A 142413-nucleotide genomic window follows, 5' to 3' on the forward strand; every position below is an offset into this window, starting at 1 on the left:
TTGGGGCGAGCCTTGCCAGGAGGGCAAAGGTGGGAACCAGAAACTGGACTGTTCTTTTGCATTGCCACCAGCTACCATCCCCTAAAAAGAATAGCCTTTCTCTCACTCTGGAGCAAATTTTCCGCAGTTCCTATCAAATTCCTTTCCTAATCGCTACCATATTCTACTACAAAAATAATATAAGCACAGTCAGCTTCCTTCCCCAACTGCCTGAGCTCTGTGCGTGGGCCTGAAGGCAGCAGGTCTATGGATACAAGAATCTGTGGCAAATGCCTTTGGTGCTCCTAAAGGATGTGATGGGGACACTCTGGTCTTGCAGGTGCTGGTGTCAGTTCAGGATAGCAGTGAACAAGGACAGTTTTTCTCCAAGATTTCTGCTTTTGCTCATGGCATGTTCTTCCATAAGGTGTCCAGGGGGAAAAACAGTTCTGGCAAACCAAGTGATTCTTGCTGAGATCATAGCAGGTCACAATTAGCTCAAGGGATATTAGAACTAGTCTACCTCTGTATCTTTGGAAAAATTTAAATAATTAATATTCTTAATTAAATTAACATCTTGTCTTCTCCCTCTTGCCCCCATCCTCTGCTTCTACCCCCAAAACTCAATCAGGTTTCACATGGGAATCTCAGAAAGTCCAGAGATTTTTGCTACATCGGCTGCCATCTGTGGTTTATCCAGAGAAGAGAGAACAAACAAACCTCCTCCATGCACTTCTGCAAAGTAAAAGAAACGGTGTGACGTGTCCCAGTGCATTTTCTTCACTGCTATACAGTGGGTTACGTTTCAGTCCCTGACCCAACAACACTGCATGGGTCCCCTCAGCCAGACCCCATCCCCAAGGAGGTGCCCAATGCCTGGGGCTGGGGCTGCCTTTGTGCCCCCCCCGGCTGCCCACCTCTTGGCTGGGGGGCGGGATGGGCCCTGGCACCATCTTCACCTTGCTGCCCCGGCACTTGAAGTTAATTTGCTAAAAACCAATAATCTTGTCCTGTTCAGCATGATAATTGAGAAAAAAAAATTTTTGACTGAAAAGAGCTGATCCTGTCCTTGGGCGCTAGCTGCAGGGATTGCACTGGGTGAGTGCCTGGATGCACGTTTGCTGGATCAGCTCTGAGGCTGTGGAGCCCACTCCTCCTTCATGGGCCAGACCCGGAGGCTGCTTTGGGCTTCACACATGCCAGTGGCTGTGCTCTGGCTGTGACCTGCCTGGCATGCCATATGAAGCTCCCTTAGCCAGCTCCCGGCTGGCAGGCGTCCACGCAGAGCAGTGCCGCACCTCCCACGGGCTCCAATTCCTCACATGCTGGAGCTGAATTCATCTTTTACATCTTTGGCACAGCAGGGACGTGTCCGCAGTTCCCCTGACATTTATAGGACAGCCTTATCTTTAATAGCTTGTCTGGGTCTGGTTTGCCGGGCCATTAAAGCACCTCTCACCTAGTGCCTAGTCTGGGCACTTTGGCAGGCTTACCTCACCCTGGGAGGAAACCCGCGGCTGCCAGGACAAGAGCCACTCATAGCAATCACTTCGCCTTGCACCGCGCTCTTGGGTCACTTACGCAGAGTGAGCAACCTCTGCGTGGGCCATTTTCTACTTATTTAAAAGCCCAAGCCCTGGTAGTCTGTTTTTGTGAAGGTCTCTTAGCCATCGGTGGAGACATTGCTAGTACTTAAAAATCTTCTTACACACAGCCTTGGACTGTTTGAATGAACAAGGGCAGCCAGATTGCAGTCCTTCGACTGATGACTGCATGGATGTTACTGACTGGGCTGTACAACGGGATGGGTGCGACAGCTTTGGGGTGTATGCGTGCATTACACTACAGCCAGGAGAGCTGTTACGGCATCTCCTCGAGTGCCTAGCAGTTGGGAATGCCTTCGCTTCTGCTGTGCAACACCAGACCTCACAAAGTCCACTTTGCAAAAGTGTACAAGTCCCTGGTTGAAATCTACCTCTGAAGTATCTTCCTCTTAATTCTTCTAAAATGAGATGCCCCGAACTAGCAGATGCTTTCAAATGTGTGCTGGAAAACACAGAGCTGACTCTTCGAGCCAGCCACGTCTTTCTGCAAGATTAAAGGGAGTGAGAAAGTTCTTCCTGGAGAGGAGATGCTAGGTGGGTTTTGCCTTCTGGAAAATAAACCATCGTCAATGTAACATATGGTCAAACTACTGACTTCTGGTCATGACCATCCTGGTATAACAACAGTACTTCATCTTCAGAAAAAGATATTGAGCTTCCGGCACACTGAAACAACCAGCAAGAAGGAATTACTTACAAGGGAATACAGGAGTGTGGAGACTTGGTGGCAGGCGTGGCAGCTGTCCATGTGCACTTACTGGGCAAGTTGGGAAGAATCCACGTGCTGTCGGCTTTGCTTTCCTGACTTCCCACGCAACTGCCGTTCACGAGCAGGCAGGTCTTGGTCAGCTCCTGTGTTGCAGAAATAGAGACCCACAGTCACCTGGGAGGAAAAGCGGGCAGGCAGGCACCTGGGCAATAATTGTTGAAGGCAAGGAATGACTTCCATGTTTGGGTGTGAAAGCAGGGTGGCCAGCCTGCCTGGGGCATCCCTACCACGGCATTTCAGAAGCCCGGTTCTACAAATGCATCAAATTGCTCTTTTTGGAGTGGTATACTAAACCACATACACAGTAAACCATCACCTGGCCACCATCTCCAGTAAGTCTTCCCCTGCTCTAATGTACATTGAAGTATCCCCTCCACTAGAAAATTTGGTGCTCTGTATTGAATTATTCAGTCAAGAGCAATATTTTTCACCCTAGCAGTGAAGAAACTGTAGATAAGTTTACCCAGCAATAATTTGAGAATACTTGTATGGTGGTAGCAGGCCTCAAAGGGCCAGAGGACACCTCTACTCTGGCATCCAAGTGTATTAAAGGTTGAGAGAGAGAATCAATAGGAACAAAACATCAGGGAAGGGCAGCAAAGGTGCTCAGGGATACAAAGCAAGTTCCGCGGTAAAGCAGCTTAAATAGAGGAGGATTCATCAGACTGGAAATGAGACTAGTAGCTGGTGGTAAGAGCGGGCTGTAAATCCTGGGGGATCTGGAGAAGGTGACTGAGAAACACTTTTTTGTTTCTCAGCATCAAATAATAAGGCAAAAGAAAATTATCAAGAACAACTATAGGAGCAGAGCAGCTAAAAGTGGAACCAGAAAAGAATTAAACAAGATTGCAAAGGTCGAGTTCTTTAGTGGCTTTTAAACACACTGGCCCTAATGGTACCTGTGCTCTGTGAACACGGTAATTTGCCGTGCTGGTTTCTCTGTATTGCTGGTGCACATACAGAGAAAAGGAGGAGACTGGTTTTATAGTTTATTCTCAGCATCTGCTACTGACCAATAGCAGAAACAAGGGTTACATGGAGCTTTGGTGTGACCCTCTCTGGTGTGACCCTTTTGTGCTAAGGAAACCAGCTGCATGGAGAAAAGACACATGAATTCGGTAATTGGAAGTCTCTTTTCTGGCTTGTTCACAAAATGGATTTGCCCTGATTCAGCCTTTTTTGAATAAAGGGGCCTTGCAGCTCAGTAGGGTCATGGTTGGAGAGTTGTGTCTTACTTTGATTGATGATGAAAGTTGGCGTTAACCTGCTTGTTGTAGCATAGCCTGCCCTATCTTCCTACACTATTGTGGTGGTGCATTTTGCAATTACAGCAAGTGTAATGCTCTCGTTAACTTTGCTGTAGTAGGAATTCTCAAGGGCTTCCTTCTACGTTTAACTTCAGATTGAGAACAAAGACATAATTTTGATAGAAGCAATCCAGTGACACGAAGAAGAGACACCTAATTTCTAAACACAGAGGACTGCCTGCAGAAGGACCAGGCCTGCTGCCACTGTGGAGGGGAGGGAATGTGGGAGCTACTGCCCCGGGGAGGGAATGCAGGCAGCTGACAGGAGGATGCTGGAGCCAACATGTGCAGCACAGATAGCAGAAGCCAACAGGTCTGCAGAGCATCATCTTCATCCCAGGCCATAAAGCCACCGCTCTGCCCCTCCTCGACACCCGGGCCGCCTGCAGTGCCTGCGAAGCCCAGCTGACTCACAACGGCCAGGCAAGCAGCCAGCACGCTGTTATGGCTGGGTCCTGATTATCTAATTAATCCGTGGCTCGACATGTTAGGCAACCAAGGGCAGCCTTAATTACCATTTCTGCCATCCTCCTTCTGCTCTCTTGCTCGCTTCACCCACGTGGCGGGAGCTCCTCTGAAGCAGCACGGCGGGGATACCTGAGGTCAGCACCGTGCTTTCCCGGCGGTTTCCCCACTGTCCGGGAGGATGGGGCTGCGGTTCACTCCCTGCAAGTTTGGCTGTCCCTGAAACACAGAAATACACCACACCGTTATTCTAGCCATAGCAGAGGGCTGAAACGGCCCGCAGCGTGCAGCCGAGCTTTTTCCTCAGCCAGAGGCACTGGGGCGTCTCCGAAGATGGAGGTCAACAATCTGGTGTCACCGCCTGGCCCTGTGGCCGAAGCTTGAAGCAGGATGGCAGGCAGGGGACACCGGGCCGCCTCCACGCCAGGTGCTGAGCCACCTTTTCTCCTCTGGAGACACCGACCCCGGCCCCATAAAGCAGCAAGAGACCACGAGGGTGCAGGATGGTCACGCCAAAACGGCTTGGACCCCGCAGCTGACAAAACCTCTCCTGGCAAACCTTGCCTCCTGGCGCTCTTCCCCCCCACTGCCAAAACTGTTGCTTCTTGGGAGGGACTAAAGGAAAAAAAAAAGTTCATTTCCTTGCGAGCCAGGATTTGTGTCAGCCTTGAGTGTATCTCCCCAAGCAAATCCTTGTTTACCTAATGAATTAACTGGGAAGGAGCAAAAGTCACTTGAGAGTAAAGAAGCGATAAGCCGCAGTGTATCAGAGGTAGTTATCATGCTTTCACAACTGAGGTCACCAGTTACCAACCAAAATGTTGGCAAACTAGATTTTACAAGTATTTATTTTTTTCTTTTTTTTTTTTTTCTGGTGATGCCCATCTCCACCCTTTTGCGGTGGGGCGGAAAGAGAGGAGAGGCAGGGGGCTGAAATTATTAGGGCTGTTTTTGCAGGTCTTTTCCCCCTTTGCTGGCAGGTGGCTCCCTGCCCCGGTGGGTGCCAGCCCCGAGGGAGGCCTGCAGCGGCTGCAGGGCCCCACGCAAGCCCCCTCTCCCCTCCAGCCCCGGCTGCGTGGGCGCGCTGCCTGTGCCCCGTCTTTCCCCATGGGGCAGCTCGGCGGAGCTGCAGGAGCGACATCGAGCTGTGGGGATCACCGGAGAAAGCCCGGTGCCAGCTGCCCCCCTCCAGGCCGGGGTTTGCACCCTCGCTTGAGGGCACCAGAGCCGCTTTGTGTTTCAGCTGAGCACGTGGGGAGCCAACGCCACGCGTCCAGCTGCGGGGACAGCCGCCCGCCAAGCCCTGGGTGAAGGTGGGCGACCTCCCCGGAGCGCCCCGACACCCCTCAGGCACCCGCCTGGGAACAGCAGCACGCGGGCACCTCCCTCGCCACCGCCACAGGCCCCAGCATCACCCCTGCCAGGAGCAGCCATCCCAGCCCTGAAGCCATGCTGAGATGGCTACTGCAGGAGGACTTCATGGAGGGAAAAGCATTACTGGCTTTCCACCTTCTAAAATAACGTTGCGTTCTGCTCGTTGTGTTCAGTTCCCTTAACATCTGATACTAAAAAATGGCAAGAGTGGGGTTTTCATTTGTTCGCTCACCCAGAGTGGATACAGACGTATTTTCTAGATGCCCAGAGAACAAAGAAACAAGACCTGGCTCTTGGCTAGGTCAACATCTACATTCCTCTCTGCTGGAGGATTTCTCGTGTATCTCTTCAAGGGTTGGTTAACTCCTGGCGTGGTGTTGCAAGACTGCACGGATGTCCTTGCAGTTACCTGTCACTCTAAAATCTCTGCACCGCTACACCCAGGGTCCGGATTCATATTTAAATTAAGATATGCCTAAAACCACTGTAGTTTTGAAGGTAACCTTAAAAATTGCCTGAAATGTAGGAATCCCAATACCGTCTATGTGCGACGGCAGACAACCTGAAACAGTACCGAAGGATGGAAGACTCTGACCTTCCCGTATCTTTTGGAGGCCTTGACACGACACCAGTGAGCTGCTCCCCTGCTGACGGTCTCAGCAGTCACACGCCATGAACATGCGGGCTGGGTGGGAAGTGTGGGCAGAAAGAGGCATGGGGCCACTGTGGACAGTCTGACTGTAGCCAAGGATAGCTGAGAGGAGCAAGGTCCAGTGCAAACATCTCCCCACACTGCCTCCAGTGCAGTTTTAAGTCACCTTATATCACAAAGTGAAGATACGTCCTCTTTTGAATACCAAAACTCTCACCTACGTCCCAATACTCCTCCTAACCCCTGCCTGAAGCTTCAGCTATCATCTGATCAGCCGTCAAATACATCTGACCTATTGTAGGTGTCCTGCAATGGCCCCGTAACTCTCTTCTAAATAGAGAAGCTTGAGACGGCACAAGACTGGACAAAGGATAAATGGAAATATCCACTGGAGCTGGGAGGCAAGCCAAGAGCCCGGGCATGCTAACACGCAATTCTGCAGCTGCTGCCAATAACTGAAAATATATGACAAAGAGCATAGGCTAATGTTTATAGAGTACTTTGCAGATAGGAGATTGCAATTATTAGGTTATCAGACTGCACTGATAACTCCAAAAGGAAGAAAATCAAGACACTCATTAAGTAGACTGAGAGAGAACAAGATGAACTCAGCGGGGCAGAGAGAGATAGAGGTGAACTTGCCCCATTTAAAGCAAAACACCATTTTCTTGCTTTATTTTAAAGAAATGGTATTGCTGTCACTGAGCAAGACAAATGCAACATCAGTTTAACAGAATCATGGAGTGACCCAGAATGGAAGGGACCTTGGGAGGTCCCCAGTCCAGCCGTCCTGCTCACAGCTGGGTCAGCACTAAGTTCAGCCCAGGTTGCTCAGGGCTTTGTCCTCTTGGGTCCTGAAAACCTCCAAGGATGGAGACTGCACAAGCTCTCCAGAAAACCTGCTCCACCGCCCGACTGACCTTCTAGCCTAAAGCCAGAACCTCCCCGGTTTTCAGATTTATTCAGATCTTACTGAAAGCACAGACACTTCCCGGATCAGAGTCAATCTTTGAACAGGCTGAGAAGCAGATTCCTCCTCTTTTCAAGCCCCTCCACGACAACAAAGTTACCTGGTTAATAGGCATGGCTCCCATGCAGTCTGCCATTAGAAAAGCAGCGTCTTCAGTAATAGATAAGCCATACTTACCACCTTCAGTGTATCAGCCGAGTGCCTTCCCTGCGCTCCAGCGCTGAGCTTATATGTGCCCGGTGGCAGGGGACACCAATGAGTGGCGGCAAGCGCTCTGCGGAGGGACGCTGATTGGGTCCTGCCCCACACCTAATTATGCCCAGCACCTGATTGCTCTCCGAGCGTAAATGATTGGGGTATAAAAAAAGATAAGCAACATATTGTTGATTTTAATTCATACTTATCTTCAAAAGTGCTCTCAACCCATCCCCCAGCAATTTTGTGGTGGTTTTAGAATTTCTGATCTGATTTTGCATCTCATACTAAACCGGCTGCTTAAACCCGGCTTGTCTGTGTCAGCATGTGCCTTGCTGAATCAGGCATAAGCAATGACAGAAATGACATATTACGTTAGGTGCTGTCTGATATGGACTCTCTGTGTCCTCCGGGAACCTAGGGTTAGTCTCCGCACCACCTCCAGCCCTAAACCTCTTTCTCTTTCTCATGCTAGCTCCCGCTACTCATGCAACTGCTTTACTGTTAAATCAGCCGAAAGCAGTGAACGGCTTCTGCTCCACGGTGATTCCCAAATGCCGGCTGGGCAATTAGGAAATTATCTGGGTGCAGATTTACTGGAAGAGGAAGAGCCCACGGGAATTTCAGTCCCTCCTTTCCTCGTCCCTTCCCACAGCTGGGACAGTGCACCTGGCCTGGGCTGGGGCCATGCTCCCCCAAAACACAGTCACAAAGGAAACTTCATCGCTATTCAGGTGATCAGGCGAGAATAAGGCTTATTGGAATGCTTATTTTGGAATTAAACCTTACAAAGACATGACTGTTGTAGGTATCAGCACAGGAATGACATTACCTTTGGTCTTTTTGCAATAAATGAACTCTCTGGAAAACATTGCCAGAGGTAATCCGTTGTAGAAAAATCTTGTGGGCTATCTGATGTGACGTAGAGCATGCAGGTCTCTTGTAAAGAGGCTGCAAATAACCCTAACCCCGGCAAGAATTGTGTTTTCTGGGCATTGCAGTTACAGAATAACCCAGCCACCCCTTCTTGGCTACCTCCTGAAGCAGCGTGTGCTTGAAGTGAAGCCACGTTAAAAAATAAGATTCTTCCCTTCAGTGACCAAACTGCAAGAAATAGTGATCTTTTCAACCTCAAAGGAAACCGAGATTTAGATGGGTATTGAAGGGACAGAAGATCATTTTGAAGTAAAATACTTTGTTTAGAGAAATTTTTTTTTTAATGAAAGGTTTTCTTCAGAAAAGGTCTAAATGGCAAGTTTGGGGACTTTGGAAAATAATCCCCTTTTTTGGGGCAAGGTAAAAGCTGTTAGCTACATCTGATCAGAATGCTCAAGTAATTTACCCACCACCACCATCCCCAGAGCTGCTATGCAGTCTGACTCTGTTCGGCAGCAGCAGCCGTACGGGCACGCACGCAACGGGTTTTGCCCCCGGCAGGTGGGGACGGCAGGCGTTTTGACACGGGTTTTCCTGCTTTGCCTGTGCCTGGGTTAAGAGCAGAGGAGGAGCTGGCCCGCGGGGGCCTGGCTGGGGTCTGCACTGGCATCCTTGTCGTGTTTCCACTCCGCACAGACACACCAGGCACTTCACAGCCCGTGCACATAATAAAAACCTGACTCCTGGGTTCTTGCCTTGCCGTTCTGCGGTGCTTGTGTTACGAAGTTGAAAAAACACGAGACCACATCACACGGCTGTTTGTTCCACAGCAGGCTTGCACCGCCCTGTCCTTTATCTGAACAGTCACCTTGCAGCTTTTACCCCGCAGGATCCCGCTGACTAAACGGCAGCGTCCTCAGGCCGGGAAGCAACAACCGGAGAGAACCAGCCAACCGGCCATAAAAAGAAAGGGAGGCACAGGGAGTGACGGAGGTGGCCGAGAGCACTGGGATGGCTCCTGGCTCCCACGAGAAGGTGTGATGGGACAGTTCATGCCGGTGCACAGGGAGAGGGCCTGTGCTTTTAAATCATCATCGAAAAGACTCTTGCAGAGGTAGTTTCATAGTACTCATCTCGGCGGGGTCGGAAGGGATGCAGCACTCAGGTTTTACTTTTGGGCACTTGGGAGGAGACACCTTTCATGATCACAGAGCCACCCCCTCCCCGTGAATTTTTCTCCTAGAAGAGAAAATCCAGTTTTAAAATGTTCCTGATTCTGCTGTACCAAGCGGGAAGAAATCCACGTCTTTCCTTCCCATGTAATTTAATAATCAAAATGGCTTTGTCAAAGCAGTTGAAACTCCATGGTAGGGCTTGGTAGGATGTCAGGAGAAGGAGGGTTAGCAATGTTCTGGGAAGGCCCAGTGGATAGTTCAGGGCAGAACAGGCTTCCCTTGGCTCTTAGCTTATCTTTGGCCATCAGAGAAAGCCATCGTGCTGTGAGGACACGGGGTTAAAACTGCTACTGGTCAAGTTGAACGGGAATGTGAGTTGGAATACCGGTGATAATACCTGCTGTCTGAATTATGTGGGTGAACTGGGAAAAAAGGAGGATATTACTTGCTGTTAAACATATTTTTCAGCTGTTCAACACACATGGTGTAAAAGCCTTATTTTAGTGCAAAACTATTCCAGTTGAAACACGACATGTGCCATCTGTCCAAAATACGGATTTTATGAAGCCCTCCTCCGCATAATTTAAGTCTTACCAAAAACAGATAAAGAATCTAATTGCTCGTGGCTAGACCCCACTGACACTTCTGAGCAGTGCTGCGTTTCGTGACAAGCCTCACCTCGGCAGGGATCTGCATGACGGAGCGAGGTACTCGGTGTGAAGGTGCACTAGCCCAAGCCTGTCACAGTCCAAGGCAGAAATGGGTTAGAAAAGTTACATTTTGGTTACTGCATTGAAGAAGCCATTCACACCCACCTGTTTCAGGAGAGGTCAGCATTTGTTTGTACAACCTACGGATGTTTTCGACACATCTGATGTGCCTCCTTTGATGGTGCATCTGCTGCTGGTGGCTGCAGGGAGAGCTATGCTCCAGAGGCCGGCGGGGGGAGAGCAGACCTGCTAGCTTTTCTTAGGAGGACACTGGAAGGAACCCAGAATGGGGCACGAGCGGCTCCAAACACGCTGCGTTTCCCACCTTTCGCAGGTCAGAGCCGCTGTGCTTGCCCCATGGGGCTGATGAGCGCATTCCCGTATCCTGATGGGTCCAAAAGGCAGCGGTCTTACTGTGAATCAGCACATTGCCTTCACTCCAGTTTCCCCATGGACATGAAGTATTTGTGACATACCACATACGCAGGGAACAGAGGGGTGGTCAGTGCATGCAGGCCACTTGCCCTGTTTGTTTGGGCATACAAATCCAGCCGGTCACCACTGGAAGAGGCAGCGACTTTTCAAAGCCTGAGAGCTGGTAGGTGTGAAAGAAGAAGGTGCATTTGTCTGAAGAAGTTATGGCCTGTTTTTAGGTACTGAAAGCGTAGTGCAACCTGCAGTGTAAAGAGCGCTTGGCTTTTCCCCTAAATAGGGGTAGATTTTTCCTTAAGACTGAGGCAGGGGTGCACGGGTGGTGGCAGGTCAGTTGGCTGTTCTTCTTACTGCCACACCACGGGTCAGGTCCTGCAGGCTGTCCCCTCGCTCACCGTCCTCCAGCACTACAGCCACTGGGTGACTCTCGGCATTTGGCACCGAACAAAGCAGTGGTTGGACATAGCCATGACACATGGCTCTCCTCCATCGTTCCTCCTGACCTTGAGGAAGGCACGGGGATGGTCCACATTTGCAGGAGCCGCTGTTTGATGCAGCAGCCATACCCAGCTGAGCAACCCTTGCCTGCAATCCTCCCTTCCACCCCCCTTCCAGCCGTCCCTATGATACATTGCCCTCTCCATTACGACGCCTAGAAAAAGAAACCAGAAAACTGATTCCACTGATGAGGTAACGTGGTGTGGGGGGAAAACTGCATTTCAGCTGGATGCGGTCTGCCACGCAGTTCACTGTGCAGAGCTAGGGCAGCTTTGAGGCCAAGCCGGGGCTCCAGCAGGCAAGACGGCAGTGTGGGTGGCTGGGTGCAAGGCTGGGCACCGGCATGGCTGCAACACAGCCTCGGCAGGGACTGAGGGAGAGGGCCCGGGCTCTGTGGGACCCACATGCACACAGAGCAACCCCACTGTATGTGCTTAACCCTGCGGCAATCAGGGTCAGCACCCCGGTGCAGGTCGGGCTCCTTGTGCCCTGGCAGGGGCCGTGCCTCCGCACACCTGCGCACAGCCACTTCCCTCTCCAAAGCTCCACTTCCAATAAGCCCATGTAGATAAAGAACGCCTTCAGGAATATTTCATGAGCAAAGCACAAATACGTCTGCCTTTACCTTGCAATGGCAGAAGGTAGTGGCACTTCCATCAGCATCACAAGTGTGGGTTGGTGTTTTTTTTTCTCCCAAAGGGAATTTATTGCTTTTGTAAGGTAGCTTTCTGGACTGAAGTCCTCTGTTTATCTCCAGAGCCAGTACAGCAGATTGTACCCAGTAATTTTCCCTGTGTCGGTGACTGATGAGGAGGGGCACCTCCGGAGCTGGGCCAGTTCAGTCCTAGCGGTGCCATTAGGCAGTGCCTCAGCGGTCGGGAAAGGTCTTGCCTCCTGCAAAAATGGGGTGTGTGCCGTCACCTGCACGCAACACTCAAGCCCGAGGGGGCTGCTGCTAACGGGACGCCCTTGGGGCACGCTGAGGAGCTGTGCTGGTTTTGGCTGGGGTAGAGTTAATTTTCTTCACAGGAGCTAGTATGGGGCTGTGGATTTGTGCTGGAAACAGAGTTGGTAACACAGGGATGTTTTAGCTGTTGCTGAGCAGGGCTTGCACAGAGTCAAGGCCTTTTCTGCTCCTCACCCCACCCCACCAGCGAGCAGGCTGGGGGTGCACAAGAAGCTGGGAGGGGACACAGCTGGGACAGCTGACCCCAACTGACCACGGGGATATTCCATACCGTATGACGTCATGCTCAGCATATAAAGCTGGGGAAGAAGAGGGAAGGGGGGGACATTCGGAGTGATGGCGTTTGTCTTCCTAAGTAACCGTTATGCGTGATGGAGCCCTGCTTTCCTGGAGATGGCTGAACACCTGCCTGCTGATGGGAAGTAGGGAATGAATTCCTTGTTTTGCCTTGCTTGTGTGCGCAGCTTTTGCTTTCCCTATTAAACTGCCTTTATCGCAACCCACGAGTTTTCTCACTTTTACCCTTCCGATTCTGTCCCCATTCTGCCGGGGGGAGTGAGTGAGCGGCTGTGTGCGGCTTAGTTGCCGGCTGGGGTTAAACCATGACAGTCCTTTTTGGCACCCAACGTGGCGCTCAAAGGGTTCGAGATAACGACAGGTTTGATTGGAATGTGCTAGATGGAATTTATAGCTGTTATGGCTGTTTAGCTATTAATTGGCAGGCTCCTGTGCTTGCCATGGGGCTTGCTTGCCTCACTGCATGTTAGAGTCTAGTGCTCGTTAGTGGCTGCTTTTTGCTCTCGCTGCTTGCTGTGCTGCTGCACGGCTGATCATCTTACTGCGCTGTGCCTGGGAACTCTTTGATAACAGCAGTGGGGATGTGCCTGGGCTGGCAGATGGCCGGGCCATCGCTGCTGTTTTGTGCTGCTGCACTGGACAGGCTGGAACTCCAGTGTGAACTCGAGTCAACGGGACTGTGACCTGTGGATGAGTCCATGCGGGAGCAGGACACCTCGAAGCGTCTGTGGCTGTGGATAAGTCCACACCAGAGCAGGTACTTCTCGAAGCATCTGTGGCAGTGGTTATGTCTGTGCTGCAGCAGGTATACCTCTGAAGGGACTGTGGCCCAAGGATAAGTCCATGCTGGAGAAGGTACACCTCAAAACATCTGTGGCTGTGGATAAGTCCATGCTGCAGCAGGTACACCTTGAAGCATCAGTGGCTGTGCACGAGGTCATGCTGGAGCACCTCAAAGCGTGTGGCCATGGATAAGCCCATGACAGAGCAGGTACACTCCTGGAGGGACTGCAGCCATGGATAAGGCCATGCTGGAGCGGGCTGACTCCTGAGGGGACTGTAGCTGTGGATAAGGCCACTCTGGAGCAAGTATATCTCTGAAGGCATTGTGGCCCATGGAGAAGGCCACGCTGGAATAGGTGCACCTCAAAGCGACTGTGGCTGTGGATAACTCCATGCAGTAGCAGGGATACACCTGGGGAGGCTGTGGCTCATAGATAAGGCTCCACGTGGAGCAGGTACACCCCTCAGGGACTGCAGTCTGTGGATAAGTCCAAGCCGGAGCAGGGGCAAGGGGAGGAGTTCATTGCAATGTTAAACCCAATGGTCTGGTCCAAAGGGACCAGGGGTGGAGATTGTTATGGAAATACCTTGAGATTGTTGTAACCTGGTATTTGAGTTGCATTTATGGGAATTACTATAGCAGGAACCACCTGACCCAATGGAGGACAAGCCTTACAAGAAGCAGTGCAAGTGCAGCAGCAACCCAACCTGAGCTGGCTTTGGTGCCCAGTAACTCCACGCAACACACCACCTCTCCTGTCCTGAGTGACCACCGTAACAGATGGAGCCCAAAGTCATGGACTAAATGAACTCAGTGGACATTTTGTGGACATCTATGGACATTTTACAGACATTTCAAAGGGGTGGTCCATAGACCAAGGGAGTGATATCTGCATATTTTATCAAAGGATGGGACAGGGAGGGGGTGGTTAATGAGGATGTATTGGATAGTGTGGGACCTGAGCATGACACAAATGGTATGGAATAAGGGGTGGAGAACATGCTGGTTTTGGCTGGGATAGAGTTAATTTTCTTCACAGGAGCTAGTATGGGGCTGTGTCTTGGATTTGGGCTGGAAACAGAGTTGATAACACAGGGATGTTTTAGTTACTGCTGAGCGGTGCTTACACAGCATCAAGGCCTCTTCTGCTCCTCACCCCACCCCACCAGCGAGCAGGCTGGGGGTGCACAAGAAGTTGGGAGGGGACACAGCTGGGACAGCTGACCCCAACTGACCACAGGGATATTCCATAGCATATGATGTCATGCTCAGCACATAAAGCTGGGGGAAGAAGAAGGAAGGGGGGGATGTTCGGAGTGATGGCGTTTGTCTTCCCAAGTAACAGTTACGTGTGATGGAGCCCTGCTTTCCTGGAGATGGCTGAACCCCTGCCTGCTGATGGGAAGTAGTAATGAATTCCTTGTTTTCCTTTGCTTGCGTGTGTGGCTTTTGCTTTCGCTATTAAACTGTCTTTATCTCAACCCACGAGTTTTCTCACTTTTACTCTCCTGATTCTCTCCCCCATCCCGCTGTGGGGGAATGAGCGAGTGGCTGTGTGGGGCTTAGTTGCCGGCTGGGGTTAAACCATGATAGAGCCCTGGATGTTTCTCTCAATAGCTGAACTGGCTAAAACCGCCCCTGATGTACCTTGCTAGGGTATTTTTTAACCGTTTCAGCTCCGTGTTCAGGACCGTGGCCATGGCCCGGTGGCAGGAGCAGCAGCGCAGAGCAGGGGCCGCGGCTGGGGCAGGCATGCCTTTAGCCCTCTGGCAGGTGGAACTTGATCCCGCGTGCTGCCTGCTGCTCTCCGTGCCTGGTTAGCCTTCGGCCTTTCTGCTGAAATGCTCTTTCCTTGCACAGGGAAACCTGAGAGCAACGTCGGCCTTATGCATATCAGACTGCAATACCAGGATCCTTTTTGCCTCTGAGTAGACTGCCAAAAGGCAAAGGTAAGGCAATGATCTGCAATTGCTGCCAGCAAAGACATCATTTCAACTAACCACAAGAAAAGGATGTGTAAGGTAAAGAAAGTCTAGTGTATCGTTTGCCTGCTGTGTCAGTCACCCCATGCTGCTGGAAAGCACGCTGGATCAGGAGCGCTGCAAGAAGATAAAGCTGAGGAGAGAGCACTCTGTGTGTGTGAGGCGGTAGATGAACCGTGCCCCTATAAGAAAACGCAGCATGCAAGCGAGTGAGCCAGCAAGGTGTTCACGCCGCACGCCTGTGGGACTGGCCCCAGCACCCCGGGTGGGCAGAGGAAGCCCCCCCTGCACCCCTCCACCCACTGGCCTTTCCCTGTGTGTCTGCGAGATGGAACAATGTGCCAGTGAGACTGGCCGACAGGGTCCTAAGCTATTTGGATAGAGCTGAGCAAGGACTGACTGCATAAGGAAATGGGAACAAAAAACAAGGGATGAGGGGTTTATTCGCTTGCCTAGCAAATATAAACCACCTTCACCGTGGTTTAACTTGAGCAATTGACCAAGACCCTGAGTGGCAGCACAAATACATAGCTCTGAAATAACACAGCCAGCCCCTTCGGTTTCTCCCAGCTGCTCCTTATCCACAGAACAACACCCAGGCACCTCACTCGAATTCATGCACCTTTTAACGTTATAGCTTCACCATAATTCCCAAAAGACATTGCCTTCTCACAGAAACACAGGCTGGCCTATACTCCTTGCATTTATTCAGAAATATCTATCCAATTGACCGCGCAGGCACCTGCTGCTGTAGGAACTTCACCAGTGGCATCTGAGCCCTAGCTCTACATCCTTCCTTTCCTACCCTGTAGAGAAACACCAGGATTGTCCTAAAGCCAGCCAGGAGAAGCAGACCGTGGGTTGGCCCACCAACAGTCCTGCCATACCAGCAGCTCTCTGGAGACAGAAGAACCGCAGAGCACTGCAGTCCACACACTGAAAGCGAGAGGTCTTCTGCAGCTGGTAGAAATTTCTCAGTCTACAGTCTAATACACTTTCAACTTGAACTACCGTTAAAAAACCCAGGGTCATTCTGCAATCAAACAGCTTTTATTGAACTCTCCATGTGGTACATTTGTGATCATCTGTGCAATAAATACAGCACATATAGTATTGATTTTTCCCGGCTCCTTAAAGCATAAGAAGTCTTCCCTTTATCATGGTAGCGTGTTGACAATATGCAGTAAGAAAGGATGTTGGATGGCAGTGGCAGTGCTAGGCAACTCCTGACAGCGAGCATGTTGTGGGAAATTCGTAAGAGCAAGCAGATGTTTTCAGAAACCATTTAGCGATGAGCTTGGTGGGCAGATGAGACTGGTCTGGCTGCTTAGAGGAACCTCAGCTAGACAGAGTTCTGGAGTCAGCCACAGCTTGTGGAAGAAGTGGGAAGTAATACTGGATGCAATGACTTCAAAATGATCCTTAAGTCATCGCCTGATAACTGCTTGGAAAATATTATACAGATTTTACTGGATAATTGTCTTCAGGTGAGAAAATAAAAGTATTTTTGGAGAGCCAACATTAGACCAAAAAGACTGGTATTCTCTCACAGTGACAAACAAATGCAGCATAAATTGTTGATATAAGTACCCATGTGCAGAATAGTTTTCAGGTTTAGTCAGCACTTGCATAACCAGCACAGGTAAACAGAAGATGCAGGCACCTACTTCAGAAAAAAATACAGTTCTGTTCAAGCTCTGGACTTGAACTTCAGGCTAAAGACCAAACAAACTGCAATGTCTGTCTTGGTCCTCACAGTATTTGAAAGGGAGAGATGAGTCAAGCGTTAATCCAGCCCTACCACTACTAACCAGGACCAGGTTAGTAACAACATTCTCACACATGCAAAAAAGCATCACACTCAGAACCTTTTTCATCAGAGAAACTTCAACTTTGCAGGATTCTCTGTCCCCTTCTTTTTGCTGCCTTCATCCCTACTACAGGAAAGAGCTCTGGAAAGTTTTTCAGTCATTCAGCAACTCCATCTATTTCCCCAATTCCGCGGGTCGAACAGGGTTGCTACCGTGAAGAAGAGTGGCTGGTGGCCACCGTTTCCTCCTTGTGCCAGTGTAGAACAGGAAACAGCTCCTGCTCTTAACAAACCGCACAGGCAGAGCGGCGCAGGTGGATTTCTTGGATACTTTGGCTCACTTGGATTGCTTTAGACTTGCATCCCCTCTTCCCTACCAGCTCTAACCCTTCTTTCTTCATCAGCAATACTACCTGATTTCATGACGCTACAGAGAGTAATTTATGATCAGTAAACTAAAAAAGCAAATGAAAATCATTACACTTTTCTTTGTGTAATGGTAAAAGCAGACGACACCAAGCTGGGCGGGAGTGTTGATCTGCTGGAGGGTAGGAAGGCTCTGCAGAGGGACCTGGACAGGCTGGATCGATGGGCCGAGGCCAACTGTGTGAGGTTCAACAAGGCCAAGTGCCGGGTCCTGCACTTGGGCCACAACAACCCCAGGCAACGCTACAGGCTTGGGGAAGAGTGGCTGGAAAGCTGCCCGGAGGAAAAGGACCTGGGGGTGCTGGTTGACAGCCGGCTGAACATGGGCCAGCAGGGTGCTGAGGGACATGAGGCTTTTACAGACACAAAAAGAAAAGGAAAAAACCCCAAATACTTAAGCACCCCCCTCCCCACCGCCATCAGTGAAGGTCAGATTGAAAACGGGGAAAAAAATCAGATAAGAGCAAGCAGGGTAAGTTTTCAAGAGCAACAGTAATGCCAAGATTTAGCAGCAGTGACAGCTATGATTGCAGCAAACACTTCAGTTAATAGCATCTAGTGAAGTACACAAGTTCTTTTACAAGTGTGGGAATCAAAGGATGCAGTGAAAATGCAAGTAATCAAAGAAATAAGTCCCTCTCGGCCTTCCCTGTAAATTAAGAATAGACATGAAAATATATCTGACAACAGTATTTTAAATAATTGGGAAATGAGTTTAGAAGCTTGGCTGAAACACTAATGTCTCAAGGGATACAACTGGCCATCCACAGACTCTCTCTACACTGAGAAACGTAGAGGATGTTAAAAGTGCTAAGATCAAAGACTGTGCCCTTAACTGTGCTAAGTTATTTATGACCCCTTGGGAAGTAGCTAAAAAACCAGCAGCTCAAGCAGCAACAGAGGTAAGACAGAGCTGTTCAGCCTAGAAAAGCTAATCCAGGTTTGAAAACCGTGCCTTTAAGGCACAGGTACACACGTCTGATACTTGCACTAGTTCAGCTTTCCACTAGTCAAAGCACCCAAGCTGGGGTTGCTACTACAGTGAGGGGGAACAGTGAGAAGGGAATCACTGCACAGTGTAAGGGTAAAAAAAAAAAAAAAATTTCTATAATCAACCATCCTTTAGAACCAATTATTATTGAAGTTGCACATTTTTAGACTTTATAGTAGCTTATTCCAGAGCCTTGGGAAAAGTTGTCTTAAATCTTGAAGAAGTATACGAATTTAATGGTTAAACCATAGTTTAAGGTAAGTATGGGTCACATTACTTCAGTAATAGCCCTAATCTGAAGGGACAGCCAACGTCTAAGGAAATAAACTGAACAAGGGCAGAATAAACTTAGCATTCACCAGCATGGCATTAAAGAGTTATCAGAAATCAGTCTGAGGCTTTTTATTATTACAACAAAGTTTCTAACATTCACAAATTTAAGGTGAGAGAGAAGCAGCTAGAAAACAAACCAGGCTGTCACACTGCTGGCAGGCAGACACTATTGCTGCTGGCTCTTCTTTGGCTTTGAGCTCCCTCCTCCAGGCCCGCATGACCCAAGGCACAACTGCAAAGGTTCTGCGTGATGGTCCTTGCTCAGCACTGATGTGGGACAGGGCAGCTTCCACCACCTCTCTCCTCTGAGCACACGCTTCCAAAATGTACAGCAAATTCCATTGCCACAGGGAGGCCAGCAAGGTAGAAAGAAATCTATATACAGGAGGTAGTAATTGTGATTTTTAAATAACCCCTTTGTTTTCTCTTAGCTGACTCACAACTCCTTTCAGGGTTTTTGGTTGGTTTGTTTTTTTTTTTTTAAAAAAACAAACAAAAAAACAACCAAACTTTGCTATCCTACCAGCAATAGCCCCAGCCTAAATAGTATTTTTCTGCTTCAGTGGAAAGAGACAAGCTAAGAAAAGTGTCACTCTTGCTGATCAAAAACTATATTATAGAATCGTAGAATAATTTGGGTTGGAAGGGACCTTTAAAGGTTGTCTAGTCCAACCCCCTTGGCAGGGACAAATTATTCTTGGCAAAAGGCCGGTCAGAAGATGATTAGAGCAGTCTTTATGAAGAAGAACAGCTACTTTTCTCCTGTAACCACAGGGTGATTCCACTCATCATTACCACTAACAGCAGTCGGTAGCCAGAGCACAGCAATGTATGGACAGGGCTGCTAGCGCCAAACTGTGCCACGGCGACGCAAGTCAAACATTACTGAAGAATCCAGAGTTACAGAAGTGGTGAAAAGTTGTAGCTGCACACACCTACTGCACGTTACTCTTGTGTACTCTTGACAGTACCAGTCCACATCATGTTTGCCAGTTACTTCCAAGCTTGGCTACGGTGAATTCGTTTAGTGGTAGGGTTTTTCTCCTGGAATAAGGTGCTACAGTGTAGGAGCACTTGAACAGGACTTAAAGAGTTTACAGCTCTTGCCAGATTACCTTTGGCTCTTCTAAAACAGGCATAAAAAGAAGTACTTTAAGATAAATAAGAGGGTGGGGAGGTAAGGCGAAGGTACTAGATGAAACCGTGATTTTCAGAAACTTTCAGGCAAGAATCTTGATCTTCCCTTTTAATCTTTTCACTTGTGCTTACTTATCAGGATACAATTGGAAAAAAAGAAAGGCCTGTCTTCGCAGTGAAAGCTGGTGCACCAGGTAGAATAAAGTCACTAGTTTCTGTTTGTCACTTCACTGTCAGGCTTCCACTCAAGTCAGTTTTTCCTCAGAGCAGCTGGTTGAAACACGCCTCAAATGCAGCCCTCACCATTTCCTCCTGTTTTACACTGATGTCACCAAAAGGGAACCTCCCCTTTCTTCTCTCCACGCCCCCGTCCCACTTTTGTCTCCACACAGGTATTATCCAACTTAACACCCTTGCACAAAAAAAAAATCCAAAGCTTTCCAGAGCTCTCTTGGGCCTCTGCTTCAGTAACTCTTTATTTCAACACATTTTATGAAACAATGTTTTGGAAAGCCAGACTTTAGACATAACAAGTAAGGAACATACCAGTTAATTTAGGTAACGTTTTTACATACATATAGGTAAAAAAATAAATTGTCTTGATAAGAAATATTGTGTAACCTGATTAAGAAACAAGTCTCCAGAAGCTGTGCAATACAGCAAAATGCACTGGCTGTATAGCTGGCACCAGGATAGCTAACTGCTTATTTTCAGAATTTAAAAAAAAAAAACCACACCCAAAGGACAGACCATTCTACCTAAGAAATAAACCTGATTCTTTGCTGGAGATTGCAAAATATTGTTGAAGAGGCTCCACATTGCTACTCGACTTCAGTTGCACTTTCTTTCCCGTTCTCGTGCAGTCACAAAGTTAAGCAGGTCAATGGCTGTAACGATGCCAAACACCATTTGCCGCTTACTGGAGGAACCGTCAGTGTGATCTACACAGAAACAAAGAGAGGATTCTGGCATTAGGAGGCACAAAACCACACCATCCCACTCGGTTGTAATGGCACTGTTTGTAAAGGCAGGTGCCAAGCCATCCCAGCTCCATGTGTCAGGCCTGTTGGTGGAGTTGGTTATCACTGATGCCCCTGTACATTGAGGGGAACCCAAACGGCATCTTGACCAACAGTCACGCAAGAAGTGGCAAGGATTTTCATTTCAGAAAGGCTCCTCAACAAAAGGGATATAGAAACTGAAAGATTATGGAAGGAATAATAAGGGTCCATCAGATTTATTTTTCTTGACATGAAAATTCAAACCAAATCCTCTGTTACAAAGCCTATTTTCCCCTCATACATTAATTTCTGTGGCTCTACTTGAAACAGCTGCAAACTGATATTACCCTGTTTGAACCAGGGGCCACTAGAGGAGGACATGCGACACTATCATCTTCCTACACCGCTGTCAAATACAGAATTAGTATAAAAAAAAAATCACAATACAACATTTTCACATTTCTATCCAAAAAACTTAACCATCTAATCATTGCTGCATAGAGAGCAATTTTTCATTGTGAGCATAAGCCTTTGACCTGGGAACCAAGTGGCCAAGTGACCTCTGGCCCTTTATCTATGGTCTAAGTTTCCTGTTCCTAAAGTCTGGCTGTATTGAGATGTTTAGCCTACATATATACTCAGTTTGTTCAGCCAGCTGGATTGTCCTGGACTTTTCATTTACTCAGTCTTGTTCCATTGCAAGCTTCCAGTGAGATTCTAGGTTTATAAATAGTTAGTCAGCACAGACTCAAGAGCACACCCTTATGGAGATTATCAGGAACAAACCCAAATTTGATGACTATTCTTCATTTACAGTTATAACTGAGATAGCTGTCAGAAAAATTTATCTGGTGAGTCTTAATATTGTTTTTAGTCTAGTTTCTCAGTGTTTGTGATTTTGCAAGTTGCCTTGGAAGGAAGATAAAACAGGAAAAAATATTATTCACATATAAAACAGTGATATACCTTAGCTTTGAAAAATTATTTAGTCATTTCCAGTTCATAATGAAGGCAGTGTAAAGAGTTTTGAGAAGGATGAAGACAAGCAGAGGAGGAAAAACATCAAGTGAAGGGGAGTAAGTTAGCTTAAATGGAATAAACAGGAAAAAGAAATATTAAGCTGTCTTGAGATGCTGATGTCAGTGTTGACATCTTATTAAACTTTATGAAGATGTAATAAAGGTTTTGCTTTAGAAAAGCAAAAAATTGAAGTGTAGCTAACCTGGGACGCTCACTGTGATGGAACTGCTGGAAGTTGTATGACAGGAGTAGGAAGAAGCAAAGATCAGTTGTACTGCAGGAGCTTATTCATTGGCTTACTGCTACTAACAAAGCCACTACACAGTGGACTAGACTCAGGCATTCAGTTCTGAGCAGTAACTTGCTCCAAAAGGAGGTACATTACAGTGTGTGAGGTTATTAATGGATTTAACATTTACTCCACAAGAATTACAGCACTAGTGTCTTACTAACTGTTAGTAGCACATAGTTACATACACAGAAAGAGGATTTGGCTTCTTCAGAACTTGTTTACACACTCACACTTGTACTTACTTCTTGTTACCACTCAAAGATTACCTCTTACAAGGCGCAGTACATCATACTCACACTGAACTTGTTCATGAACCACTAGAGCAAAGTGGTCTATTTCCAGGATATGAGAGAGTTTCCCCAAGTTGTCTTTCAGGTTAATCTGAGGAAAGAGTTACAAAACTTAAATAAAACAGTCCTTTATACGTTTAGTGGTCGATAATCCCCATATACTTCGTGCAGTATTAAAAACAATACATCAGCATTTATATAATGCTCCCATCTGAAGTATTGTAAAACACTAACAAATCAAGGACAACTTAAAAGATCAGTTTTCTTTGTTTCTAATTTCCAAGAAAACAGAACAAAAAAAAAAAAAGAAGCACTACATGAAGTTATTCATTCCGATTCTGTAAACATAATGAATGTACTGAACACGCTGAATATCTGAAAAATGTTAATGATGGAAGAAGGTCAAGTATTCCATGTGTGTAACAAAAGAATTTACCATAAAACTAATTTACTTGGTGATTTTACTCTAGCAAGACTGGGGAAAAGTGAATGAATCAGGCTGCAAATCATTGTGGAAGTGAATATGATCTGCAAAGGCAGCAGGGGAAGAGAAAAGCCCAAACAAGCCAAAAACAAAACCAAGGGTGAAGATTGCTCAGCTATCACTGTATTCAGGTGCAAATCAAGGAACTTAGAATTAAGAATTCATTTTTAGTGAAGTTCAACTTTGCTAAGACTAAACCAGAAAGCACCCTGTGTTGACTCTGCAGAAGGAATATAGATCCTTCCAAAACACTTAGCTAATCACCTGCTGGAACCACTTGAAAGAATGTATAAAAACTGTTCTTCCTACATGCTTTAACATATTAAGCAGCAGCAACAGGTCTATTGCTCAGGTGACTCTCCCCAGGTAACAGCAGCACCCACCATCTGACACACTTTCATTAAAGGGGATTAAAGGAATTTCCAGCAAAGAAAAATCTTGCACTGCAGATTAAAAAAGCCTTTATCCTGCAGTGAGCTCAGCTTGTGACTGAGGAATAAATACCACAGCATGAACACTTGGGCTGCACTGGAACACAGAGCTTTCATCTCCATACTGTGAGTTAGAAGAGATCAAAAGGATTCCCAGTAGCCTGTGTTAAGGGACCAGCAGGCTATAGTGCCTACTGAAGCACCAATCCTTAAGCTTGTGGGCCAGGCAAGGGGTGGGGGAAATCTGGACCTACTGCCACATCGAGTCAACTATCAGTCACCACCACTGACAAGCAGTTTTGTGCAAATGTACGTGCAAAGCCTAACTTTTGAACCTAAGTTCAAAGCTCACTGAAGGGGTAGAACCCCTTGCCACCTGGTTGTGTATAATCATTAGACCTGTTTTCAGGAACTGGGTAGGCTAAAGATAACCAGGACAAGCAGCCCATAGGCAGCACTGGGACAACTATGAAGACACAAACATGGTTTGAAACATTTAATGGAAATTTAACAGAACTCCCACGGAGTTTTCACCTGCCTCACTACCGCTCATTCAATCTCCTTAAAAATTTTGCCCATGAGTTTTCCCACATTTAGTTTTGGTTTTTTTTAAGCCTAAGTCTTTAAGGCAATTAGCCTATGCACATGCTACTACACTACACATGACTGGGACTGCTTGTTTGGCTCTAAGGGCAGGTGACATGGCACTGCTCATGGCCCTACAACTAAATTCTCTCCTTCCCCAGAAGTAGGCTGTGGTCCACTGGGTATGCTGGGGACACCAGGCCTTGTGTTGTTTAGCAGAGTGCTAAATGGTTTAGGACACTAACCAAAACCACACCAGGGAACAGGCTAACAATTAAACACTAGGTACAGTAACAAGAAAGTCTCAGAGACCATGCCCCAGCCCTATTTTCTGGTAAAGGCAGACAAGAAGTCTGCTAAGGCTATGTCTGCACCACACCTAACAGACATTAGTAGTTGATGCAAAGATCCTTTGGGGAAGAAGGGGTAAAGAGACCCCAAACCACTGGAACTAATATCTGACTCCGCAAGAAAAGCCCTCCTCTCCACTAACACACACCACTTGTTTGGATTGGCAAATTATCCTTTGACTAGTGTTTCAAAGCCCTAGAGTACTATCCTACTGGAGACTTTAAAAAAAGCTGTAATCATTACTTTTCAATTCTAAGAGATCACCACAAAATAATGTGTCTACCCAATTTCACCAGTAAACAAGTGGTAAGAAAAGCAAAATCCACAATACTTCTGAGGTTATGTGCATTTAACCATGTTTCTCCATTAAATCATCAATTCAAGTGGAAAATAACCAATGAATGATTCTTTTAGTTAGCATGTTAGCAATACCACCACTTTTGTGTCACTCCCCTTCCATCCTCCACCAAGAAAAGAGTCAGGACTAAAGAGAAATGAAACTGTTAAGCTGTTCTTTACTGAAGAAGCATGAGAAACTTCAAGCTGCCCATGGAAAAAGCCACAACCTCAGAAGCGCAGAGAGTTGGCTACTACAGCTAACACCAGCGCAGCTACAGAAATAATCGCACACCACCAGCCCCAGAAACTCTTAAGGTGTCTAAGTGAGGGAGAACATGAACTAAGCAGTTTTGTTACGCACCACATTTCCACCTGATGCTTGATTATCTGTCTGGGAAGGAAAAAATATATTTACATTTGTCCATAAAGAACTAGCATCCTTTCTCAACCTCGGGGACTTGGTAGTTTGTAGACTGAATGGAAGCATTACCTATACTTCCAGAATACAGCACCTCATCTACTATGAGACAGTGCTGAAACTAGAAGCCTGGTGAAAACTAGGTCAAGCAATCCATGTTAAAAACAAAATCCTTTTCCTGCAAGAGAAGCAAAGCAACAGCAAAAATACTTATATATTTTAGAAGAGCACCCATACAGCTAGGAAGTTGTGGTATCTTGGCACACCACATTGGATGGACAGTGAAAGTGGTTAACATCAAAATTCACATATCTTGACAACACCAGTTTTCAGCAGCCATCCCTCTGTTTCAGCAAGATATCTAATATAAAAGGCAAACAGTTGCTTGGTTTTAGCCAATACAGAAATTATTTAGAAGAGCTGTTTCAACACCTTCTCATTTCTTCCTCTGGATAGTTACATTGCCCAGATTTGTGCCGGGGTTTTTGCGGAAGGAGGAAAGGACAACCATGCTAAAAGAAAGCCTGCTGAAGTAATGAAACAGCACAATATAGAGGCACAACACAAACCTGGGAGCTATCAGGTGACCTAGGACAGAGTTTAGAGCACATCTGTGCTCAGTAACAGCTGCTCTGTATGGGCCCAGGTAAACCTTACCCAACCTGATGCCACTGTACTGTTAGGACACCTACAGTAGTACTTTAAACCAGAGAACTAGGACTTGTAGAATATACCCGCTTACCTGTTTAAATTGCTTGTAGATTACTTTGCTGACTTCATCAGAAGGCTGAACTTTTCCAGCAAGTAGTGAAGAAAGCATGTTACCCAGGGTAACCATGCCCAAAATTACCCTGGGGAAGGAGAGAGAGAAGATAGGGCTAAACAACACAAAAGCCTCAGGTGTTCCTGTAGATAAAAGCATCCACCTCTCAGCCAGCCTGGAGAAGTCAGTTCAACTGCTTCATGGTATAAAGCAGTATTATTGATGGTATACTTGGATTCTGTGCCTCTGCAGGAGATGGAGTCCAGTTCTCAGAAGTTCTGGAGACTCACACAGGAGTCAGCAGGTGCTGTGGGTGCCTGGCCCTTCTGAGCGTCAGGCTCTTTGTATCACTAGTCCTTGCAACTGGAGAGCTTCTTGCAATCTGAGAGCGCTTTTGAAAAGCACTGCTTCATTGTTTTATGCTCTCATCTGTCCTTTTGAAAGGTGTGACAGCGCCAGAGACATGCTCACCTCAATTTTGCTCATTCCCCTTCTCCCTGCAAGGATGTTGCAAGGACCTGCTAACTGAAGAGTAACTGAGCAAGTCCTCATTATTCAGCCTGTCCTACAGGAGACCTACAGGGTAATATGGCATACCAGCTTGCTGGGGACACCCTGGTTTATAGGGGTCACTACAACATTGCACTATACTGCAGCGTTCTGAAGAAACTGGGTGAAAGCTGTGGTGGAGATGGGTAGGTTTGGGGTTGTTTGTTTTAAATATGAATTTTTGCTTTGTTAAGTTAAACAGCTATTATAAAAAACAATGAAATTATCCTGCAGAGACACACTGAGTAAGTATATTATAATAATCATTAGAAGCTTGTTATGTGAAGGGCAGGACAGTGCTGGCATGACAACATATTAAGCCCAGCATTGGTGTGTTTAAGGTAACATTTCTGAACTGTGTTACTATAACTGAAGAAAGATGAGTGAGAGGATATTATACTTCTAGTAAACATTTAAAGACATTCCTTAGGACCTGGTGAGGGAAGCGATACATATGGATGAATAGTGATATATGTGGACATACCCAGCTTCATCAACAACTGGTACCTGGTCGAATCCCTTCTCCCGGAGAATTTCAACAGTATTTGCACAGGTAACAGTTGGAAGCACAGTCAGGGGAGCAGAGAGTCTTAATTCCTGAACACTGATGTTCCACCACCTGGGTATGAAATAAAAACCAAACCCATGCAAGTCTTACGGAGAGAAAGAACCAGTTGTTCATGTACAGTGGCCTTCAACGCTACAGGAATGATAAAAAGCTGCAAGGAAGAGTCAGGATTCAGCCAGAGCCAGTAAAGCTTCAAGGCTTTCAAGTTTTCTCTCCAATATCAGAAAGTCGTTGAAGTGTGAGAACGCTTTAAGACTGAAACTCTTTTCCTCATTTCATCTACTTTCTAGGATTGCAGATAGTTAGTGGAGAGTACTAATCTCCCTAGTTTCATTATTTCTATCTTACAAAGAAAGTTTTGTGCTCCTACTCAAAGAGGTAGCCATATGTACAGTCACTATAGGTAGTCATTTAGGGAAGATCCCCCTCCACCTGTGCAGACTTGCAGTGCTTTGCACTCAAGAACTCTGATCTCGGAAGGGTTCTCTATATACTACTTTTTCATTTCAGATGCAACTCTTTTCATTAAAAAAAAAAAAATCAGTAAGTACCAAGTTTTCTTCTGCTGCCATGCAACTCAAAAAAGGAAATCAACTAATTTAAGCAGACTTGATTAATAGCTGCAATGATACATCAACACAATAGCATGAAAGATTAGCTAAATCAAAGGAAGTAGTGTAAATTGAAATGAGCTTTAAATTAGCAACTGCCATAAAGTCAACTGAATAGACTCATGAAAATCCAAATGGATCTGACATGCTTACCAAGGTTTTTTGACAAGGTCTTCTTCTTTCATGAACCCTTTCTGAATCATCCATTTGTCGCTCAAGAACTTGGACCTAGAAAGCATTAGGAAGTGAAAAGCTCACTAGCAGGCTGAACATCTGACAGCAAACCTAATAGCACACAGAGACAACTTTTTACAGCTTACTACCACTAACAACTAAAGCGTAATTGAAAATATACTGCCATTTGTCATCCAAGCCTACCAGCCAGGGACATTGAGAAGAAATACTCATAAGCAGAAAAAGGAATCCCATAGGAAAAAGTTTCAACTGCATCAGTCCCTTGCAACATGATTGAGACACAGCCTGGAATGGAGAAGTGCCAACCTGTACTCGGGCAAGGTCTCTCTGCAGTTTCTAGTCATCTAGTATTGTGTTGGATGCAACAGAAGCCACGAAACACAGCTAAAAACATCATGTTTTGGGATATGTTTCAATATGGTAGAAGAGAAACTTCTTCTCAGCACAGCTCAAAGCCCTCACACTTCCACCTGTAAACTCACCCCGACACTGGCTGCTGCTACGTAGTGCAGTGTTCTGCTGTGGACACAGGCAGAGAGAGCGGACAGCCTTACAGGGACCCTTTCCAGGAATTGGATAATACCAGTGGTCCCCAGTAAATAAAACAGTGAAAGCAAGTCTTTTCCTGTGAAAGATGCTCACCTGTGATGGTTATATATTGAAGTCAGACACAAGGAGGAGCTCAGCTTTCAGAGGGCTAAGCTCCTTTCTACTCCATGTCAGACCCTTTCTAGATACCTCAGAAGTTATGCTCCAAGCACATTCCTTGCTTTGGTAACTGGGTGCTATAAGAAATATGTATTCAACTCGCCACTGCTGTAAGGAGGTCTTAGGGACTGCCTCACCCTTCTCCCAGAGAGAAAGCAAGCAGGTTCTTACATGTAGTTCCTGATAGAGTCAGGGAGGATAACAACACAGCGCTGACCCTCCTTCAGCTCTTTGGCTGCCTTCACAGCTACAGACATGGCGCTGCCTGAGCTGCCACCTGCCAAAATGCAGATCAGAGGCAAAACTGTCAAACCGTAAGTGAAATGAGAAAGAATGGAAGAGAGGAGGAGAGACAGTAGAGGACCCCAGGGTGAGGAAGACAGCTTCTGAAGTGGAAGGAGGTCTCCCTGACCTGCACAAGGCTTCAGCCTCCCACATATTATTCAGAGAAACCCAAAGGATTCGCATCTGCTCTTACCACACAGCAGTCCTTCCTCTCGGATCAACATGCGTGCAAAAGCAAATGACTCCTCATCATTGCTCTTGTACCACTGGTCCACTGCCTGGGAAGGGGCAGGAAGATAGAAACAAGGGTCTATTTAAATGAGGAGGGCTAGGGAAACTACACAACTAGTGTGAATTCAACCCATGCTCTTTGAGGTAGCAGCTGCCCTACTGAGCCATGTGCCAGGGTTTCCATCCTCCAAATGCCAAGTGGGGTTTTTTTTTTTTTGCAAAGGTAAGACAATCACATTATCACAAGAGACTCCTTATTGAAACCACGCTGTGAGAACAGGCTGTTGTGAGACAGCTACAGAGAGCATCAAACAGTTTCCTTCCCTCTTGGAGGGCCTCCCAGGGACATAGGCTCTGCTCAGGACATAGTCATGCCACTTTTGGCCAGGAGGGGTTGGGGTGCTTTGTTGGGGTTGTGTGTTGTTTTTTTTTTTTTGATTCATTGGGTTGTTTTGGGGGGCGGGGGGAAGGGGGAAAGTACTGTGTTCTAGGAAAATGTTATCTGCTCACAGCATTTCCACCTAGTGTTGTAAAACAAATGCGGGCAGCGCAGAAGTTTTCCAAGGACTGCTTTTGCTGATGGAAAGAACAAGAATAGTTCTGTCTGCTAGCCCTCCCCTTTCAGCTCAAAGAAATACTTCCCCAAGTTTTTCCTCCACCTTTCACCTCACTTCTGTATCCCAATAGAGGGCAAAGGGCAGTAAACCAAGACGCATGACTTACAGATCTATCCAACACTGTGGGGACAAAATCATATCCGATTCCTTCCACTTCATACATTGTCTTGTCAGTCTTGTTCAGTTCTTCTGGTGTAGCAAGGATGGAGCCTTCAGGATCAACACCTATAATCTGGAGAAGCAGTTTCCACTTTGGCTACCATGACACGCTGCTTTTGAGAACACAGCTATTTACTCATGAGCGCTGGCCTCATTACAGCTGTTGGTGTCACACTGGCTGCACACACAGCCAAGCTAACAGCAACTTAGTTTCCTATTCATTTCCTCCTGGCAACGTTCGCCTCCCCTGTGAGCAAAATGCTGTGCTGCTTCCGGCCCCTTCTGGCAAGCCATCCTGTCTCCTCAGCCTGTGGACACTAAATGAGGGACACCACTTGTTCTACATGGGTCTTGCTTGGTTTAAACAGAAGACAGGGTTTCCCCGAGACAAAATTGTCCTCATTCACATGTCAGGCATCATTACAGTCAATACATTTTGTGCCAAGTGTAAGCAGGTAAGTTTTATTTTGTTTACCACTCCCTGCCTATGTAGGAAATTATTCATGATTGAAACACAATACCAACTTCTGTGAGGAAATCCAACACAGCACACAGGTAGACACACAGGTTGGTGTGTGCAGAGAAAATTTCACTTGGTAAAAACTCAGCAGCTCCAGACAAGTTAGTGAAGGCACAGTCAGAGAGGAAACAGAAGGCTGCAGTACACACCAGAGAAGGAAGTTTCTCAGATACCCCAAGAAGGGATCTGAGGGCCAGTTTTCATCTGCTGAGCCAAACCTGAACTCTGATCACCAGTGAGACCAGAGCATGATGATTTCAGACAGTCTGAAAACCTTTCTTTGCTGCCTAGAACTACCTTGTAAGTGAGAACATCCAAGTGCTTCCCGTAGAGACCCAGGGCAGACTTGCAAGGAATGGGACGTGCCAAGTAGAGCATTTGAGGTTCATCCCGCTAAAGAGAAATGCTTTAGGCTTGCCACTTACTTTGCAACCTGGACACTTCTCCTTTAGCTTTCTGGAGATGCCAGTGATAGTACCTCCTGTGCCAGCTGTAGCCACCAGCATGTCTATTTTTCCTGTTTAAAGGTGAGGGATAGAAGGTAGTTGTGAAATCCCTCCCAGAATGATGGATTAAAACCCCATTTAAACCTAGGTATGGACTTTCTTTAACAAAAATGGGCAAGATAAAGCTCTTTGCTTCCCAAGAGCTGTGTTATGAGACCTACCCTGAGACCACCTTGCTCAATCCCCATTTACTTCAACAGTAGTTTTGAAATGTCCATCCAGTAGCCTGGCAAGGCACCAATTTGTGGTACTTGGATAGAGCCGGAGGTGGCCCATGCAGCTGACGTCTGTCATTTTCCTGTTACTGTATTTGCTGATGTAGATAATTCATTCTTTAACTTAGAATGAGCAGCCCATTATATTAGTTAATTTACTGAATGAGTGCCAAGAGCATGGGGATAGGTACCCACTGAGAGAACTGTTAACACAACTACTCTCTCATTTTCATGTGAAAAATACTGTTTTGGTCATGAGCACTCAGAGTGAGTGCAGGTATGATAGTTCATTCTTCTGTAATGCCCTACAGTTTCCATGGTGCATCCACATGATAGTTTTGTTAATAAAAAATACACACACCAATTCACACACAAAAACAAATCCTTACCAGTCAAAATAATAACACCCTGCCAAGCAGGAGTATAAGCTCAGTAATAACCAAGCAGTGTCTGGCCTATGAGGAAAAGTAAATACAAACAAGAAGCCTAAAGCTAGAACTCATCTAGACTCTCAGTTTGTGGGATGGCAGTTTGTTAAAGTATAGTCTTTTTAGTTCAAACTTAAAAGAAAGTTTGCCACAAAGGCAAGCCAAATCCTGTGAACAGCTAGAGTTACTTTTGAGGGGAAGGAGAAGAACTTTTCACACGGTCCGCGCCTTAATGAGAAGGAATTTAATAGCTGATTTTCTTATTAGAGGGTCCCATGAGAAACTGTACTATTTTATAAGGCAGGTCAGTAGCCTCCTATATGACATCCTTCTACCACATATGGCAAACGCCTACATGGTAGGCTGCAGCATCACATTGAATGCCTCCAACAACTCTCAAATGAATTCCTCAGCTGGGTGAGTTAGCCCGGCTAAAGCTCTCTGCTGCCACAGCTCAATCACTTCTGGTACTCCAATTCAGCTACCTAGAGTTAACATTGAAGCAACCCCTGCAGAGTAAAAAGGTTTTACTGGTGACAAGTGCAACACAGAGCACTTTGTACTCCTGAGGACTCCTAAATGAAGAAGCTTCAAGTGTAATGGAATATTTGGTCTGAGAATGTAAAAAACCTATTTCTCTATCTGCGATCAGAGAAAAATGACCCTGTTCTTTCATGCCACTCTAGCTATGTCTTTTTTTTTTTTCTTTTAAAGATAACTTAAGCATCACTGCTTTCTCCACCTGATCACAAGCAGAGGAGTCTAAAAACCAAAGCATACCTCTTTAATGGAAAAAAAAAATATTCATTACTACAACTACTGAAGTAGTGAATAGAAACTCTGACGACACACAGCATATCTACAGGATTTGCTGTATCAAAATCCATGCACTTCTCAACCACCTCAGGTCTCATTCTCCAAGTACCTAACAATAGGAGAATACTAGGGACTCACTGAAGGGAAGGTTAGCAGCAGAGCAAACATACCTTCGCATTGCTGCAGGATTTCTTCAGCTGTGCTGTCATAGTGCGTCAGGGGGTTGCTGGCATTACGGTACTATATTGCAAGACAGAATGGCCATTAAGTAGACCAGAAAGACAAAATTCACATCGTGAGGCATTTCAAGAACATGACAAACATTCTCCAAGCCCCACGACAGCTACATATACTCTTTACACACTGTTTCCTTATCAATTATCTGGACCTAGGCAGAATGCCCAAGGGGAGATACAGCCTTCCTAAGTGACCTAATTTAAGATTAGTTCTAAGGTGCCAGCACCCTCCAATGCCACGATCAGTCCTGTCTGTGGGACAGTTTCTTTTAGGAACATGACTCTTGTACCCATTCTTCCACACAGGACTGCCAATTCAGTAGAAAAAGCCACCCATGCAGTTTCTGCAAACATAGGCTCGTTGCTGCCCTCTAGTGACTATATAAGCTTGCTACCCTACAGCATGGTGATGGCTCAACTACAGCTCCAGGCCTGGGACATCTTTTCCTCCAGAGACACACCTAGGCTCTTGAACATTCAACCAAGGACAACTAAGGAACAAGGCGCAATACCTCCTCCCACACTACGCCTGCACCTCTGATGCCTTGGCTCTTACCTGGTCTAGTATATGTGCATTGGGGATTTCGTTTTTCAGTCTCCATGCTACTCCCACGTGAGATTCAGGAGAATCAAATCTGGCAGTAGTTGGGGTCCTCACAATCTCAGCACCCAGAGCTCTCAGGACATCCACCTGTAACATACAAAGGTCACAAAACCCCAAAACACTCTCACAGCAGAGACTTCATTGGGATGCAGAGGAAAGAAAATATCTTTCCTTTTACCTGGTCTGCAATAGCCTCCTTAGCCGTTCTCCTAAATCCCAGCCTCACATCACCGAGCCATGGGTTCAAATCCTTAATGTCATTTGATCTCAATTAAGCTCTACTTGGGAGCTAGATGTCAAATTCCTGTTTCTATTCTAGGCCTTCAGGCCTGTAGGGACTACACATTGAGAAGCCTCATTCAGGCAAAACACCATCTCCTTTCATGCCTGTCACATATGCCCTGCACTCCAACAGCGCTATAGCCCGGTATTTTATTTGTTTAAGTGCAAATTATGTATATTTACCTCCTCTTTTGGACACAGGCAGCAAAGGAGATCCTCCAGGGCCCTATGCACCACTCAACTGCTATGAGGGCAGAAGGTTTATGACACTGAGCTAAGGCAAGGCCTGCCTTCAGAGGGGAAGCCTTTGGTGCTGCATAGCACATGGAAATGGCCATGTGGTACCTCTCCCTCCGCAGCAGGTAAGAGCAAGTAATGGGTATAGGCCTTCAGGGGACATTGTTCTCATTTGTGCCGCTCCTTTCAGCTGGAACGTTGGAAGTATTTGAACCAAGGTAAGCGTTTTTGCTGACAGCAATTTGCTGCCTCAACCGTGAAACACAGGGGATCTCTTCTCTTCTTTTGGCTGCAGGTGCAGCACCACCCTAGAAGAACACAGGACAAGGCTTGCTCTAGAGCTGGATGTTTTGTGCTTTCCACAGTGAAGGTAAGTGGACATTACCCAGTGGCTTTTCCTTCCCCTTTGTTGCTGTGATGACACAACTCAGATGCTTGCCAGTACCCCGCAGTGTAACCTGAGGAGCTCAGCAGGCTCCCTCATGGCCTTGCTCAGCCCGGTGCAGAACAGAAGAATATTCAAAGCTTCATCATTGCCTTACTTTGTCCTCCTTTGCTCAGTGAGAGACAGCTAACCCAGGGGCAGGTAGTTACTTCAACGTGCTAGGTAAATCTCAAATTCCCTTGACGTGTGTATTTAAAATAGATATGACAGTTTTCCAAGTGACAATGCTGTGGGGACAGGTCTTAAACACATTTCTGTCCATGGCTAGCCAGCCTGGATTTCTCTGGGCACTGGCAATAGGCCCTCAGCAGAGTTCTGCTTGGCCAATGACTTGGAGGCCAAGAGCCTACACCTTCGTTGCTAAAGCCATAGCACTCATTTGCACCAGGAACTCTGCAAGTGCAAACACGCTTCTTTTTTAATTCTTGAGGAAAAAAAAAAAAAGCAGCTCTGACCTTCTCCATACTCATTTTCTCTGGCATCACAATGATACAGCGGTAACCCTTCACTGCTGCAGCCAAGGCCAGCCCAATTCCTGGAAGCAAGCAAAGACACGTAGAGCATACAGTGAGGAGCAACAAAGAACAAAACCCACAATGCTAGCTTTGGCATGCCCTGGCTTTAATCAGATTTTCACCAGAGGCTTGAGTATAGTGTCTCTAGAGGGGTGGCAAAGGGAACGTTTCTGGCTACTGAGGAGAACTGTATTTACAGATGCTGCTAGTTCTTTGAGGATCACAGTCAACAGAAAGTTTAGCCAAGGGTGGGGAAACTTGACGTGCAAACTGCTAGCTCTACCACATGCACATCAGCTTCCTCCTGTCTCGCCCACTTCATTTTTACAGAAGTAATTTGGGAAAGGAATGAGCTTTAAGCTAAAGATGACTAGAGCAATCATTTTGATACTGTCAGAAGAGTATTAGAGCCTCTGTTGACTCACTTCTGCATTAAATCCCTAGTCTGCAACGTGCCGAAACTAAGTCCTTTCTAAAAAGACATGATTTAGATGCTGTGTGTGATTGAGGTTCTAATGCACTATGTCAACTTGCTACCACAGTGAAGTATCTTGAATGTTGGAGACAGACACCTCATTTCTACTTTAAAAATCTGCACCTCCAGCCTGATTTCTGCCTTCCAGCTTGTCATTGTCTGCCTACCTGAAGAGCTAAGCTCAGAAGTGCCTTCCCCATAGAAGAGAAGCTTACACCTGTTATCAGATCATCTCTCTGCTGGATAAGCTAAACAGATCATGTTAGTTGATACGTGTCTGAGGTCGGGCTGCATGGCACCTCCCCTGCTGTTTTGCGTACCAGGCACAATACCAACGCATGCATATGACAATGCCTCACAGGCAGTTTACCCTACACAGAGACTTGCTTGTTCAAAGCTGCCTCTGTTTATACATGGTGCTGGATTGTGTAGGGGTGATAAAAGAAAAATCTTTAACTGTTCCTGTAAGAGAAGCATAACTCGCACCTCAAGTAATTCAAGTAGTGTTTAAATATTTAGAAGGCGGGGGGGGGAAACTTTTCCCAATATATTATAGATAAATATGGATGCCAAAATAAAAAAAAAACAACAAAACCAAAAAAACAGCAACAGCCTCACTAAGGCCAAAGACTGAAGAGAAGCCATCCAGCATCCTCCCTTATGGTCTGTGATGAAGAAAGCATTTTGAGACCTGAACTCTTAACACTTTGTACTTTCTGCTACTGACCTGGAAATGCAGCAAATGTCAAAACAGGACTTTGGCTGAGGGAGAAGAGGGATGCAGAGAGGACAAAAATATAAGACTTTATCTCTCACACTTAACATACTCAGTAGCTCTGAACAGTAGCCTAGAGCAAAAGCCAATTCTCTCAGGTTACTGTCTGCCCTGGTCTTTGCTTTTAAATGAAAAAAGACAGCTTTCTGAACTAACTGTCCTGTACATCCTTCAGTTCTGCCTTCTTTCTATCTTTTGAATTCTGTGGCAAGGAGAACCATTTATCAACTACTGACCCAGAAAGTAGAATGTCATATTATGACCTCAGATACTGGCAGAATGCAATATATGAATATTTTCCACTACATGCCATTGTTCAGGCAAGAGGTATAGCCACAGTCACAAGGGCTTCAGTTGCACTGCTCCCCCCACAGAGCACCTGCTGGACTAATGGCAACAGATATGACTTCCCAGTTTTCTGCCGAAGGCAGGGGAACTAGTCACAGAGCAGCTCATCATCCCAGTCCCTCCATTAACAAAAGCTGGACTGGATCAAAAGAACAACAGAAAGATGTGCCTGGTCTGTGTCTTTCAGAAGGCAACAGTAGATGGATGCCCAGGAAAGAGTTTAAGAACAGGACAAGACACCTCTCCAGAACACATCAGGCAGGGAAATAGCTTGTAGCTCAGCTCGGGAACCTCTTCAGAGGAGGCAGTATATTTCATATTTAACTAGCTCAAGGGGGAACATTCCAGGTATGTGTACTCCCCATCAGAAGAGTAGCTTAACAGAAGTACAACAGCTGTGACGCAGGAGCCCAGAATTAACTCCAGTCTGCTCGGATCATCAGATGCTCTGCCCTGGCCCCTGACTAGCAGGACTGTCCTTCCTCCATCCCTCCAAGGAAGAGACACTGACCCAAGTGAAATCTGTTGAAAATCTAGCTGTGCGAGGGCTGTGTTAGCAGAGTGCTGTAGGGATGCAGCTTATCTCCCATCACAGCTGCACCACATGGGAAAGGCTGTTTCTCAAACCAGGCCCACCTCACCTGACAGAGTGTAGGAACGAGGACCATGGGACTTCCCAAACAGAAGGGGAAGATCCAGATTCACACCAGTCTTTTGGTGCTTGATTTCCAATAATTTCAGTCAGACTAATTCCTAGGACCTAGAGACCCTAGTGAATCCAGCCTAACACTTCTTTTCTTTTAAAGCAAATTCAGCAGACCTCCTTCCCAGCTGTTCTGGACAGCATAGGACACTGCAGAATTGTTCCTTGTGCGAGACGGAAGAGGCACTGCTCCTTACACCATGCAGGCAGGAAGAGATCCCCATTCTTCCTTGCACAAGCAGCCTTCATGCTCCAATCTCAAGTCTGCCTCTTCCAGGAAAACCACCACAGCATTTTCCCCCCACATTTCGCTAGGGTGTCTCCATCCCCTACCTGTGTTTCCAGAGGTTGGCTCTATGATTGTGTCCCCAGGCTTCAAGATCCCAGCCTTCTCAGCATCCTCTACCATCCTCAGGCTGATGCGGTCCTTCACACTGCCCCCAGCATTGAAGAACTCACATTTTCCCACTGGAAACAGAGAAACCAAGCAGAGTTCTTAAACAGCAGTCACTTGCTGAACAGGCTGCTGATCCCTAACATACCTTGCAAGAGCAACTCTGTTAATGGGTCTGCCCAATTCACCTCCCTACTTCACATCAGAGACGGGGATTCAGTTCACAGCATCTCCACTGCCATGGGTCACAACAACAAAGCAAGTTTGGTACTTGATGCTGGCCACAGAAGCCAGGAACCCATACTCTGTCAGTCTCCTCAAAATATAACCTCTCCTTTCATCTTTCCTCCTTATTACAGCCCAGTCATTAGTATAAAAAGCCCCAGGACTCTTCCACTGCAATAGCACGGGGAAAAGAGAACTCTACTAACATGCCTTGCCTTTTCCCTGCTACGTTCTCCAGCCAAAGAGTTTCTGACCAAACTGAAAGTTTCTCCCCTTGTTCAGCCTACACTTTCACTTCAGTACTCCCAGCATTAATCCCTTCAATGGTGTTAAACACCGCCTTTCAGCACTCGGATTAGAGCCTCCACGTATCTCCAGTATGGTTGGGTTTAAAAAAACCAAACAAAACAAACATTCACTGACAGTTTCATCCCTTTCACCATTTTCAGTGATCTTTAGTGGTAACTACAGTTCTGCGTTTTACACACACTGATGAATACTCTGAATATGAGAAGCAGCCAAAAACTTCATAGAACTTTAAAATTAAAAATTATTTTCTAGGAAAAAAGTTTTACTTTTTTTTTTAATGGAAAAGCTGCAGGAAATGTCCTTATGAAGTACAAATTGAAAGATGACCAAATCTTAAAAACCTGAAGATCTGCCAAAGAAAAAGAGGAATTTTTCTCACCATTTTCTGCAGGGTATCTGCACTCCTCCTATGCCCAGGTTACATGACACTACGAACCAGGACTACTCAAGTTTCTGAAAGTGTTTCTTATTTTGATTTTCTGCCTGCAGCAGTACTCACAGAGTTCACACTTGAGCCCATACTGCTTCCCAATCTTGTTGATTCGCACCATGGGTGTATTGCCAACTTTATTCAGGATGCTTGGCAGGATTTTCAGAGGCTCTGGCCTGGTACACATACAAAAAAAGTCAGTGTATTCACAAAAGGGGCCACAGGCAGGTCACACAAAAGCAACACAGCATTTCCGATGCTTTTTATTTCAACCAGCTTTCTCCCTCCCCTTTACCAGGCTAGTTATTTTAGATATTTTGGTTTAAAAGAATGTCCATTGCATAAAAATTCACAAAACATCAAGTCCTTATCCAAAACAAGGATTAATGAGACATCAAGCCAACTACTGAGGCAAGAATGAAGTGCTCTGCACTTCCTCCTGGTATGAAGTAGCTTAGCACTGCTCAGAGTCAGCTATTGTACAAGCAAAAGTGCAATCTTTCATCTAGTCAGGGAACTGCTTGCCAGGTTACTTAAAATAAGTTAGTTCCAGACCATGTAGTTTCACATCTTTGGTGCAAGGCCCCTTGTATGCTCAATCTGGGTTCTTAGCTTTGCTTATACATGGAAATTAAGAAGCACCAGCATATCTACATGCTAAATAGCATCAATTTAAATCAGTCATCTTTTGTTAAATCCACATGGCTCTGAGGGGGCCTGGATTAGTGCTGTACTGAAAATTAGCAAATAAAAGTAATACTTACAGAGTGGTATGACGATGTGGGGAGGCAGAGAGGGGTTTCCCAAGCTTCCACGTGCATTTGCTAGGTGTATCAGGGCGGATCCACTCCCTGTCCCTCTCATTAGTCTTGCAATTCTCATTGTCCATCCCACCAGGGAGAAAATACTTGCCAGGTGCATGAGGGCATGAGTTTGTATCTGGCTTGTCCTGGGAATGAAGTGTAGGCATTTCATCCTTGGGGGAGGGGGAAGGAAAAAAGAAGGGGAGGGGGGAAGAGAGAGAGAAAAAAGAGGGGGGAAAAACCTCCCACAAATGAGAGAGTGATTTGTATGCCTTGCTGTAACAAGGTCAGAGCATCTTTTGAGACTATCAAAGTTATTCAAGTTCTGCACCACGAGAAACCACCTATTCACATCATTGACCCCCCTACAATAGCTAAAAATCATGTTACTAATAAGCCCTTATTCTTGCCTCTGTCCCTTTACCAGCATATCTATTTCCAGTCTAGCGTTTCAGCATGCAGTTCTTCTGAGGGAAGCCTGAACAGAAACTACTCTGGTGGCAATTTTCAAGAGAGCAGTATTGTCTGTAAGCCCAAAGGGGCAATGGCAACAAGTAGCTTTTAACACCCAAGAACAGGTTCTGCCACTGACTATAAGAGATCCTGTCACTATACCCAAGACCCAGGTATTAGGAGAGAGAGCATAGTATGTCTCAGTTAGACGAATCCCATCCTCAAATGTCCCAGTCTTATTTTTCCCTTATATGAAAAAGGTCACAACAAATGGGTATTTTAATGATCAGTTGATGTTTCCATAGTACTGCGAAGATGGGAAAGCATTTCAGCATACTTTTGATTTGCCAAATCCTTACACCAAAACAAGAATCTTGCACTGCAATGCTGAGTGCAAAAGCTCAATACAGTGCCCTACATGAAGATAACTTAAACATACCGAAGCATGTGCTTACCGTAACAAGAAAACAGGACTAGTCTCATAGGACACACCCCCTCACACCAAAAAAAATAGTTCTCTGAAATAAAACCTCCCCATTCCAAGCAGAGAGGAACAGAGTAAGACTACTTAGTGACTAATTAGAAAATGGTGCCAAAAGACTCTGCATCACTACTTGTGATCATGAAGGACAACTCTTCCAGAAAGGCCACTGGTTTCAATAGCACCTACCTCCACAGCATTCCAGCAAAAAACCTAGAAATCCCTCTGAAAACAGATAGAGCTTTCCCAAATTCTGGTGACAGAAAGACAGGCAAATAGTATTCCCCAAAGATCAATGAATACCTTAGACACAGAAACAGGTCTTTCTGATATCAACTTCTCCATGTTCTTTGGTGAAGGTGATGGCACAGTAGACTGGACTTTCTTCAGGAGACCGAGTACTGTGGGTCACGAGACTGGAATCCTCTTCAAAGCTGCAGATCATGCAATTTAGGGGGGGGGGGGAAAAAAAAAAAAAAAAAAAAAAAAAATCAGGAAACAGTCTCTCGTCAGGGCAAGATACATGTCCCACTTCCATAGGGAAAAAAAGAAGCTGCAAAACAAAGTGAAGACGACTTGTATAAATACGATAAAAAAAAAATATCATGCAGCAGAGGTATTGCGCAAGATCGACGGAGAGTCTCCTGACCCTGTTCTTCCCACATTACCTAATCTTCCCTCTGCCCTGCCCTCCATGGTTCAGATCCAGTAAAGTAAGCAGAAAACATCTCTATTGGACTGTCTGCAATTCCATAAGCTTGAAAGCCACACAAAGTAATAGAAAATACTCCAGTTCACAGGATACCTACTTCTAGGGACACCTACTTCTAGCCATCACCAAAAGACCCTGTACACAACTTAGGAAAAGGCTTTATACAGGAAAAGTTGCAGAGGCCCCTCTACCCTTGAGAAGACCAAAAATCTCACAAGTTCCTACCCAAGCTGAATTAGTGTTGCATGCACAATTACAGTGATGCTGGATATAACACACACAGCAAACACTTCAACCACAAGGAAGAAAGGAAGCCTTCTAGCAGGCTTTTTGTTTCAGAAATTAGTAAATATAAAATGCAAGCAGTAAGTTCACTACTTCTACTCCAGCCAGTTGTTCATAAAGCCTGCCTGCTTCCTTTCCATTGAATACAAAAATCTGGCTGAAGTCTTGGAAAGTGTGGGGTTTTTCACCAGTGGATTCAAGCTCTTTCCATTACTGAATTGTGCTAGGCGTGGAAAGGGTCCCTGGCCTCCTCCTCCTTCTTCTGACAAATGCACACAAAACAGACACAGCTTAGATCAGACAGAGTTGATGGTCTGGTGACACACTGGAAAAAAATCTGAATCACAGGATCAGTGAACTTTAGCATTTGATCCTGCAGGTTGACATGCACCACTAACCACTACTGCCTTATGCACACCAATTCTTTCCTTACCTGCTGATCTGAAGAAAATGCCTAAGGCATTTAAACTGCCCTCCTTTAGGAAAAAAAGCCTCTGAAAGTGCCAACTTTCCAGACTAAGGCTTGAAATAATTCTCCTTCTGGATATAAAGACTTCCATGCCACCAAAACGATTCGATTCTACTTTATTTAGGTTAATACATGCTCAAGAGCCAAGATGGACTACATCCTGTCCTAGACTACCGACCGGGACTAGACTGAAAAGACACCGGTCCAAGAAAGCTAATATCCTATAAGTATACATAATTTAACACCAACCAGTCTTTGTTCCCAGAAATTAGCTTACTTCCAGTTCCAGAGTGAAACCCAGCCTTCATTTCTATTTCTAGAAGGTGCCTGGTTCACAGTTCAGAATACCAGCACTTTTTTCAGTAAAGAAGTAGTACTGGAGAAGTTTCAAGGCTTCCTATAAGCCACATCCACGTGCTCCTTCAGACAGCTGGCATGCCATACCAGACATAGACACCGGCTACCTCTGCTCACAGGTAACACTGACAATATTTATAAAGTCCATCTAATACGGGTACCTTGCTGCCAAAGGATAAACCATTTCAACGTGCAGGAAGAAAGCAGCAAGGGGTTATAGACAGGAAACAGCAGATTTTGTTAATCTTCTAGGTTCTCATAAAATAGTAGTGCAAAAAACACACTTTAAATCACCAATCCTCAGTGTCCTTCAAGAGGGTTCAAAAACTGAGGAGAAAGGGAGAGAAATTCATTGCAGTAAAAGTTTCAGAGGTTTCAAAAAAAAAGTGTTTATTCTTTGTATTGACAGCAGGAAAGAAATGAAAATTGCCTTTTGGAGGATTCCCTCCAAATTGGGCAAGACAATACCATCTCATTTCCTCTATCGTAAGGCAAGAAAATCCACAGTCCACCAACAGCAACACCCATCATCTCTTGAACTAGAAACAGCAAAAGCTATATTTATTGCCTTCAACTAAGCTGTGAGATTCTCTCACGTGTTTAGAGGAACGGCAATCCTCTCACGTTTGATCAAAGCTTCAATAATGGGGCTAGAACTTTGAACAAAAATGAGGAGAGAGAAAAATCTAACCACAAGCATTGCCAACAAAAATCCTGTCACCAAATACTAACCTTAAGCAACATAATTCGTTGGAAGGAACACAAGCTCCTGTTCAATAAATCCCTTCAAATCAGCTTATTAGGCATTATTTTAAATAACGCCACACCCACCCAGGCCAAAGTAGATAGGTATGCATATATGGATTTATAAAGTCAAATTCTAATCATGCTAGTAGAGAATCAGTCTCAGCTATGGTCAATCTAATATCTTAGAGTTTTGAAGAAGGACAAAATCCTAAGACAGACTTGGTTGCTCTCCAAGTACTACAGGACTCAGTAGAGACACAAAAGCATCTGCGATGGCTTACTGTTATACCAAAGAAACAGGTCAAGAGCGCAAGGGCGACTTGTCATGTTCATAACCAACAGGAAGACCTCAGATCTCCGAGCTCCTTCAGTGCTACTGATGAGCTTCCTGACACACCACCCAGAACATCCCACTGGTGCTTACAGCCCTAGATGATGCAACTTCAGCAAAACAGGGGGCAAAGGTAGTCAATCTAAGATATCCAAATTCCTCCCAAGACCTATGATCCTGCCTACAGGCCAAATCAGGCCATAGGAAGCTGGTGAATCTTTCTACTGTGGAGATCTTTGGGGGACAAAGGAAAGAGGCTGAGCAGAAATCACCAAAACAGAGGACGATGGCAACTTTTTCACTAGCCTGACCCTCTTCTCAATCTTTCTTCTGGGAATGCAGACTGGGGTGACAGGACAAGAGAATGGTGACTGCTGCTCCAACTGCAACTGAATGCTGCTCAGAAAAGTCTGAGGGACGTAAGCTGCAGGAAGAGTTGCCCATCTTCAGGGAAGAAAATCTGTCAGCCTGAATTTGAGTTTGCTGTAAAAGGGAACACTCCCGTAACTAGCTGGGGGTGTGGGCAGAGTCTAACTAGAAAAGCCTGACTAACTTCTGCCATTATATCTGCAGAACACACGAGGCAGAAAAATCAGAAGGACAATTTATAAAGTCACTTAAACCTAAGTCACGAAGGGGATTGGGACATAGGCAGAGGTATGAGATCCAGAAAACCTCACGGGCAAGGCTCACATCTCTGGATCCATCTCCACAGGGAACCCAAGACCTAAACTATTTCTCAACTCCTACAGAACAGGATTGAAGGCCAGCGAGTGAAATTAATCCCCAACCAGACTGAGCTGAACTCACTCCATAGATATGTTAGGAGCTACAGTTTCTAAGGCTGTTTACAGTATGTGATGTCAGCACTAATGCAGACTTTTAAAGAGTATCATGTATGCGAGAACCTAATTAACTTGAGTCTTGTCTGAAGCAGAAATGAAGCTGTCTAGAAGGCAGGTGTAAGAGGTGGATCAGAGAGAGATGCCCCAAGAGTTGACTACTCAGCAAGAGATGAGATACAAGATTCCATTGTGCCTGAGAATAGGAAACTTTGACATTAAGCAAGTACTTTACTCCGTGAACAAGTAAACCACTGCAAACCAGTTGTTCTGCTCACTCTGAGTATCACAGGGTCTTAGAGAGCTTTAGGATTTTTACAGGTTACCAGATGTAGCAGTACCCATCCTTCGGAAGCTGTTTGGAAACAATACAGCTATAAGTGATTCAGGAGACAGCCATCCATTTTTTTGTTTGTTGCCCGCCCCCCCCCCCCGCTACTTCCTCAGTAGCAGGTAGCCATCGCTCCTGGCTCTGATGTCAGGAGACATCAAGTGACCTGAAGTACCTGGGGTATGAATTAAAAACACTGTGGCTCTAGGAAGAAATACTTTGAGAATCAACTCTTATCTGTTTTCCTCTACAGAGCAGATGAGCACGTGTGTCCTCTCAATGATCACTCTCCCTTTCAAGGCTGGACTGGCATACTCGTAAGCTTCCTGATAGGAAATAAGTTGTTCTTTAATACCTCTGTAACACTGCAAAGATGTTAAAACTTCAACAGCAAAGCAACTTCCACCACTATGGCAATTGTTAGATCAGCCAGTGAAAACATGAAAGTGTTCAGTCTGCCTTCCCCCCACAGAAGTGAAGCTGTGCATGCAGCCCTAACGCAGGTGTCTTCCGACATCTCCATTTCCTGAGCTCACTCCAACCCTGTCCAGACTCACGTGGCAAGTCTTCTGAGTGAAGACTGATGTCTTCAAGGAGCACAACAGCATTAGAGAAAAGACTGGAAAATGCCTTATCTGCATTTTAACCTGCTGCAGTCAGAAGCTTTCATTATTTCCTTCCCTGCTTCTAGTTCCCTCTCCTTAGTCAGCACACAAAGACGGACCAACACTACAGCCTGAACAGTGCTCTTGATCCACCAAGTTCACCAAGTACAGGGAGAGAAGCATTACCAGTAGTGTAACAGAGGCTCAGAGATTAAGCAAGTTGCCCAGCATGACAAAAAGAGGGAGGTGGAGCTCTGCTCTCAATTTCTGACCAGGTCTATGAAACAGCAGAAGCACATCTGTCCTTCCCCAGCATTGTGGTGCCCCCCCGCAAGCCACCACATCTTTTGTTAGCCGAGGGACCTCCAATAAAGTCTGACAGAGAACCGCTGATCACCACTGCCTGGGCAGAAAGCCAGCTTTTTGGCTGATGCATGTCTTGCGGGAAAGAGCAGCTGCCACCCACTCTGGCTACATCTGCAGAGCTTTTGGCAGGCATCCACAGTGCAACCATGAGCACAGTACACCCTGCTGTCTGCCTAGTTCCTATGGATCTCACATGCAGACAGCAGGTACCTGCCAATAGCCAGAGGCCAGCCTCTCCCAGCTGTCCTGGCAGCCTGCTATGCTGCCAGCGCCAGGCTAGTGACGCACCTGAGCCAGCACACATGCTCCAGGACACAGCCACCTGTGACCCTGGCTACCAACCACAATTTTTAGAAGTACTGCTCTGGCTTCAGGAAAGCAGGCTGGTTAACTCACATGCAGAGGGTCATGGTAGGACACTAAAGAGCCACCAACTAGTATCAAAAAGGATGACCTGTCCAAACGCCCCAAGTACTGGACCTAACCTAGCACCTAAACCTTACTTCATCAGTAGTGATCTCACTACAGCCATTCTCCTGCTGAGAAATACCAGGTCCTGAGCAGGTCTCAGTTTCCCAGGAAATACTTTTCCTCCTCTGATATAAAATCCCCAGATTTTACCTATCTCCATACTCTTGAGTTTTCCCTTCTTTCTGCAGCACAAGTTTTGCAGAACATGGAGCTCTCATGCCTCAACTCAGCAGACTCGTTTGAAGGGTAAACAGTCTGAGCAAGTTTGCTGGAACAGGGCCCAGCACTCCAAAACCTCCATGGTCAAAGGCTTTAGGATACTCAAACAGGAATAGGAGAGGAATTGCTCGTCTTTCAGCTAATGGCTGGTTCAGTAATATGCCAGCAGCATTACTAACATTGCTATTGAAGTAGGTTTCATAGGTCTCAGCCAAGTTCAGACCCTTCCTAATAGGGGAAGGGCAATGCATACAATAAAATGTAATAGAAGAAGCTTCTCAGTCCACTGTGTTAGCCAGGCTTGCCAAAAAATTTTGGCAAGAGACCGCCACGGTACCCGTGAGAACAATGGATGAAAGACCAAGAGCAGCTGAAGAGCTGGTGCCAACCCCAGAGAGAAAACCAAAAGGAACAATGTCATCTTGCAAGCCTGTATAAGAAGCAGAATGCCAATCCTTCCTCCTCCTCCTGCTCCCAGCCCGGAAGGGGCACTCCGCAGGCACCCTCTGGCCGCCCAGAGCATCCCCAGCAGCCGGCACCCTCCCGAGGCCTGCGCTCCCGTCCTCCCTCAGGGCTCCACTTGCCCAGAAGAGCTCCGAAGCTGCCTATTCCTCTCTTTTCGTAAGTAAAAAAAAATAAAAGAAAAGCCCACCCGTGTAGTACGACCACATTCACCCACCAGCCCGCAGCCCTCCATCCTTCCCCACCGCCCGAGGCAGCCCCCCGCCCCCGCCACGCCACAGTGACCGTTTAACGGCCACCCCCGCTGAGGCGAAGGGCGGTGCAGCCCACCCCACGCGGCACCGCCGCCTGGGGAGGGGGGGAAGGGCACGGCCACCCCCAGCTCTCCTCCCCCACCCCACGCCCGCGGATGATGCAACGGGCGGCGAGGGGGATGAAGCCGCCCGCAACGCCACGGTGCCACCGCCCCCCCGCTACGGCCTCCACCTCACCCACGCGAGCCGGGCGCTCCCCAGGACACCACCGCCGCTGCGGCGCGGCACACCGGCCAGGGGGAGGGAGGGGAAGGAGGCAGAGGCGCAACGGTAGCCGGCCGCGCGCGGGGGTTAAGAAGAGCCCGCGAGCCCCCTAGCCCCGCCCCGCCTGGCGCCGGCCCCGCCCACCCCTGCCCGCCCACCGCCCTCCGAGGGGGAGGGAGCGGGAGCGCGCGCGGCGATTGGCCGCCACGGGGGCGTTGGCGAGTCAGAGGCAGCCAATGGGGAGGCGGCGCGGGGCCGCGGGGCACTGCCGCCTGCAGCCGTGTGGCGGCCGGGCGGGGCCGGGCCGCAGGGTAGGGAGCGGCCGGCGCTGCCCGGCCCCACGCCGCGGCTGTGCGGGGAAACCGGAGGCAAAAGGCCCGGGGTTTCTCCAAACGGCCTTCGCGGAGCCCGGGGCGAGGTCTGTGCCCGGGGGCGCGGGCCGAAGGGGGCGTGCCCAGGCCCCGGCCTTCGAAGGCGACGTTTAATGGCGCGCCTGGAGGCAGCGGAGGAAGAGGCAGGCGGGCCGCTTGTACCTGCCGAGCGCCGCCAGCGTCACCGGCTGCCTCTCTCATTCGGGGAAAAAACCCAAACCACCGCATCGGGGGGGCTGCTGTGAGGGGAGTTTCACGGCGGGGTCCGCAGCCCCCCCCCCCGGCACTGGAACCCCCCGAAAAGGCCCGAGGGTTGCGCTGCCTCGGGGCACCCGGCGTTGCGGGCCCCGCCGGATCGGTATCAGGAGAGAGAGAGGGCCGAGGCACCCCCGGGTCTCATGTCAAAGCCTGGAAGTACCCAGCCCGCGGGCAGGGAAGAGCTGGTGAATCCCCCGGCGGGGAGGCGCGGGCCGGGTACGGTGCCGCAGAAAGTAAGTGCAGGTGTCTTGCGGAAACAAACCCAGACCGGCCGTTTCGCCAGCAGCGAACCAGGAAATGGGTTTGTCCCAAAAGGTGCCAGGCCCCAAGCACGTCTCTGGAAAACACCTAAACGCTTTCTCTGCTTTAAGCTCCCGTGTTGCCTACGATTTGGCACCCGTCTGCTGGCGCGCTCGCCGGCTCAGAGGCAGGCTGCGTGCTGCCCGTGAAGAAGGAGCGGCCATCTCGAGCCCCGTGGGGGGCTGCGTCCTGGCCGAATTGGCTTCATCTCTGTGCGTCCTTGTGGCACCAATGCAATGGAAAGTTATTACGCTCTGATGTAATTATTACACTTCTAATGGTGTCCAAGAATGTGATAATGAGGTATTCACCTGGGACGTCGCTCAGTGTCACAATGGCTGCATTTGCGTTGTTGTGCATGGAGCTTCACGATGCATAACACGGGGTGCAGGTGAGTTTAAGACACTCAGGTCAAATTGTCTCAGAGTAATTCTTGACTACCACAAGGTGCTCCAGATTATGCAGAAAGTTAAAAAACAGAACAGAAATCCTTGCATGGAAGTATGAGATACCGAAAAGGCTTACCAGAGTGAAATGTCTCGAGAATGTAGCTTGTTGCTGTGGAAAGTCCAAGCTGCAATTTCTTCTGTATCTATAAAAAATACCAATACGGAGAAAAGCGATTCAAGGTAGCTTTATTTTAGAACATGACTCACCCTGAAGTGTTCCACGCGCTTTAGGTAATCGAAGGAGTGGAGACAACTGTATGTCTCCATCTGGACACATAGATAGTGCATAGTATAGCTATTTGGGGAGTACTGCATGCTGTATACAAACAAAAAGTAAGAAACAGGATGTTTTAATCAAGTGGTAAAAATGACAGGGGAGACTTTACAACTGGATGTGATTGGTCTGAAGCTGCATGGCCAGTCTTAGGGTCACAGAGAGAAGAGGATCTCTCTGGTAAGAAAATGGCCCATGACTAGAATGTGGGGTGAAATTTATGAAAAAACACAGGAAAAACACTGAGCAATTAAAAACAAATCAAGAGAAGAGCCAGGTATTTTATATCAGCCTTAAATAAACAGCAACACTGAGGCTGCTGTTTCATTACTTATGCTAAAAATCCACGCTCAAATTACACAGAAAAATCCATGTTGATGACAAATTACATTGCTTTTTCACTGCCCCTTTCTGGATCAAAATAGATGTAAACCTACTTTGAATTCCATTTTGTTATTCTCATTTTCCTAAAGAAAGATTTGCTAGAAAATACTGCTGTTAAACAGGACAATTATTTACTTTAAACCGCAATTTATGATTGAAATACACATGTAAAGTGAGGTTTGCACAAGTAACCATTAGCCCCACTGGAAAAACATCCACTGGAAAAGCATGTGGAATGAGATTCTAGCTTGCATTTGGTACAGCTAAATTACAGAATGGCACAAGAGGAATCCAGAGTGTGAAAACGGTGACGTTAAGAAATTGGGTATAGGAAAAACCATGGGACACCAGGGCACACATGAGGCCCAGCTGCAAATTGAATATTTGGAACAGAATGGGTGCAAGTGTTTGAAAACTGGAGTCGTACCCACAGAGGGTACCTAAGGAGGGATAACCATACCTTTTATGCCTTTCAGGAGGGACTGAGGGAAGAGGCACTGAGTCAGCTCTTCTGTCTGAAAAAGTGCCAGCCTTGCAGCAACCACTGCAACTTCAGGCAGATGGGTATCGAGATACAAAATCGGCAGCACGGATGGATTTACCAGATCCTGTAAAATGTGAAACAGATACCTCAGAGGAGACTTGTAAGACCAAGTGACAGCGCTAGGCATGTTGGAAACTATCTGAACATAATATGTGAGGCTAATGAGAGGTATTTGTAATTGCACCACAGCTCTGCACTCAAAATTTGATCTCTTTCACCGTGGCAGCAGCCAGGTGAAGGTAAACTGCCAACGCTTACAAGAAAATGTGAGTTTTGACTTAAAAAAAAACAACTTAAAAGATCTCCACAGCAACACCTGCCCACACTGTGCCATTGGCATTAGTGGCATTAAAATCAGTCATGGTGGCTGGGAATGAATACACAGAGCTTTGCTCCACCCCACTGCCCACTAAATCATTCTGGCTGAGCCCAATCAGCAGGACACTTAGATTAATCTTCAACCCAGCTTTGCGAATAACTCCCATAAATCAGCAGGTCACTACCAATTTCATAAGTGGAGCCACTTGAGCCATTTCCTGAGATCTGACAGTGCTTAGGATTATTTTTCTCCCCAGGAACAAGAGGAGTTGCGGTGAGGGTTGGTATATAATCAAAATTATTATTTGATCAGCGTAGCGGTGATGTGACACCGACTGCAATATTAACATAGAAATAAATATCTTGTTTAGGAACGGCAAGCAGAGAATGTTGTTTCTTGTATCAGTGATGAGTAGACATGCTGAAGACTGAAAGGTTGAGGAGAGAGATCCCTTGGACTTCTGCAATCAGTGATCAAAGGGAGGGGGAAAAGAGGTAAATGCTGTTGTGGTAGGATCACTGAAGGAGGAAGATCAGGTGGAAGAGTCTTTTTGTGAGCGACTAATGAAGTCACCCACAGAACCAATGGTGCTTTGGTGGTACCCAGAGCCCTTTTGGGAAGGGAGAGCACGAGGCTATCGCACAAGCTCATGGAAATGATTTTATACAAAGGGAGGAAAAAGCAGCCCAAGGAGAGCCACTCCATATTTTAACTGCTTGGGAGTGGCTGCAAACAAGTTGGAGGACAGAATCATACTTCAAAATGGTCTTTGACAAACTGGAGAAATGAGATGAGAAAGTAAAATAGGAAATTGGCCGATAAGGACAAATGCAAAATTTTACAGCCAGGAAAGAGCAATCAGTAGCCACTATCTGGACAGCAATTGTGTAGAGTGAAAGGTATGACTATAGTGCCATGCAAACTCAATGCGAGTCAACAAGGCCCTGCTGTTGTGAAAAAAGCAAACATCGTACAGGGTTATGCAAACAAGTCACATGGCACTCTCAGCACTGGTGCGCTTTGTTGAGGTACCATGTCTCATCTGGATTGCTGCATTTCAAAAAAGGTATGGTCCGTGTGGGACATGGCCTGAGGAGCACAACAAGAAGGTGTAGAAAGAAACATGGCCCAGGAGTAAAGACTCAAAGAAGTGAAGCTGTTCAGAGAAGAGCAAACTGAAAAAAGGCAGAACTGCCTTCCTTTAGCTAAAGGGCAATGAGGAAGGGGATAAACCATTTTTCATGTTCCTTCAGAGTAGGAGAAAGTGGAAAAGGTCCAAGTTACAGCAACGAGGATTTAGGCTGAACATCGGAAGCACAGCATTGCTCAGGCTGGAAGGGACCTCGGGACGTCTGCAGTCCAGCTTCCTGCTCAAAGCAGGGTCCATCTAGAGATCAACCCAGGTTGCTCAGGCCTTGTCCAGTCAGGTCTTGAAGGCCTCTCAAGACAGAGACTGCACAGCCAGTCCAGTGCCTGACTTTCCTCATAGGGAAAAGGTTTTCCCTACACCCCGCTGGAACCTCCCCTCTTTCAATTTATGACTTCAGTAAAGATCCTGACTTTTCCTCTTGCTGACCTCGCTGTAGGCACAGGGAGGTGGCTGTTAGGATCCCCCACAGTCATCCCTCCCCCAGGCTAAGCAAGCCCTGCTCACCTGGCCTGTCCTCACAGGGCCACCACTCCAGCCCCTGACTGTCTTGGAGGCCCTCTCCCCTGTCCCAAACTTCAACTTACTGATGTCTTTTCCATACTGAGGGCCCAAAACAATAGACAGTATTGGATGTGGTCTAATGGGTGCCGAGTAGAGGGGGATAATCACTTCCCTCAGTCTGTTGGCTGTCCCTCTCCATCCCACCAAGGATGCAGTTGGCCCTCTTTGCTCCCAAGACACACTGTGGCCTCACATCCAGCTCGCTGCCCAACATGACCCGCAGGGCCTTGCCTGCAGAGCCGCTCCCCTGCCAAGCAGTCCCCAGCCTGTGCGCTGCCAGGGGTTGGTCCACCCAAGGGGTAGGACTTTGCCTTTGTCCTTGCTGAATTTCATGAGGTTCCTGCTGGCGCATCCCACCAGCCTGTCCCGGTCCTGGTGGATGACTGCCTTGCCCTCTCATGTGTCAGGTGCACCACCCCAGTTTAATGTCATCCACAAACCCGATGAGGACGTACTCATTTTCTTCTCTAAGTGACAGATAAAAATATTAGAACAGGACAGATACCAGCACAGACCCATGTGGAACTTGTAACTGGTCTCCAGGGAGGGTGTAAACTATTAATCTCTGCCCTCTAAGTCCAATGACGCAGCCAGTTTTTGTCTCACCTGGCAAGCCATCTATGCAGACTGTAATAACCCAGCTTGGATACCAGGGTGGAGTGAGAGACTCTGTCAGAAATCTTGCTCAAATCATCTACTAGTACTACAAGGAGGACATAATCTGCTGCTCTCTCTTCACCTACAGATCTATTCCCTTTGCTGAAGATGGTCTTTCTGTAAAGTGTTACAGCTGCCACCACATGTGTTTGAGAATCACAGACTTGTCCAAAAGACCAAAGGCTTGCCTCCTTGGAGGCTGAGCAAGAAGGACTATTAAATGTCTCTTTGTTGTGGTTAACACGGTCACATGAAAGGGTAAAAAATCATGAGTCAAACCCTTCCAGAATGAAAAGACTGGCCCAGGCATTAATGAGACTATTACTTGATCAGTTTTGGCCTTAGACTCTGGAATTTCCCTTGCCCATCCCCAGTCCAGCAATGCAACAATTAATGTTGCATGCAATCCCAGCGCCAGTAAGGCTGTCTGCTCACTTTCCACTTGTGCTTTGTCCAGAAATCAGTTCATGATGTCCCGCCTCAGAGTCCCTTTATCAAGTCTCTTCCTCCTGCAACCCCAGGGCTTTTTTCTCCACCAACGCAAGAGGAGGCAGAGAGGAAGCATCCTCCGTGTTCACTAGAGGGGAAGGAGGAAGGAAGAGGACATGTTGGAAGATGCAGGACTGTTTTGATCCACGAAGCCTTCTCTTATCTTTCTCTTAGACATGAGCAGTATTAGCTCTCAAGGGACAGGGGTGGGTAGGAAAGGTAGGAGCGGTCGCTCCCCCTGGCTCTTCCCGCAGCATTCAGGCCAGGAGGCAGGCTGGTGCACAGGCTGCGGCGGGAGCAGCTCCCTCCCTCCCTCCCTCCGCCTGGCTGGAATCCCAGACAGCTCCAGGAAGAAAGTGAGAACGGTCTGAAACACGTCCAATGTTCAGCTGCATAGGTAGCAAGACTTGAAATCAAGCCAGGTGCTGGCAAAAGCACAGCAGGCCTCTCAGCCTGGTAGACTAAAGGCTTTTCTGTGAAAAACGAAGAGGCAGGGAGACCGGCTTGATTGCTGTCTGCTGCCTTTCTCCCCACTTCGTCTTGCGGCTCACTGAAGCCAGAGCAGAAATATTTTATTTTTCTTTTTCCTCCAGACCTAACTAAAAGAGCAGTTTTGGAAACTGAGAGCTGGAAGCAGCCCACAGCACACCGATTTCACAGCGCTCAGGAAAATAGCACTCTGCATACTTTCATCAAAAATGCATAGGTTTGTCCCAAAGGAACACCTGAATCATATTGATTTTCTCTTCCTAGTGGGAACAGCTGGCAGAGCTCTGAATATTTTTAAGATACTTGGATCAAAGGGGCAACCATACTCACACAAGCTGCTACAGGGCTCCCACTCACCTGAGAAGTTGCTGTCCCCAGCATCCCGCCATTGCATCAGAAGTTACCACCTTCCTGCTCTGCTAACGTATGAATGCGTGTAACTTGTCTTTGCTCCTGTCAAAGCGATCCAGTTAAAAAGCAAACACCAAAACTGAAATTATGAAAAAGTACCGAACCCCATAATTATCAGAGCACCGCTAAGAAGTAGGCATTCGGGTCTTATCAGCTAGAGATGAGATAAGCGCACCCTTCCCCCTCCCACTTTGCATGTTGAAATGAAGCCACCGGCTACCAGAGCTAGTCTGTTGGCAGCAGATCTGGCCTGTTAGCTTCCACCACTCAACCCGATTCCACATATCGAATTTACAGCTGAAATTTTAGATCAGTTCAATTAACACCTTTTTTGGCAGTAATCTCCAGCAGGAAAATGGGGAACTTCTAAAGTGGCTCTGCGGAAGTACTGCGGGACTGCGGTATAGGATAGCAGCGTCCTTTCCCTAGTGGTTCTTGCCAAAGGTTACAATTTTGTAAGAAATAAAACATGACATGCATTAACAGGGGATTAGATGCTTATGACCAATAAGCACCTGCTGACAAGGAAGGATTGTCCACATAGTTCAGCAGACATGCCCCATTTTCCATACGTGTGGATTTAACAAAATGAATATTGCAAAAAGAAAAATAATTTGGAGACATTTGTAAAAAAAGTAACATTGGCTAATCGGATGAATTCAGAAGTACTTGTGCATCGTTTTAGAATGCATCGTATATCAATTCAACATGAAGATGTATTGATCTATTTTACAGACACTTGGCTGTAATTTTAAGTTTTTTCAAAATGCACTCCAAGGTAAAATTGGAGTGACGAAGCTCAGCTTCATCCTTGCAATAAATGGAAAATACAGCTACAAATATTCTCTTCTATGACAGCCTTGCCTATTAGGCATTACTTCCTTACCAGCTGAAGTGAGTGCACACCAACTCGGTTCCATTTTTTAGCTCTTGACTTTTCCTGAACCAGACTTTTTTGGGGCAGTCATCAATGCAGCAGCATCAGCAATTACAAGCGTTTGGAGAACAGTGTGATTAACATCCCCTTCCTCCCCCCAACTGCTGTGAAAGCAGTTTCATTTCTAATATATTAAAGACAGTATATTCAGTTTAAGGTGCTGTTGTAAAATGGTGGCAATGGACACAGTTGTTAACGCCCAAAGTTTTGCAACTTGAGCAATGCAACACTACGAAGAATCATCTTTAAAAAGCCATGAGCCCTCCGAGTTACTCATTTCTTCAATTAAACATGCTCCTTCTGTCAAAAATGTCCTTCTTGTTCTCTACAGACCACTGCAACAGAAACTTGCAGGATATCTCAACCAAAACCCTTACCAATTAAAAAAAACCCCAGAACAAAACCCCAACTCCTAACCCCAAGTTGCACTCTTTTAATACTTCAACTTTGTCAAGTAAATATGAAGAAGTTGGTTTTTTGGTTGGGTTTGGGTCTTTTGAGGTTTGTTTTTTGTTTGGATTTTTTGTTTGTTTTTTGTGTTTTTTTTTTTTTTTTTTTTTGAGTTGCAGACATGCTCCACCAGCTCTAAAAAACAGAAGGCAAAGAATCACTCAAAGAATACCTCAAGAGCTAAAATTTTGAAACTTGTAGTCTATGTCCTCATTAGTCATTTAAAGAACAGCATCCCATCTAAAGTAAAGGGATAATTTTTGTCAGATTCTTATAAAAAAAGGCTTTATTTTGAACAAGTTTTCTCCATTTGGTTTTACAGTCTCAACATACATCATATTCATGGACAAGCAGCATTTTCACAGAATAAGAGCCAAATACAAAGAAGAGGAAGCCACTTGGGATTAACATTTTCAACCTAATTGACTCAGACTTCAGAAAATACTGTATGCTGTCACTTATTTGAGGTAAAGGAATTCCATAAATTAAGATCCACTGTTTAAAAGAAGAGTCAACACTGAAATATTTCTGAGAAGTAGGTACCTTGGGGAAGGGGGGGGGAAAAATTTTATTCTAAGACATTGTGAGCAACAACAGAAGCGGGAGGTAGGATATCCACTTGGTTTGTATTGATAAACCAATAGTTTGGACTACCATGTATATGTGTTTAACCAAATTTGCGGAGTTTAAATTTCAAGTTTGATGAATTTTACTGGTAATGTAGTCTTAAAAGGTGAACCTAACTGATGATATGTCATGAGCTTAGTTTATATGCTGAATGCTGTCACTAAGTAATCATTACACAATCAAGTAATGATCAATGCACGAGTTTTTTTTCCTTCGAGTATCCAGTAAAATCCATTGCTTTCAGTGCCCGTTATGACATATTCCAGTTACATGGTTAATTTTTGGGTAGCTGTGCAATCAGACCATAAAATGATGCATTTGGTGGAATTCAAGAGTGCTTTCTTAAGAAAAACTGTATTTGGCGGAGCGGGAGAAATCAACCTTCTGCTATCTGTTCACGCAAAAGTATACCTAAGTTTTAACAGGGTTTAGATAAACAGATGAAAGCTGTTATAGGGACACATTTATACTAGTTTAAAATTAACTTAGCTTTTATAGAGCAAATCAGCTTATGTCATTAACCTGTGTAAAAAAAAGACCTTAAACCTTTTTAAATAGTATCCACATTATACTAGATATTATTTTAAAACACAGAAAGACTATCCTCCCCTTTTTGAGCTTGAGATTTAAATTAGCTCACTAATAATCCTAAATCTCACTGAAGAGGAAACGGAACTGGATTAACATCCTGTAAATTGCAAGAACTAAATTATCAATGTTAAATTCCTAATGCCTAGCAGAAATACCACAGGTTTCAGTTCAGCCATTTATTGCCAGGCCCTGCTCAATTTCTTCCAGTGAAAAGAAAGCATAATTTGATTTATGTACTTGCAATGAAACATAAGCAATGAAGCCATCATCACATAGAGAGTTACATTTCTTTAAAAAGGTTACTGGCAAAATAAGTTCCACAGTCTGGTTGGCCAAACCATCCAGTGCGAACAAAATAAATTCAAATTGAATTGGTGCAAGAATTTAGTTGTAAGAGGTAAAGCAGATTCATTTAGAAGAGCTCATTTTTCAGTATTATTTTGTTTGGCAACTCCAAGTTCCAGTGAGCCAAATGGTTTTATACTTATTTTGGAGGCAGAGAAGCTGGTTTGATAATCTGGCTATATAATGCTTCCACATCCTTTCTATTTTTTTTTTTTTTTTAAATAATCAAGGAGCAAATTTATGATTTAGCAAGTTATCTGACTCAGAGCTAAAAGAGCACTAGTAAATTCTCTCCCCCATTGGAAAGCTATATTGTATTACGTAGCTTCATGTACATAAAGTTTTATCTTGCAGATATATGACCACTGACCAAAATTTCTTACTATGTTACACATTGAATAAAAGCAGACAGGAATGAAGTTAAACTGCAAGTCAGCCACTGTACAAATTGCCTTTCAAGATGTTCCAGCAACATTTCAATTAGAGCGTTAACTCCTTAAGAGATATACAACCTACGATATACAGCTATTGTGCAATTCAATTAAAACTCAGACAGAAGAAAAAAGATGTCTTGTTTGTGAAGAAACTGCCATCTGTCCATTAGCTTTTATCGCACTTCAGACTATCAGAAAACAAGTAAAGGTGGGAAAAAAAATTATTTTCCACTAGCATCCAGTTAGTTTCCTATGACCTTGAACGCTAACGAAATGCTTTTCATTAAATGACAGCTAAGAGAACACAGAGTGAAAAAAAAACAGTCTGTTAAGAAATTTGGACCTTGTATTTAGGACCTTACATTTCCTTCAATAGATCCTATGTATCATGTTGTATGGAGCATGAGTTTTTTTTAAAACCTCACCTGCCTACCTATTACAAATCATTGCAATAAAAATATTACTTTTTTTTCCCCACACTGCACTAGGCAACTTTCTTTCCAGCCAAAGACAAGGAATTTAGTGAAGAATCATAAAAAAAATTGAACTATGAACTCTGGCATAGCCAGGAGTAGCAACTCAACTACTCCAGAGTGCTTAGAAAATAGGCTTTAGATTTTACACCAAGAAATTGGATTTATTGTAAATGCCACAGTCACATTGATAGACAGAGCACAGACTTCTGGTAACAAACAAACATACATTTTTGTAACTAAGCGTTTCTACTTGGTAAATAAATGCATTTTGCACAGCCTTCCTTTTAAATGTGCCTAAACTAACCTAAATAAGCAGACAGCATAGCAGAAAAGGGAAACTTATGTGAGTAACTGTTTCTTAAGCAGTATATTATTTTTACTATGTATATAATATTTTATATTATATACACACACATTTTCATCAACAGTTCAAATTATACCCGAATAAAAAAAAACAAAACCAAAACTGGCGCTCCTCCAATACATTTACCACCTTTCCCTCAGGCATAGTTAATCCAGGTATTTGTCAAGATAGAGGAATGACAGTTAAAAAGACTCCCCCCCACAAGAAACAAGTTACACAAAGAATACTGTATCACTACAAATTTTTTATTCAGAAGCCCATCTTTAAAAAAAATCTCATTATGAACTTGTTTGGTCAAACTACAACACTTTCTAGCAGACATACAGTAAAAATGGCATGGCTCAGAATCGACCAGATCTTTCACGATCTCTTGACCGCCTCCTATCGCGCTCACGTCCTCCTCCTCCTCCACCACCACCTCCACGACCACGATCTCTGGATCTAGACCGACGTTCACGGGACCTCGACCTGGATCTATGCCTTCAAAGAAAGTTTGAACATTTTATTGTTTCATCACATTCAGCAATTTACTTGCAGTACCACACAGTAGAACACTTAAAGGATGTAAGTAATGAGGGAGAAGAAAGACAACGTGGCATTAGAAGGATTGGTAAATTGGCACTCAGGCTGCAAAACCATGAATTTACAAACTGAACAAAATTAATACCGAGGAGTCAACACACACTGTTAAAAGACTCAACTGTTCACTGCCAGTCATCCATTATAATGCGTGTGGAAAACTTAAGGAAAGGCACACAGAGGAACCAAATGCACTTACACAGCTGTTAATTAAAGAAGCAAAAGAAGGGGACACCTGCTTTTGCAGTTATGAATAGCTCTTAACAACACACAGCAAAAGCCTACAGCTGTTTGTAAGTCCACTCCTATTAAATCAACTGCATTAATTAGCAATTACAACTCAGTTCTCTTTTTTTTTTTCTTTTCTTTTTTTCCTTCTCCCCCCACCACTTCCAGAAGCTATTAGCATTTGCAAATAATCTTCCCTGCCTCTGAGGTCAATGACTTAAATTCAGGAAGAAAGCTAAAACCACCCAGAATGTACTGCCAACACAGCTACTATGGATTTATAGCTTATATGGCATTTGTGAAGGAAAAAGAGTGGTTTGAATGTTTTTAAGCATTTTAGAAAAGTCAATTTTATAAAATAGGTAAACAGTACAGTTTTAAATAGGTATAGAAATTACAGCAGAACTAAAAAGCTCCGGGAAACGAATGCTACAAGTCTTAAGTTTGCAGAATATTGTTCCATGGCAAGATGTTTTGGGGTGGGAGTGTAGGTGGTGACAAATTTTACTATGAGAGACACATACATAACTCTTGCATACCATTGAGCTGTCCAGAATTACTAAATTAACCTATTATTCAAAAGTTGTGGTTTGCCCTCCTTTTTTCTACTCAAAAAACTTTGATGTATTTCATTCTGTGTAGAACTACTTCCAGGTCTACAATCTACCTGTGAAACCCCACTAACACAAGAACTGTTTTTTTTTTTTATATCAAGCCTTACTGCTAACCTGTGACAGCTTTAGCTGCACAAAGAATTTAAACAGGGCCAATAAAGACAAAACTGGATGGAGGATTCAGTATTTTATTTGTTTTGCCACAGACTGAAATTGGGCTATGGGCAAAACAATCATATTCCGAAGCCAAACAGGTAAGTCTGATCTTTCTTGCAATAAAAGGTGATACCTTTTAGTTAGCCTTACTAAGTCCAAGAGATCCAGATTCAGATTCACAGAAGTGACCAAAAGGCTAATACAAGAGCATACTTTGTCTTTTTCGTAAGTCATTCTAACATCTCAAAAGCTTACATTTCAGTTTAAATTAATATTAATTGGGCTATTTTATGAAAGTATTTAGGCACAAATACATGTGTCTAAGCAACACAATCTGCATTTTCCAAAGTTAAATTCATCCTCACAAATTCTAAGACACTGCCAATTAGAGACATTTATAGGAAAAACATGTTCACAATCCCAGGCTCCTTCCGTGATTGAAAGAAACCTACAAAATTGTGCTCTACATAAAGAGAAGCTCAATAATTTTACATGCCTATCCTAAATAGCAAGGTCCTAAAAGCAAGCAGATTGAATCCAGCTCAAAGTGAACCATCCACAAGACAGGTACCATAGTAACAGCAGTGGTATAAGCCTTTCTACAAGGTACCTTAATAAATAAATAATTTAATATAAATATATAATAAAATGTATTTATCACAATCTTTTTTTGCATTAAGCAAAATTACTATTCCTTTGCCCTACTGAAAATTCCTATCAAGAAGGGTCACACTGTGAGGCTAGTATTAATAAAAAGTGAGCTTAATACAGTGATCGCCTGTTACTAACACTACGGAATGAATACAGGCTAGGAAAGTTAGCCATTAACTGTTAAAACCAAATAAGGTTGGGTATTGAATATGATCTATAGACCTGCTTGATTGTGCATAATGGTGAAAGTGGCCAATCTGATCCTGCCAAAGTGCCCATTAGCCAAGTATAGCCTGCTTCTAACAGAGGCCACAAGCAAATACATTTAGAAGGCAATACAACAGAGAAGAGGCATAAAGCAATACTTCTCCCAAATAATGTCCGCCTGTAACAGTTTGCAGTTTAGAGATCTGAACCACAGGTAGGTCCTATGTACTTAGTAACTCAGTGAATATTCTTCTCCTTGAACCCTGCCTTCTCTTAAAGCCACATCAACCCTCAGCATCCACAGCACTGCAGAGCAAGCAGCACCACAACTTTTTTTTTTTTAAAGAAAGACCTATTCCTTTGTTCTAAACTGGCCATTTTCTAGCTTTACTTGTTGCCCCTTCATTGGCATGTGTCAGAACTGCATTAGAAAAAACAAGAGAGGTCTTAAGTTTAAAGGTTTGCCTTCAGAATTTTCAGCAATCGATCCTTAATTTACCTGTTTTAATCGTGTTTAAAGCAAACTTACTTTTTACGACGACGCCCATACAACTCGCGTCTTAACTCTCGAGAAATGGGCTTCAAATGCATAAAGTTGCAGAAACCTCCTCGTGTACACTCTCTGAAACAGAATTCAAGAGACAGTTGAAAGTCCCAGCTCTACACTGTATCTGTTTGCCCTAAGCCCTAGTGGACCTCTAGCCATCGAAGACTTAATCACCTCTAACAATAAAACCAGTAAATCGCGAGCACCGTTTACTGACACTGACTCACTCCTAGATCAAAATCCTAAAAAGATGGCAGAAGTCAAGAGGTTGACTGCAGGTCCTCCATATTAACATTACCTGAAGTGGTTTTCTCGCTACGCTAAGCTACGCATAAAAGCCACACCCAAGCAACCACCCTGTCTGTGCAAGCATTTCGAAGAGACTGCCACAGGCAGACAGGAAGTCACTTTTTACCCCATTTCATATTGACGGCAACAGGCCTCTCTGAAGTCAGTCACAGGTGAAAGCTCAGCATGAATGGGCTGTCCATTAAACCAGCGATTGTTCAGGTCTATCACAGCCTTTTCCGCATCTTCTTCACGGCGAAACTAAAAGAAAATTAACATTTTCTCATGTTATAGAGAAGCAACAGAAATAGATCAAAGATTCCTATCAAATCCATTGTGCGATATCTGAGGCTTAGACTAGTAATCAAAGTAGAAGCTACTTCAGAGTTCCTGGGACAGTCCATCAAATCAAGGGTAGAGACACTAGCTTTTCATTAATCAGGACTCAGAGCTAATCAAAACATGGATATTTTCTCTTATTTATGTTCTTTCAAGTTTTGTGGCTTGTATTAAAAGATACGATAGAAGATGCTGTGTTTTTCTTAGTACAACTTTCAACACAGAGAATGCTTAAGAGTACTTTCTAGAACACCAATGCTCCAAGTGTAATGGATTTTTTTCAAACATTTAAGAGAAATCTGCATGAGAACTGAAGCTCTCATTCATTTAAATTAGAATTTACAAAAATCTGATCCTGTTTTATGATGAATGTAAAACTTAATTTGAAATTCCTTTTCACAGCTAACCACTTGCAAATTTTTAAAAACAACTTTTATTTCCGATTATGACATACACAGCTGAGAATTTTGGGCGTGAAAATATCTTCCAGTTAAGGGAATGTACAGTAAAAATATTAAAACAAACTCTCTCACACCTCCCCAAGACTGCATACACACAATAAGACTTCCGCAGGTGACAACTTTGTACTCGTTATTCAAGAGATACCAATGACTTTTAAGAACTAAACATAAGTGCTCCAGTTTGCACCTTAAACCACCCAGCGACTGCCAAATGTAACCTGATTACAAGATGTTTTGTTTAACTGGGAAGTTAGAAAATAAATGCACCTGTTGAAAATAAACACACCTGTTGCGAATAAACCTCTGCTCATATTGAAGTGCTTAAAAGGCGGTGTGATGGGAAGACAGACCCCAAATTAATCCTGGCAAACTAAACAGTCCAGCAGTGGTGACTGTGTTTATACAATGTAAAGAAAACAAGTGTTAATCTTTATGAAAATGACACAGACTTTGACTATCAAGAAAGCCTCTCATCATTTCTTAACATTTCTTTCAGATTCCATTCACATTTTCACTCTTTCTACTTTATATTGTAAAGTTGGAGAGGAGCTTATATCCTGAAGATATGCTCTCACAAAATCTACAGCCATACAGTAGCTTTTAAAATTATAAATCAATAAATACCACCTCTACTGATTATATAAACATGTCTCTCTTTATCCTACCTTTACGTATACATTTCCAACTAGATGATCTCCAAGGTTATCACAAACGTTCATCTCCTCAACTTCACCATATTTTTCTTCCATTTCTGTGAAGACCTCCTAAACACAAAGCAACCAATTAAAAATTTGCAGCATGTTTTTTGTAAGTACAGAAGTACTGCATTTAGCTGTTACTAAGTACAAAAGAAGGCCTTCCTTAAAAAAAGCAAAACAAAAAAAACCTTTTTTTACGTTTCTGATTTTAAAGTTAGTACTTGCTTGGCCTGTACTGTGTCCATCTGTAAGTACAGCACTAACAGGATACAATAAAAAGCTACAGAAAACAATATGCATACAGTATTTACAGAAATTACATAAGATGCACTGAAAACACTACATATAAGGCTTGATGCTATAGTTTTACTTAATTTGCTTCTATACAAATAAGTATAGTTTAAATTTAGAGGAAAGAAGGGGATTATGGAATCAAAATGCTACTTCGCTTAAGTTGCTGATTTTTAAACAGTCTATTATAAAGTTAAAGCCAAACTAACCAAAGGTTATACCAGGAAATATTTAGCACTGAAAGTTGTAAGTTTTATATGAACACCTGAGGAAACAAGCGCTTTTCTCTGAATTCATCTAATTGTGCTATACATTGAATCCATTTAACTTATTTGTGACAACAAATCCACAAACGCTTTAATGCATTTTTACATCTTTTACATACCTCAAAGAATTCATCATAATGTTCCTGCATCTCAACATCGCTCACAGCACCTGTAAAAATCAAGAGTCATATCGATTAGAGCATATAAATAAGGAAGACGACATTTTGATCATACTACAACACAATCTAGAGAGGCCGCCTGGAGCATAAAAGACACCATATAGCATGGAGCTAACTAATAGGAATATTAAAAATAAGTATGCGTGAAGAGCTTTGAGTCCCCAAAGTATATGTCAAAACATTACATTGACATGATCAAATCAGAACAAGTTTTAATCAGAGCCAAACTTGTATGCCACAAATTTAAAGGAAGGGGGAAAGGAATTACTTGGAAATATCACTTAAATTTAATGTACAGTCCCACCCTCTATCTACCAACAATTTTACCTAAACAGAAGGCAAGTGCTTTGTTACATTTGCATATTTTAAAGCGTGATTACAATTTAGTGTTCCTCTTCCTAAAGGCAGAATTTCATTTTAACATGTCCACCTCTCCAGCATATACACTAGAATTTCAGAGTTCACAATGTAACGTAGCCCGGGATTTTTTTTTTAATTTGCTCAAAATAGTTATTGAAATGACACACTTTTCTCAGTGCCCTCAAAGAAGCGTACCATAATGCTTTGCAATAGAGCAACGTGCTAGTTTAATTTTGAATATCACTTAATTTTTCTGTAGTCCTGCAGAACACCTTTTAGTGCAAGACAAGCCAGCCATATATTCAGGTTAGATTATTTTCATGCTCCAAGCTGGACTTTACAAATGAGCGCTGCTTGCCTGCTGCTATAAAAAAACAACGTAAGTTTGGCTGATTTTTCAAAGCATTAAGAATATAAAAATAAAATTTCATTTTTTTCTTCCAGTTTACAGCATTTTAAACTACATTAAGCTGTATACATTAAAGCCTAATGTATTAGCTCTTCAGCAGTTAAGTGGTTTATTAAGATCAAGCGGAGCAGTTTTAAAGTGAACCCTGCATTTTATGCTAGAAAAATATTCTAGCCTTTAGATTACAAACACTACTGTTTTAGTTCACAGAATGTGAAAGACAAGAAGCTGAGCCAACAAAGCTGAGTTTATTCACTTCAGGCTGCTATGAAAAAAAGAGATGCTTTGGGGTCAGTCATTTTTGGCTAATGTTACCATTTGGATGAACTTCACATTTTTATTCAAAGGCTCTAATATTAACCAGCCACACTCTCTGGAACTGTAATTACTTTTCTTCCACCCAGCTCATCTCCTGGAGAAGGCTAGGGGCCATTTGTTATATAGTTTAGGCTAGCAATGTTTCTGCATTTGAAACATGTTTGCTTTTAAGAACTTTCTTCTTCCCCACGGTTATATAGCAAGTTGAGGAATATCAAACATTAAACCAGTATTTCTAGACAGTTTAATACTTAACTATATTCCCAAGGTTCTGCCAACACCACTGATAACAGCTTACTAATACCTAAGGATTTTTTTTTTTTTTTAAAAAGATATCAGACAGGGGCTCTATGAGCCACACTGGAATAACTACTTTTCACCAGATGGACAAGTGCTAAAAACTTATGAGGAGATTCCATTGTCAAATTAGGAGATCATAAGCAACAGTTAGTTAATGACTACTTGAATGTCCTTCTAAAGTGGGAAGCATACATATGCACAGGCTTTACAAACATTCATATTCCAGGGCTACCGGTATCTGAACCTTGAGAAGCCCAATTACTAATTAAAATACTCAGGAAAACTATTGCTGTTCAAAACTAAGGTTAATCCTCTACGACGGCAATAGAAAGGAAGACAGTTAAGCAACAACAACAAAAGCATTAAATAGCTACCCAAGTTATCCATTTAAAATACATGCAGTACTTAAGTAGGGACAAATATCGAAAAAAACAGGGAGCCAGGAGTTTCAGCAAACCTACTGATACCAGAGCTCCAGCTCTACCACAGAAGGTACAGTTAGGCTCTGTTCAATAGCTACCCGCTTGTCAAGACAAACTAAAGTTGGATACCAGCATTTAGAACGCTAGAGAATCTGTTCAAAACTCTTGCAGCTGTACAATCTAAACAGCTCCACAGACCAAACTGCTGTAACTCTGTGCAAATTAGTTACCAGCGCATTGAGAATTTAGGGACAGAGTGGAAATACCCAACTGTAAATTTTTTGGTTTACTGAAACAGCATTAACTACTAAGCATCTGCAACAAGAAAGCCTACAAACCAATAGAACTGTTTAAGCATCTAGACAAACTTACATAGCTCATTACGTATCTAGCTTGATCGCATGACAAAAAAATCAAATTACTTAATTGGGCCATTATTACTTTTAGAAGCAGAAGAGACAGTGTTGACTTTTAAGTTAGTGGCTGATTTCACAAAGCATGTCTAATCAAATGCTGGTAACTAATCTGAACTAGTCTATAATCCAACAGTCAAAAAAAGGAATAGCCAAACAAAGCTTTATTACCACACAGTCAATATTCACTTCACCAAGAAATATTAGTTAGAAAATAACACCGATCCTTTTTGGTCCTAAAACTTTTTTTTTTTTTTTAAATCTTATTCTAATATTGACGTTTCAATCACAATGATATATCAGTAATCGCCGATCAACAATCCTGGTCATTTAACTTCTGCCAGTCTCATAGTAGGTGTGTTTTCTTATGCCCATTCCTACCTCATGAGGAGTCATTAAATTAGTTCATGACCATACCCAAATGCCTTCCCCTCCTCAAAAGTACTGTTAAAGAAATATTTTCCTAAGTAAATATGCAACTTGGTTTTGGAATTTGAATTTTCAAAGCGTGGAAGGAATTTTAAGCATGCACCTATCCAAAAAGGACAGCTGCCAGAAGGGAAGTGTTGTCAGTCAAAGTGTATTCTTCCAAAGTAGACTCTAAATGGAAGCTGCATTAACCTAGGACAAATTTCTGCATGCAGTCTGAAAAGTTTCAAATTCAAGTTCTCTTTAACATTTACAGAGCAGGAAATTTGTTCTGGATGAAGTCAACGTGTCATTGTCCTGCTCTTTTAGCCAGTGGAACCTAATAGATAGCACAAAACATACAGAAAAGCATTCCTAGGATGCAGGCAACTGGCAGGGAGAAAGGTGGAGTGAAGCAAGCAGTGCAACCAAGACTGCTTTACAGGGGAGGTACAATTTCAACCCTTTTTGATTTGATAGATGGTATTCAGATTCCCCTCACAGTTTTGGGAGTAGGGAGGAAGGTAAGTGGGGCAAAAAAGTTTTTTTTTTTTTTGTGTGTTTGTTTTGGACACATTTAATGAAACGTGGTCAGTTTGATCTGTTAAACTAAAATGGTAGACCAGCTTAAGTCGACACTGAGCTCTGACAATCAAGCCCAGGGAACCAGTGAAGGAACTTGTATGAACTTACAGCGCAAACCGTCAGCAGACTGGGAAGAGTTTTGAGGGTTACGGTAAATGTTCAAGAGGGCAATGGTCTGAAATACAAAACGCAACAACTTTATATTATGGAAAATAATTTTAACAAGAAACCGGTTTCCTTTAGGGTCGCTTTAGCCGAGTCTGTGCTGAAAGAGAGGTGGTTATTCTCTCCCAAGAAGGAGAACTTTCACTTAGCTGGTGACCTTTCTGAATCAACCTAACACTGTAAAGTAATAGAGATCTCATGATACTCCATTATTGTATTTTTTTTTAAATTTTATTCACCAATATTACTATAGAGGGGTTTTGCATGGTTTCAAGCACATATGTAATAGATGGCATCCAAACACAGTATTCAAATTACAAGCATGATAATTTGTTTGGCTTTGGTTTTACTGAATGGTTTCTTAGTAGCAAAACCCCAGGAAAGAAAGTAATACAATAATTACAGCATAACATGAAATCTCCATTTTCCTAAAAAAGTTAAGATGAAAGAAAACCCACAGTTTTGGGAAACTTACCGTACATCACATATATACCTATTTTTTTTTTTTTTGTTAAATCAAGAATTTGAGAAATGTCTGCAGTTTAACCCTTTAAAAAGAATGCAGCGTTACTAAGCAATCAAGATTCACTTTGCAGTGCAAAAGAGAATCTGCATCAAGTCCAATTTATGCAGTCAATTCTGCATTCTGAATTGCACACATTTGACAAGTTCTTGATCTATGCGCAAGAAGAGTTCCGTCACTTGTCCTGTTTGCAACAGCTTTATGTCAGCAGCTCAGAAGCCAACATTATTTTCTCATAATTAGGAGTGGGCTCTTTAACACCATTCTTTAAAAAAATTTCTCCAACTGTGGGACTTACAGTGTGAGCCGTCAGCCGTCTGTGCACTGTTTTGGGGGTTACGATAGATGTTTTGAATCAAGATGGTCTGCGGGGAAAAAAAATAAAAAGGGGAATTCTACTGGCTGCTGTGCATATAATAGACAATTGCAAAGAGACAACTTGTTTGCAAACAGCTAAAAATAATATTTTATTCTTAAGACTTCCTTTTGTATTTGCAGAGTATCTTCCAAAATTGCATCCAGACCATCATATTATGAAAACAGTTTTAATTAACCACCAAGAAAGAGCTGCATTGTCTCAACAGCTATCCTCAATAGGGGAGTTGTGAGGCACAGTAACCTAAAACATCGAACTACATGATGTTACGGAGATGCCTAGCTTTCGAGACCAGATTCATTATTGTAAGTCTAGGGGAAAAAAAAATAGTGTTATGTGCACAGCATATAATACATAATGCCACAGAGACTAAAATGTTAAACCAGACAGTAAGGTTTTTAGGCAAGAGCTACGTCTCATTTTGTGCATCAGGAATTTCTTGGTGGAATTTCTGTTTAAATAATATAATAGCGTCATAGGTTCACATGTTTCCGATCCTTCAAATAAGGACAATATCCTTTTAGCCCTTCTGCTTTTTACTTGAAGAATTAGCCCAGGCAGACTTGAAACCTTACATTTGTACCGTTCTTCTTAAAATCAAGTTGTCTGAAAAAACAAACCATGTTTAAGTTAGTAAACTAATATTACAAAAAAAAATCCAAACGTCCATATCACTGTAAGCAGCTCAAAAATTGAAATTTGATTACTTAAAATACAAGCTCAATGTTAGTTAGTATGAATCGCAATCCCCAAATATTATTTTAGCTTACACATTATTATTAGTCACAGTAAGAATTCAGAGCTTAAAGAAGTCACAGGACCAGCAATGTCATACCTACATATGCTGCCCACTTAACATGTAAAAAAAATCTGTAACATCACATTTAAAAAATAAAAATCACACACTTGTTTTATAACAAGGGTATGGTCATACCAACCAAAACTTTGTGCTACCATGGCCCAGGTTTAAAGTAACTATGTTTTAGCCTACAGTTGGAAAGAGCCAGAAACATGCATATAGTTACAGTGTTTCTGCTGATTGGTGGTAATTTGATCACCCTGGATTGCACGACCTTTACTAACACAGCTCTTCTATAAAGTAGCTGCACCAGCAATAGCAACAGAAGATAAAAATACTGTGCCGGTAACTTCCCATTAGTAAGACATCTGTTCTTCTATTTTCTATCACAGCTGATTATCAATCTGCATACAAATAAAGATTTCTGTAGTGAACCCTACACATTTGCCAGGTACGTCTGAGATGTTACAATACAGCACGTCTGCCAGGTGCGATGCTGTAGCCGTCCAAGACATCACTGGATGAATCTGACACGCCCTGCTGAACCACTTCAGCTGGCATTGCTAAGTGCAGTTTATAAAGCAAAGCTAAAGACTGCGCTGCCAGAGGAAACCATTGTTGCACACGAGGGTTTTTTTGTAAAAAAAGATGTAGTTTGGTTTTTTGTGGGTTTGTTTGTTTGTTTTTAACTTAAAGACAGCTACCGTGGAAGTTGTCTAATTTAGAAATGTTTTCTAGTAGCCAATGATCTAAATTCAGGTCTCTAAATAACCAATCACATTGCAGCACGCTCTCCATGTAGGCCAGCAACATGGAACAGTTTTGAAAATGGACAATATTATTTTTGAAATACATTATTTACATTAAAAATTATTAGATGCCTAGAAGTGGAAAACTGTTTTTGTAGATGAAGTACCAGGAGTGGTTCCTATGGACCAGTGACCTAGACAGCCCCCCCCTAAACTACCCTGCCCACTCACGCGCTCGCAAAGTTTAACTTCATGAGCACCATCGCTTTGAACTCAAGTCACGTGGATAGTACTTGCTCCCCTAATTCTCCCCAAACCAACCATTTGGGGAGTCCACCATTCTAATCAATCCTGCTCCAAGTCAGCTAAAATGAACTCGCAGAGGACTCCACCGCTATGTAAACTTTACCTTTGTAGGTAACTGCTGATAATGCAACAGCTTCCGTAGGCAGTACTTATCATGTACAATACTCCCAAAGAAATCTATTTACCTGTATACCTTGACAATCAGCAGTGATAGAAAAAGGCAAAGCATACAGTTCTCCAGGAATGTAATTTCTGAAAACTACAGAGCTCATAATAATAAAACCCCTACAACCCACTGCACCTTTTTTCATTTTTGGTAGACATGCAGTCACATACCATGTCTCTAACAATATTCACATAGCCAAAGATTAAATAATCTGTAAAGTCAACTGACATATACACCCTCAGCGACCAGGCAAGCTGTTTTCAAGAAACAATTCTTTCACATTCAAAGCAAGTATGTAAGTTGCTCTCGAAACTTAAGAGCCTGGGTCAGAGAGCAAATATAACGACCGAAGAGTCGCTTTTATTTATTAATTAGTTTTCTTCTATTATACGCATAAAGGACTTAAGTTCACATCTTTGAGATAGGCAGAACATGCTGCCATTGTTTGTGACTAAAAAAACCTGGGATGGTTTAAGTGCCTAAACACCACTGAGAAGGCACACTCACCTGAAAGTTAGCACTGGTTGGTCTCTACTACAGGCAAGCTTACAACAGCATCGCTTCCTGCAGCCATTAAGGGTGACAGGAGATAATTAGAAATGCTGGGAGAAGTAAATGGAATACCCCCAAAAAAGCAAAAACCCATATAAACTGGGGCCAGAAGTGAACTAGTTAATCTGGAGCTCAGTAATTATTCACTTGTATCTGAGAATCTACGTTTTAAAGAAGCAAGAATATACTTCCACAAGAAAGAGAAAACAAAAGGAAAACAAACCTGGCTAAATGTTGGTTTGTTGTGCAACCGTGAACATCTGTCTCCATGACGACAAGCTCCGATTTTGAAATAAAATGAACAGTTGACTCTGCAAGTAAAAAAACCAAAGTAGTTACATATTGGAATAGAAAGACATTAATATGCAATTCCTATAAAACATATGCCCTAAATGCCTTTATCTTGATGTGGAGAAGTAACATAGGAAAAAAAAAAAAAAATCACAACAGTATAGGAAAGCATTACAGCAAACCTGTTCATATTCACTCCTCTTTACTCCTAGTTTACAGCGAGTCACCTAATCAATTTCACCCGCTACTCAAACCCAAAGTGCATTCATGACACCACCTCAGACAGAAGCGATCACTGCTGTTTTACCCTTTTGGTTCTCCATTCCTTCTTTATATCGGTTTCACTGGGTGATGGGATGGGAAATAATGTGAAAAACAGCCTGAAAAGTTACACTATGAGCTATATGGTTGTGTCCTAGTTCATGCAACCCCCTAGTCTAGGCAATAAAACCTGCTTTAAAGTTGATACAGTTGCACCTACCTAATGTTTTATAAACCACCTGTTTAAAGTTATACTCTAAGGGTAACTCAGACTGCTGCCAATAATTCACGTAAGAGAAAAATAATGTTACAGAGAGAATACACACAAGCAAAGTAAATTAATTTAATTAAGCCATTTCCATGAATGTAGTTAATAATTTGAAATTTTTTTTTTAAACCACAAGCTTTTCTTGAGTTAACTACCATCTAATGACACCTTCAAAACTATGCTGGTTTAGGAATGCCAGTAAAACTCTCACATATAAGTGTAATTCACATGGAATGATGAAAGAAAACCATAAGGAGTTTAGTTACCTTGACTGGGAAAACTGAATGCAAAATTCTGAAGGGCAATAAAACTATTATGGGCTATATATGTGTAAGTGAAATATAAGAATTCTCCTGGAAGAAAGATTATTATTCCCATGCTCACAGTTAACACCAATTCTTTCCACAATCCTGTGTAACCAACATCAACTCATGAAAGGGAGAAATATTAAAGTACTAAAGCATATCTGATCTCTAGCAAAACATTCTACTGTAAAATTGTAACATGCTTACTCTTCATTACGTTATTGAAAATATATATTTAGCATTACAATATACTTACTGTCTTTTCTGAACTCTATCCTGAAACAAAAAAAAAAATCTAACTATAAAATTTCCAATAGTACCTCCAACTTCAACACCTTCTGGAGAGTTCTGCTTGCTTTTCGAATAGAAAATAAGATCAGTACAGGAATTTCATGCCTGCTGTACTGGCATATACTAATACTGTTCAACTGTAATGCGTTATATCAGAAAGGATGCTACAGTAACAGAGCTCAAGAGAGGCCGCCGATACCGCTTTTCTGACAGACGAGCGAATTGGAACTGGCATGTAGCGCTAGAGAGTAGAAGGAAAACAGAAGCCTCGCGGCCAGAGGCTGACAAGAGTAATTTAGTCCAGTAGCACATCGATGCCCCCTTTCATTTTTACGAGTGGAAAAACACGTTGGTTTGGTCAGGCCGACGGTGACCAAATTTTCGTTAGGAGGGTTTTGTAAGTGTGCTTCCAACAACCAGAGAAACTAGAGACGTTCCCGACGCGTGGAAGGCTGCAGGCAGAAGCCTGAGGATCAGGATGCAGCAGTCGGGGAAATCCTCCGCACCCTGGGGAGGGGGGAGAAATAACCGGTCGCTGTCCTTGCAGCGGAGCGGAAGCTCTCGGGCTGCCGCGAGGCGCAGAGACGCGAACAAAAGGGGAAGAGGAGGCCCTTTCTGGCGGGCGGCGGCGGGAAGCTCGGCACCCAGCGGCACCCACCGCTCCCGCCCGCCGCCGGAAAAGCGCAACCGCCGGGTGGGGGGGTGGAGGGGGGACGGCAGCGCGCCACGAGGCGCGGGCACACCCGCATGGCGGCCGGGGAGGGGAGAGGGGGGGAGGAGGTCCCCGAGGAGAACAGACCCAGCCCGGCCCGGGAGGGGAGAGGGAAGCGCATGGGCGGGGCCGGCAGCGCGGGCACGCGCAGGCCCCACGCGGCGAGAGGCGCGCGCGCGCCCCCTCCCTCCCTCCCCGCCCCTGGCGGCGCGCGCACGCGCGCTCCAGCGAGGGGGGAGGGGAGGAGGGCCGCCGCCGCGCCGCGGGCCTGGGGGAGGCGGGGGGGGGCAGAGGGGGAGGGGAGCGCGCCCGCTTCGCTTCCTCTTCCCTCCGCGGCCGCGCGCCGCCACGTTCCAGAGCGCGGCGGTGGCGGGAGGGGAGCTCCGGGCGCGCGCCCCGGTCGCGGGGGTGCCGCAGGCCCCTGAGGCAGGAGCGGAAGAAACGGGCCGGGTCCCCCCGCGGGGGAGGGGAAGGGCTGACCGCCACGATCGGTACAGGCCGCCCGGGCGGGCGCTGCGCGTCCCCGCGCCCCGCGGAACCCGCCGCCAGCCTCCGGCCTCCCTCGAGCACCCCGCCGGGGCACCGAAGCCGCGGGAGCGGCGCGGAGCGGCGCGGGAAGAGGGGATGGGCCACTCACTTGTCCTTCTCTGTTCCGAAGATGGAGGCCAGATACTCCGCCATCTCCCACCGCCCGCCCGCCCGCCGGACAGCCCGGCGCCGACCGCGCACGTCACAGCCGCCGCGCCGGAAACACTTCTACCGAGCCCCGCGGGCGGGGAGGATGGGGAGGAGGGGGGGGCACGGCTCTTTGCGCATGCGCGCGGGGCCGCCAGCCCCGCATTGGGGGAGCGGCGTGGGCCTCTCCTCCCCTCCCCCTCCGGTGGCGCGGGCAGGGCGCGCGGGTGCCGCTTGCGCCACGCGGTGCCGTTGCCGCGCATGCGCAGGGGGGTGCGGCGGGGCCGGGGCACTGCAGCGGAGCGAGGCCGGCCGCGGTGGGGAGGTCCTCGCCCGCTCCCTGGGCTGGTGTCCGGCGGCCGCCAGGGCTGGAGCCCTGCCCTGGAGAGAGCAGAGGGAAAAGCGGTGCTGTTCACCGCAGGAGTCGGGAGGGGGGCTTTGGGGAGGGGCTCCAGCTGTCCACCAGGGACTGAGCGGCCTGTGGCGGAATGGAGACGGCCCTGTGGGAATGGGGGGGGCCTCTCCTGTGCCCGCAGAGACTGGAGTGTATCTCGTCGGGAGTGTTGCCTCAGTCGTGATGCATGTTATGCTCTCCCCATGGTTCCGCTGGGGGAGTTCCTGAAGCGTACTGTGCCTCCATGTCCAGATGTGTGCCCACATTTCCGTATTACACCTGTCTTCCATTCTGCAGTTTTGTGTGGCCGTCTGGGTGTTGTACCCAAACTTCTGAAGCAATCTGAATGTTGCCAGAGTAAGCTCAGAGCAGAAGAAAGACAGTTTAGCCAGTGGCTCAAGGAAATTGAGGAGCCTCTGATGGATGTTGAAGCACACGGCTAAAGGGCATGACGACTCAAAAGATGGCAGTCTGAAAAAAATTTACCAGAGGGAGACATGAAGGAAGGCACATGTGCTGGGGCACAGCATTAACAGAAGTTTATGTGATTGTGGAGAAGGTAAGGATGCTGCTTAGAAGCTAAAGGGTCTTCCTGCAATTAGTCATCGGTACAAAGGACACTGACAAGAAATCCAAATTAGACCTTTGTTGCCATGCCTTCAAGTGCTGGAATAAAGTAATTGCTCAAAGGCAGAAAGGTGCAGGTTCTGAAGGAGTTTAAATAAAAGTTGGATCAGCTGCAAAGAAAAATACGCATTTTAATTAGAAGCAGGAGGGAGGGTAGGACCAAATTCTTTCTGATCATTCTGGGAAGTTTCATGGAATTACAGCCAAAAGCTGCAAATTTGAACCAAGCGAATTTATATTTTTGAAATGGAATAGCAATGCATGCGGAAGACTCTGATACTATACAGCCTGATCAGCATTTGCAACAAAAGTGTTCCAGTCTGAAAATCATTGCAGGAAAGCGAACTTACTCATTTTGTTGATGCAGAAAACAAAGACTGAGCGCTCAGTGTATTACAAGTAAAATTCGTCTCTTAGCTATTTTTGAATCTCCTGAAACGTTTACAAATACACTTTATTTCACATAGCGTTCACAGCCCCAGTTGTAGTCAATAGGACTATTCGCATGCAGAAGCGCTCACTGCGTTGTGCCCTAGCATGGTATAGTTGAAACTTAACAGCAAGTCCAGTTCCAAGGAAGTAAGCTGAATGTTTTTCAGTCTGACTCCAAAATATTTTTAAAGTGCATCTACTTTAAAAATGGAACAGTAATTTTAGTAACGTTTCGCTACTTTGACAATAGTTAACACCCAGTGAAGGGAGTCTGGTTGCTTTCTATGTCACCCCCTGGAATTCCTCAGTGGGTTTAGGCTGATTCAAAGACAGTGCGGCCCATCACAGGACCAGGACAGTCCTCTTGGCACCGCTGTATGTCCTGCCGTGTTCTTTACGTACGTACTCTTTTGGGATGTAAAGCTCACCTGCTCTCCACTGCTCTTAACTGAGATGACAGAAGCTTTCTGCTAGAACTTCTGCCATGTACAGACAGATTAACTTCACTTCGTTCCTTCCTCCTGCACTCCCCTACTTCCCTTTAAATTCACAATTGTGATCAGGTGCTGGAGCAGAAATCCCTGGCAAAGCCTGAGAAGATCTTGTTACCAGAGAACAGGTACTGCTGCTTAGCTTTGCCTGGCAGTGTATGTGCCCAATAAGGTTTGTGTGTTAGAGGATGCACTTTTTTTGCCTCAGTTACTCAGTGTTGGTCTGCGTCCCACCTAGGCTTATGTCGTGGTTTAACCCCAGACGGCAACTAGGCCCCACCCAGCCGCTCGCTCACTCCCCCTGCAGGAGGATGGGGGAGAGAATCGGAATAAAAGAGAAAACTCATGGGTTGAGATAAAGGCAGTTTAATAGGGAAAGCAAAAGCCGCGCACACAAGCAAAACAAAACAAGAAATTCATTCACTACTTCCCATCGGCGGGCAGGTGTCAGCCATCTCCAGGAAAGCAGGGCTCCATCATGTTTGGGAAGACAAAACGCCATCACTCTGAACGTCGCCCCCCTTCCTCCTTCTTCTTCCCCAGCTTTATATGCTGAGCATGATGTCATATGGTGTGGAACATCCCTTTGGTCAGTTGGGGTCAGCTGTCCCAGCTGTGTCCCCTCCCAACTTCTTGTGCACCCCCAGCCTGCTCGCTGGTGGGGTGGGGTGAGGAACAGAAAAGGCCTTGACTCTGTGTAAGCACTGCTCAGCAGTAACTAAAACATCCCTGTGTTATCAACTCTGTTTCCAGCACAAATCCAAAACATAACCCCATGTTAGCTGGATTTGCTTGTCAGATGGACTTTGATTACTTTCCAGTCAATCCTTTTGTGGAATCAGTACGGTACTGGTAGTGGTTGGCTGGGTAGAGAGTACTTGACTAGTAATATCCTTTCTCAGTTTTGTGAGACAGTAGTCCTAGAACCAGGACTACGCCTTACAGGTCATGGAACTATTGAAAAATAAACCCACTCATATATCTTGCACTTCATTTTCTCAGCGGTCCTCTGTACCAGGGATGCCCCTTACACTGGGGACAGCAGAGTCCATCCCCACCAGAACTTAATAACCCTCTGCCTCTTTTGGCGTCCCATTTCCCTCCTGTGCTCAGCCTGGCCATGCACGTGCCGACAAGACCAGCACCGTGACACACCAGAGCAAGAGGGTGCTGCGCCGGCACGGTACCCGTGGTGTGGTGGGGGGGTATCTGTATTTGCATAGTGATAGCAGCCAGTCTTTTCACGTGTTTCTTCCTTCTATAGGTATCTAAGAATTAATTGAGAAATGAAACAAAATGTCTTTTTGTATGTGAGTTCATGAGATATCAATGAGCTTGTAATTAATCCAGCATCAAAGAGCCAGAATTTGATCTACATTAGAGGTGTTAGCACGATTGCAACCAATTATCTGAGAAGTGGGATATCTTCCCCTTGTGTCAATGTAGCCGAACCATTGTTGGAAGAAAGAGATGCTGCAGTGCATCTGCCTAACAGAAGGGCAGCAGTGTGGACAGAGCCTATGGACACTGCAGGCAACATCGCATGGACATGTCACAGTCAGGATAAAACGCTCCTTCTTAGTAACCGTATTACTCAGCTTCCTCAAGTGACTTCACCTGGTGTACAGGGCTACACTTAGAAGAAAGAAGGGGACCTGGGACAGAAACTGGGGAGTGTGAGAAGAGAGGGAGAGGGAAGAAGACCCTTTGAAGTTAATGTTGACAGCACTGCTAGAAAGGTAGGAGGGAAGACAGGAGCCAGCAAAGTAAAGGAAACATGAAGAAAAGAGTCTCCAGAGAAAACCAGGAATCAAAGGCAGAAGTCCATGTAACTACTCATTATTGCATATTTTATTTTGCCCAAATCTAAATGAGGACATTTGCAGGACTCGGAAGAGGGAAACACAGCTTGGATGTGTTCCCTGGCTTTCCACATACTCTCCACTGCTATGGGGTTGTTCAGGTCAGTGATTTACTGCAGGTTACTCCCTGCCCCCAACTTGCTTAGATCTAATGGGTTAAATGCTGCCACAAACCCTCCTCTGTTTTGATCTGCCTTCTTAAGCCCAGTGTCATCTCTGGATACCAACTAACACATGATGAGGAGAAAATGGTGCCACCCAGATTTGGTTTGGAGATAAAGAGCTGGGAAAAAAAAATGAGGCGGTAGGGAAGCAGCCAGTTTTAAGAGAGGCAGAGCAAGGAGGAAAGGGAAAGAAAAAATAGTTGTGAAACAAAAGACTGCAATGCTTGGATATAGAAAAAAGAGATTAAAACAAACACAGAAACACATCCCGGGGGTCAGTACGTAAAGTACTTAATGCATTCACTGGAAAATAGCACCTTTTTGTTGCCGGTGCTGAGAACTTGGTGTTAATTAAAGAGGTACATGGAGTTCCAGGCCAGTGCCCAGGACTTGGTTTCTCAGGTTAAAGGGATTTCACTAACAGTGCGTGTGTAGGGATAATTAGTAACCCACAGCCAGCAAGCCCTTTGAACAATTTTACCAGCTCTCTGCTTGACACCTCTTGGAACAAGGCACAACCGTGAGGAAAGAATCAATTTAAGATGTAACGTCAAAAAATTAATCGGAGAAGGCAACTCGTACATTAGAACAGGACTGTAGCTAATAATCTCATCTAATCTACTTCCATGCCTACACTTCGCTAATCGCCATGGTTATATAAGCAGATCTTATCAAAGATCCTTAGTTATAGCAACCCCAGTAAATGCTACACAGGACAGAGAAGGGTGAGGCCTTCGTAGCCGTAGTCACCATATGGGTCTGAGGGAGGAGTGTGTCTCGTGCAAACTGGCTGTGGCTTTGTTTCACGCGTCAGGGCAACATACACAGGCATGAAGGACTGTGCCACTGAGCGCATGGGGATGGACTCTCTCTGAGTCCTCCAGATCACTCACAGTTGAGTGCTAATCACCATCAGTGGTGTAAGGGCACTGCTTTGATGCTGTGGGTGAAGGTAAATTTAACTAGTCTGGTATGAGGGGCCGTCAGTGGGGTAGGATGAATGGCAAGGAAGAGGAGAGGAAATGCTGAGTCGAAGAACAGTATTCAAGAAGCAACAGTGCAGAGACTGCAGAGCATGAATGAGAGATTTGGGTGTCTTACGGAAACTTTTCCTGGGAGAGCATTTGAGATCCAACCCGTGATTAGGAGCACTGCTGATTTGTTAACTGTTGCTATTAGAGAGTGCCTTACAGTTGAAAACCAGGAAAATTAATAAAGCTGCAGGACTTTTAAGTTCAATGCATTATTTGATGCTGTGTTTAGCACTTTGGTCGAGTAAGCTGCTGTGCGGTCTGGGGTCAAGACCCTCATTATGCTGGTTCCTTTATAAAAAGGGCCCTTTCTCACTGCCCACGGAGCTTACAAGCTAGACAAAAATGCTATCTCCTCCCTTTACAGAGGAGGCATAGAAATCAGGTGATTTTCCCAACAACAAGATGGACCGGAGGTGCTTGGAGTCAGGATAAGAATTTAGGAACAGCCTTGGCAGTTCAGACAGATGGTTCACCAAGCCCAGGCTCACAGGGAGGGAGGTATTACATCCAGCCTCCCCACCTCCAAATGGCGCTGTGAAAGCACCTCTCCACACTCATGCTGCACTTGCTCTGTCTCCTCGCTCACACACGAAGCGACAGGACTTCTTGTCTGGCAGTGAGGGTGAAGCACCCCAGCAAGGGGCACAGACCTGGTCCCACAGGCTGGGGGACAGAAGGGGGAACATTCTGCATGCAGCGGTAAGCACTGGTGTGTTTGTGGCCTCCCCTCATTCATGCCAAGAGGGAGACCTCAGCGCAGAAGTACATCCAGTGCTAGAGGCTGCAGCCTCACTTCTGGCTCCTCCAGAACCATTTTTTGAGGCTTGATTTTTGCACCCGATCGTTTATACTCTCCTTATCCAGGTGCAAATCACTTGATTTCTCCCTGTTTTATTTCGCTATAGCCCTCTAGCCCCTGTTGCTAGGCAGGGATTCAAGTTTTGTTCAGGACGTGTGCTGACCCTGAAGAGAAGTCAGTAGAGGCAGTAGTGGTACTGACCTGGCAGGAGAGCGCTAAGACCATGAGGGTGGTTTTCCCAAGGTGAGCCTCATCCCTTGCCCTCTGGCTGTGCCGACCCCTGCGCTTTCCCCAAATGTGAGCAACTTGGCGGCATCACTGTGCTGTGGCTGTAGGGGGATGGCATCCCTGTTGTTCCCCAGAAAAAGGAGAAAAATCTTTTTTCTTACACTCTCAGTGCCTGCCCCTGTGAGCATAATCCTGGCTCTCCTGTCTCAGACCTCCTTTCCCAGCCTTGTGAAGTGCTGGGGAAGTCCAGTCCATGATCCACCTCACCCCTGTCGCACGCCCCAAGGGCCAAAAGGATTGACTGGAAAGTAATCAAAATCCATCTGACAAGCAAATCCAGCTGCTCTTTTGAGGGAAATTCGTCTCTGTGCTGTCCTGGGCCGTTTGGATGTAGCATTTTGTGGGAGAAGCTGATCTCTTTGGACCCTTCTGAGTGCTCTTGGAAAACTCCTCCAGGTATTGCTTGCTTGCTGCCCCCAGGTACTTTGCAGCAGTCAGAGGACTGAGAAGACAGCAAGGCAGCTAAAGGAAAGTTTGGTGGAAACCTTGGCAAATTTGGAGGGAGCCCCACCAGTCACACTGCTGTGTTCTGTGGTGGGGAGCCCATCACAACAGTTGTCTGATCTGGCCTGGGGGGCTCTCCCAGCTGCCTGGCTGTTGGAAACAGTCCCCCGGGGTAAGGCACCGGGTGTGCAGCAGGAGCTTGCCGATAAGGCTATGGGGACTGATTCATACATGTTCGGAGGCTGCTTCCAGCTCAGTGCGGGTGACTGTGCGCACGGAGGTGCCAGCAGCAGCGGTGAAACGTCTGCAGGTCCTCCTGCCAGCAGCGTGGTGGTAGAGCACAGGCTGGTGCAGGCTCTTCCGTGTCTGCATGGTTATCAGGAGGGATGGGTCAGTCTGCATTGAAAATGCTGAGGATCCCCCCCTGTCTGGAGGTGGATGCGCTGCCTTCTGGCAGGCGGCAACAGATTGCTAGTGGGTGTGTGTGCCTGGCGAAAGAAAAGGCATATCCCTGAGAGAGAGGAAGAGCAGGGTATGCATACATGAGCTGCCCTGTCTCCTCCCGTATGCTCCCAGCCTCCAACTTTTTTCAGCTCAGGGGACCTCCTGAACCTTTAGTGGTTCATCAGTTTAGTACCCCTTATTATCTCTCTCCTCCAAGGACTTGTCTAGTGCCCCTTGAGCCCGTGCAAGTTCTTTGCATATGCTGTCCTCCAAAAAGCAGCTTGCAGATCTGCTATCCCCGTTGCATCATTTTGTTTGTTTTCAGCCTGGCTCCAGCTGGCTTCATTTGGTTATGGTTTCCTGATACAGCAGGAGCTTAGCTAACATTAGCTCAGCCACGGTGTAAGGGGCAGGTTTCCCTCCACCCCTCCCAGTGCTTACTTTGTTCCATCTCTCATACTTGCCTGACTGCATGGTAAGCGGATTGAACTTGCTCAAATGGCTGGGTTAATAAGCTGTATGATTTTGTCTTGCAATCAGAATTTGCAACGGGAAATGAGGCTGCACTGCACAGATGGGAGCACAAGGCAGGAGGAGGAAGGGAAAGAAGGAAGGATAGAGTAGAAGGAGGAAGACAGAGTGTAAGTCTTCTCCCTTTCTGTAGCAGCAAAGTTGTTCAGCTCAAGCCCGTCATGGGACTGTACCCTCACAGTGGAGCTTTTTTATCAGCAAATAGTAGACCTAAAAATAGCAGGTATTTCTGCCAGTGAACTAGAGTAGGAATATCAGAGCAAGCTGTTGTAGGTGGGATGGGGGACCTCCTGCACGTTCCTTTTGCTGTCTGCAGTTGAACTCTGCTCGCAGCTCCACATTCACAAAAGGAGCATGCCAGATATATCCTGAAATACATTTACAGAAGATGTTTTGTTTAGGAAAAGAGCCCAGTCATACAGCCTGCAGAAAGGCAAGGCACAATACACCTACAATAAGCTTCTTGCTGCTTCCCTGTGTCAGACAAACCTCCCACCAAATCCGGCGGGAGTTCTCCTGGGCCAGACGTGGGTAAGAAGTGGAGGCTGTTCCCGTTACCCTGTGGCACATGTACTCAATGGGTGCTCTAGAGCTTTTCTGCATCACCGTGCCCTGTGGTCTGGTAAAGAAGCAGACTGACGTGCAGTGATGGACACCTCCTGACAGCAGACATGCTGTTCTCGGTTTGTGTTCCATGACCCCACCACGAAATAATCCCCTGACTCCGAAGGGCCTGGGGATGACCGGGTGAAAGCCACTGCTCTAAATGATGGATGCAGAAGCTCCCGTGAGCCTTCATTTGCTTTGCTGGGGCTCCCTCCTGTGGCCTTCAGCTAGAAGGGCTCACCTAACGCAGCGCTACAAATCATAGAATACAACCATAGAATCGTTTAGGTTGAAAAAGACCTTTAAGATCATCAAGTCCAACTGTTATCCTAGCACTGCCAAGTCCACCACTAAACCATGTCCCTAAGCACCATGTCTACACAACTTTTAAATACCTCCAGGGATGGTGACTCAACCACTTCCCTGGGCAGCCTGGTCCAATGCTTGACAACCCTTTAGTGAAGAAATTTTTCCTAATATCCAATCTCAACCTCCCCCGGCACAACTTGAGGCTGTTTCCTCTTGTCCTACTGCTTGTTCCTTGGGAGAAGAGACCAACACCCACCTCACTACAACCTCCTCCTAGGTAGTTGTAGAGAGCGATAAAGTCTCCCCTCAGCCTCCTCTTCTCCAGGCTAAACAACCCCAGTTCCCTCAGCTGCTCCTCATAAGACTTGTGCTCCAGACCCTTCACCACCTTCGTTGCCCTCCTCTGGACACGCTCCAGCACCTCCATGTCCTTCTTGTAGTGAGGGGCCCAGAACTGAACACAGCATTTGAGGTGCGGCCTCACCAGTGCCAAGTACAGGGGCACGATCACTTCCCTACTCCTGCTGGCCACACTATTTCTGATACAAGCCAGGATGCCGTTGGCCTTCTTGGCCGCCTGGGCACGCTGCCGGCTCATGTTCAGCCAGCTGTTGACCAGCACCCCCAGGTCCTTTTCCTCTGGGCAGCTTTCCAGCCACTCTTCCCCAAGCCTGTAGCGTTGCCTGGGGTTGTTGTGGCCGAAGTGCAGGACCCGGCACTTGGCCTAGTTGAACCTCATACAGTTGGCCTCGGCCCATCGATCCAGCCTGTCCAGGTCCCTCTGGACTTTTTTTCTTTAAGGACAGGGAAATGCTTGTAACAGTGAATCAAGGTTCCTAAAATTCTTAACTCTGGGGTTTAGTATCTAGTATTTTAGTGTGGGCTTATGCTAACTAGGAAGTGCTCTTTAGTTTGGCCAATAGCTTGGAAACCTTGTGGTTTCCTCTTCGCTATCAAGATCTCGGTCTGGACAGGAGGATCCTCGCTCCTGCCCAACTTGGTGTCATCTGCAGACTTACTGAGGGCGCACTCAATCCCCTCATCCAGATCATTGATAAAGATATTAAACAGAACTGGCCCCAATACTGAGTGCTGGGGAACACCACTTGTGACCGACCACCAACTGGATTTAACTCCATTCACCACAACTCTCTGGGCCCTGCCATCCAGCCAGTTTTTTACCCAGCAAAGAGTACGCCCGTCCAAGCCATGAGCAGCCAGTTTCTCCAGGAGAATGCTGTGGGAAACAGTGTCAAAGGCTTTACTAAAGTTTAGGTAGACAACATCCACAGCCTTTCCCTCATCCACGAAGTGAGTCACCTTGTCATAGAAGGAGATCAAGCAGGACCTGCCTTTCATAAACCCATGCTGACTGGGCCTGATCACCTGGTAGTCCTGCACATGCCATGTGATGGCACTCAAGATTATCTGCTCCATAACCTTCCCCAGCACCGAGGTCTGACTGATAGGCCTGTAATTCCCTGGATCCTCCTTCTGGCCCTTCTTATAGATGGGTGTCACATTTGCTAACCTCCAGTCAACTGGGACCTCCCCGGTTAGCCAGGACTGCTGATAAATGATTGAAAGTGGCTTAGTGAGCACTTCCACCAGCTCCCTCAGTACCCTTGGGTGGATCCCATCTGGCCCCCATAGACTTGTGGTGTAACAGGTCGCTAACCATTTCGCCTTGGATTATGGGGGCTTCATTCTGCTCCCCGTCCCTGTCCTCCAGCTCAGGGGGCTGGGTACCTCAAGAACAACTGGTCTTACTATCAAAGAGTGAGGCAAAGAAGGCATTAAGTACCTCAGCCTTTTCCTCATCCTTTGTCACTATGTTTCCCCCCGCATCCAATAAAGGATGGAGATTCTCCTTAGCCCTCCTTTTGTTGTTAACGTATTTACAGAAACGTTTTTTATTGTCTTTTATGGCAGTAGCCAAATTAAGTTCTAGCTGGGCTTTGGCCCTTCTAATTTTCTCCCCGCATAACCTCACGATATCCTTGCAGTCTTCCTGAGTTGCCTGCCCCTTCTTCCAAAGGTCATAAACTCTCTTTTTTTTCTGGAGTTCCAGCCAAAGCTCTCTGTTTTTCCAGGCCGGTCTTCTTCCCTGCTGGCTCATCTTTCGGCATATGGGGACGGCCTGCTCCTGCGCCTTTAAGATTTCCTTCTTGAAGAATGTCCAGCCTTCCTGGACTCCTTTGCCCTTCAGGACTGCCTCCCAAGGACTCTGTCAACCAGGCTCCTAAACAGGCCAAAGTCTGCCCTCCAGAAGTCCAAGGTGGCAGTTCTGCTGACCCCCCTCCTTACTTCTCCAAGAATCAAAAACTCTATTTTTGTGATCGCTATGCCCAAGACGGCATCCAACCATCGCATCACCCACAAGTCCTTCTCTGTTCGCAAACAACAGGTCCAGCGGGACACCTTCCCTAGTTGGCTCACTCACCAACCGTGTCAGGAAGTTATCTTCCACACACTCCAGGAACCTCCTAGACTGTTTCCCCTCCGCTGTATTGTATTTCCAGCAGACATCTCGTAAGTTGAAGTCCCCCATGAGAACAAGGGCTAGAGATTGTGAGACTTCTTCCAGCTGCTTATAGAATATTTCATCCGTCTCTTCATCCTGGTTGGGTGGTCTATAACAGACTCCCACCATGATATCTGCCTTGTTGACCTTCCCCCTGATTCTTACCCATAAACACTCAACCCTATCATCACCATCATTAAGCTCCAGACAATCAAAACACTCCCTAACATACAGGACTACCCCACCGCCTCTCCTTCCTTGCCTATCCCTTCTGAAGACTTTATAGCCGCCCATTGCAGCACTCCAGTTGTGTGAGTCATCCCACTGTGTCTCCGTGATGGCAACTATATCATAGCTTTCCTGCTGCACAATGGCTTCCAGATCCTCCTGTTTGTTGCTCATGCTGCGTTCATTGGTGTAGACGCACTTCAGTTGGGCTATTGATCTTGCCACCTTTTTGGGGGTAGAAGCCCTAATTCCCATGCTACCATTCTCAGGCGCTTCCGTGGTTTCTAACACATCCATAACCCTTGCGTCTTTGCTGCCACATGGATCTCCATCCCCTACCTTCACTGAGATGGCAGACTGAAGGACCTTGCTAGCACACTGAACCTCAAAAAGTCCTTGGCAGAAATTGAGCTGGACATAATCCAGGGCAGTGTTTCCCACGATGACCATGCTGACGGCATGCGACGCTCAGGATGGGCGTCGAGGGGCCGGCAGAGCACGTCGCATGGCCCAGCGCAGGGTGGCGAGTGACCCCTGTGCTCCAGAACAGGAGAGTCGCTTCAACAAGGTGTTGGGCCCAGGCTCGCTTCCTGTGAGCCCAGCAGCCCGGGCACGAGACCCAGGCTGCCCCAGTATTCATTCGTTAAGCGTGCAATTCGCTCCTTTGGAGTCTGCCTCTCCCTCTTCTGCAGCCTCTCCCTGGTGCAGCTGCAACACGGGTGCTGCTGCCCTGTCTTCCCCCGGGACTCTCTCTGAGCAGCAGGGAGCCCCCAGCAATGCACTGCGCACAGGGAAGTTCTCTGCAAGGCTCCATAGGTTGTGCTGCCTGTGTTCACCTGAGTACATAGATGCTGGGTGATGCCAGGGGAGCCTGATGTATCATTTGGGAGGTGCGGAGATCTTGGGAGGTACAGAAGATGCCTGTGAGGAGACTCGAATGTGGAATCCACTTTGGGGGAGGGAGGGATAACTTGGGGAAGGCTGTCTGACCCTATACTGGCATGGGAGCACTTAGGAAAGTGTTACCAGACCAGCTCGAGTTGTGAGGTGACATCTCTGGGGAAACTCCTGGTGCAGAGAGAGGAGCTGGATGGTTGCAGGGACGCCCTGAAGAGGGATGGGAATGTCACACCTCAGGAGCTTGTGGGAGGAAAATGGGAGCCCCTTGCTTTGTGCGGTGTGCCTGGCCTAAAGAGGCTGTGGCATGTGAGCTCTGCTTTCCTGGCTCCCTGCAGAGTCTTGCGGCACCAGCCTCCGGAGGCAAGTGAGCTGCAATGGAGCCTGCTTTGCAACCCCTTTCGCTTCCCCAGGAGGCCACAGCTGGGCAAGGGAAGCTGCGGTTTTGCCATGGGGTTTTGCTCAGCTTCCAGGGGTTCGCTCTGCCCTACACAGCTGCACTGTCGAGGTATCTGTGCTGTGGTGTGCTCATCCTGCCTTCACACAAATCATTCGCTGACATGAGCAAGAGGTGGGGGCCAGCCCCGGTCAGGCTGTCCCCGTCCGATGTGAATGCACAGGTACATAGCATGGACGGCAGAGAAGCTGCACGTGCGACTGACTGCGTTTCTGGCCTTTGTCAGAGAGGCTTAGTTACCGCAGGTAAAGAGCCAGAGGAGGAGATTCACCCTGCAAAAGCAATTGCAGTAGAAAGCTACCAGCAAGCAGGCTTTGAGGGCTAGCGTGAGGTGAAGCCCAAGCCCAGGCTATCATTTCTCCACTGCCACCATCGCTCTTCAGAGGCCAGGTAAGCTGCCACGGGTCTGCTGACCCATGCTGAAATCAGGCTCTGCTCTCTGCATCACATAGGTGCCTTGGAAAATTTTGCCCAAAGCCAAGCAGCTTATTTTCAAAGCAAGAAGCTCTGATCCTGTGAAAATATTATTTTCCAATTATGACTTGCAGAATGGCTGATGCAGATCTAATCGATCTGTTTAGTCAGTCCTGTGAAAGCACAAGCATCAAAGCTGCTGGCTTTGACGCAGCTGAAGAGCTGTGTTGCCTCCTGTGAATTCTTTTCATTGTTGTTTTAGCCCTTAATTTCAGGGCAGTAACTGCAACAACAGACGACTTTGCTACCACTTGACTAAGGAACTGATGAGAAAAAAAGGTCAGTATTGTTAATGCTAAGTTATTTGCTATCTTAAAGCATTTCCCTGGAGCTTAGCAAGAAATAAATGTTCACAACATCCAGCAGAACTGTTTTTTTCAGAGCAGAGGCCGAGATCAATAGTATTTATAGTGCAAGTTTTAGCACTGTAGAGTAGCTCTAGGTGAAATAACACTATCTCAGTAAGTAACACTAGGGGTGCAAATCTGCTGCAGGAAACCTGCACAACACTGGATAGCTGTTGAAAAGTCCTTTAGGTGTAGCACAACCAGGGTGCTGGAAAGGACGTACCTTCCTCATCTAGATTAGCAAAAGACAAAGGGGGTTTCCCAGGAGCCCAGTTTTAGAGTTGTTTTCACAGCTGAGCAATACTGAATGCTGGAGTAATACTAGACAACTATTTTCCCACAAGATTAAAATCTATTTAAAACAGCCACAGCAAGAGCATTAGTTTCTGCTAACTTTGTTGGTATGAGGTAATGAGAGAGCCGGAAGGTGACAGTGTCATGAAAAGGGAACCTGAGATCTGCTAGGACAGGCAGCATAGCTCAGTGGCTTGGCAACTGGCATGAGGATACTCAGGCATTTAGCTGATCCTAATTAAAGAGGCTCCCCCGTGCCTTCACTGATGCTGCTGAAAGGTTTTTACCATTGCGCCTCCTGTCACTTGGAACAGCTTTCCTGTAGCCCGTGGCACTCGTTAGGCTTAGATGTATGCTGTTGATTTCGATTCTCTAGCCCATATTGCCTCTTGTTGTATTGAATGGCTAAAAGCCTCCCTGTGGGCCCGGCGGAGGAGCCCAGGCAGCTGCCGGCAGTGGGCTGGCAGCTGCAAAGGGACCTGGGGGTCCCTTGCCTCAGCCGCCTGCGCTTCGCTCCCCCCCAGCTCCCGGTCTGCAGACACCCTCCATCCAGCCTGATCTCAGAGAGACTGCAAGGGTGGGCCGGGAGCACGCTGCAGCGGTCAGGGAACTCTTCAGCCATGGCGTTGCAGTCTCAGTGAGATGGTGTCACAGGTCCCAGTGATTTTCCAGGTCTCATCTATGACAAAAAAGGCCTGAATTGTATTCCTTTACTCTTCTTAACAAAACAAGAGAATAAATTACTGCTCATACTTGAAGATGCACTTAGATTGGAGGGAGCCTGCAGCAAGGGGCTCTCAGGCTCCACCTCACTCCTTAGCTCTGACTGGGTCCCCTCCATGGGCCTGACACAGCTCTAAGGAAGAGGTTATTATCCAGAAGTTGAAAGTGACTGGCTGTAACCCGACCTGACACGGGACCTTTGAAATTACTTGAAAATGGCTGAATTCTTGGCTCAAGTGCACACAATTGCTACAGTTTTTGAAAGAACAGTGTGGAATAAGTTCTTTTGAAGCAAGTGGCATTTGTGGTGTGTAATCAGGGTGTTCACCACCTTGAAATGGATGTTGAGGGAGGGGTCTCCACGAGATGAAGAGGAATTGCTGGTCTACCTTTGTAACAGTCATTAAAACAAACCACTTTCATCTTTGCAGTGACTGAATGGCAGCAGATACCCATCCAAGCCCGTTTCATGTGTGCACTTTTCCACACATGCTCTCTCTGCCCTTTGTCTCTCTCAACAAATCGACAGCTACAATGAGCACCCTAAGGCAAGATACATGGCACTTTAATCAGTATGCCAATGCCTACAAAAGAGCCTGCTTGTTTTTTTCCCCATATAAACTGCTTTCCTAAGCAGTTGTCTTTGCTGGAATGTCATGGGAATTTTGCTGTACTGTGTTTCTAGACCAGAAGTCTAGAAGTCTTTAAAGTCACAGCTGCAAAAAGTGTCCTGTTAGCAGTGCTTGGTTATTGAGCAGGTATATTGACACAGGCTCATTAACAGCTGCTATTGCCTTACACGTTCTATTAAATAGCTGGATTAACAAGGTCAAATCATACAGCTGTCATTCTTCACCTGTTTTGATGCGGCAGATACTATGTGTCTGCTCCTGAGCACTCCTACGGTCCAGCTAAAGGTTGGGGAAGAAAAAGAAATTGCTGCTTAGTTCATCTTTCCTAGTGATTCCCCATCGTCAGTCAATTGCTAACTGTGACCAGTCGAGCACGGAGTGCCATCTGCAGCATCTATCACTGGGTGAGGGTGGAGCAGGCTTGCAAATATGGCTCTCTGATTAGGGGGCCGATGGTGTGCCAGTCCCTCTTCCAGCACTGAGTCCCCGGGGCCATTGCCCTGAAGCGCACTCCTTGCCTGCAGACTGTAGAAGTCTGTGCAGCGACAAAGATCTGACGGGCTGCAGTGAGGTCCCCTCCTGTCTCTGCCCCCTTCATGCAAAGGCATGATGCTAGATGTAGCGCGGGGTGTGTGTGCCTCTTCTGGGCTAGCGGAGGACTTGGTGCAAAGGTCATGAGATGCCACATGCAGGAGAACGGGAGCCTCCCTGGCTGTGGATGCAGCAGCCATGCTTAGAGAGCTGAGGAGTGCTCAAGCTACACATTTCAGCTGTGGATTTTGTACAATGTAAGGCCTTTAGACTGAGGGTCACATAACATGGCTTTGCTCTGGAGTCGAGCTTCCCTTCATAGTTGGAAGGGTTTAGCTTTGGCTGTTTGGGCCAGGGAAATGCACTCAGCTTGAGAAGTAAGCATGCAGGGGCAAGTTAAAACCAGTGCTTACCTCCAAAGACCACTGTTGTCTGGAAGATAGTAAGCTAAAGAGGTGCGAAACTAGGCAGCAGCACCTGGGAAACCTTAGCTCTTTCCTTTGCACCTTCTTTTGTTTGGCTGATAACATCACTTCCCTCCTCTTGCCTCTCTGTGCTGTAGGCCAGGTATTAGAAGAATACGGCACATTGCCTGGGGGCTGCTTGGGAAAATCTAGTTGTCTGTGGCCCAGAATGAGCTGGAAGATGAACACTTTGAAAATCAGATCCTGGTTTAAGGGTGAAAATGAAAGCTAAGCTCATTTGAAAATGAGCACCTATGTCTGCCCCTTATGTAGAGAATAATGTTGATAGAGCAAGCTGATGGGATGGATGAGATTCCTGACTAACTCATGTCATCTTGTAGGCAGTTTGGGTGTTGGTGCTTTTCAGAGGTTCAAAAAAGTCTTTTATATGTGACTGGGAACAGTGACAATGACCCTGCTCAACCCCTTCCAGAGCTGCGCAAATTTTCAGACCCTAGAGCATGTTTTGCCCGAGTGCTCTGTAAAGGAAAAGCCGACTCTGCAGTGTGGCAACCTATGGGAATACTAAATGGATGTAAAGCATATTGTGATCTCAACTGAAGACTGCACATTGCTTCTGATACGCTGTGAACACACTGGAAAAATTGCCTGCGCTACAGTTTATGGAGATAAAAAGCACTTGCCAACTGCGGTAAGCCATGGAGCAGCCATGTCAAAACCCTTGCAATAATGTTCACTGAAGAAGGGCGGTTTTTTTCAGAGCAGCATCTCTTCTGCTTTGTGTGAAGACATTTATTACATGACATTACAAAAGCTGCACTTTAACTTACATGGCCTGAAATACTCAGGCTCTGGGAATCCCAAGGGGAGGGGAGCAGTTTTCAGGAAGGCTGTCCTCATTTTCTCAAAGATATATGCCAATCTTTTTTCATGCTTGTATTGATTACAGCTGATTGTTTACTTCTTCAACCAAGCTGGATCCTTGCAGGTCAAGATAACCCAGTCCCCTGACCAGGGCAGGGAGTTGAAATGAAGTGGCATAGCTGCAGCAGCGCACAGTGGCTGAAGGACTGACCCATTCATAGTTGCAGCCTCTTGAAACTCTTGTCTTCAGAAAAAAGAAACCTCCAAATTCCAGAAGAAGGTAGTGCAAGAGAAGAGGAGCAGAGTGCACAGGGACTGGTGTGATGGCTGGTGTTAACGGTGTGGGTTGGAGGAGCAGGGGGAAGGGTGCTGTGTGGCAGGCTGAGTTGTGAGGCTCTTGGGAGTACTTTTCCCATCAGGAAACATCCCTTTGCCCTCTGTGGATGCTTTCTTTACAACCCTTCTGGGGGGAGCACAGTGGGCAGCAAGCAGGTCCAGTACTATAGCCAACGTGGTCATGCCTGGTTCCCTTTTTTCCCTTTCCAGGGTAATTAGTACCAATGTCTGAATGTCTCCTTGCAGGTAAGACCTTCCCAGCTGGGAAGTACTGCCCATCCGACAGAGGAGCAGAGCTGATGGAGCCCCCAGGACCACATTTTCTTACCTCAGGGAAGATTTAGTGTCTACCCTCTTTCTCTTATCCCTCTTAACCTCAGGTCATCCCTGGGGTGGGAGCCAGCTTCCAACTTAAAGAGGATGGCCACAACAGGGCCATAAAAGCATTCAAATCTTCATGCCCTTCAGAGGATGATGGCCTGCTTTTTGCTGGGGTGTTGTGAAGAGCAAGCAGCTCTTTGGAAGTAACAACTTTTTTAGGTACCCTGGAACAGGACTGTAAAGCAACACAGGTCCAGAGGAAGACTGAACAGCATTGACAGAAGTTTTTAATCACGCAGCAGCACAGAAATACACAGAGGTATCCCGGTAAATAAAATTGATCAGTCAGAGGGGAGAGCCAGGCAAGACTTCAGAGTGAGAAAGGAAGGTTGGATGCACTCAGTCAGTGGCAAAAGAGTGCGTAGCACTAGAAGAGAGTCACTTCTCAGGTAGTTCAGTGAGGCTGTAGAGCATTCCTCCTGTCATGCAGTAGGTGGAGAAAGAACACCAAGCATTGGGCAACATTACTTAGCGCAAATTTTTATTTACCATCTGCCCGAATTCTATCAGAACCCTCCAGAACCCCTCTCCTACATCCACAGCTGCTCATAAAGTGCATTGCATTATTTAAACCTTTAAAACTAAGAGTATCCTCACTGGGTCACTGAAAAGCTCCTCTGTGATCTACAGGTCATTGTGTCACCTTGTAAGTGAGAAATGTAATGCAAGGACTTTTGTGTTTGCATGCTGTGAGTTTAGATTTGGGGCCCTGCATTTAAAAATGATTGCTCTAAATTTCCCTCCTATTATTGTACCCACAGCTGCAACTCCCCTCCTCTGCACTGCTCTTCCCAGCTGTAACATACAAAATTCCTTTATATCTTTTACTCAACAGCTGCAGCGGGGATTTTCCTGTTTGCTTGTTTTCCCTCACCATATTTGGTCCCCTGGCTATGACCTTTTGACAAAATGCATAAAGCATCAGGGAAAAAAAAAAAAGGGAAAAGAGGGGTTGTTTTAGACTGGAGATGCTGTGATGATCTTTATTATTTAACCTTAATTATACACAGCAGAGCCATGGTCGTTGGTGTTGCATCAACTATCTGAAGTCTTATCCCATCTGCTGTGCCTGAGTGTAACACTTTCCTATGGGTTAAAGTCTGGGAAATGTGATGCTCCTCAGCTTGATTATCCCTTAGGTCTTCTCCCCGGGAGCGTGCTCCAGTCCCCGGCCTGTGTGCTCTATTTACCTTGCAAGATCATAAGAGACATCAAGGGGATCGCTGGCTCATACTGACTCCTACCCCTCCTCCGGTGATGCAAAGCAGCCATAAACCTGCGGTGCGTAACAGCTGAGAAGAACTGCTGAGAGCGGGCCTTGGCGTTGTTACTGCGTGCACACAGTGACGCACGCAGAGCTGGTCTCAGCTTTTTGTTCCCCAGCCTATCGTGCTAATCTTTTTGCCGCTAACCTCCACCACCCTCATACTAATGCTCATCCTCACATGAGTGCACATAAACCCAGCAAGAGGATTTGGGAGCAGCTTAGACAAACAGTTCATTAGGGTCTTTCTCTGCCAAGTGATGTTTTTTTCTAAGGTTCCCATCACCGAGCTACTGTAAAAATAAATTCTCCAAGTCACCAGACAGCTGCCACCATAACAGACTTGTCTGGCATCCAGGCGTAAGGGACAGGGATCGTTATCCCATCAAGAGCTGGCTTTTTTGCTCTTGGTTAAGCTGCTGGATGAACAGAGTGGATCCCTTTGAGCCAGATGAAAGCTGTGATTATTTTGTGTTTCTCCTCAGCACAGGGAGATTTGCAGATCCTGTGGTGCTGCACAAGTACTTCTGAACCCGGTGAAGGTTCAGAGAGGTTCACCCCCATGGTTGCCTGTTAAAGGACGTGCTCCCTGCAGTAGTATCTGGATGCTGTTTGTATTGTGCAGTCACGGTAGGTTATCTAGGTTAACTTTAAATAATCTATTTATACAGGTATCCTGTGTACACACAGTACCTGGTGAGAATCGTGTTGGTTTCAGCCTCTGTAGTACCAACAGGTCTCTCGATGCCTCTCACTCTCTAACCTAAATCAATAATATTACTTGCCTGCCCAAACCCCTTTTCATCAGAGTCCCTTTTAGATCTGATACTGCCTTCTTGCCCTGTCCATCTCCTGTCTTCTCTGTGAGCCAATCTCCACGGTCCCTTTAGCACCGACAAACAGTTCAGTTCCCAGTGCCAGGTTACACCTGAGCACTAAACAACTACTGCAACATCACCTGCGATTAGGCAATTTTTGGGCTTTTCTGGGTGGTTTAACAATTCATGCAATGACATCTACCTTCGGTGTCTAGTGTTTTCCCTCCAAGCCCTGCTCAGACAGAGAGAGGCAGACTCAAACCAGGACTGTGTGGTTCATTGCAGGATTACCAAGTGACTGCAGGGTTTGCATAATGCCCTTTACGGAGCTGCTTGTCCTGGTCAGACCACCCTCCTTCCATGATAACATCTCTTCTCTTCCAGCCTTCTTCCAGTGTTCCTACAGACCTCCTCCTCCTGCCTCTCCTTCCCCGCTACATCAGCACCACTTGTTCAATTTCCCTCTTTCCCTGGACCAGCAGGAGGTCCCTTTAGCACCGACAAACAGCTCAGTTCCCAGTGCCAGGTTACACCTGAGCACTAAACAACTCCTGCAACAAGCCACTTTTCTTCCCGGCTAACCCCTCCTGCAATCTCTTTTCCCTCTCTCCAGACACTGCCCCTAGTCTCATCTGCTTCCCAAGCCTTCCACATTGCCTATTTGCTGAGTGAATATCCATGGTAGAGCATTCCCTGTGATACCTCTGCTCCTCCCTGTATGCCATACCTTCCCAGTGCAGAGGCTGGGTATCGATCCTTTGGAGCAAAAAAATCTATAGGATCGTTCTGCTATAGGCTCTGTAGGATGATCTGCTCAATGCGGGAATGCTCATGTTGACCATGCAGAAGTAACTCACATCTAAACTGTCAAGAGCACTGGAAGAAAAAATTTATTTTATAAAATCAAAGAACCATATAGCAAGTTTTGATTTGTTTTTTTTTTTTAAAAAAAAAGAGGTCTCAATCTGAAGACACATCTTTCTCATTTATTTAGTTAGTTATTTATTTGATAGAGGTTCATACCAAAAAAACAATGGACATAATTTCTCCTTTCCTCTGAAAGATAGTCAAGGTTTTAATTCCTCAAACTTCGCATAATTATTTGCTTTAGATGAGTAAACATCATGTCACAAACCAAGCCTACACTCTCAAATTCTCTGGTCTGAATTTCCAGAGCAAAGGCAGTATTTTATACCGCAGGAAGAGGGGCCATGGAAAGCTCACGGAGATGAGATCTGGTTGCAAGGCAGAGGTACTCTCAGCAGCAAGCTCTGTGGAGTTGCAAGAGAGGTGATTTTATTCACAGAAAAGACTAGGGGAGTGAAAAGGGCTCAAATTGTACCTCTGCCTCTCTGGGTGAGAAGTCATTTTACTTGTTTTTCCCAGTCACCATGATGATACTTACCTCCTCTGGAAAGTGCTCTGAGATCTACAGATGAGGAGAAGCATCATTGCTTAGCAGCTGTGAATTTCCAAACCTGCTCCTGTTCCAGTTCTCCTGCTCTCTGGGCATGCTAGATGGTCTCTTTGCATCTCCCACTCTCTGGGCGTGCTGCTGCAGACTGGGAAGCAAAGAGCATCTCTCATTCCCTATGCAAATCCATTGATGAAAACATAAAATGCATTGTGCTGCTAAAACTTGCTGAGCTTGTTTGAATAAATGCCAAGGATTAACAGCACGTAAATTCACCATTGATTTGACAACAATGATGTTATGTGCCCTAAACACTGATGGGATTTGTTCAGTGTTTAGGATGTGGGCTCTGAGGTGGAAAAAAGGGATTGCTAGTAATTTTTTAAGCCGCTTTGGCTGCACCAAGGCAGACTGTTGGTATTATATAAATTCTTCAGATAAAATAAATATCAGTCTTTGTATGAGGAGAGTGGATATTTAACTTTTCCAGTATAGAGATGAATAGTAAATCTGACTGTGGATTGCTATAAGCCAGGAAGTAAAAATCGCCCCATCCCTCTAAAATAGGGAGGAAGGAGATGGTGGAGTGGAAGAAGAATCACAAAGGCCAGCAATAAAACAGAGGATTGTGCCTTAAAAACAGTGGGACAAAGATTTCTTTTTAGGTAGAAAACTAGAAATGTCACCTCTGCAACTTGTCCCCTCTGTGATTGGTCTCTCCCTGGCTCCGGTGTTCAGCAACTTTGCAACCACGGTCCCTGTGGGACAAAAACTATTGTGAGCAAGAGTGGGGATCACCTGGGACAAAACTTGTGGTACGGGGGTTGACCGTTCATTAAGCAAGAGTTGCAGAGGCGAGGAAGGGAGAGCTATGATGACTTACACCAGGACAGGCTTAGCCCCTCACTCTTTAAGCCAAGCTGCTGGCGTGCAGGGGGTTGCTTACCTTCTCCCAGATGGGCAGCTGATGGCTGTTTGAGAGGCATGAGAATTTGCAGAGTTCTCTAGGGACACGCTGATCTCTCTTTAAAAGAAAAGCAAGTCAAGTTTTGTTGGTGGTTTGTTTTTTTTTTTTAAATACACTTGCTGAAAGTTAAACTCCTAGATCTATATTTAAACTTGTTAATACATGGCCTGATTTTCAAAGGTGCTCAGCATGTAGCAACCCTCCCACTAACTGGCTTCTTTCTTGCTATGAACTATCCTCAGAGAGGGGTTTTCAAGTGTTCTCTTTGCTTTTAACAAGAAACATTTATTCATCTAATAAAAAAAGGATATAACATCTGCCTTCTCTCATGTCAGCCCTCCCATTGCGTTAGCCCTGTAGCCCCAACCACAGTTAAGCATGGTGTGAAAATTGCACTGGTAACATGGCCTCACCTCCTCCCATCCCTTATAAACTTTAGCAAGATATCAACAGCATTGAAAACTCGGCAGAAATCACTACTTTAGTGCTTTCCTTGGTATTTGGTGGGGGTTGAGTGCAGAGGAAAATGAGTCTAGCTGCAGTTATAATCAGTTGCTCCTTCCTCCATCAGCACCCCAGGTCAGACATGGTAGAAAGGTTTGGAGCTCCTGACCATGGCACTGCCCTGGGTGGCATGCATATGTTTGAGGAATAGGAAATGAGTCTTCTAAAGGAAGGACTTTTCCCTTAAAAAGAAAGAAAGAAAGAAATGCTTTGTGTTAATTTCTAGGGGAAGCTTTTAGTAAATGCTTAGCAGCTCAGAAGCCAAAACTGATAATGCTGGCTCCCTAATGAGCCTGCCCTTTTAGCTTGACTGCTTGCATACTGGCTTCTGTCGACTCCTTGCATCCTTTCCAAAGCTAGGTCTATGTAAGATTAAGAAAAGCATGGTCGTTTTTTCCCACTCACCCGTTCCCTCACACACGTTATGTAATATTTTCCACCACAGCAAGACTGGTAGGAAGAAAACTTGCAACAAAATCACATTATTACCTGCCCTGGCCCTGTGTGGCTGGTATGAACTCCTTTTTGTACCTCATAGAAATGTTCCTCCAAAGGGAAAGCTTAATTTGATTAGCATGCTGCAACAATTCTATCATTAAATATATTGTCACTGAACAGCTTACATCTAAATGCAGAGGACCATCTAAATGAGTACAGTCATACCTTTTTGAGTTCTATTGGGGTCCATTCAAAAGAAAAAGCACTGGAACTCATTCCTGTTTTCTACAAGAACTATCTGAAGAGTTGCACTCTCTGCAGGTTAACAGAGACCACTTGACTCGAGAGGACATGCAAATCAGAGCAGAGAGGTTGCCTTTCTTGGCTTTCCTGGGGCTGCAACACACCAGTTGGAAACAGTAATCCCAGTTATATTAGCACTTCAGAATCGCATACAAATCTTCCACAGTTATACCTGACCAGTCACTGCTCCACTTAAATACCTGCTTTTCTTTTCACATCGGGCTTGTACAGAGCTTGGCATGGGGGTTGGAAACAGCGCTGGACTCACCTAGAAACTGGCAGATGAGAGTCAGTCATGCAGACAAATTAATAGCAGCTAAATACAGCAAAGGCTGTGCTTGATCACTGATACCTACTTTACTCAGAAACATGATCTAGGATTTCTGCAGCTTGTCCTGGGCAGCATCCTTTGCTAAATGTCCTATGTGCTGGCAATTATGCATGATAGTTTAGGAAGGGATTTTTTCAAAGGTAAGCTAGACAGCAGATCCTACTAGAAGACCTTTTGAGTTGGACTTGCATTCTAAATTTGCAATGAGGCTTTGGGAAAACCTGCCTTTGATGCATTGCTTTTGGGTGCGCTCCTGTGCATACGCACAAGTTTTTCTTCCTTTTATAGGAACACCAACAAATGTCACTGCTTTTGCTCAATAGGTGATAATGATGCACAAATGTTGTGCATCCTGAGAAATCTGGTCCCCTGAACTGGTGCAAAATGATTGCTTTCTCCTCTCATACCGAATTCCCACTGGATGGGATTCATCTCACCAGCTCTGCTTGTCCAGAAGGAGGTTAGAATTAGAATTGCTTCGCCTAAGGCAGCCATCCAGGCTCCCTCCTTAGTCAGTTGAGATGTAGGCATTGCTGAAACGTGTCCCATTTCACCTTTCCTACCCACCTACATTATAATGTGAGCCATCTGGAGGCATCTGTCTCTCTCCATTGACTGGACAGGGAGCCTGGACAACTCATTTGGACTGGTCACCTAAGTTTTAGACTGTTGGAAGTTAGATGTGATGAGTCTCAGGAGATTGCTTGTTGCCCAGAGGCACACAGGCAGTGCGAAGTCTGTATCAGAAAAAACTTCTGTGAATGAAATTTACACTTCAGTGAAGTATTTTGCCAATAAAAGACAAAAATGGACATGATTAATTCTAGGGAAAGCCATGAAAATGTGGGTTCAGAAGAAATTAAAGACATAAAACCATAAAGTTGGCTGCCACTTTTCAAGTACTTGAATGTGTGGTAATACACATAATTTTAGATGAAATTTAGGTGAAGACATATTTGTCATTTTTCTCTCAACAGCCCATTCCCATCATCCCGCAGAACATACAGGGTGCTCTGATCACATGTTGAACACACACATGCTCCAATCCTGAAGCAAGCTTCAGGCCGTGGGTAGATGATGGATTTTGTTGGGCTTCCCTGTGAGATAAGTGGTGGTGTGTAGGCGAGCGGCTGCTTTCCTGGTGCCTAACTAAGAGCACCGATGTGCTGCTGGTCGGTGTTGCTGAGAGAGGTACAGCCTGCCTGGGCTCCCTTCTTCCTCCCTGCCCCAATAATCCGCCCCCGTTCCTGCATGGGGAATACGCTGGAGGTCAGAGCTCAAGGGTTTGGCAGTTTCTTACGGACTGAAAGATGCCCAGAGAGGAGCCTGCCATTGTGTGCGTTGCTCCCTGTGCTCCTGGTATAACCCGTGGTTTGGGAAACACAAAGGGGATGTTCCCAACACACTGCAGGGATTACATGCACCCCACACATATGGCTGGAGCCCAAATGGTATGTCAGACCCCAAAATCTGTCTCACTTTCTGTGTCAGGGCACAGTTCCCACCTGCTCCTCTACCAGCCAAACAGATTACTTGCTTTGTGTGCTCCAGTGAATGGCTTGGGATTTCAACCTGTTCCTGTATCTCTCCTTTCATTCCGATCACTGCTGCCGTTTGGTTAAATACAGGTTAGCAGGTCTCTGGTACTGGGTGGCTGAGGAGAGATTTTCTTCTCTCCTGCAGCAAAGACCCACATCTCATAGAGCTCTTGAAGAAAAATCTTGGTAGTGCTTTATGACTCTTATTTGCTTTCCCTTCCTTTTCTCAAGCAAAATGACAGATTTGGGACAATGGGACAGAATGGGGGGTTACGTCTGTCTGTTGTGGATTTTTCCTCCATGCCTTGAAGAGGGATTGATCTCATTTTAGCACCTGATTTTAGAAAAGTCTTCATGCCTGGGAGCCATGGCCAGACCACAGGGCCTTTTCTTGCTGGAACTAGATGAGGTTGAACCTAAACTCTTGTCTGTCTTAGCGGTCTCCACTGCTTTTTTTGCTGCTGTTTTGCTTTTTTTTACTACTGTTTTTCTGTTCAACTTTTTTGCTTTCCATGAAGGAAAGCTTCTGTAATGGGATCTTCTGGTTCCCACTTTTCCTCGCCTGCCTCCATGCACTGTGTGGGGAGGGTTCATGTGTGGGAGTCAAGGCCAAGGACTTTCCAAGACCACGTGGCGCATAGATGCCAGGCGATGCTCAGCTGAATGTCACTTTGCCTCAGTGCTTTTCTGAATTTAGCTCCTCTGGACTGGATTGATCCCATTTCTCCGGAAGCACCGATGCCAGGATCTCAACCACCCTCCAGTTCTGGCACCATGAGAGGATGATTCAGCCCCTCATCTCTGAAGTGCCTTTTGGAGGTGCCCTTTCCTCTCTCTCCCTTGCTCTCTGCTGACTGTGAAAGGTGCTGAGACGCACAAAACTCCTGACGTAGGTGCTTCTGCTGTCCAGAAGGCCCCTAGGATGCAGTCCCTGCATCACTGGCTCCAGTGGAAATGGGATTTCGGCTGTCGCCGCGGCCTCATACCGAGCCTTGCTGTGGAGCTGGGTAGCCTCGCCGCCCTTTTGCCGCCCAGCCGCCTCAGCTCTCTGGCAGAGCTTGCTGCTCCCGCAGTGGGCTGTCCACGTGCCCCTTCCCCGGTCCGTCCAGGATGGCAGACGACCCCTTAAAGGCATCTTTAAGTAAAACAGAAATGCAAAACATCCGTAACCAGAAATGCATGTTAAGCAGGGTCTCTGTCTTGACACCAGGAGATAAATGAATCTCCCACAACTCCTAAATCAAAACAAGGACACTCTCAAGAGCAGCGTTGGGACCGCTGTTACGGTCGGTGACCAAAATTATTTTTCCTTCTTTCTTTTGGCAAAGTATTTGTTAAAAGTTTCTGTTTTGTCAAACCCGTGTTCATGCTCTGCATCATGCATTAGTCCTTCTTCCCTGCCAGCCCTGCCAGGATCCCTGTGCCAAGGGTGTCAGGCCCCTCTCAAATGGCAGAGACACTTTATAGCATGTCACAAAAAAAGTTTCCCTTTCTTCAACCTGAATCAAACCCTTTCTCCTCGCTTGGAAGAAAGCTGTTTCATTTATTTGGAAGAGGCTTTGTGTCTCTGCTTCAAGGAGGGGCAGAAACAGATGCAAATTAACGAAAAGCCAAGGGTGGGTTACAAAGACCCACAGAGCAGACCTCCTTCATAAGCATCCTTGAGACGCCCACCGGGGTTTCCTTTTTAGCCTGCTTGATCCCGTAGAGGACTTGCCAGTACCCCTGGGCACCCTGTATCTCACAGCCTGCTGTTTGGCATCGTCCCTCGGGGAGATCTGGCGCCAATTCCAACCAGACTGTCATTTCCAGGTCAGTCTCCGCGTTTCTGCTGACCATGTTGCCTCCATCATGAGATCATGTCTTTCCAGAGAAATCCTGCTAATGCCTTCATTCTGCGAGACTGGTATATATAGGGGGAGCTTCCCTGGGGCTGCACTGCGCAGTCCAGCCAAGGCATCGCTATCTCCCCAGCAGCTGCACTGCCCCCACCGCTCTCTCCTTGCAGCCACAGGTTGCAGCAGCAGCAAGCATGGACATTACCATTCAGCACCCCTGGTTCAAGCGTGCTCTGGGACCCTTCATTCCAAGCCGTTTGTTTGACCAGTTTTTTGGAGAGGGTCTCCTCGAGTATGATCTCCTGCCTTTGTTCTCTTCCACTATCAGCCCCTACTACAGGCAGTCCCTCTTCCGCAGCGTGCTGGAGTCGGGCATTTCAGAGGTAAGGACCCTTTGGCTTCCTCTCCTTTTCCTTCCCCTCCCTCCTTACGCCTCCGCCTGCTCCTCCCCACCTGTGGCTCGCTGGTGGGGGCCGGCGGCTGTAGCCCTGCGCTGGGGTGTGAGGGGGCGAGGAGGATCTCCGGCCCACCGCCAAGCACAGCCCGCCCACCCCTTCTTGGGCACGGAGGGAAACCCTCGCTGGGGAGAAGGCTTCCCTTTGAGAAACAGAAACCATTTTGACTCCTGAAGGTTGTTTCTGACACGTAAAAGGCTGCCCTTGCTGCCCTCGTGCCTGCTGGCCGTATGGCGAGGGAAGAGCTAGGCTGTTCCCAGAATAAGCGCCCGTGAGGGCAGCTCGACATGGGAGAGGACCCCGGCGAGCGGGAGCTTCCTCTGGCCCCCTCCTCCGCCTCAGGATCTCGGTGGTTTTGCAAGCCTATGCTGGAGGACGCAGGAGCAATTCTCTGAAGGCAGCGTGTAGGAGGAGCACGTAGCCATGGGGGCTGTGGTCTGCAGCTCAGGGACCGGTGCTTTCTCTAGCCCTCTCTTACTGGCTTCCTCCCAGAGCTAAGACCACAAAGAAACTATAAATTGCTGAAAAGACGAAACGCGTGCTATCAGAGAATGTTATACCGGTTTCCATCCCCTCTCACTGCTAAGCACGAATGCCCGGTGCGTCTGGCAGATCCCTGAGTGCAAAGTGGTCCCCGGCACAAGAATAGCGGCAAGAAGTGACGCCTCTCCCCAGAGCAGTAGCAATGGCGCAGACGCCTACTGCAGCCTCCCAGGGTCCCTGGGTCCCTGCAATGGGAAGAAGACCCCCGCTGAGGCCCATAGTCACAGAAGGAGAAACCGTGCTGCCACCAGACCATCCCTTCTCTGGCTTTTAAGCTGCCGCGATGCTGGCACTGCCTCCGCGCTTTGAGCTTGGGTCTTACTGTCTAACAACGTTCGTTTCAGGTGAGGTCTGACCGGGACAAGTTTACAATCATGCTGGATGTAAAACACTTCTCTCCCGAAGACCTGAATGTGAAGATTATCGATGACTTTGTGGAAATCCATGGCAAGCACAGTGAAAGACAGGTAAGTGGAAGTGACGGTGATGGTGGAGCAACTGGGGAGTCAAGCTCCTTTTTCTTTCTTTCCAACGGTCCTCAGCTGAACGAAAAAAAAGAACATATCAGAAGAAGGAGTTATTTATTGATTGTCATTATTGGCATAGCCCATTCCCACAGAGCCCCAACCTGATATCTGACAATAACAAGCTAATCCACTCCTCTTTTGTTTATTTTCAATCATCATCTTCCATAACCGTCAGATGACGATGTCCATTGTTCACTAATAACACTGGTCCAGACAAAGAACATCATCTGGTGCTGCCGAAGCATGGCTGAGTTTTCATAAGCCAGAATCGTTAGTGAAAACAGAGTTTTTATATGCTGATCTGAGAGAGAAAAGCAAGAGCAAACAAAACAAAAGAAAAACAACCGAGTGCCTCAGGCTTGGAAACTTTTAACACGTATGTCATGGAAATATCTGTGGGGGTCGAAAAGTGAATTATACCAGCAGGGGTTTAATTCTTCTCATACACTTTTTTGCCTAGACAAAGCTCTAGCCTGGAAACAGTATGTATTTTTTAATATAGTTATTTTTTCCAGAGGAAGAGAGCAGCCATTTTCACGGCTGACTTAAAAAAAAAATTGCATTTCTCCTTCTTTTGGCCAAAAAAAAGGGGGCTAGGACTGCATACTTTGGCTGACACAGCGTTGCTGCCTAGTAAGGAAATACATGGGCACACACACGCACATTGCTTTTACCTTTGCAGAACCCCAGACTTTCTCTCCAAGCATCCTTTGAAATCGGAGGCCGCGGCAGGGCCCCCGTCCAAATCAGATCCCAACCTATAATATGGCCACAACCACACCCTGCTGCTCTGCTCAGCTCTTGCAGCTTCAGGGGCATCACGGGGGGACACCTGCCCTTACAAACCTGTAAAATAGAGTAAAAAGCAGAGATGCGCCCGGCGATACTGGCAATACAGTGTCACGATAAGCCAGGGCGAATGTGGACGCCCCTCCGACGGCGCCGCGGGGTCAGGCAGAGGGAGGTGCGGCGTGGTGCCGGAGGGATTCTGACGGGCCTTCCCCCCTTTCCCCACTGCCTCTCAGGATGACCACGGCTACATCTCCCGCGAATTTCACCGCCGGTACCGCCTGCCCGCCAACGTGGACCAGGCTGCCATCACTTGCTCCCTGTCCAACGACGGCATGCTGACCTTCTCGGGCCCCAAGGTCCCCTCCAACATGGACGCCAGCCACACTGAGAGGCCCATCCCCGTGTCCCGGGAGGAGAAGCCCACCTCCGCGCCTTCCTCCTAAGCCCGCCTGCCGCTGCGGTACGCAGGCTGCCACCGTCTGCAGGTCTCATTCCCAGAGCCATTGCATAGATATCAGTGAATATCTAGAGAGGTTTATTTTGTTGGTTCCCCCCTCCCCCTTTGTTTCTTTTTTTTTTCCCCCTTTCACCTGGATGGGACGAGGGGCTGGGTGAGCGGCTGGTGGACTTTGAAGCTTAAAACTGCGAGCTGTGCTGTGGGGATGGCATGGATGGCGCGTACTGCCACGCCGTTGTACTTGCTGAAAGGGTCTTCGTCCACTGCTGTAGTCCATACCCACCATCAGGTAGGAGGGAGTGCATAAGTAACACTGGCTCCTGGTGCACCACGTCTTGAGGCGAGGCTTGGAGCAGGGGAAAAGCCCTGCAGACTTACTCTACCCCATGTAGAGTTAAACTGGTTACTCTTAAAAAAAAGCAGCAGAGCCAAGCCCCACACCTGAGATCCCGCGTACATGCGATGAATGTTCCTTGCAACCACAGGAGAAATAATAACGTCTTGCCTTTGGGGGTTGCAACATATATTTTTTTTCAGCAAAGTGTTTAGTGTATCTGTTCACACCACTACCCTGTCGTTTCCCGTAGGGACGACTGACACGAGGACAAGCACGTCTTTCCACTGTCTTAGTAGGCCCTCGGGGGAGAGAGGGGGGCTCACCGTTGTGCAGAGGCTTCACATCCCCAGCCAGCTCTCCCCAGCCTGTGCGTAACACACCGTCTCCCTTGCTCTCACTGTAATTCTAGGGTAGCTCCACCTCTTCCACTGGTATCTGGCACTCAACCTGAGAACACGGTCAGTGGCGGTCAATAAAGAGATATAGGAAACACGCAATTGGCTTTGGGGGTTTCATTTGTTCCTTTCTAAGGCTTTTGAAGTTGAAAGGTTAGTGCCATGCCTAACACCACTTGGAGGACACGCTTTCCGCCGCTGGAAGTGCATTTTGTGATGATGACTTGCCCTTTCTTTCATGTTCCTGCTATCCTTCATGCAAGCAAAACAAAAGGATCAAAAAAAGAACAAAATTCAACAGCCCAACCACCACAGCATTTCTTCAGTTCCTCGCGTCAGTAAAGACGGCAATGCAGGCCTCATTTGCATGATACGATGTGAGGGATTTAATCTGAAAGGAATGGTTAAAGCTGTTTGATGGCAGGGCGGATAGGGCATAAGTACTAGCTCTCCCTGCAATTGCCATGCATGAAGTCGATGGCTTCCAGGCCTGCATAGGTGTGAGCGCTTAAGACTGAAGGTTTCAGCACTCGTGCTTGACTCAAATAGCTTTCCATGTGGAAGTTTATGGTCCTGGCAGAGAGCAAAGAGAAAAGCATCGTGATCTAGGCAGTGAACAGAGAGGCTGATAGGCAGGTCCGACGGGCCACAGTCACCTCTGATGGCAGTTGGCATCCAACTGGTAAGGAAACGCTGCATCACTGAGCTCTGTTTCAATTCCACAACTGAAACCGTTCCGGGCGCATCATGAGGAGACAGCTTAAGGACGAAGATCCCTCCCGAAGCAGAGGGCAGAGCGAAGAGAGCCTCCCCCTCGCTGCTAAGCCACACTCCTGAAAATCTGGGGTGTTTAGGAAAAGCATAGCGTCACTGATAACCCCACATCCCCATAGTTAACCCCATAGGTAAAATCAGTTTGGACACCAAGTGCTTCTCCTCTTGGTAGAGATCTTCACATCCAAGACCTGCAACGTGAGGTGGAGCTTCTGAGGTCCACCTTGGCTCCTAACTAGAGAAGGTCACTTCTTCTCCAGGAGCAGACACAAGTTTGTCTCAATCGGAATGTCTCGGGGGGGTCCTGGATCACGCCTATAAAACAAGGCAGGGCGACAACAAAACAAGCACATTCTTCCCAGGAAAGAGCACAAGTCCATGCCCTCATTGGGAGGTGAGGACAGCTGGAGAAAGAGTGTTTGCTCTGCCAAAAAGACGAGCCCACCAACCTCTTCCCCTTGCCTGCAGATTAGCTGTGAAAAAGAGAGAAAATACACGCAGGGTTTTTTTTCTCATGGTGTGGGTTTAAATGTTAATATAAGCCATAAACACGGAAGCTCTGGGCCTATTTAAAATGAAAAAGCTCTTCTGCCACATCTAGGCCAAAACACAGGGAGGGCTGGGAGTCAGGAGCAAGGGCATTGCCCCTTCCCCGGAGAAAGTGAGTGTGCCCCAAGGCTCAGCCCTGTCCCCTGCCTGAACCCCTGAGGCCAGGGGTGCTGGAAGCGTTACTGGGACCAACATCGCAGCACCTGTGGCAGAGCCCGCCGGGAACAGGGCGGCCGGGGGAGAGCCAGGGAGAGGGGCAAGGCTGCAGGAGGGGGGGAAGTGCTGCAGAAGCAGGGGCGAGAGGGAAAGCAGGGAGATTACTGTCTGGTAATTAGAAAGCAAGGAATCCCCTCGGCGTCTGACAATATTTTAAACCTATTTTCTACTGAGATTAATTATTAGGCAATCCCGAAGCTTTCTACCAAAAAATGTGCAGCCTGTTGCATTTTCATCTCCAGGGGAAAGGTGTGAATGAGCGTGTTTGGGGAAAGGGCAATTTCGTACCAGGAGGGAGCCATTACTACTGGCAGGGAAAGGGCATTTTAACAGAACCCGCCTCTCGCTGCTTTGCCTGGTGCTAACGGCCCCCCGGCCTCTGCTCCTTTCCCCTCGGAGGCATCTCCGCATCCCCTCGGAGGCATCTCCCCGCCAGAGCCTCGGAGCCTCCCTGCCGCGTGCTGACATCTCACTCCTTCCTGACACAAGCTTAGCAAAACCAGGAGGAAAAAAACCCAAAACCCAGTCCCAAACATTTAGCCCCCATTCAAACCTCTCAGAGACATAAAAACAGGGAAACATATTTTGAGCGGGATCTGTGTGCAGACATTACCTGCAGGTGTTTGAGCAGTGTGTATGTCTGTCTGTCCCATGAAATGACAATTGAACCATTTTTGGGCCCTTTTTTCCATCTGGATGGCAGAAAGTGAAAGTTTTGATGATAGGAAATCAGGGCAGGTTTGGGGCAAGCCGGGAGCTGTGCAGAGGGGGCAGCAGCTCTTGCAGCGGCTCTGGTGCTGCAATGCAGCGGGTGCCAAAGGACCCGTGCAGCCCCTCGCTTTTGGGGTAAATCCTGGGGACACCAGACCTTGACTGTCTTGCTGCTCTGAGAAAGGCTGATTTTAAAGCCCTTTGCAATCCATCAGCCGATTAAAAACATGAGTGGCCGATAAAAGCCTCTGTGCACGGACACGCTGGGCGGCTGGCGGAGGCGGTGTTTTATGCAGGAGGGGGGACGTGCTGCCGAAGGCTCCCCTGCCCATCCCCAGGCCCAGAGACCCCCAGCCCCGAGGGGTTTGTCCGCCTGCAAAAGAGCTTGAGCACGGACAATAACGCCTCCCTGCTTACTAGTGTTGATGCGTCACTCAAAATATTTCACGTTTTTCACCCTGCAGTCTCCCTAGTCATGTTGGCTGGGATACTCCTCCTCCTCTTCTGTGCACTTGGCTCTGCAAAAAATATTGTTTCCCTTTGCTGAGATTAATTTTCCTTTAAAGAGAGTCTCATCATTCAAAGCTTATGGTTTCAAGAGGGTTTCTTCACCACAGCTTTCTACACAAATTCACCTGTTAATAAGGTGTTGCTAACACTCTTCAAGGATTAACAAACTTCTTGAAAGTTTTTTTGGTTAGAAACTCAGCCGATGATTTTATCACAGAGGGAAAGGCAGCGGAGGACCCTGCCCCCCGGGCACTGATGGCACCTTCCAGCGTCCGGGCAGTTTGGTGTTGGGTGGCCTGTAACCAGGGATTTCTGTTCATCTGTTCATCCTTATTGCTCTGTGTTTTTATTACCTGCTGTCCATCTCCACTCAGAGTGCTAACTTTCCTTGCCTACAGCAAAGCAGAAATGACTTTAGCTTCCTCTCCAGAGAAATTGTTAAAGGGTCCTGAGGTCTGATGAGGTCCAGGGGCATGCATCCTATTCCAAGCAATTCCCCCTCCTCCCACAGCCCCCAATCACCCAGTGATGGTGGCAGTGATGTGGGGGACAGCAGCAGCTCCTGGTGCTGTACCTGCCCCCTCCCCTCCTCGGCATCGCGCTGCTTGGGCAGGGTACGTCACCTCTGCCAGGATCCCGGTTCCTCCAAGAAAAAGCTGGGAGCAAGAGCTGGCAGGATCCGACCTGCAGGCCTGCAGCCGGGAAGCTGTCCCTGAGCATCTCAGGCCAGGGGTCTCCCCATGTCACCCCTCTTGGCAGGGGGGATAAGGAGGACGCTCCTCATTTTTTCAGGAGAAGGCACACAGAGTTCACACAGCCTTCTCTGGAAAGGCTCGGGCAGTCGACAGATGCTGCTTTCCCCCCTCTCGCCCCTGGTTTATCCATTAGTTTTGGACTTTTGTCCCCTGGCTTCTGGCAGAAGGACAGCCCGGGAGAGAGGGAAGGGTTTCCCGGCAAAGCCGTGTCCCCACAGGGCGGCTGCCTTTCCTGCGCTCTGGCACACCAAAGGGCTGCCTTTGCCCCCCCGCCCCATGTTTCAGCATCTCCCCAGAGAGACCGAAACCCAGGGCACAAGGCAAGCAGGCACATGGGCCCAACGAGGGTTGCACAACTCTGGCATTTCTTGGTTTCTGATTGATTTGCAAGTTAGCCAGCGTTACATAAAGATCGGGAGTAGTCTGAAATTTTATGAGCATTTTCCCCTTTTTTTTTTCTTTAAAGCAAATTCTGTTACATGCAACCACTATACCCCCTCATCTCCTTGGCATCGTCATCAAGATTTGGGCTCTGCCACACAGATCTCTACGATCTGAGGTTAAAAAAAGCAGTAACTGCCTCCATTGGCAACAAAAAGGGCTCCAAACACATCCAAAAAACCCCAGTATTCTCTCAAAAGCGCATAACACTGACACACTGCCCACACCTCTGCAGTTTATCGCTGCTGTGTCAGGCACGTAGATTTGGGAGAGACAGCCAGAGGAGACTGCGATGACGTGGGCTCTGCCCCCCTCTCCAACCTGGACTTTGTCCCTCCAGTGTGACCTCTTATCAGGACTGACTTGGAAAACCACCAGCTAGTGTGAGAAGAGCGGGTAACTGCCGAGTCCCTCGTTTCCCAGCTCCTGATCCAGCGGCGAGGTTTTTCCCAGGGGAAGCGCAGTTGGGTACAGCCCGTACACAGCCCACGCAGCAGGGCTGGAGCCGGGGCAGTCCTCTCCTAGCTTGGGTTACGTGGCTGGCGCTTAGCTTGGAATTAACTGGCACTTTAATGGAAAAATGTGAGGTTGGGACATGGCGCAGATGTTTGTGGCATATCTTAAAGTGCAGCACAAGCGGGGTAAAAAAGAAATCTCAGTCGGAGAGGCTGTGGCAAGATGATGGAGTGATGTAACTCAACCAGAACTCGGGAGATTTGTCCCCGCCTCAGAGGCCATCCTCCAGCTGTCTTGCAGAGACCTACCACAAACCATGAGGGCCCTGAACTCTTCAGCAAATAGTCCTTCTGCTTGGGAAGAGTGGGCTCAGCCTGGAGGAGCTGCCCTGCCTCAGCAGAGGTGCTGACAGCTGGGCAGGGACTCCGCAAAACCCGGCGCTGCTGGGGAAATCCCTGCCAGCCGCCGCACATCGCCCCGTGGCTCTGCCTGACGTCCTGCCCAGCTTGCCCTTTCACAGCCCACATTTGCCCAGACTGCTGTGGGGATAGGGTGCCAGCGGGCACTGCCACCACCACTGCTGTGCTGGGGGAGCTGTAAATTGGGGGGTGCCACCGAGGGAGGGGGCAGGGTGGGGGACACACAGCTCAGGGCCGCTGGGAGAGCCGTCAGCCACGTATGTCATACCTGGCAGGGTGACTGCCACCTCCAGCATGCTGCGGAGCACACAGCTATAGATGTATCTCCTTGGCCAGGCAAGGAAATGATGGGGGCTTTAGCACAGGAGCTCTTTGAGATCCTGACACACAGGAGCAGCGCTTCCTGCTGCGCCCATTCCCTGCTCTCAACCCACAGCGTGCAAAGAGGTGATCTACCTAAACTGCAGTGGCAGTAATGAGGACGTCCAAGGGCCACGGGCTAGTACATGTCAATCAGCTGCTTTGGGGTCAGGGGAGAGACACAACTACCCCTGGGGTATAGGCAGAGGCTGATCTGCAAGGCCCTGGGGAGACTGGTGCAGGGACTCTTCTCCTTAAAGCACTCCTTGCTTCCAGATGCGCTGCCATAGCTTGCTGGAGCTATTTTGGGATGGTTACTTGGTCTGTGTGAGGGTCCAGAGGTAAGGAGGCCCTGTGTGGGGTAGGTTCAGCACGCGGCCTCTTGCAGGGCTGACGGACAGCGTGCCATTGTGTGGGGTGGACTGGTACATCCCAGGGGAACCAACGACCCAGCTGGCAGTCGGGTCCCTGTTGGGAAAAAGGGAATTTCCATGCTTTGCTTGCAGTGCTTTCTCTGTGAACATTTCATAGGTGGTCGATCATTTCACTAGCCTCCTGTCCGGGGAAAAGGCACGCAGCTTAATTGAGTCTCTGCTCTGTCTTTAAAGACATCAGTGTAGTAAAGTTATAGTTATCTGAACATACATGTATTTCAGCGCACACAAAACTTTGCATAGCTGACATAATATTTGCACGCATACAGTTTTATTTCCTTGCCTTAAATGCTGCGCTGAGAGATGCCGTACCAAGGGATTTTTACATCCAACCATTCCTACTTTCTTTCAAACAAACGGCGCTGGCCTTGCATCTTGGTCCTTCCTCGGCGGGCTGATGCTTTCCCTCCCTGGCCGCCTGGCACCAGCGGGGCCGCTCCGCGGCACGTCCCGGCGGGGCGGCCGGTGCCCGGCTCCGCTCCACTCCGCTGCCCGGCGGCTGCCGGAGCCCCTGCGGCCGGGAGCGCCGGGAGGTGGCAGCAGCCCCTCGTCTTTGGGGCTGAACGGCCTCCCCTGCTTGGGAGGGAACACCCGACTGAAAGGTCACGCTCGGTATTTTTCTGAGCATCTCCTGTATGTTCCTCCAGAGATTGTTTTTTTTTTTCTTTTTTTTTTCCCCCCAGCAGTAATGATTTCAGTTTTCTTTTTCCTTTTTTCTTTGACAATGTGCTCAAAAGGAAGCAGAGCAGCACCATTGTCCGTGCTGTCTCGGTTTTCCACCCACTCAGGCTGATGTCAGCCCCTTGCCGCAGGACTTAATGCACTGCTGTCTGCCCTCCAAATTGCTAATTGCAATGCCGTTTTCTTTCTTTTTTCACTGGAGAAGTCGCTTAGAGCCAAAGCCTCGCTCCCACCTTTGACAGCCCTTTTCCTCCCCATTGAGCCCGAGCCGTGCCGAGCTGTGCCGGCGGACGGGGTGTGCAGGGTCACCCTGCCACCGAGCTACCCGGGTGGAAACAAGGGGAAGCTGAGGGGGAAATGCCTCCCCAAACTCTTTTGCTCTGCCCACATGCAGGCCATTGCTGTGCAGGAGGCTCTGGTCAAAGGGGTCCCTTTTTGTCCACCCTTGTCCCTTGCATGAGACCGGGACGCCCAGCTGAGGTCTCACATCGGAGCGGCATTTGGCTCCGATGGTGTTTATATTGAGATAACTCACCAGGCGTCTGTCGCCAGAGCTCAGAGGTGAGCTATAAAGACCTTTGAAAGAAGCCTGCTTCGTAGTTTTCGGTGCTTACCAAGGAAGGTCTGGGGTTTAATTTCCTGCTTTTTTTGTTGTTTGTTTTTACTTAAGGAGAAATATTTGGGATGTCTAGCCTTGTCTCCGCTGGTTTTGCTGGAAGGCTCCTTGGGCGTTTCAGAGGATTTGTATGTTGAACTCTCTCACACTGTAAACAAAGCGTGTCAAATCCTTCCCAAAGATGCTGATTTTCCAAAGCATTCATTAAGAGCCTGACCTTTCTTCTCCAATAATTTATGAACTACTTCCAAACAGTCCAAAAAACAGTAATGCAAAATGCCTGACTTATTTATGTGCTTCAGCGGGCCGTAGGGGTAAGAAATGCTATACATAGCTTTGTTTCAATCTCTGGATATGTCATTATTTCCGTTGCGAGGTTCACGACTCCAGAATATATGACCCTTCCATGGAACTGAAACCAGGAAGCCCAACAGGCTCATTCAGCTTCTCATTGATTTTCAACATATCAGCTCAAAGTCTCACCTGAATTTAATGCAAAACAAATACTCTGTCTCATCAACACAGAGAAAATGGAATACAATGAACTTAATTAACAATGGCAGGGTGATTCAGCGGAGTCTGGGAAAGGATTTTGTAAAGAAAAGCAATCGTTCACAATTTTTTGCCAGGCGGTAGTTTCTCTAGCAGTACACACCAGAGGTGACTTGTAAGCCTGGCTTTTCTCTTCCAGATACTACGAATGCCCTATCATTTTAACTTACTAAGAAAGAGAGCATAGAGTAAAAGAGATATAGACTGGGATGCATGGAAGACCCAAACAAGAAATGGTACCGGTGGGTAAACCGGTGAAATTGGCTATAACAAAGATTTCCATCTTCCTCGGAAAAAGCAGCCCACCCTTCTCCCCTGGGGAGCAGACAGGTAATAACTCGGAGACAAAGTCTTCGGCTAAAGTAGTAAGTATATATCAACTCATTTATGGTTCAAACTTAAAAAAAACAAACCACAACAGGGGCTATATGCATTTTTCATCTCATTCCTCCTTTGATAAGACAAAGTGCAGGAGCCACCCTAGCAGCTGACATACTTGTAAATGCTCTCCAGCAGAGTATAGCAGAAATCAGTGCGCGATCGTTGTCCGGCTGGACTGTACTGCTCTCCCTCCCTGCAGCTGATGCTTGGAGTCTGCCGCTGATGGGGGCTTAACTGTCATTTAAGCTTCTCATTCAGATTGGTGCCTGGCAAATTGCAGAAGGTAGCCTCACCGTATGACTTGCACATTTAGGTCGTTAACCAAGCAGCTGAAAAAGCATTCATTTAACCCAGAGATTAAAAAAAAAACCAAAGCAAAAACCCAAGACAGCAGAGTCTGACAGCATTTTACCTGTGAATTTTGGAGTAAGACAGCATGAATGGAAGGGAAAATGCATATCCATAGCATTTGTGGTTTCATTTGCACGGGCCTTTCATCGCCGGCTGTTGCAGGAGGGGTTTGTATGCAGGGGTGCTTTGGCGAGAGGGAGTCAGTCTGAGGTGAGCAGTTACTGTGGTGAAAACCCCTCTCCCTGTGACCCCCAGAACTCTCGGGGCACAGAGGAGTTACTCACTGCATGTCTGCACTGCAGAATGAAGTCCCCCAATAAATCAGACATGAACTCACGTTTCTCAAGCATCTGAGATGAAATGTTCTCTTTACCTTGGAAGAGAACCAGGCACGGAGGTCTCCAGCATATTTTGCTGTGGCTGCAGTGTCTCAGAACACAGCCAGGTCAAAGGTTTGTAGACAGAGGGAATATTTTTCATTATATCCGCTAGGAGAGCTGGAAAAATTAAAGGAGGTTTTGGGCACCGAAGCCAATCTACCAGTCAGCGAGGACTTTGAGAGATGAGCCTTGACCGTGGTTGTTACGGTGGGTTAGACATTACCCCCTTCCACTGCAAACCTCTGGTCTGCAGCGCTCACCTCTGCAGAGGGCAGGGTGGTGCACGGCGGCACAGCGAGATTTGCCAGACTATCTGCCAAAATTTTCCTGTGCAATGCCTACCCTGCAGCCCTTCCAGGGGTTCACAGGCACTGTCAGCATTTGGGTAACACAAGGTGTCAGCCAGTAAATGGGAGCAGAATTAGGAAACCGTGCAACAGCAGCAAAAATCTGGTTTAATCTCTAGCTCACTTCTCTGATAGATCTTAAGGAAAGAGAAGATGAAAGTCTGGAGAATATAGAGGGGAAAAAGACCGGTATGACTTTTGCATTACTTCTTTTTATAAGATAAGCGTGAAAATTAGGCATAAATTTTTATATTAAAAAGTGCTCTGTAGATGTACAATATACAGGTGCTGGAGAGAAAACCCTTCTGGTACGTGGGGTTGCTTTAAGCCTGGAAGCGCCGGGTACAGAAACTGCACAAAGCGCTTCTGCTCGGATGGCTCTGTGCAGAGAGATTACAGGCGGCTGCACGAGCCCTGCGCGGGCAGAGTCGAGCTGCAGAGAGGGAATTATTGAGCCCCTTGACAGTAGGGACCAAAGCTTAAGCATGGCAAGATTTAAGAAGCCAGTGGAGAGGCAGAAGAGGAGTTGCATGAGCAAGTGCATGGGCAGGAAGGGGGCTCCTGGCAGCTGCATTTTCTTTTACAGGACCAGTCTGTGAGTTAGCTCTTGCCAAGGGCACCTGGTGCCCCAGAAAGTACCAGAGATGGGGAACAGCTATTTGGTTACCAGCACCCAGGAGGATATTAAGGAAAAGGATCAACTGAGCTGAAGTTCCTCCGTTAGCTTCATTAGCACCAACGGGGCACTGGCACCAACGCCAGCCGGCGATGCTCGCAGGGGTTTGCGGGGTCCATGTGAGCCAGGCACATCTGCACCTGGAGGATGGCTTTTGTGGTATTTTGGACCTGGTGGGTGGGCGCCCCGGGAAAAAGTGTGGCTCTCGTTACTCTCGTTATAGTCAGCTTTTCTGCCAGCATCTGCTCACAGGGGGTGGACAAAACTTCAGACACGTCCTGGTGGGGAGAAAAAGCTCCCGGGGAAAGTCCCTGTAGCTAGCAATGCAGAGACTCCCTGGGAAGCTCCCAAACTATCCCCAGCATGAGGCGGTGGAGAAGAGGCCTCAAGGGAGAAGACAAAGTTGTGCATAGGTGGAAAACCTATGCCAGGACAGAGGCACGGCAATGCAGACCAGGCTGTAGGAGACCACCTGGAAAACGGAAAGCCTTCACTGCAGAAACCTATGGGGTGAAGGTGTACGGGAGCCATGGAAAATAGGAGGATGGTGAATAGCAACCGGCCTCACATTAATCCCAACGGAATCAAGGCAAGAAAATAGCCGTGCAGACAGTGTGGTTTATTAAAGCCTCTAATATAGAAGAAATATGTTCAGATTGCAACTGGAAATCAAGAAACATGTCCCCTCTAGGAAGAAGAGATTGATCTGGTGATCCTTTAGAGGGCCATTTTGATATGCCTGTCAGATTGAAATCGTACTTGCTGTTGACCATTTACCGTACAAGGCATCTGGCTCTTCCTTTTCCTTGCGTCTTAGAGGCAGCATCTCTCTGTCAAAACAATAAGCAGTTTTTTCCCCTCCTTTCTTTCCCCTCACCAAGTCGCTGGGCTCAGCTGGTTCTCAGGATGCGTCCCTGCCGACTGCCGAAGAGCGACAAAGCCGTATTGTTTTTCAGCTGAGGAAAGAGCAAAGACTGCACCTTCATCAGTGCCAGACTGCTGACATTAATCAAACTATCACTTCACCCTCGTTCGTGTGGATCCAGTGACACCACCACGCCGGGGGGACTGTGGGAACCAGCAGGCACGAACAATTCAGCTAAGCCTTGCAAAATGCCAGGGCCCCTATTCAGAGCTTCCCCTTTTCAGCTAAAATCCGCTGCTGAAAATGACCTTCCCTTCCAAAGGATGGCCCTGCTTGAGTACTTGGTGTGCCCACGGTGCACGACAAGGAGGTTATTTATTGCCAGCATGCCGAGAATAGGATTTTATGGGGAGAGGGAGGGCGGCGAAGCCTATTCCTGAGCAAGCTGGGACTTTTTCACACCTGTTACTGAGGTAACCATTGCGTACACAGGCATCAGAGATGTCTGGAGTCATCAAGGTCTTCTGTAACACTTCCAAGCAACGTCCTTCCCGAGCCTGCAAACTCACTGGCTGCCACCGACATGCTGGCTTGCGTTCAGTGCTCCCCTTGGACCCTGGTTGTACATTTACTCTGCAAGCAGTTTGTTCTTGCTTGGCAGCAAGACTCAGGCGTGCTTAGAGGAGGCCAGCGGTAACGTGAGATTTCCCTCGCTTGTCCTTTAAGAATCAAAGCCACGGGCAAAAATCAGAAGGTGGTTGCACGTCAATAGGGCAGGTAAACTGGAGGCTGACAAGCTGCCGACTTGTCCAACCAGTGCACTTAGGGATGTCGGTGGGGAAGTGACCGCTTGGGACACCCCATCCAGTCCCCTGCTGTTACGAGCAACCACATACAAGTCTGTCCTGCCCAGCAGTGTTTGCAGAACATTTTCTTCCCATGCCTCAATGCACCCTAGACCACAAAGCACTTCCTGACTATCCTTGAGCCAACTTAGATCGATAGGGCAAAAGATCAAAAGCCACAAACTCCTGCATTAGAGGGGGACGGCAGGCGAGCTCAAGTGCCAGCATCCCAGCAGCCTGGCAGGAGAGGGATGCTTGTGAGATGAAAACGCAGGGAGAAGTCTGCAGAGGAAGAATCCTGGGAAACCTGCTCTCGGGTTGCTCACTCTTTTAGGGAGTTTGTAGGAAGTGTGGGGAAGCTCAAACTGCATGTGCAATGCGCAGCTGGGAAAGGGCTTGGGATCAGGTTGTGAATGGCAAGCCCCACCCCCCATGCCCTTCCCACCCCCATTGCTTGCTCTTCTCTGGGCTGCAGGGATAGGATTCAGCTCACCTAACTTCAGAGGTCTAAAGAGTAGACATTTCAGTCTGAGCTCGCTGTCCCTGACTCCCTAGGTAGACAACAGAGAGAAATAGCCACTCCATGGGCACACTCCATCTAACCCATCTTAGCCATCTCCATCAGAAAGAGGGGTATTGCTCCCAGAATGGGCTACGTCCATTGGCTAGGGGGGAGGCTCAAAAGAGGGCAAGTGTCTACATCTGAGCAGATGAATCTTATCCAAAGCACCCACCATGTGCTCAGGAAGAACCGAGTTCAGAAGACCTGCTGGAGGACTGGGCTGGAGCATACTTTGCTTCTCATCTGAGCCCCTTGAACCCTTCCTGTGGATTGAGTGAGAGTGGGGCTCTCCCTCTTCATAGCGTCCCGGAGCTCAGCTGAAAGGTGTGCCCAAGCACAGCCTCATGTGGAACCCATGTGGTGGTGGAGAAAATTGTGATAAAAATGTGAAGATTGGTACAAAAGGAGAATGAATGGGAATATTGGGATGCAAAACTCCGAAAGGAGCAACTAGCAGGAGGGGGACAGGAGGGATGGCAGTTGTTGATGGCAGCTGGGCTAGCAGGTGTTTGAGAACCATATCTAGGCACAGCCTCTCAGGACACCCGGATTAGGAGACAAAGGACTCAGGAGACAAAATCCTGATGACTCACGGAGAGGTGTGGCAGGATGGAGAGGCTCATCACTGTCAGTTCTCAACAGGTAAAAAATAGCGTATCTGAATCAGTGTCACTCAGGAGACTTGTTGAGGACTGGGTAGCCAGTGTTCCTGGTCCTCTGTGCCAGCACAAGGAATCCTGGCCAGATCAGGAGGATGCATGCTTCTCAGTGCTTAGGGTTATGTGGGTATGACAGTATGAGGGAGTGAAATTAATTTTGTTTTAAAATAAATCACTCTTTCCCTCTTATCAGGTCTGGCATTGAACTTTGTTGCATTTTTATTCACATTGCAGCACTATTTCCTACAGGTAACAATCAAGTCTGGACTTGGAAATGGGGTTGGGCACATTGTTCTGGGCTTCAAAGGGTCTCAGAACAACCTAGTGGATTTGGACTTATAACCCCTCTGTATGATAGCTCTATCAGAGTCTAAGGTCATCCTGCACTTTCCAAGTGAAAGGCATTGGCTCAGGTTTGCTTGAGACTTGGCCTTGGCTTGACTGAAACATTGTGAACCTCCACAAACCTTCAGTTTTGTCTCACTCGTTTTATAGGCTTATGATGAAATACAAGAAATTCACTGCTGCATTTTGATGTGCATAGTCATGTACCCCAGCGCAACATTTGCAAGCGTGGGTCTCGAACGCTCGGGCCATTGTGGAAGCATTGTGCAGCCCCTTTGTCTGTAGTTCCCATCCCTATGGAAAGCCTGACTCTGTGTTTCCAGTTTTTACTTGAAGCTCCTTTTCCTTGAAGGTTTAAAGCAGATTTCCATAGGAAAGACACCTTCCTTCTTTGGTCTAAGGCTGGCTCAACGTTTTTTGAGTGATGACCTGGACACAAACCCACAATTTCCCAAGGCAGAGAAGAGGGGAGAACTGTGGGAAACCGGAACAGACCGATGACAGTCATCTTCAAGGAAGCAAAGAGCAGACTGGAAGTTGAGGGTGATGCAGTCAAACACACGGCTGTGACCCTGTGTCCATGGAGAGTTTTGTCCAGGGAAGGATAGGAAATGTTCGTGCTCTTGGAGGGAGCTCTGGATCCTGCCACCACAGGACAACTCAAAGTACCTCCTGTGTCTGCAGTCACTGCTAGGGCACAGGAATTAATTGCTCCCTGGGGGTATACTTAACCAACATGTCCTTGACCAGGAGTGCTCGTTTTTGAAGTCCTGCTGAAGGGCATCCTGCAAAGTTTTCAGGTGCTCTTGGCTTCTCGATAGATTGCTGGGGTTTTTGCACACTGGGATAAACAAGCCAGTGTAATGCATGCTTAGTAGGTAGTCCATGGTTGAAGTTTCTGTTTCAGTGGTGTGTTAAAATCCTGCCCTATTCAGCTGCACACCTTTACCATTAACAGTGTTGCCACATTTTAAACAGCATTCTCCATATGGGGTATATAGGACCTCCAAGTTTCTGAGTACCCCCCAAGCATTTCTTAACTTTTTAACATATATACACTTTAGAAATGGAGAAAAGTGGCCCAGAGTGATCAAACCTAGATCAGCTGAACAAATTAGGCATTCAGTTCATCACCACCTTTTTGTGCAGAGGCCAGGCACAAAGATGGTTTTGCAAAAATCTTACCAAACGCAGTGGAACTCAAAGCAGTGGGATTGGTTTCCAGACTTTGTTCTTGCTTGTCCACCTCACCTGCCACATGGTGCAAGGATCAATGGCTTTTGACACATCTCAGTCACACCTGGAAACAGGCTTAAAAGGAATTGAACCTTGGTTCTGTAAAGCCTGAAAACCAGAGGGCTGTTTGATCAGGGCTTTATTCACCCGACAGCTGCCAAGATCCAGAAGGAGGCAGGTGGACTCCTTGGCCCACTTGTGGATGTGGTGAGGAACATTGTGGCTTCGTGCCTCCCACAGATGCCAGAGAGATCTCCTGAGACATTGCCTTAATTCCCTCGAATGGCTTTGGCAGATGTGGGCCAAAATGACTTAAAATGAGGCGCCTCCAAAGAAATGAGGCAGGATGCTGTCCCTACAGGGCTGCACTTTCAATGGTGGGCAGCCCGAATGTGGCAAAGAATCAACAGATAAGTGGGGAAGAGAAATGTGGGTTAGACTGTTTGGTTTAGAGGAGACGAAAGGCACAACCTGGGCTTGGATGTGTTTGTACACACATGGGAAGAATCTATATTGCTGTTAAAATAGAAATTGCTGCTCTGTCAAGACATTATCACATTGGCTCTGGAGAAGTGAGGCCGCATACTGTAATAGGCTTGGGACGTTCATTCCATGGCTTGCAGATGAGGGACTATTGACACAAACCTAGAATTGGTGCCTCTTTTAGAAAATTGCCATTATGAGAAGACTCATTAGAGACAATATTTTCATTTCCTTTCTGGCAGCAAGTCTGCCAACTAAAATAAACAGTAGGATGCTTTTCACTGATAGGAAAAGACATATTCCTGTGTTGCAATCTAAAGGGATAAAATGTATTCATTTTTTAAAGCAGCACAGGTCATTCATCTGCATTGTGGCTTTAGCTTAGGCAAGATTTTATTTAGTGAGTTTCCACAGTGCAGCCTTAGGTCTTGAAGGGAGTCTTCCAGTGGACAGGCGAAGCTTTTGCTTTGATTTTGAGCCATGCTCTGTAAGAGTCCCCAAGTTTCAGGTCTAGTTACTAACCCTGGCATCCCTCAGCCTTACGAAAGTGTTGGCTCAAAAAGGTTAAGTAAGCCTGAGGCGAGAATCACATGAGTCTGGGCCAAGTTTAAGACAACTCTCTGGATCTTAGGAAAGCAATATTACGTTGGGTCAAGCCAGGCAAAAGGTCCATAACTGTTTTTGACTGAGACAAAGTCAAATGCGAGGGACGCGTGCCAAGTCCCGGTGCCCGTTGCCTGTGTTTTGTACAGCTTTGGTCGCTGCAGTTCATCTTAAAATGAGGATGTTTACTTCTCAGTGGTGTAACTCAGCTTTGCCAATGGGATTTTGGAGAGACTTTAGAGGAGTAAAGCTTCTCCCTTGGCCAGCAATCCCTTCTGCCTGGCTTTGGCCCAGGACAACTCTTTTCTTGTCCCAGTTAGAAAATCGCCTTGCCCTAAGGGGAGAGACGTTTTCATTGCTTTCCTCACGCTGCGGTGCCCTTAGAGCACACGTAATGAGATAACATTGTGTTCGCATTAAAAAAATGCCCCTAATTCCTGGTACTGCAAATCTGTGACAACTCACCAGCGAGTGCGTGCTCTTTGGAAAAGAAAAACAGCGCTGACCCTGGCTTGGGAGCACGAGCCCAGCTCATGTCACCAGCCATTGAAAGCTGGGAGCAGCTTTCCCGTGCAGGGATGACCCAGGTCCCCCGGAGGGGACCCCCCATGGTCTGTTTCTGCCCCTGGTCATCCAGGCTTGGCACTGCTGAGGTCTCCCAGTGCGGCCACAGGTAGCCGCCTGTTGAGCACCACCTCCTTCTTGCTTGGGAAGGGCTGCAGTATGTGGCCACAGGTGACTGCTGAGCAAACCACATTGCTGTCGTTTCGTGTTTGGCACGGGTCACTTAATCCAGGTGTTTATGGGCACAAATATCACGTGCCTGGAGATTCCTCTGGCTCAAGGTCACGGGCATGGTCAGCTCAGTTAAGGTCAGTGAGTTTAATCACACTAAAAGCAGGGCTTGCCTTTTCTCTGAAGGAGGGCAGAAGTTACGGTGAGACGATTTTCGGAGAAGTGAGTCAGCCCCTCCTTGCCGTGCTCTCTCACTCCTGTTGAGCTGTGTGACAGTACGTCTGGCTGAAGCAACTGGGAAAAAATATTTCCAGTTTAAAAACACCTGTGCTCAGAAATATTCAGGCTGCTTATTCCCCACCAAAATCAAAGCAGGCAAAATATATGCATTTGGGGCTTCCCAAGTGAAATGTTGGGAACCTCACCCCACAATTGCAAGTGGAGGCTGGTGGCTCCCAGTCCAAACTCAGGTCCCAATATAAAGCCAAGGATGGGCCAGCCTTGGCTGCGGACATCTGCTACGTGGCTCTGGAGTCACTGCGCAGGCTGGGTGCCGGCACGCTGCTGGAGCGGGGCCAGAGCCCCAAGCCCCAGGACTCTGCCGGGTCTTCTGCCTACCCTTTGCTAAGGCAAACCTTTCAACGTAACGTGGGGAAGAAGTTTTGCCCACATAGTCCTCAGGATTTGGCTTCCTTGAGAGAGAGAGATTCCTTTTAATTGTGTTCCTACCCAGGATCCTCCTACTTGTTTAAAGAAGGTATTTGAAACAAATGAGGGTTCCTGCTTTGCTTCAACTAGCTGACACATCTCTTCCTCTCTCATCCTCCCCAGGGAACCGTGCTGGCCCTCCTGCAGTGAGCTGGGCTGTGGCCTCCTTCCCAGCCGTGCTTTTAACTGGGGCCACAAATCGCTGGAAGCCTTTATAAGGATTCCCATGAAGAATAAATCAAAACAACAGAATCAGACTGAAAATTAATTGCTTTTCCATCTGTTGAAAGTTAAAAAAACCTCAGCACCCCCTTTCATTAATCAGTCTGTTTTCTATCTGCTTTTGACCCTCACCTGGTTTATTTAAAAATAAAATACAGGCAAGTGTTTTGATTATCTATTGTTGAGAAACTATTAATTCAAGGAAATGTTTGCAGTAGAAGGAAATTTAAGTCAAGTAAGATTTAATCTTGGAGTAGTGCTGGGAGCAGTAGGAGCATCAGAAGGGCAACGAAGCTGGTGAAGGGCCTGGAGCACAAGTCTTATGAGGAGCGGCTGAGGGAACTGGGGTTGTTTAGTCTGGAGAAGAGGAGGCTGAGGGGAGACCTCATCGCGCTCTACAACTACCTGGAAGGAGGTTGAAGCGAGGTGGGTGTTGGTCTCTTCTCCCAAGTAACCAGCGATAGGATGAGAGGAAATGGCCTCAAGTTACGCCAAGGGAGGTTTAGATTGGACATTAGGAAAATTTTTTGACTGGAAGAGTGGTCAAACATTGGACCAGGCTGCCCAGGGAAGTGGTCGAGTCACCATCCCTGGAAGTATTTAACAGACGTGTAGGTGAGGCGCTTAGGGACATGGTGTAGTGGGCATGGTGGTGTTGGGTTGACGGTTGGACTCGATGATCTTAGAGGTCTTTTCCAACCTTAATGATTCTATGATTCTATGATTCTATCTGCAGGGCTGGCGGTGCGGGACACGATGGCTGTGACACTGCCCCCGCCTTTGGGGTGAGCTTCACCCTGGTCCAGCACAATCTGGGAGATGGCAGGAGGGGAAGGAGTTGTCCATGAAACACCCAGTTATCCTGGGTATTCTGCTTGCCATCAAGCCAGAAATTGCGTGGAAAAAGGTTGCTTTCTAGCTGATTTGGGATTGTTGCTCTGGTCCAAAAGAGAACAGGGAGACAAGCATGACAGTGCCCCGCTGCTCCACACCTTTATAACAGGATGGGAGCATTTTCTGATGTGCAAAAGGGTTTTGACATGAGCTGTGTTTCCCCAGTGGGTGTCTGAAAGCAACTGATTCCTCAGATTTTCTCTTCTAATGTCTGATATATGGTGCTAGTAGATCCAGATGGCAAACACTGCAGTGCAAGGTAGGATCGGAGTCTGGGGTTTTGGTCCACCTCATCAGCATTGTAATGACAGAGGTCATTTGGGTAGCTCAGGCCTGAGTCAGATGCCACCACCATTGTCAATAATTAGGGATATTCAGATCCACACAACAGGACATCTTCAAAACTTGTTTCCATGTCCTGAGATAGATTGCTCTGTCACAAAACCCAGAATCCTAGCTCTGTAGTGCCTGGGATAACAAAAAACAGGTAGGAGTTAACGTCAAATGCTTTCTCAACTCATAGCCCAGCATAGATGGAATAAAATAATAGTAATAATAGTAATAGTTATAGTAATAATATAAGTAATTATATAAATGGCAACAACAACAATAATAAGAGAGTTGAGGGAGAAAATCAATCTCTTTAACCTAAGAAATGCAGTTTCTACCTAGAGCAATCTGAAGTCTTGCACTGCAAGGTATCTGTTAGTCTAAGTGCTCCAACGCCAACAGGAATCGAGTGAGTAAAGCAAGCAGGCGAGCAAAGCAGAGCAGGAGCTGATGTGACAGCAAAGATTGAACAGATTTTAATTTACCTAGACAGCTCTGACATCCCTGCCCGCCCAAAGGACGCTTTGGGTTGGGTGGCATGCTGCAGCAGGTCCTGAACCTGGGCTCTCAGCCCGGTGAAGCAGCAGACGTCCCTCCCCTGGGAGAAACCCCACGTCCACCCCAGGACGTGGGTCACGCGTCTGTGGGGCCAAACAGCTCAGCAGGGTGAACAGCAGGGGAGGAATGGGGGGCGGGCAAGGAGGGACCGGGAGCTCCCAGATTGGAGGAAGCTGAGGAACAGCGCTGTGCCGAGGTGACCCATGAGGACTGAGCCTGGTTCAACCTCATCACACCGACCGCCAGAGCAGAGCAGGACCAGCTGCCGGCCTCCCTGCCTTCACGTGCCAGAAACTCCTCCAAGACCAATGTGGTGCAGGTTCGGGTTTTAACGAGGTAAATAGCAACGTCTGTGAGGGCCAGGAGAAACATCTGCAGGACAGATGCTAAAACTCCCAGCGGTAGTTTTCCCAGTTCTTCCATCATTGGCCCTATTTAACTGGGTGGCCTGCTCAGCACCAAACCAGGAGGCAGCAAGGACTCACGCACCCTCCATTCCCCCTGGAAACATCTCCGCTGCAGAGCACAGCCCTGGAGGAGATGTTCAGGCCGAGTTGAGGTGCAGGTACCCTCTATTCAAAGGCTCTCAGAAAAACCAAATCCCATGGTCTTCCGCTCGCCCATTTTACTCGCTCAGCTTCCCTCCTTCTCCCCTCTCCCAACTATAATTAGCGCTGAGCAGAGACATGGAAAGACACTCCAAACAAATTCTTGTGCAATCCACAAATCTCTACCTGGGCTGATTGCTCAAGTTGCCTTATTAGCATCGCACCTGCTTTAAGCGCTGACGCTGCCAAATTACATGGAAAAACATGCAAATGCTGTGTAGCTTTCTGGCAAATTATCATGCTTCCTGCACAAAGGTGAAGATTACTTGGAGGGGGGGAAGTACTAATACCATTCGGCTGATTATCGAAGCAAGAAAACTAGGAGAAAGGATGACTAAAAAAAAGGTATAAGCATCAATCCAATCGTATAGACTAACTGCCATAAGGGTGGTACAAAGAGCAGCTCTTCTGTATGGCCACTGGAATCAGTGAGGGGCTGCTTACCTCCAGCTGGCTAACGAGACTGTTTTAGTTTTCTTCTTTAATAAACAAAAGGGAGGCTTTGGCTGTTCCTGGTGGAAAGGGAGGCGTGAGACACCAGTGATGCACACAAAAATGATGTTAAGAGAAAGACAGCAGCATCAGGAATGCTGATAGCAGGACATGCCAGATCTACACTTGCCTGAGTGACCACAAACTTTAGCCCTTTGAATGCATATCCTAAACATTTAAAGATGTCAAGTGCTGTGGGAAAAAATCATAGGTACTCACAGAAATAAGTCTGTTTCATAAAGTGTATGTAGAAGGAGGCTGTGCAGGCAGCCTTCGCCCTGCCTACCTTCAGAGTGTTTGGCTTTGCAATCTAAACAACTTTTTTTTCATGGTTATTTGACTGAAAATTCCCAAGTTTGTTAGAAGGAGCGTGAAGGGGAGAAAAGAAACAGCAACTTTTGAGCAGTTGCCATCTCACCGAAACTCAACAGACATCTCAGCCGCTTGCTGCAGCGCCTGGGATCTCCAGCCCCTCCTTCCCAAATGAATGGCACACTCGGCTCTGTTGACTTTTTGGGTGCCTCATCCCTCTGGGACCAGCAGCCTTCAACTCTCCCTTCTCTGGTGGGGTCTCTGCTGTCTCCAGTGGCGACATGTGCCCCCTAAATGCATGGGGCCATCTTCTCCCCACATGCCGCGTCTTCAAAGGAGGATATAATCTGAAGGCTTTGATACCCTTCTTCTCAGAAAGCTACAGCTGGTTACCATCAAACCATCTGATTTCTTTCTGTAAATAAATGCATTTAGTTCTGCTAGAAACTGAGCATTGGAGCAGTTTCCTCCTCTATCTTTCGGGGCATCCCAGCGGGGTCCTGCCTGGGGAGCAGCTACACTGCCGTCCCCTGTGCCCTCCCCGTAGCTCCTGCTGCACGCCTGCTGCCAAGACCACCAGAAACGGGAGAGCGAGCGTGCAAGAATCAACCAGCGTTGTTCCTCGGGGAAGTGCGCCCTGAGATTACGCAGACGGTGAGAAATACCTGTGCCTAACACCTGGGGCCAAACATACGGCTCTCCTTCTCCCTTCAAGCAGAATTTTGTCCTATCTGGAAGTGGAGAGCGCGGGCCAAAAGAGCTGCCCCATATGCTTATTTAGAAATGACTACCCCTCTGCTCCCTTTCTTCGGGGTCTGACTTTTATCACTGAGTAATACTGCAGTCAGCTGTTTGAAAAGGCTCCCCTTTCTTTGGGATGGTCTCAAGTTTCATGCCTGCTTGTGGAGCCTTAAAAGCTTGTTTTCAGTTGTTTTTGCTTGCAAAGTGCAATTAGCACTTTGCACACATTTGATCAGGTGTTAATTTATCTCAGGGGACAATTTACCTTCCTAAATATGTGCTAATAGTTCTCTTCAAGAAAAAAAGGAAAAAAAAAGTGTGTGTGTGGGGGGGAGCAGGATAGAGAGAAAGCACCAGACAGAATATTTTTAACTGGATCAAAATGATGACATTCATTTTCCTACTCATCCCTGGCTGAGTCATGCAAATCGTCCCAAAGAGGAGGATGTGCAGCAAGGACAGCGACAAGCAGCTCGGGGAAGGCAGGGCTGGAGGAGCACCCAGGGCCCGGGGAGCTGCACCTCCCAAACCCTTCCTGCCCTGCCACTGAGCACCCCGTGGCTTGGCCACGGCAGGGGCTCGTGGGGCAGGTATCACACCGCATCACCCAACACAAAATTCTCCAAGAGACATTGATATACGTTCCTTTTAACCGAGGGCATTCAATGGACATGCGAACTGTTGCACTGGGGCAGCTGGAAGGTCAATAATATGTCCTTGGTCTGGACAAGTGGGGCATAACAGTATCTCTTACACCAGCCTTGCCAGGGAGGTGGTGTAACCAGCTCTGCAGCCTTATCCTTTTCTCAAATGGCTTTTTAAAAAAAAAAAAAATCGATTTTTTTACAAGAGCTCTGGTCAAGACTCATCAATTAGTTGTTGAACCTTTGGTTCAACCAACATCTAGCACATGGAAGGGGTTGTTTCTCACAGGTGCTGCTCGGTATTGTTTGGGAAAATAAAATCAAGTTTCAAAAAAAAAAGGGCTCTTGAAAGGAAGCTCCCCAAAATCTGAGGAGTGAGAACATCACCGGTCACTTTCAAAAGCCTTTGCCACTATTGTAACTTACATTGCCTGGTAGAGCGGATTTGTAGAAACTTTATAAAAATAGAGTCAAGGTCTTTTTCTCCACTGTCATTTTGTATGACTTAGGCTGTAGCAATTCCATCACTGTCTCAGACGGTTATTCAACAACTGAAAAATTTCCCTGCCAGAGATATTTCCCAATCAAATAACATATTTCACATCACCTTCTATTTTATGCAGTATTTAAAAAAAAAAAAGCCTTACGAGCGTGGAGACTAAGCCTAGCAGATCCCCTACCATTTTTCCCTCTGTGATGCCACCCTTCATAAACTCTCCTTTACTCTGAGAGTAATTAACCAATTTACTCGGGGGGGGTTAATAAAAACTACCAGATTATCACTGTAACACAGGGCAAAAGGGCAACAGGATCTCCATAACTCTCCTCAGAACAGCAAAAATGCTTTCATTCCTGTGGTGCAGGGGCCATGTGGGATGCCAGCAATTACCTGCTCCTGTGCTTAAAAGTTAGCGAACCAAAGGGAGAGCATCACGGCACTGAGACGGTGCCATGACACTCTCTCTTTGGTTCACTAACATTAAAGTCGCTTTAGCCAAGGTAGCCAGCTGGTCCGAATTTCCACTGGGCTGTGGGCTAGGAAGACAGGCTCAAGACTAGTAGTTTTCATGTTTTGTTCCTTCCTCTAATTTTAATTTGGTATAGCTCAAGCATCAGTGGCTTCATAATTTCCTTGAAAACATGGTGTCTCCTGGCCAAGGCAAGGCTACCTGGGGGTACGTGACAGGGGCCATATCCAACACTATGGAGATCCAAAATGCAGAGTGATGCCTGCAGGTGTAATGTCCCAAGACACCACAGGCAGGGAGATGCTGTGGCGATGCAGAGAGCATCCTGGGATCCACAGGGAATAGGGAGTCCTGCCAGAGAGTGGGAAGTGTGGTGGGGCCAGGTCACCTCTTGCTGGCACCCTTCGGAGGCTGTGGGACTCTGCTCAGGTTGGAGCACCTCTGCAGTTGCCATTTCAGAGGGCAGCAGTAGAAAAGTGAGCGTATTTTCCTTTTGCAGAACCTCCACCCATCCCACAAATGTATTCATTTACATACTTTATCTAGCTTTCCTGCCCAAAACTATTTCCACGTATTTTCCTTACTGCATTCAAATTGCTTCTACACCCTGTCTAATACCCCACAGGTCCCTTCAATTCACAACCACTGTTATTTAGTGAAATGTTTTCCCTAGGTCAACAGACTTTCATTTCAGGTTAGATAATCCTCAATATATCCCCCGCAGGAGGTAGGGCTCTGCTCTGCGACTGAGAGACTCTTTGTCAGGGTAATAAACTGAAAGCAGGATTTAGAAGAAATTACCTAGAAATGGAGTCCTTTGCTATAGCTTTTTATTCCTCCTTCAAGCCATGTTTTCCTAAGGGCTCTTCAAAAATAGGGATCAAGAATATGTATTATCTTTGCAGAACGAAACAAAGGCAGCAGATGGATGAGTCTGCCGGGCGTGAAGGAGCGTTGGTAGAGAAGACCGTACATGCAAAGGCCACTACAAAGACAAAAAAGCCTCTATCCTTAAGTAAAGGTGAAAGAGTTATGTTTGGAGTTAGTTGTCTTTCACATCAAAATGTGCACCTGAAAGCATTGTTTATTTGGCTGGTTTTTAATTCCTACATGGCTTTCCTAGAAAAATAAAGTTCTTTAATATAGAGTCTCCCTAGCAAAATATGATTAATTACCTTGCTTAGCTTATGACAGCAGTGGATTTGAGTTTGAATGTCTTTTCTAAGAGGCCATTCTTGGCTTAGTAGTACTGACCTCTAGTTTTCTTGTTGCTCTCTTGTTTCAAAGACAGGCATTTTAAGCAATGACAAGGTGTCTGATTTCCATCTTCCCCATTTACATGCTCTCTTTGAAAAGTAATGTAGTTTTCCTGGTCTCCCTTTCCCCTCTACACCTTTATGGCACTTGCTGGTGCCTGGTGTCTTACAAAGAGAGCAAACCCAGTTCTTAGACAAAATATGACCACTGAACTGGGTCATTTCAGTTCATAAAAATATCTATGTATCAAGGACGCGCTTCCCTGACAGTCAATCCAGACATGCTGAGGCCCTGCAAAAATGGGTGACCTTTGACTCTGAAAGGTTTCGCTGCCTTCTGTTGACTGAGCCCAGAACACAACATCCTCTGAAAACCTCAGCAGTGCAGAGCTTTTAAGACCCCGCATTGTGGGCACTAAGAAGAATTTATTAATGGATTAACAAAAGTATTTTTACAAGCTCTGAGGGCCATCACGATTTTGCGTGTCAGAGGCACATACAAAGCACAGAGCTGAAAGGAACTCCTGGGTCGCTGAATTCGTGTCCCTGCTGCGGCAGACAGCCAAGTCGCCTAAGCCTATACATAAATTTACCAGATTGCAGCCTACGGATGCTGGGGTGCGGGGGGGGTCTTGCTGCCTCTCTTGCACTTTGGAAAATGTTCTAGGACCTCCCCAGTCTTCAAAACTAACGTCTAGCCTACATGTTTTTCTGATTATCTTAGCTCATTCACTTTAGAAAATAAGGCCGACCCAGGGAGAAGATCTCTTCATCCCTTGTATTCAGTGTGAAGATGTAGAAAAGGCATGAGCTCAGGTCTTTCAGCCTCCTCCTGTAAGCAGGTTGCTGTAAAAGAAGTCCATTGTGTGCCAGTGCCAGGGCCAAGTCACTTCACTGGAAGACCGGCAGCATGCCCTGTATGTTCCTGTTGAAGTCTCAGAAGTGACTGGTACAACAACATTGACTGTTTCGCCTTCCTTTAATGGAAATGTCATTTTAGGATAGACGTAAAAGCATTTTAAGGTCAGTTAACTCTGTGAAAGATAGAGGTTAGCTTGATCCTGTGGATGACTTTCAGCTGACCCATGTATCTTCCTCCTTTACTACCACACTTGTAATTATTTTTTCCTGAAACAATTACTCTGAGCCCATGTGTGACTGAGATCAGTTTAATGCACCTGTAATTTCCCCATTCTTGTCCCTGTCTTTACTATAAGGCTATGCTCCAACCGTGTGATGCTGGTCTTTGGTGAAGAGCACCCCTTACCTGGTGGGTTTCAGTTCTTTTTTGCCGGGGTGCCTACGTATTACTTCGGTATAGAGGGGCAAACACGACATCGTGCTCTTGACATGCCATCATTAACACATACGCTCACTGGCAGCTGTGTTTTTTTAATGCTATATATAATTTCCCAGAAGTCAGGCAACACAAGCTGAAGTAAGTATTTAACAATATTTATGGTTCGTGCCCACCGTCTGATTTGTCTTCCTGTCAGCCTTGCCTCTGCCGACATCGTCTGAAGATAATTTTCCTTTTCGGCGAGAAGCTAATCTGTGAAAAGGGAGGGAGGAGGAGACTGGGAGAACCGGGCTCTATTGACAGAAGAGCTGTCTCAGTGAAAACGCAGGCAGTGATTTCTTACCTGTTATCATAACGAGAAAACGAAAGTCAATACAAAGCAGGGGAAAGTCAAATGTTGCGAGATTGCCTGTGTGTTTCTCAGTCAATAGCCAAACCTTTCACCTTTGATATTTCACCTGATGCAGTTGCTGTTTGGATGCTGCCTGCCTGCCCGCTCCGTGCCCAGGCGTGAGTCAGAGCTGATGGGTGCCAAGACACGGGTTTGGCAAGGGGGCAGGAGAGGAGCGAGGAGGCAGGGGAGGGAGCCACCTCGCACTCTACTGGGCCCACTGCTCCCATGAATTATTATGTAAAAGCAACTTTGTCATCTACAAAATAAAGAGATTATGTGAGAAAGAGACTGCTACTGAAATAAGATTAATCAAAACCAGATCAAAATCCTCCCTTGTCTTGACCAAGAAAAAAGTTCAAGAAAATTCATGGGAAGGTCAAGAATATTGTGACTAACTAGCCTGGGCATAGACCTCTGGCTTCTGGTAGACATCTTGCTACCCTTGGCTGGTTAAAGTGGGGAGGGGAGCAGCAAAGGGGCTAGAGCCCCCTTAGACTTTGGGGTATGTGGCGCAGCCCTCTCCACCCGTGTACCAGTGGTGTCATGAGCCCCACAAGCAGTACCTGGAGCTGCATTCAGCTTTCATGGAGGTGGCCAGGTGACCATCTCCCTCATGCGGGAGATGTCACCAAGGACCACCCTGTGGCCTCCTCCCCAGCTCCCAAAGGGTTTCTATGAGCAAAGAGCCTCTTGTGAAAGCCCAGAAGGACCTTGGTCTCATCTGGATCAATCCTCCAGGAGTTTCCTTGCTCTATTTGGGAAGCTGGACCAGGACTGAGGGTGGCAGCAGCTTTCACCACCAGGCCTGGGGTACATTTAGATGCTGTTTGTTCCACTGTCTTCTGCACAATTCCTATGTTCCACTGACCGAGCTTTTTTATCAAAACATGGGTGTTTCCATCCACTGTTTTGCACAAACAGGTATCAGATAGGAGATCCGTTCCTTACTTCACAGATTCAGTGATCTTCCTAGCTGGCAAGGGAACAAGGGGAATGAACAACACTGTGGTAGCATCACTGGCAAGTGGGGACAGCCCCTGTGGGGTGTCATGTCAAAGGCGTATAAGGAACAGGTATAAACTCTGAGAGGCCTTAGCTGCACCTGATCCATTAAACTTCTTATTCTGGTGCTGATGTTCATTTTTCTCTAGGAACTGCCTTAGCTCTTGAGTCATCTTGCTTCAGGTTGCTGTCAAAATACCAATTTTCAGAGGAAATTTTTCGTGCTCAATATCTCCACTGGTCAGAGGTCTCTACAAATAAAATCAATGTAGTCCGAGGCATGGTATGTGGCCACCCTGACAGAGACGAATGGTATGCGGGGGAGCAGGGGGAGAAGTGCTTTGGTCCCTGCTCTCCCCTGGGACCTGATGCTCATCCTTCTGGGGTTCCTGACAGCAGCCTTCCAGGGGTAAGACACTGCTCTGGAGAGAAAGGCTGGAGCCGGCTGGGTGGGGAGATGTCACGCACGGATAGGATTTCCTCAGCGTGGCATTTTGTCCTTCCTGCCATGCTGCCACCAAGGCCCTAAACATTGGGCTATGGGGTCCATCTCTGTCAGGCTACTGCAAAACTGTATGTCGGGGCACCTTGAGGATGCAGGTGCCCCCCACCCCGCTCGCCCAGGTTGCCCGGCTCTCGTGCGGCATTGTGTAGCTCCTCTCTGCCCTGCTCAGGAGAAGCCTGAAAGCTCCTTGCTCCTATTTTGAGCGAGCAGCTCCCCGTGCTTCTCTGAAGGCCACCTCCGGTGCAGCAAAAACTATCTGCAGGGAAGTTTTACCGTTTTAATTTTTTTTTAATAGAACAATTTTTCCAATCCCACTGCCTGCAAAAGCCAGCTAACTTAGTCATCCTGGGCTCCACATGTGCAGGGCTTACTGGGAGAAGGCAGCCGTCGTACAAGTGCTATAAAATGAATTATACTCTACAGCAGCCTCTGACATCTTTGGTCCTCCTGAGGCCAGAAGTGAGTGCCAGGTCCTTCTGCTGAGATTTTTTCCCTTTCCAGCAGTACAAAGTTCCCAGGTCACAACTGCTGCTACAACACGGGGTAAAGCCATGCTGAAATCAGTGATAAAATTCCCACAGATTGTGGTGCGGACCTAGATTATACCCAGGAGATTCATTTATCTGTTTATCTTATGGGCCTCATCCTTTTGCGTGTGCATATGCACACATCCAGAGATGGCATAAAATAGAGATATTTTAATGTCTGTTTATTTTATAACAAAAAAGGCTGACTCCACACCAAGAACCCTTTATTTTCAAGTTCCCAGCTAGTTTTGCTGGGGTGTGGTGTTCCTTACCTTTTACCAGAAATACTGACACAGGAGTTACCACTAATATTTCAGATAATAGATTACAGGCAGAAATGTTTCCTTTACTTTCAAGCTGATAAGTAAGGAGGGAGAAACTGCATGCCCATGACCAGAAGATGAACATCTGGGCATTTTTGCTTCACTGGGGCATGCAGAAAGCTCACGTCTTCACTTCATTCACCTCAGACGTGGCTCTCAAAAAAGTGGAGGTGTGCAGGTGGTGAGCAGGGTGCTGTGACTGGAGGTGCACGTGCCCTGCCAGTGGCCACAGCTCGCCCGTGTTTCTAGGCTGCTGCCCCTGAGACCCCAGCACTGCAGATGGGCATGAGGCACCCAGTCCCATGCCTGAATACTCACAAGTATGGGAAGTTTTGCCGTAAAACTCCTCCCAACCCTCAGCCACGTTGCGCAGAGCATACCGAGAGCGTGCAAAGAGCTCTCAAACAGCTGCTTGCAGCCAGCGGTAATGATCCACCAACAGCCAAGGCTGTCCTTGCGGTGTCACAGGACCGGGGGTACTAACCCTGCAGCCAAGGTGTTTCAACAGATAGTTTTATATGGGCTTTATACCTCCCCTTCATCTTACCATCAAAGAAGCAGCGCTTGTTTTGTGCCTGACTGCTGCAAGCCCTGATTTTTCCCCAGAGGATAACGCTGTCCCAGCAAGCTGGGGAAAAGCCTTGCCACGTGCCCAGCCCTTGGAGGAAAGCCTAGGTAGACAGCAAGTGAGCTTGAAGGCTCTTCCTTCAATCCCAGATGTTGGAGTAGCATCTCTCGCTCCTCCGACTGGCTGTCCGGGGAGCTGGCAAGGAGAGACTGCTAGCTGAAGTGGAAGAGGTGGGATGTGAGACTTGGAAATACTTCTTTTAAATGAGTTTTCTTCTGGGTAATGATATCATGAAATAAATCAGGATGGAGCATCTCATCATTGAATCACTGTGGAGCCCACCTATGACATGACTCACGGCCTCGATGACTTTTTTAGGATGACTGAACCTCATGAGGGCCCTGTGATTAAGCAGCCACCAGCACTCATGAAGTGCCCTCACTTGTCAGAGCCCCAAATATAGACGGTTTTGGTCCAACTGGGGGAAAGTTTTGATGAATAAAGATTTCCACGGGAGCCCACATTCGCCAACAGCAGGAAGAACAGTGATTTTTTAAAATGGTGCTCCCAGCCCAAATTGGGCCCTAGTTTAGCTAAGAAGCAAGATAATCTAAGCAATTCCAGCATGAGTGCTAATGTAAACACCCTCACCATCTGTTTTATTTGCACACACACACACTCAGTTTATAAAATGCCAATTCTCCCTTGTTGCTTTTGCAAGTCGCGCATCCCGCTGCAATGGGAGAAGCGGAGCAACCGGAGCCGGAGGTTGTCCCAAGCGCGGGTCCCAGCCTGGATCCGACCACAGGTGTGCTGTGCCCGTGCCGCGGCAGGCGCCGGGGTGCTGCCTAGTCTCTGCTCTCGCCGGGGAAACCACAGTTTCATGAGCCAGGGTGCGTGCCCCCCATCCCTGCCCCGATCTCCGAGGGGCTTCGCAGCCCGGCTCTCTGCTCCAGCCATTGGGGTTGAGCCAGGGGGAGCCAGTGCAGGCAGGCAATGCTCCTGGGCAGCTCTGCCATTCCCGCAGCGCCAGCGCCGCCGGGTCCCGGCACGGCCAGGAGTCACGCCAGGATGCCCCGGCCCCAAGCCCTGCTCCGGTGGAGGGAAGGGCTGAGGCTGCCTCCGCCAGCCCACATGCTGGAGGGATTAAGATGCGCTTCACACATATTTCAGCGTGACTGCAGAAAGCGGTGTCCTTTAGCAAATGGTAAATAATTGACACTTTACTCTGCTGGCAGCCAGCACCCCCACCGGCAGCTGGGTTTGTCATTTTGCGTCCCCTCGGTGGCTCTAATTTCAAATTTACAGTAACATATGCCCAGAGAGCTGCCGGCCTTCTTCCTGCATCACGAATGCTTATTCCCTGCTGCCCTGCACGGTGACGAGTGAGGAGTGAGTGACATTTCTGCTTCTGCCACAGGTCTTCTCTTGACCTCCTGCGGTGGGAGAACAGAACCTTTTTGTTCCTTCCCCTCTGTTTTTTTTTTAATTATTATTATTATTTAGACTGGGCAGCTGGAGACCAGGGTATTTCCAGTACTCTTATTTAGCTGCATGACTCCCATTAATGTAAATGACAGTTGCACAGCTAAAACTGTGCAGATCCTGTTGAAGATTTACCCGCGGGGTTATCATTTTACAGAGATTTCCCCCTCCCCCTCGCAGAGCCTTTACCTCAGTCATTGCACGGAGAGAAAATTGGAAGCCTCTGCACAAGAGGAACGAGCGGCTCGCTAAGGAAATGGAAATTTGCATCAGGTGAGTGTTATGGAGGGGCAGGCGGCGTGGGGAGGGAGGAGCCTGGATTTCCCCCTCCAGCCTCACTGTGCCATCCCAAGGCAGGCGACGTTTGCTGAGATGCCGCAGATCCTTGTGCTGCGAAGGTATTAAAACAGGATTGGCAGAAGAAATTTTTAATTTTTTTTATTTTTAAACCTCGTTTGCAAAACAAAATCTGCCTAAAAGATAAGTGGAACATTTATCATCCCTTTCCTTCTGACAACTCACGCCCCCGGTTTCAGCGAGGGCTTTGGGCCGTGTAGGACCTCCCCCTCCGCGGTAAGCCCGGAGGAGGGTGGGGGCCGTGTCCCCGCGCTGCTACCCCGCTCAGCATCGCTGGCCACGGTGCCTCTGCCACGCAGCCGCGCAGGACGGACGGGGCCACCTGGGCAGCGTCTCTGCCACACTCTCCTTGAAGATGGCCATGCCCCGAGAGCTCGCTCTCCTCCAGCAGGCACAATAGAGTTATTTGTCCCTCTGACACCGGCCATAAATTTCAAGGCCAGAAGGAGCCATTACGGTCGGCTAGCATGACCCCTGATATAACACAGAGCATGATTTGTGCGTCAAGCCCAGAACTTTCTTTGGAGATCTAATAAATCTTTGGAAAAGGCAGTCAGTCCTGATTTAAAGCCTGCAAGCCATTGCACCGTGTCCCTGGGTAAGCTGTTGAAGTGGTTAATTATCCTCGTGGCGTGAATGCATGCCCTTATTCCTGATCCGAGCTGGCCTGCCTGGGCGCCTGGGCACAGACGCGGACGCGGCATCACGTCGTGCCTCTTCTCGCCGGAGCGACGGATCTGCCGGGCACACGGCTCTTCCCGGGGGGTTTGTCAGTCGTGGTCAAATCACCTCCCGACTTTCCCTCTGACAAGCTGAACAAATTGCATTTCTTCAGACTGATTGATCAGCTCACTTCTGAGAGGCGTAATGCAGCTACATGGATTTTTTTCCATGCAGCGTGTCTCTTCCATCAGAACGTCATGCGGGTCTGAGTCGAACATAAAATGGAAGAGGGACCTGGAGCTTTGCTGGTCACCCTGCGCCAGCACCTGTGCTCTCAGGTGGATGCCTAAGCCCACCTGCTGTGCCCACCACACCTGGCTCTTCTGCAGGGGGTGAGAGGGGGACAAGGATGCGGTGGGTCGGATGCTGATGTCCAGGTGAGGGGAATGGTGGCACCTCGTGGGCTGGGGAGCTGCCAACGCTGCCTGACTGCTGTTTCCAAGACATGCAGGTCTGGTGTTAATTAGGGCAGGTGACAGAAGAGAAACATCCTCTCTGGTTAACTTTCTGGCCCAAGGGGGAAGAGCGGAGAGCAGCGTTTCTGAAAATCATGTCCTGGGAGGGCAGGGAGTGAGCGTGCAGAGGATAAGAGACCCTTTGGCAGGGCGCTCCTTCCTAAATAAAATGCATGGAAAAGGTTAAAGCCTCTCTGACAGCCGCATGAGCTAAGCGAGCCCCAGCCTGGCTGCAGGGATGCTTACCCCTCTCCAGCTCAGATGGGGGTGACCCATTCCCCAAGCCAGCCCACCCCGTGCTGGGCAAGTCCTTCGGCCATGGGGAGAGAGGAGCCGGCTACCGAGGAAGTTCTTACTTCCTCCAACCGGGTTTAGCGAGACCAGAGCCTCTTAACACGTAGAGTTTATTCGGAACCGCCCTCGTTTCCTGAGCAAGGATCAAAGGGTTTGATTTTCTTTTGTTTGGCAGAAGATAAACTGCTGAAGGGAATGTTACTTCAGGCTGCCAGGTTGATCCATGAGGACCCGGAGGAGTCTGCCTTGCACTGGGGAGGGCAGGAGATGAACTTAAGTGGGGGATTCTCACAGGACCAGTGCTTTAAAAGCAATCTAGAGGCCAGAGTGAATTGGCTGCTAGATTTTAAATCGATCCTTCCACTCTTGAGGGAAAAAACAAATTCCCCTAAAAGGGTCAAAGATAGTGGAATTAGTCTGCATCTTTTCACTGCAGTTCATTGTATCCTCCCCGCTGCCGCAGGACGGAGTGCTGTGGGTACTTGGGTGTTCATCACCCGCATTTCAGGTTTAACGCTAGACAGGGGGTCTAAGAAGGTCTCCTCGTTCTTGTTCCTCTACTCCAGCCTGCTCTGCCTCCTGCAGTGAGTCAAGGAGGCAAAAGGATTTCCGGGGTGGGTGAGCTTACAGTGGTGAGCTGTCACGTCAGCAGGCACTCCTCAAAGCATGAGACATGGTAGGAAAGGGAAAGGATCAGTGAGGAATTTAACCAGATGCTGCAGTCTCACTCCCCTGGAGAAAAAAGGCTTGGGAGAGCTGGACGTCTGCTCAGGCAAGTCCCCCAGTGCCACGTGGCCCCTGAAAAGAGGGGCTGGTGGCTTTGTCAGCTTGCACAATGAGAATGTGCCTGGGGCTGGCAGGTCACTGCAGAGGTGTCAGTGCAGTGCAGGGCTGTTAGGGACTGGGGACAACCGCCAGAGAGTCTGTGCGCACGTATTTGCTGTCAGGTCATCATGAGACAGGGTACAGAGAATAACTACAGCAGGGCCGGGTGGTCTGGGATGTGACAGCATGGAGGATGGGAATCAGGTGGGGGCGTTACTTGGCCCCTTTTCTGCATTACTTTTGGTCTTGTGCCAAAGTCAGTACTCTACAGCTGAGGTATTGAGAGCAAAGCTGGTGTGTGCATACAGGGGGCTTGGAGGAGCACCCCAGCACTCCTGCTGTCAAGGCCAGATTTCCACTCCTCTGTAGACAAAAAGCAGTGTAGCCCTTGGTGTGGCTGGTAAGTCACTCTCTATAGGGGCCTTAGTGTCCTGGAGCATTAAGACCCGAGGCATCCATGAACCCATGGTGTGCTCTCATGCCACAAGCTCTATCTGCTATTAACTCTGAGAGTAACTAAGAGACGGGAGAAAAATACAGCCCCCAGGCAAAAGGTGATCATCACTTGCATGTTATTTCCTGCAATTACTCTCCATTTACTCCTCTTGATGGTCCTGTCGTCACTGTCGGAATAAAAAACTAAATCACATATTTGTAGAAGGACAGCGAAAGCTTTTTGAAAGCCACTCTGCAGCACAGGAGAAGTCAACTGCTATTTTCAGTGCAATCACAAGTCCCAGAATTTCTCCTCTGCAGGTCCCCACCACCCCTCATGCTTTTCCTCTGGGGTCTACTGTACAGGTCAGCTTGGCCATCAGGACACCTTTGGGGAAGGTGGGGTACAGGGAAGAAGGTTCCCTCTCAAACTATACTTTAACAGCAGATATGTTGATGAAAACCTCTCACAAGAGAAATGGTGCCATGGATGAACTAGGCAACAGGGGCAGGAGGAGCCTTTTTAAATTAAACAAAATGAACAGAAGAGTAGCATGTCCCAACACTTACAGTGCGGTGAAGGTGAAGGGCAGTGTCCTTCTTGGCCTAAGTCACCCTCTAAACATCCTGTCACATGTGAGCCTGAAGGATGCTGTGTCCCCTCTGGTGAAGACACCTGCTCCATAACTAGGGGTATTACCAACATCCTCTAGGGATGTCAAGTCCCTACGCTGTGGGCTGGAGACCCTCTACCTTTACCCAAACCTTCTGCTGTTACTCTTGGTATACCAATCCTTTTTTCAGGTGGCTGTTTCCCTTTTCTGTACACATGCTGGTTAGATGGGTCTGTCACACCAGAGATGCTGATGGCATTCCACACAGCCTTGGAAATCACTGTTGTTGCTCTCTGGCTTACCTTGAGCCCAGCATGCCCCAAAACCCCAGCCCTGGGGATAGTAGAGATGCACCACATCCCTTGAGACACTGCCCTTGCTACGGACCTGCTTGGACCCTCCAGCCACCACTGATCCTGAGAGATGACCACCCTGCTTGCCTCAACATGTGTTGGCCCTCCCAATCCTCTCATGGGACATGCAGTGATGGGTAAAGATGGTCACCGTCCTTTTGGTCATGACTGACCTTTTGATTGAAAAGGGTGTGATAGGAACATATATGTTTTTCAATTGACACCAAGCGATCACCATAAAAATTCCCTTTGCATTGAGTCCAGACCATAGAATAAGGTAACAATCAGGTAGATCCTTGTTATGGCTTCGTTTGTTGCCCACTTAGTATGATTAATGAGTTAGATTAAGAGGACGGGCTGGTTTTGGGCTTTCTAGTCTGGGCAGACCTGGCAGGAATAGAGGTCCCTTCAAGCCTATGGGACAGCTGCCACAGGTAAGAGCTGTGCCTGTCCTGATATTGCCTTTTTAGGAGCACAGCAGAGATCTGCACTGCTCTTCAAAGGAGGCATTTCGATTCAGTGTCTGTCTTGGCTTCCTCTTCTTGCCTTGCCCTGGCGACTCTAAATTCTCAGGTCATGGGTGGGGCTTTCCAAAGTCAAGTCTGAAATAAACCATACCTTGTTTATTTGCCCCAAAGTATTGGCCATGATTCATCTGCAGATTTAATACCAGTGCCTAGCTGGATGCCCCTGTTCTATCGATTTCTATAGCTCTGCTTAGAGATGATGAGTTTAAACTCACGGGACCGGACAGGATCTCCAGGGTTGCTGTGTCGCGTCTTCTTCTGTCGCACATAGTCATGTTATGCAATCCCTTCATAGGCTTGCAAAGCTCCAGCTTAAAACTAGGCAGCGCTTTGCTCCTAGGATTCCTGCAGGAAAGCCTTCGCAGAATTTTATTCCTCCAGCGGTCAGCAATTCTGTCATTTCTCGTCTAAACATAGTCAGGGAGAGTTTAGAGGCATTTGCTCAACGGTCAACATTATCCTCAAGCTTAAATAACTCATCTCCTTGCTTAGTCGACATGTTGGGGAAAAAAGGGGTTATGGAGGGTGGCCACGTCCCCATGCAGCCCCCCAAGCTGCAAGGAGATGTGGGGTCCATCAGGGTGCAGGGCAGAGGGCTGAGGTGGCACAAGGAGATGTCCCCAGCAGCTCGGGCACGTTCCCAAGCACTGCTGAGGTCTCAGTGGGTTCTTGTCCCCCGGCACCGCTCTCTCCAGACCCTTCTGGAAATATACTAGCTGATGCCGCCTCCGTTTGCATTTGCCTTTTCTTAGCCGTGAGAGGCTCATGGCTCAGAGCCATCTCATGCCTGAGTGATCTATCTCTGCTGCTTTGTGGATAAGCTGCCAGCGTATAGCAGAAATTGTTGTTTCTAGTGTCCAAGTACATGGCGGTGCATTTTTTACTGCTAAATTACATCCCATTTGTCTCAGTCTCATCCTTAAGGGCACCCAGCTCCTCCTACATAATATTCCAACCCTTATCAGTACCAGCAGTGACTCCCAATCACGTCATTCCTGCTCTCTCTGCTAGGGTCGTTTAAAGAAAATACGGATTAAGATAGCGTCCAAGACAGCTCCTCGATGAACTCCACCAGGAGCTTCCTGCCAAATTTTAATTCCCCTTGCAGCACAGCCTGTTTTCTATGCATTGGCTGGTTCTTGACCCAGACTAAATCTCTTTCACTACATCTGATCTTAATGAGCACATTCCTGCTTGGCAACAAGGAATCAAGCAGACCTGGTCTCCCCCATGTCCTGACTCAAGCGAGTTAGGCACAGACTACAGCCGGGAAACCTATCCCCTCCTTTGTTCGATTTATCGTGTGCTGTCTTGTATTTCTCCATCCTTCCTGCAGAGTTTGTCCCAACACCTTTCTCCTGCAGAGGCCAGATGAATCGGTGCGTGGCTACCCCCACTGCCTTCCCCAGTCCCTTCTCTTTCCCTGACCCCAGCTACGACGCCGGCTCTTCTCCCGTCCCCCTCCACAGTCCCCGTCTCGGTGGCTTCATAAAAAGCCGTAACTATCAGCCTTGCAATTGCAAATGGTGGTCCTTGGCGTGAGCCGGGTTGGAGATATCCTTGTGCCCTTGACCTGATGTGCTTGCTCTTTATCTCTGCTTCTCTCTTGGCTCATAAATCCCAGGTCTTTGCGCCCATTTCCCTTTGCTCCGTGCTGTCCCCAAGAGCTGCCGCTGACAAAAGAGACAAAACATTTAGTTCACATTGGGGTGATAAAGTTTTTAGTTCATGTTGGGCCAATGACTGGAGTACCTGAGCTAAGCCACATATTTTTGTGTATTTCCTCCTGCCAGGTTCTTCTTTTCTTTACTGCTCTCCCTTTTGCTCTCTGTTGGTCCCCTCTGCATTTTTAATACTACCACTGTTAAAGTTTTATAAGCTCAGGCTGGCTTTTTTATGGGTGTAATATTCTTACAGTTCAGAATGTTTTTGCAATATTATCTTTATTTTTTCCCCACACTCAAAGCTCCTTCAGTTGGCTCCTTCAGATGGAGGTGGCTTTAAAACTTTAAGCGAGGGGAAAAACCTGTCTTCCTCCTCCTCCCCATTTTGGAGCTCTGAAACTTTTTCATGTCGGAGTGTGCTTGTGTATCTGAGTGCAAAGAAAGTGGGGAAACAGAGGAAAAGCAACAGATGGCTAACATTGCTGGGAAATGAACTCTGTGACATTCATTCGGTCTGTTCTGGCCCTCCTGAACTTGTTTGGGGGTTGCTTAGAGCCAGTTGCTCTCTCTTGTTACGCTGCGGGAAGCTGAGAGACACCAGCTTTTTCAAGCTCCGAGCTGGATACCTCCCGCAGTCACTAAGGTGACGGCCACTTGCAGCCAGGGAAAAATCAACGGTGCCAAGTATGGTGCACAAACTCTCCAGCAAAAGAGGTGGGTGCTGGCAGGGGTGGGTGGATGGGGGTCCTAAAGGTTCTGCTTCACGCTCCATCTGCCCCCATAAAACATTCCCCAGAGATGCAGCTAGGTGGAGAAACAGATCTGCTGTGGTGGGACAGGCACCCAGGCCACTTGCTTGAGAGAAGGAGGGAGTGTGATCTCTTTACAAATCTCATCTTTTTGGTCTCATCACATTGCCCCCAATATAAGTCTGATTTAAAAAAAAAAAAAAAAGAAACACAGTGGTGACATTTTTTGCTGTTACGGAATATATCTCCTAATATATATTCCCTTTGCAGAGTAGATCATACATCAGCTGGATGCACAAGACCCCGAGAATGGATGAGAATTTGCGGACTGCATGGAAACACCTCCAAGGTGCACAGGGAAGAACCTGTGCATTAGATACAGTAAATATATGGCAGTCTCTTTCTACCTGTTTTGTAGGAAGCAATCAAAGAGCTTTTTCAGTGCAGGGGAAAGTACACCTGTGCTCACTGACCAAACGAATCCTTTCTTCACTGTTGAGCCAGTTCAAATCCTGTGCCCTAAAGGGACCCCACATCACAAAAGTCCATTTTTCTTGTCCTGAACCATTTCCAGCCAGCCTGAGGCGCTGAGCTTTGAAATAATTTTGTCGTGGTTTAACCCCAAAGTCTCTCTTCCTCCCTACGAGCCTGTGTCTCTGCTGTGGAGAAACTGTCTCAGGAGGTCCAGCAACTCAAAGAGGATATGTCCTGCTCCCCCCCTGCACGGGCCAGCGTCTCAGCCATTAGGAGCAAGCGTCCCTCTGCTCAAGAGAGGAGACATCGTGGGTACACACCCCGGGGCACCCTGTGGTTTTACCTGCGTGACCACGGAGAGGACATGAGGAAGTGGGATGGAAAACCTACCTCAGTCCTATAGGCACGGGTACATGAGTTGCAAGGGAAAACAACCACAAAAGGGGGTTCTTCCAGGAAAACCGCTGCTCCAGTCTCCAGTGAGTTCCCCAGACAGAGTAGAAGGGCTGATTCCACTTCCGACCCTAACAAAGGGACTTCTGACCCATTTTTCTCGTTCGGCAATGCCCAAGGCCAGCTGGATGGCTTTCACCTCTGCAAACTGACTCATGGATGGTGATGCTACGTGGAGTAAGTGGGTCGCGCTGATCACACAACGGGCCCGAATAGGAAACCCCAGTCGCCCAGGAATCTTGGAGGTGATCACGAACTGGCCAGAAGGCAAAGATTTTGGAATATCCCCAGAGGAGGAGGTGATGCGTGCTGAAGAGGCCCCACCATATAACAAACTACCAGAAAACGAGAAGCAATATGCCCTGTTCACGGATGGGTCCTGTCGCCTTGTGGGAAAACATCGGAGATGGAAGGCTGCGGTATGGAGTCGGAACCGCTCACCGACCGCCGACCGCGTGTCACGAACGGGGGGCGAGCCCCCCCCATACACCTGGTTTTTATACTGAGCATGATGTCACATGGTATAGAATACCCCATTGGCCAGCTGGGTCCACCACCCCGGCTGTGCTCCCCCCTCCCGGTGCAAGCATCACCCAGCAACAGCCAAAGCATCAATGGGCCATCAACGCTCCTTTCACACCGAACCCAAAACACAGCACACCCCCCAGGCTACTGGGAAGAAAGTTAACCCTGTCCCAGCTGGAACCAGGACAAATTTCAATAGTGGTTTCTTTCTAGAATGCTAGCACAGCTTCTTAAACCACCTTACTAGTAATTACCAAGTGAGCTGGCAGCAGATCTGGGTGGTGGGTGGTGCTATTCCGGAAAATGAGACACAGTGCACAAGGCACAAGGTCATACAGAAGGACTGCAGCAGAGCAGCACTTCCCCTGCACTAATTCTGAGCTTTCGTCTAGTCAATATAACAAAATGCAATCAGCCACTGCCTAAACGTTCACCTCCGGGCAGATTTTGGTACCCTTGGGATTGGCTGACACTCATGCAAAGCACCGGTTCTCCGCCTCTTTGCAGTTCTGCGCACTTCTGGCAGCAGGTGGGTTAAAAATGGGTGGAAAAGACCATTCAGTTATAAAGAGGGGAAAGACAGTTTCTTTGACTTCCAGTTTTCAGTTGTGTCTACTTTGGTTTCACTTGAGGGAGTTATCTCAGCAATTAAACCTTAACTGAGCCACATCATGGCACCACGACATGTACTTCCCACACCCCCTTCAGGTGAATACGCCTTTCAAAGCCTCTTATGACGCACAGCACAAGCTGGTGGTGGTTGCTACCATGAAACACCAGCAAAGCTACTTTTTAATCACCATTTTTCTGTGATACGATATGCATCTAGCTTAGAGATATTTGCTGCATGTATATTAACAGGAGCAAGCTACTGTGTATGGGCAGACAGCAAAAGGCCTCGTGTTGGCCTTGAACGGGATGCCAACCAGTCTGGTGGTTTGGCACATGTCTGTGTTCTCTCTGAATAGGCAAAACATCTCTCTGGACTGGCACAGATGTGGTGGGATCAAGGGCAGGGCCATGACCACATGTCTTCCCACAGCCTTACTTGCTCGTGTCTGGGGGATGGTGATGCATTCAGGGGATGCTCCCAGTTCCCCTGTGGAAATCAGATTTACATGAATGCAAGGCAGAGGTGCATAGA

The 142413-nt window shown here is 47.0% G+C and overlaps 3 protein-coding genes across 14 annotated transcripts; 1 reads left to right on the top strand and 2 right to left on the bottom strand.

The window, feature by feature from the left end:
- Window positions 1–20182: 20182 nt before the first annotated feature.
- LOC142092843 (cystathionine beta-synthase-like protein) lies at window positions 20183–53771 on the bottom strand. 6 transcript variants are annotated; one of them, XM_075173379.1, is made up of 20 exons: window positions 53148–53771; window positions 52248–52389; window positions 49042–49189; window positions 48131–48239; window positions 40134–40264; window positions 38858–39069; window positions 38163–38269; window positions 37069–37203; window positions 34375–34454; window positions 32908–33042; window positions 32286–32355; window positions 30576–30667; window positions 29578–29703; window positions 28817–28901; window positions 28510–28615; window positions 27589–27663; window positions 26741–26875; window positions 25687–25795; window positions 22313–22427; window positions 20183–20674 (listed from the first exon to the last, which is right to left on the bottom strand). In XM_075173379.1, exons 5-20 carry the CDS (start codon window positions 40173–40175, stop codon window positions 20565–20567), a joined length of 1734 nt encoding a protein of 577 aa, XP_075029480.1. In that variant the 5' UTR covers window positions 40176–40264; window positions 48131–48239; window positions 49042–49189; window positions 52248–52389; window positions 53148–53771; the 3' UTR covers window positions 20183–20564. The 6 variants fall into 6 exon arrangements, with proteins under 6 accessions (XP_075029480.1, XP_075029498.1, XP_075029521.1 ...); XM_075173397.1 differs by lacking the exons at window positions 48131–48239; window positions 49042–49189; window positions 52248–52389; window positions 53148–53771 and adding exons at window positions 41574–41980; window positions 46519–46639; XM_075173420.1 differs by lacking the exons at window positions 48131–48239; window positions 49042–49189; window positions 52248–52389; window positions 53148–53771 and adding an exon at window positions 46519–46666 and having other exon boundaries at window positions 22343–22427.
- Window positions 53772–57649: 3878 nt separating this feature from the next.
- On the bottom strand, window positions 57650–72861 carry U2AF1 (U2 small nuclear RNA auxiliary factor 1). Of its 7 annotated transcripts, XM_075173488.1 has the most exons (10): window positions 72546–72861; window positions 70004–70091; window positions 69736–69792; window positions 67784–67814; window positions 67131–67197; window positions 62870–62919; window positions 62161–62259; window positions 60823–60956; window positions 60390–60482; window positions 57650–57905 (listed from the first exon to the last, which is right to left on the bottom strand). In XM_075173488.1, the coding sequence occupies exons 1-10, from the start codon at window positions 72844–72846 to the stop codon at window positions 57767–57769; spliced, it is 1059 nt and encodes a 352-aa protein (XP_075029589.1). In that variant the 5' UTR covers window positions 72847–72861; the 3' UTR covers window positions 57650–57766. The 7 variants fall into 7 exon arrangements, with proteins under 7 accessions (XP_075029589.1, XP_075029559.1, XP_075029551.1 ...); XM_075173458.1 differs by lacking the exons at window positions 67784–67814; window positions 69736–69792 and adding an exon at window positions 66253–66319 and having other exon boundaries at window positions 72546–72637; XM_075173450.1 differs by lacking the exons at window positions 67784–67814; window positions 69736–69792 and having other exon boundaries at window positions 72546–72790.
- A 26869-nt stretch (window positions 72862–99730) lies between these two features.
- Window positions 99731–102406, top strand: CRYAA (crystallin alpha A). The gene is made up of 3 exons (XM_075176265.1): window positions 99731–99919; window positions 100879–101001; window positions 102087–102406. Exons 1-3 carry the CDS (start codon window positions 99731–99733, stop codon window positions 102294–102296), a joined length of 522 nt encoding a protein of 173 aa, XP_075032366.1. The 3' UTR covers window positions 102297–102406.
- The last annotated feature ends 40007 nt before the right edge of the window (window positions 102407–142413 follow it).

The sequence above is a fragment of the Calonectris borealis genome, chromosome 1 (assembly GCF_964195595.1).
Source record: "Calonectris borealis chromosome 1, bCalBor7.hap1.2, whole genome shotgun sequence".
NCBI classification, from domain to species: domain Eukaryota; kingdom Metazoa; phylum Chordata; class Aves; order Procellariiformes; family Procellariidae; genus Calonectris; species Calonectris borealis.

Coding starts and splice junctions, on each gene's coding strand:
- U2AF1 (XM_075173488.1), bottom strand. CDS start 72,846: ATGCGCGGCAACGGCACCGCGTGGCGCAAGCGGCACCCGCGCGCCCTG. Junction 60,957..62,160: donor TTGGAAATGTATACGTAAAG/GTAGGATAAAGA, acceptor ATTTTCTTTTAG/TTTCGCCGTGAAGAAGATGC. Junction 60,483..60,822: donor TGCCGTCAATATGAAATGGG/GTAAAAAGTGAC, acceptor ATTCTGTTTCAG/AGAGTGTACACGAGGAGGTT.
- LOC142092843 (XM_075173379.1), bottom strand. CDS start 40,175: ATGGAGAAGTTGATATCAGAAAGACCTGTTTCTGTGTCTAAG. Junction 37,204..38,162: donor TGGGCTCAAGTGTGAACTCT/GTGAGTACTGCT, acceptor CTCTGTTTCCAG/TGGGAAAATGTGAGTTCTTC. Junction 25,796..26,740: donor CCAGTTGTTGATGAAGCTGG/GTATGTCCACAT, acceptor CTCCTTCCCCAG/GGTAATTTTGGGCATGGTTA.
- CRYAA (XM_075176265.1), top strand. CDS start 99,731: ATGGACATTACCATTCAGCACCCCTGGTTCAAGCGTGCTCTGGGACCC. Junction 99,920..100,878: donor TGGAGTCGGGCATTTCAGAG/GTAAGGACCCTT, acceptor CGTTCGTTTCAG/GTGAGGTCTGACCGGGACAA. Junction 101,002..102,086: donor GCAAGCACAGTGAAAGACAG/GTAAGTGGAAGT, acceptor ACTGCCTCTCAG/GATGACCACGGCTACATCTC.